Source organism: Balearica regulorum, chromosome 1, assembly GCF_011004875.1.
Source record: "Balearica regulorum gibbericeps isolate bBalReg1 chromosome 1, bBalReg1.pri, whole genome shotgun sequence".
In the NCBI taxonomy this organism is placed as follows: domain Eukaryota; kingdom Metazoa; phylum Chordata; class Aves; order Gruiformes; family Gruidae; genus Balearica; species Balearica regulorum.
The window spans coordinates 85,325,181-85,446,121 of record NC_046184.1 but is presented as its reverse complement, the minus strand read 5'-3'; the positions used below and the strand labels follow the sequence as shown (position 1 = coordinate 85,446,121).

Here is a 120,941-nt window from a genome sequence, read left to right as displayed (position 1 = left end):
GTGGGATCGCAGGACCTCCAGCCGGCACTGGGGAATTCTCGGGGAGAACCTCCGATCCCCGGACCGAAGAGCTCTGAGCAAGACCCCTGGGAGAGGTAAAGGCATTCTTATTTGATTTGAATATTTGGTTTTTTTGAATATTTGCTCTTACCATCGTGGCGGGACAGGCCTGCACCAAGAGCATAAGTTGAAGGCCTTATTCAAGGAGCCCCGTGGCTCTCTGGGACAGGCCCGCATTGGGACAGGCCCGCACCGGGACAGGCCCGCATTGGGACAGGCCCACACTAGGAGCACGGGAGGCCTGCTCGTAAGGCGCGGTGAAAGCTGCGCAGAGTTGGGCTGGGGAGACATCTCAGGTAAAAGTCTCTGCTAGGCGAAAGCCTGTGGAGCAGGGCCCACCGGGGAGGGGAAGCCTCCAAGATTGGGATTCCTGATAGCAGCAGAAATCCCTGGGATTTCCAGTGGCAGGGGAAATCCCTGAGGGAGCTCTAACACGGGTTGGGGTCCCTCTGACTAAGTGCTTGTGATAGTGCACAATCACAACCACTAAGTCCCTGGGAGATGGGTACTTTTCAGAGTAAGAAACCAATCCCATGAAAAACACCACTGGGATGTATTTTGGAACATTGGAAAGATCTGGGAAACGTTGATCCTTTGACTCAGAAACAGCTGATTGAGTATTGTGATCACTGGTGGCCACTGTATACTTTAGAGAGTGGGGAAAAGTGGCCGGAGAATGGGACATTGCAGTATAACGCAATTTTGCAATTGATGCTATTTTGTAAAACGGAAGGTAAATGGAATGAAATGGCATATGTGGATTTGTTTTTCACACTGCGAAATCATCTGGAATGGCAAAGGCAATGTGAATTGGTTTCATCTAGTTCTACGATAATGGCATTAAAGGGGCAGGAACCTGGTAAAAATTTGAAAAAAGGTTGCTCAGCTTGTGATATTGGTAAACGGTGTTTTAAATGTGAATTTGAAGATGATGATGTTGAATTATTGGTTGCACCTCGCAGAAGGTTAGGAAATGATCAAGGGCATCAAAATCTGGGGGCTAATAATGCTTCCGCCCCTCCTGTGGAAGGGGAGGCAGAAGGATTCAGCCCGATTGCTGGGAGGACAAGGGGAAGAGGGGGAGGAGTCGGATTAACTCCCCTCCAGGCCCCTCTTCAACAGGCAGTTGGTAATGAGGGTCTGGTAGTGGTAAAAGTTCCCTTCTCAATAACTGATTTAAGACCAGGGAAAGAAACTGCAGGCACTTATTGGGATGATCCCGAAAGGGTTGCCAAAGTAGTGGAAACAATAATCAGAACCCAGAACCCTGATTGGGAGGATTTCAAAATAATATTGGATACTTTGTTGGAAGACACTGAAAAGAAAATGGTGTTAAATACAGCCAGAAAACAAGTGGAAGGAGCTCATGCTAATGGGATTATACAAGGGACAGTGGATCAGAATTTTCCATCCACAAATCCTGAGTGGGACCCTAATCAACTGGGACCCAGAGGGATGTTTAGGTATCAGGTGGATTTGTTTGGTATTAGACATGCAATGCCAAAGGCAAGTAATCGGTCTAAACTTTATGAAGTGAGACAAGAATTAAATGAGTCCCCTTCAGCCTTTATGGAAAGATTGAAGGTGACTCCTAGAAAATATACTAATTTGGACCCAGAGAAGGAAAACAAACCACAAACAAAACCACAAGCAAACAAACAAAAACACCACAGAAGAAGCTATACAATTGGCCTATATATTTATGGGACAATCGGCCCTAGAAAAAAAAAACCTCCAGAAACTGGAAGGGGCTGAGTCCAGGGACTTAGGTAAAATGCTTGAAGTAGCCTGGACTGTATATAACAACTGAGAAAAAGAAAAAGAAGTCAGACAAATGCAAAGGGATGGAAAAATTCTGGCAATCTTGACTAGAATAATAAACATGTAAAGCAAAACTCAGCTATAAATCAGCAGAGGTTGTTGGTGTGACAGGGTGAAAAGAGAACTGGCCTTTCTTGAAACTGTTAAAATTTAAGCTGGGAAAACAGTAGGTAACACATCAATTTTTGTACATACCTGAATGTCCGTTGCCTTTATTAGGACAAGATTTATTAAGCAAATTAGATGCACAAATAATTTTTAAAGATGGAGAAATCAGATTGCTAATACCAGAATCAAAGCCATAGAGGCGACAGTGTTTATGTTACAGGATTCCTCCAAGGAGGAACAGATTTCAGAAGCGGTGGACAATGCAGTTACCCCCCTGGTATGGACAAGTTCCAGGACGATCCAAACTGGCAGAACCGGTAAAGGTGAATTTAAAACCTGGAGCCAAGCCGGTAAGACAAAAACAGTATCCTATTAAGTGGGAGGCTCAGAAGACATTAGAGGAATTAATTACAAAATTTTTAGAATATGGGCTGTTAGTAGAATGTGAATCAGAATACAATACCCCTGTATTGCCAGTAAGGAAATCAGGAGGTAAGGAATATCGAATAGTTCAGGATTTAAGGGCCGTAAATCAAATAGTTCAAGATATACACCCAGTAGTGGCCAATCCATACACTTTACTGACATCTTTGAAGGAGGAACATAAATGGTTTACTGTACTGGATTTAAAGGATGCCTTCTTTTGCATACCTCTGGATACAGAAAGTCAAGGCATATTTGCCTTTGAATGGGAAGGTCCTGCTACAGGATGAAAAACACAACTAACGTGGACTGTACTTCCACAAGGATTTAAAAATAGCCCTACAATATTTGGAAATCAGTTGGCAAAAGAGTTAGAAATGTGGAAGAAACAGAATCAAGGAGAAGGTATATTATTACAGTATGTGGATGACAACCTGATAGCAGCAGAAAGTAAGGAAACATGTTTTGAAATTACTGTCAGTTTATTGAATTTCCTGGGCCAGGGAGGATACAGAGTTTCCAGAAACAAGGCCCAGACAGGGAAAGAAGCAGTGATTTATTTGGGATTTGAGATATCTCAAGGACAGAGACAATTGGGAAATGAAAGAAAAGAAGCCATTTGTCAGATCCCCGAACCTAACAGCCCAAAGGAACTGAGAACCTTTTTGGGAATGATTGGATGGTGCCGACTCTGGATTCTAAATTATGGACTGTATGTGAAACCCCTATATGAAGCCCTGAAAGAATCTAAAGACCAATACTTGACTTGGACACCTGAACGTCACAAATCATTTCAAGAACTCAAAAAGGCATTAATGACGGCCCCTGCATTGGGTTTACCTGATCTAACCAAACCTTTTGAGCTGTTTGTGCATGAAAGGCAACATCTGGCCCTTGGAGTGCTGGTGCAACAGCTGGGATCTTGGAAGCAACCAGTGGGGTACTTCTCCAAACAACTTGACACCGTGAGTAAAGGATGGCCGGGATGTTTGCGTGCCGTGGCAGCAACGGTGCTGCTGATTCAGGAAGCTTGAAAATTGACTATGGGCCAAAAGGTAGTGGTATATGTACCGCATAGGGTAATAACTGTCTTAGAACAAAAGGGGGGTCACTGGTTATCCCCTAGCAGAATGTTGAAATATCAGGTTGTCCTATTGGAACAAGATGATGTGGAATTAAAAACCACAGCAATTGTAAATCCAGCAATGTTCCTGTCAACAGAAAATCCTACTGAGAAATTGGAACATGACTGTCTGTTAACCACTGAACAAGTTTATTCCAGCAGACCGGACCTGAAGGACGAACCCTTGAAGAATCCTGATCTGGAACTGTTTACGGATGGAAGCAGTTTTGTGCAAGAAGGAAGGCGAATGGCTTGGTATGCTGTTGTTACCACCACCAAGCTATTGGAGTCAGGGACGCTACCTGCAAATACATCAGCGCAGAAAACAGAATTGGTGGCGCTAAAGCAGGCCTTACGGATGGCAGACGGGAAAAGGGTAAACATATGGACGGATTCCGAATATGCATTTGATGTGATCCACGCTCATGGAGCTATCTGGAAAGAAAGAGGACTGTTATCAGCCCAAGGATCACTGATAAGGCATAAGGAGGAAGTTCTTCAACTCCTACAGGATGTGCAGAAACCAAAGGAAGTGGCCGTAATGGATTGCAAGGCTCATCAATTTGGTCAGACGGCTGTAAATATAGGTAATCGGTTGGCGGATAAAGCTGCAAAGGAGGCTGCTGAACAAGGTATCCTTGCACTAGTACCAGTAAAACAGGTAAAAATTCCAAACGTAAGAGTAAGATATAGTAAACTAGATGAACAATTGGCAGAGCACTTAAAAGCATCCCAAAATGCGGAAGGATGGTAGGTAACACCAGAAAATCAGGTAATAGTAACTCCACAAGTTATGTTAGAACTTGCAAAAGAGGAGCATGAGCAGACACACTGGGGTGTAGATGCTATGGTTACAAGTTTAAGAACATCTGTAATATGTCTAGAATAGGAAAGTATGAGTGGAAGTATTGAAAAGTTATTATTTCAAAACTTCCAAAGGGGAGAAAGGTAACCGTAGGATAGGGGCCGTGAAATAGAAACTATAGAACCAGGTTGAGGTGAGTAGTTTGTAACCAAGGTAATAGGTAATGAAGCTAACTAACCATGGCAAGTGGCAAGATGACCGTGTCAAGATACAATGCTGCTATGTTTCTTGTACAGTCCCTACCCAACCGGACAATAGGCCCGGGAATATTAATCTTATAAAGTAAGTTGCTATGGACAGGTGCAGGTGCACCTCTATGGATAGGTGCAGGTGCACCTGCAACAAGGATACTGCGCATGCCTGCATGAAGGGGGTCATCCAGCGGACACGGGTGCAAGACCACTGACGACCACCAGAGACCCTTGAGGACCACCGACTCAAATCACTGAGCATGCGTGACGGGGAGGAGACTATGGAAATGGATTCTAAGAAATGATTATCATAGGACTGCCTTTTCTGAGAAAAATGATGAATATGTATGTTTTGATCCTACATAACCTGTGTGTTGGTGATCACCTGGCATGCACGTTGGGTGGAGCTATCCCCTGTGCATCCAGCGCTGCAATAAAGAATGCCTGCCTTTTAATACTACATTGGTGTTACGAGGTTTATTCCCGGATTTCGGTGACAATGTTACACCAGTCAAATAATCTGTAAGTGTCTTTTAGTCTCCTTTCATGATATTTAAAAATCTTGTCAAGTATATTCCAATATCCCATTGAAGCATGTAGCACATGGTTGCAAAATATTACCTTACTACTTCCCATCTCCTTTTTGATATGTTCAGTGAGTTCATTTCACTATTTCAAGCATGGCTTGTGTACATGAGCAACAGTGCAAAGTCAGCTCTTCCAGAAGCACACAGCCTGTGCTAATTCCATCATCTCTTTCCTCAGGTGACTTCTCACATTCAGAGACAATCACAGTCTGGCCTTAGAGAAGTGAATTTCATCTGTCATGCTGCCTGATCTGGAAGTGCAGTATTCTTCCCTACCACCTTCTTCCACCATTGAGTATTTGCTCCTTGAAGTACCTGAGGTACCTCTACAGACTCAGCTCTTTGGTCCCTTATACTGATGAACAATATTGAATAAGCTGGTCTGAATTCAGCTTTTGTACAGGCATCTCACACTGGGTTTTGTAGGTTTCCAAGCACTCAAAAGCTCTGACAATGGGCCTGTTCCTCTTCAGAAGTTAAAACATGAATATGTCTAACTTTAGAAAATAAATTTTAAATGTTGAGATTATAACAGTTTCCAGCATAGAACTATGGTTGCTTACAAACTTTTATGTCTTAGAAAAATAAGAAAAATGTTCATTGTAATAGAACTGTTTGTCTTTATATTTAGCATGTTTAATCTATGAAACTACATTGATTGATCATTATATATCTATCCTTTGCAGAGGAAATGTGCGTGCTGTTGCACAGGTAGTTCTGGAATGGACAGCACTAAATAATGCACGGTTTGGGTAATCTTAAAGAGCTGAGTCAAACACTATTATTTAGTGCTGTCCGTCTGTACATTACCTCTGGCAACACTCATAATAAGGTAAAGAAATTAAGCACAGATGGAAAGAAGGAAGCAAACCCCACTCTATTTGTCCTCTAATTTATTACTTGTTATATGAATGCGCTGAGAAACCTTGCCATAAAGCCAGGTAGAGCCAAGCAATTGTCCTGTTAAAAATCATTGCAAAGTATAATTTAAGATCACAAAGATTTCTCCTTTGTTATTAAACTAAGTCTTGCCTTCTTTAAAGAAGGCAAATTCTTTAAAAAGTGATTTGAAAAGCCATATGCATGAACATAGATCAGCATTGATAAAGCTTTCCTATTTGCACGCGTGCGCGTGCACACACACACACACACACAGGATGCTAACAAAGCGAGCTACACAGACTGCAACAGGCAGAGGTCTGCCTGTAACAGCACTCACATACCAGCACTCAAAAAATTTATACATAGCCCAGTCCTTTTGCTCTCTGGGAGAAGTTCACTAGTGAAAACACACCCCTTCATCCTTTAGATTCACAAGCATATGCACATTTACAGATCCCTTGAATGTCAGCATGGGCCCTCAGTCTCTCTCATGTTCATGTCCCAGTCCTGAGCCCTTACCCAGTATATGGGTCTTCTACTTGCCAGCTAGTCCAGCTCCGTACTCGCTGTCAGAGGCATGCGCTTACATACTTGTCTCACAAGCACTCTTATGCTCATGGATCCTTTGATTATCAGCAAAAGCTCTGGGCTTGGCCTGTGGACTGTGCTTTAAGCTCCCTTAGCCACCTCCAGCTCAGTCTTACCAGGTTTTCGTCCTATGCACCAGGTAGTACAGCTTGAAGTTGTTAGGTTATCTGTTAAAAACTGTAATCTGCACATCCACTGAGGAGCATGGAAAGACAATGGTGGGTGGGGGAGCCCGAGTAATAACCTGCCCTGGCTGCTTCCAGGCCTATCACAGGAGCATGTCACAGGCCCATCTCTACGAGTCCAGAGGCACTCAGGGACACAATGGCATGCGAGAACCCAAATTCCACCTCTCAGAGAGGTGGACACACTGTCCTGGGCTCCTTCCAGGGCTGTCCCAGGACAGACATCAGCCCCATGGTCTGGAGATAAAACCCATCAAGTCCGCAGGAGCGGGACTGGTGTTTTTTTGAGGGGAGGGAGGTATTGCAAAGGGGTCTGAGATGCAGGGGAAGATAATTTTGGGTTTACAATAAATTTATGGGGTGTTTATGGGAGGAACCAAAGACAGGGAAAGGAAGGAATCAAGGCGATTTGGAGAGGAGCAAGCATGGGAAAATAGAGGTATAAGGGGATCAAAAGGGCTGGTCATGTGTAAACATGCCTTGGCTACCACAGGGACCGGGGGAGTCTCAGTAAGCTTTGTGTGTGCGTGCCTACATGTCTCAGAGGGCAAGAGCATTGAAGGAGTACATATATGCACCCACTCACATCAGGTTAGGGGAAAATATAAATGGACAGGTCCCTGCAGTTGCTGACATCCCAGGTACATGTGCCCTATGACCCATGGTCCCTCCTGTTTCTGATGCTGACACCCACCACAAAGTTGGTTGCTGGCACCACAAAGAGATGGGTCGTTATAACCCATGGTTATCACCCATGATCTAACTTGAATTGCTGGAATTTGATTTAGTTAGTCTGGTCTCTCCAGCTACTGTCACATAGACCTTTGAACAGTGTCACGTGGGGTAGAGGGTGAAATTAATATGAAAGATATTTAATAAATATTAGTAAGATAGGATAGACTGTGATCAGGCCCAGGGCTCATTCAAACAAGTGTTCTGACCAGCAGCTACTTACACACAAATGGACCCTTTTATTCTTCCTCTCTGTTCCCCCCACTTTGTTCCTCCCTGATTCCCCCTTTTGCCTATCTTTGACTCTTTCCCTAAACATTCCTTAGTAAGTTTTACATAGTCCCCAAGCCCCCTCAATATCCATAATACTCATGTTCTCTCGTTTCCCCCTTCTTGTAAGTTACAAAGTCCAAGTCAACTTTCTTCAAAGCTATTCCTGTAGATTCTTGATGGCCCATCAACTAGTGGTTGAGGAATTTTAGTCTTACTGTCTTGTCATTTCTCAGTCGTGTTTGTGATTCCATATGCCTAAGAGCATAAGAATGTATCAGAGAGGGGTGCCTCATTTCCAACCGATTGACCCCAACATCTCCATCCTTCAGTCTCCCACTCAAGTATCTCATCTCAGCCTGTGGTGGTTCAGTAGTTACAGTAAGTTCAATATGAATTAAAGCACATTCCTTCTGCTCTGGTGAATGAATTTTTCATTTGTGGCACTCTAGGGTGGGGTGGTGCTGGTCTCTGAATACTATTTCAACCCTCTTCCCTCACAGTGACCCCTTTTAAGTGCTGTTATTTTTAGCACTTAAATTATTGGGAAGAGGGGGGATGTTGATGAGTGGAATATCATGCATTGTGACACATAAACTGTAACCTGACCCCTCCTGTGTGTCCATATTTCTGTTGTTTTTCAAGGGCAAAATCTTTAAAGTTCCCTAGGAGGGTCCAAGCTCTTTAGAAATTATGTTTTTTCCCTTGGGTCAGGATCTTTATCCACACATCGTCAGAAACACAGGCTTTTTGTGCTGCTAAAATAATACTGGCCAAGGTGGAGGCCAAGAGAGATGACAGAATGCAAGGGAGGCTTTTTGTTTCAGGACCTGGACCTGAAAAAAATTTAATTAGGAGCCAAGACAACAATACTTCACCTTCTATTCCATCAGCATGCAAACTTTTTCAGTCTGCCTTCATATGATTAAAAGAAATGACGTAACAGACAGCTATAGGTATGACCACCACTTGCCATTTGTGGAAAGAAATAAAACATTCTCTTACTGTATAACTGGTACGACTTTGGGAGACAATAAATCATGATGGTATAGAAGGAGAAAAGAGAAGAGCGGCTTTTCCCTCCAATCAAATGCGTGATTCACTTGTATCTAATTCAAATAACAGATCTGCATCTAAAGTGTGGACAAGAATACCTCTTGCTCAGTTTCTCATCTCACAAAACACTATTTAGAAAATGAATTCTAGTTCTCACATTCTGTGTGACAAGAAAGAATATCCAAAAGATGAAATAGAACTTTGACGATTTTCTTGCAGTTTAGTCTCTATTCCTAATAATCTCCAGAAAGCTGCCCTGTGTATCTGTGAGGAGAAGCATAAATTTGAGAAGAGATCTTTAAACAGTTTATAATAAGAAAATATCAGAAGTTGAAAAATTAACTCAGTAGAAAAAAAATTACAATGAAAATATTTAGAAGTAAAAAGCAAAAGTGTTCGTGCAGTCTTGGCAATAAGAAATTATAAGGGAAATTAGAAAGATTTTCTAAACAGTCATGCTTGTTTTTCTTCTAAGTATGTAATTGCTTCTCTGCAAATAAAGCAAACTTAGGTAAACTAATCCTAAATGCAGGTTGTTCTGGTTCTACTAGTACCCGATTATCATTTTATGAATAGAGGTGTATTTCCGAAAGTGGTCAGTACAGCTCAGCAGTCTCTGTCAGTGTCCCAGCTCTTCAATGTCATCATAGCCTGTTTCTTCAAGAGCAGGGAGTGAATGTCTCTCAGCCTCAGATGTCCTGTTTCCTGACACATTAGGACTCCAGTCTGAAAACACGAAGGGAAGAACACTGAGATAAATGCACATCCTGTGTGTATTACCTTCACATGGTTGTGCAGCTGGCAGCATGGGCTGTCCGTTGTCTCCTCCAGAAATTAGGACCATAGATATGCATGGCTGTGAGAGCCCCGAGAAATGCTTGTCTCTTCCTGCCTCCTGCTACATGTACACATAAGCCAGGACCAAGCTTACTGTTCCCAGAAAACAGGTTACTGATCCAACTTTAAACACTTCTAATAAAGGCAATTCTTCATAATCCCTAAATAATCCATTTTACTGCCTCAAGTGTTCTCTGACACACTGCAAATTAAGTAGATCTGTCCTTGTCCATCCCACAAGTGTGCCCTGATCAGGCTTCTTACAGGAGAGTGCTCAGCCCATTGCCTGTGTTTGAAAGCCATTAAGAGGATGTAACCCACCTTACGGACGGAGGGGTGTTGTTGCCCACAAAGGTATGAGACTTATTATAAGGGGGAAGAGCATCTTGGGTATTATAGAAAACCTACTATAGAGGAGGAAACAAAAGCACAGAGAAGGAGGGATCTGTGTAGTTTGGGGAGGAACAAGCATGAGAAAATAGAACGATAAGGGGATAAAAGGGGCTGGAGGCATGTAAAGAGGCTGCTGTGCTGGCCAGTATGCATGTTTGGCCATGCCCTGCATCTGATCAGCAGCATCTGTCCTGTTTTTCTTATTACACTCCATTTCTAACAGCTTTCCTGACTAAGGGGGCTCCCCATTCTCTGTGTGTGTGTGTGTGTATGGACGTGTAAGTGCCAGCAACCAGAACTGGGCCATGGGTCAGAGGGGTCTGTGCGTGTGTGGTGCCAGCAACTGGAGAGACCGGAGTGGACAGAACTCTAAAGTACCACCAACCGGGGGGGCTTGGGGGCTCGCATGCCCAGACACCAGCAGCTGGGGGAGGTCAGTGGGTCCAGGGACTAGTTACTTGGTAGACTGCATGTCTAAGCCTAGTTACTGGGGGACACGTTGTGCATGCGTGTGGGTGTTAGTGTGCATGTGGGTATGTGAAGTAACTGGAAAGCCAAGGGTTTCCAGGACCTGTTCCTGGATAGACTGATTATTTTTTCATGTCTTCAGTCTGTCCAATATATTTATCACTACCCCAAAAGGTGGAGTTCAGCTGCTGATCAGAAGGTGTTCCACAGTTATATTAAGTAGAGAAATAAAAGTCTATCTTAAATACTTTTTGTTAATTCATTTTTAATTAGATGGGCTTGACAAAATTTAATACTATGATAATGACCTAGCTGAATCCATCCTCCAGGCACTATCCACTGTCTTTAAGATCTCACAGAGAACGGGCTCTGAAGGACTGGGAAAACATGAACAACATATGCTTATTTTTAAGGTGGTGTGTGTGAGAGGAGAAACAAGATTAGGAGTTACAGAAAGTTCAAATTCAGAAAGATAGGAGAACAAATAAACTACTTGTAAGGAGACAGACGAAGAAAACCAGGTAGATAACATAACATGGATTTATCAAAAATAAATCACGCCAGATAAATCTGGGGTATTTTGATTATCTAATAGTGCTTTTTTAAGGAAATAGAGCAAATTGTCACTCAACTCACATGATACTTTTATAAGTAAATTAGAGAAATATGGTCTAACTCAAACCTCTGTAGACTGGGTACAAATTCAGTCAAAAGTGGTATCCTTAGCATAGCTCACTGTACCAGATAAGATTCTTTGACAGCCCTAAATAGAACTAAGTATTTTTATTAAGTCCTAAGATAAGAGACACATGTTCTTATTACATTTTCCAGATGATACCATACTATACTATAATTCAAATGATCCTGTGTTTTGATGAACGCAGAATGAAATCTAGTAAGGACACTTAGAAGACCACAGATGAAGGCAGAAACAATCAACTGCATAATTAGAAAGATCGGTGTGTAATGGTATTTTATAGAGCAGGATTTGAAGTTGCAACTGTCAGGAGTGCATGCTGTTGCAAAAAAGGGAAACATCATGCTAGCATGTGTAAACGGAAGGATATCCTATAAGACATATGAAGTGGTCCTTCAGCTCTACCTGACACTAGTAAGGTCTTAGTACCATGCTGAACAGAAATACTGTAGAATTTTGGTTTTGAAACACTTTTTGAAAGATATGGACCTACTGACACAGCCTGAGTGGAGACATACAGAATGAGCAGAGGTCTAGTCAACAAGATCTAAGTAGAAAATTGACTGATTTAGGTTGCAGCAGTCTAGAGAAACAAAATACAAAACAGAACTGAGAGGAGCTATGTTAACATTCTTCAAGTACTTAAAAGGCTGTTACAAAGACGAACACCACTGCTCCATCCCCACGGTCATTGTAATAAGAAGTAACAGTTTTAATTTGCAGCAGTGAAGACAGGTTAGACCACAGGCAAGAATTTTATAGCTGTAAGGAAAACACAGCATGGGTATAGATTACCTGTAGAGGTTGTGGAAACACTGCTACTGACTGAGTGGTTGTAAGAACAGAATAACAGAATAACCTACACTCTTCATATAGGTAGGTAGTGTTCCTTCCTGACAATGGTTAGATAAAATCTAGGTGATCCTTTGAGGTACCCTCCACCTTGATTTTACCTGAGATCAGTGCACTAACTATAGATTATGAAAACTAACAGCACTGCTCTTCTGGCCTCACCTGTCTGTGAATCCTTGTTTCTGTCACTTTCTTCAGGGATCCCAGTGATTTCCTGTTCATTCTGCCCAGAAAGAGAAGCATCTTTAGGTCCAGGAACTTCTGTCACATCATCATAACCATCTTCCAGGGCATTTCCAGGCAGTGGAGAGACCTCTGGAACATTACAGGTATTAACTATAACAGGGAGAAATCTTCCATAGAGAAAGCAGTAGCTGATGATCCAGCAATAAGGACCTGTAACACTGACATTATCATTATGGTAATGAATGATAATAAACCAAGAATCCTCCAGAGGATTCTAAAGTATTCCAGACAACAACGATATAGCTCAAATAATTGTTGTACATTGCTGTAACAAGTAGAAAGCAAAAATCAACATGGAGGAGGCGGCAGTTAGTGACGGTTTATTTCAGAGTAAGATACCCTATTGCATTTCATAATTGCAGTGACAAATTACTCCTTGTATATCTCTGTGTGGCACTTGCTTCCTTGCATTTTTATTACTTTAACCACCTTCTGTTAAATTTCTCTGAGATAGTCTAGCTAAGTAGCCACCCTTGGCCATTTGCCTATGGACATGTGGCTACAAACTTAGGCCAAACCTTTGGAGAAAAATATCTGCAGTTCTGCTTCTCTTCTCCAAACTGAACAACCCCAACTCTCTCAGCTTTTCTCCATAGCAGAGGTGCTCCAGCCCTCTAATCATCTTCATGGACCTCCTCTGGACCCGTTCCAACAGCTCTATGTCTTTTTTGTACTGGGGACCCTACAGCTGAATGCAGTACTCCAGGTGGGGTCTCATGAGAGCAGAGTAAAGGGGGAGAATCACCTCCCTCGCCCTGCTGGTCACACTGCTTTTGTTGCAGCACAGAATATGGTTGGCTTTCTGGGCTGCAAGCACATGTTGTCCACTCATATACCATCCCCCAGTCTGTACTGATCCTGGGGATTGCTCTAAGCTAGGTGCAGGACCTTGCACTTGGTCCTGTTAAACTTCATGAGGTTGAGGCTCATAGTCACCCATTTCTCAAACGTCTCAAGGTTCCTCTGGATGGCATCCCTTCCCTCAAGCATATCAACTGCACCACTCAGCCTGGTGGCATCTGCAAACTTGCTGAGAGTGCACTCAATCCCACTACCTATGTCATTAATGAGGATATTGAAGGGTACTGGTCCCAGTATGGACCTCTGAGGGACACCACTTGTGACTGACCTCCATTTGGACATTGAGCTATTGACTGCAACTCTTTGGATGTGGCCATCCAGCCAATTCCTTAGTCACTGAATAGTCCATCCATCAAATGCAGTTCTCTGAGTAGACAGCTATCTGATTCCTCAGGGGCAGCTAGCTCTATGGTCTGTAGTTAACTGGAAGCCATCCCTCAGAGGATATTAGTTTTCACTGTTTAATAGTATACATACACACATGGGCATACAACTAATGCATATATAAAATTAAAAGTCAATCAAAGCACTCCTATTTCACTTTTTATCTAGTACTCAATATTCAGTCTAAATAAGAGATCTTATTTGGAATAATTGTCTTCTTGATGAGCATTTCAAAGCAAGTAAGGAAAAGAAAAGCTTTTAGTTTAATTTTAAATAATAAAACCCCCTTAATATAAGAATATATAATAGAAAATAAAGATAAAGCACAGCAGAGTCAGGGATATGGGCAGCAGAGGTCCAGCACTCCTCGTGCCTTTGGCAGTTGAGCTCTCTGAGACCAGGCAATAGCTAAGAGGTAGGATCAGCTGTAGGAAAATGCAATTCTCCAAACACTTGCTGTCCCTCAGCTTTTTCAGTTTAAAACCCCCCACATCTGGCATACTACATTTTCTTCAGATCACTTGTATTAAAATTACCCAAACAACTCCAGTAGTATGCCAATGTTCTTATTTGGAGCTTATTTTCCCTCTGCCTTAATTCTCCCCATTTTTCTCATAAATGAAGCAAGAGCTTACAAGCTGTTACAGTTGCAATTTCTGGGAGAAACAGTTGTCAAATTGTTGGATTCATGTGACTGGATCCTGTGAAGAGTGAAATACTACCAGCAAATACTTATTTTCAACTTCTCATACAGTAGACTAGCACTTGTATATGAGATTGAATGACATTCTTCCACCACAAGAGTTAAACAGAAATTTTTGTTTTGCATCAAAACATCACTAGTGGACATGAAGTGGAGCAAGAAAAAATTTTAATCACCAGTAATGCTTTGGCGATTAAAAGCTGCCCTGATTTTGGGTCTCTAGGATTCCCATCTTCCATTACCTTGAGTTGTTCCAGGACCATTTTCTTCATCACTGTCCCTGCTATAAAACTGTGCCTTTGCTTTTGAACTCTCTGAATAAGAATCTACGTAAATGAGAAAGAGAAATTATATTAGATTAAACTCGCCTTAGCTGCTAAGACTGCATCATGAGGAAGACAGTAGGCTACAGTAATACCACCCAAGTCAAGCAGATTCGTGGGCAGTCAGTATTACTCCTGCAGGTAAAGGGTTTACAGTGGAATAGCCAAGAATCCCTCAGGGGCCCCAAATTATTCTTTCATTTGTTCCTGCTACAGATAATTACAGCAAAAGCCCTTTTTCTTTTTGCTTGTTGTTTGTTTGTTTGACCTATACTGACCTATGTTCTATGGCATGTACCTAGGAGAATAATTGGCAGAGTTCACTGGGCAGGATCCCCCCCCAGTCTAGGAATTTTCCATTTCCCGGTAGATTTAGAAACTGCGAAGTATCAGACTGGGATCTGAGCCACCAGAAGGAATTAGCGTGAGTTATTTTCCCTTGATGAGAGCAGATAAGAGCAAGACACACAGACCTGAGAAGCCGGTCATGCCCTGCTTTTCCCTCATCAGGTTATAGTCAATCTCTTCATAGACAGCCTCAGAGAAGGGGTCGTAGGATAGTCTGGAGCCTGAAAGTAAGAGGCAATGATCACTCAGTCTCTGCTCATATGCAAGCTGGGTTCATGGAAAGGGGTCTGCATGGCCTGGTTGGTACCCAGAAAGTCACTGAGAAGTGCTGACTGAGGATAAGCACTGCTGGGCTCTTTCACTGCCAGGTGGCAAGTGAAAATGTCACTGTGGCAGCAGATGCCGTTCATCTCAGTAGCCCTTCCCCCCAGCCTCCCCAGCCAACTAAACACTTGCCAGCCATGCCAAGGAGGCATTTCATACCAGTCCTGAGTGACCCACCTCTCTGCTCTGCTCTGGCACTTCGGATCTGTCCAGCAAGAATGGCAAGGACCAGGCAGAGAAGGGCCCCCAGGATTATGCAGAGGATGACAGGCATTGAAATTCTCGTACTGTCTGTTGCAGGGCGGCGGGGAGGATCTGAGTGGAAATGAAGAAGCAATAGGTAGAGAATCAGATGACCCAAAGGGCTGCTCCTCTGCAGCCTCCTGCTCTGAGTGAGGCAGGTCACCTGCTGCCCAGCTGTGGATCCTACTCAAGCAGCTAGAATTCAGCAACTGGCGATAGTGCCACTCAGCTCTCCTTTACAAAAGGCTGTGGGAGATGCTTTCTAGATGAGCTGGAATATACTGCTGATTGACCTGCTATGCAGTATCAGGGACATTAAATCCTCATTTGATGGGAGAAAGGAAGGAGGTGGAAAGAATGTTTTACCTGCTCTAGTGGGTGATGCTGTTGTTTCTGTCATACCTGCAAAAGGAAGGCAAGTCCAGATTAAGGAAGAGGCAAGTGTGAAAAATAGGGAGAACAACTCTACATCATTTGTGAGGTTCCTGCAGTCAAAATTATGAAGAGGCTAGTCACTGGGATGTACAGCTGACATAAGGTTCCTCTATCCACCTCCTTCCCAGATCTGTGTAATGAACCAAATGACCAGTCACTAACCGGAGCAATTCACAGCAGCATCTTCCTTATGGTCACAGTTTTTGCTGAACAAGGGATTGACAGGACAGTCCCAAAAAGACAGCTCTGTTCCTTTGCAGTGCACCTTCTCCAACCAGATGGGACCAGTCCCTTCCCCAAAGGCAGCTTCATGCAGAGCAGACAGAGCAGATCCACAACCCAGCTGCCTGCATACAACATTAGCATCTGCCATGTCCCAGGAATCATCACAGACTGTTCCCCAAGAACCGTGTTGCCAAATCTCCACTCTGCCTGAACATCCATCCTCTCCTCCTATGACTCGTAACTTCTCCCTGTCTGCAAAACACAGAAACCTTCTGAATTGCTGAAACAGCAGGAAGGTGCGTAGGGACCAATAAGTAGAAACAATGAGGTACCTGAACAACTTGTAGAGTTTGGACACTCAGCAGCTGTGGCTGGAGATGTTGCCTCTTTTCTTCCTGCAGAATTTAAATACTGAAGTAACTAATTTGATTATTCTCTGAAAAGAGTGAGGGAGTATAAAATGCCTGAAAATTAATCAAGTTAATTTTTTTCTGTAATATATATATGGCCTATTTAGTACTTGCTGGATCACTGTTTGGCTATTGCTATGAATTAAATAATCTTCCTGGTGACTGTGCTTTCTTTCTTCTCGTGTGAGGCAGCTGCAATCCCTTTCAGAAGATCTGAATGTCATCTAGAATTCATTTATACTGTAATGGGAACCCACAGGTATGAAATACTGTCATAAGAGCAGGCAGTAGAAATGAGCCTTTAGAACTGAACTAATTCATACACTTGTCCATGGCTATGTGCATGCACATGTGTACATGTACATATGCACCAATATGCCTCCACACATGTAGAAACACATACATGCCTCTAGACTTCTTGAGAAGTCAGATCTCACAGACTGATTGTCTATCGTAGATTTTTGCTTTAAAAATATGCAATGGCACCATCTTCTCAGGGACTTCCTTGGGATTTCCACTGGGTAACTGCACTCGGTGAGACTCATGTAATTTTAATTCACTCATTTACATCAGGGATATAGACCAAGAAAAATGTTTGTGCCATTTGCATGAAACTAGAAATAATATATACCAGATAACAAATGAACACGAGGTAATTATTACAATGTCTATATATGCATGCATAGGTTTATGTGTATGTCTGGGCAGGCCTGTACACATGCATTTCTAATTACCAGTGCAAGAAATATGAGTCTCTTCTGCTCGGTTATCACATGACTGAGGATCCCAGGGGTCTGACTGACATTGCCAGAGAGAGCTATGTCGCTCAGTGCACTCAACGTGGTCCAGCCATGTGGGCCCAGAACCGCTGCCATATTTGAAGTCTCTTGCGATTTCCCCGCCATCTCCACAGTTCAGGTGTTTGCATACAGTTATTGCAGTGCGTTGAGACATACGATTGGAGCAAATGCTCCCCCATGTCCCATTGTAGAAAACTTCTAGCCGCCCAGCACAGTCAGTGCCATTTACCAGCCTCAGAGCCAGGAACTCTAGAAGAAAGACATAAAAATGGAATTAGAGGGGCCTGATTCTGCTAGGAACTTGGCTGTGATGATTGAAATCCAGAATCTGCTAACAATCCTGTTCATCACTCTGAATATGAAAAAGTGCCAGAGGAAACCACTCCAAAAGTGACAAACAAAACGAAAAGCCATACAGTGATCCTGTCTGGTTAGCCAGCATTCACCAGCATCTACATCAACAAACAAGTGACGGCCACACCCCACAGTTGCAGGCATATTTCTTTGGTATGTTGAAGCATAGGTGCCATGTACTCCTCTGATTTGTTGAAGTTTTGGTGTGCAATGACTTGTTTACAATAATTTCATAGCCAGCTGGAACAGCTCCCCTGCAGAAGCGCAGGGCACCCCTGCAGCCTGTGGTGACTGAAACCCTGGCCAATACATTTCACCCCTCAGCTCTGTGAAACACCTATTTAAGAAGGGTTTGAACACACATCTGTTATAAACTCTACCATCATCGTAATCATAAAATACATGCATTATTATCCCTTAGTCCCAGATAATAGGCATCGACATTGTAACAATGTGGACATATAGTGAATAAAAGGCTGCCCCTCATTCTGGGAACCACATTATAGGAGTTAACATCATACCAATGTCCACATGTATTTATTACAAAATTCAGACCTTGTCCCTGCAAAACACATGAACAAGAATGTAGTTTATGAGGTAAAGTAAGATTGTGCTCTTCTATTTACTTTGTGTAAAGGCACACATTTCATTGTTCTTTTTCCAAAGACCAGCCAGTAAGTAAACACTGCTCTTCAAAAAATAGAGACTACTTCCTTAGGGATTTCAACTGTTGCAGGCTCCCCAATCCAAGCATCCTCAGGACTGGCTGGTACTTTATCACCCATTTGACCTCAGGTTTTCTTTTGGGCTCCTATGGCAAGTTCCTTGCTCTAGGTTAACTAGCCACACATCTTCCTGGAGGTGAGGAAGGTGAGGATGTCATTTATTCCCTGATAGACCCCTTCCCAAGTGTTTTTAGCATGGATTTAAGTAAATCATTGCACAGCCCTACTTTTCCAGCTGCCTGGTGATACACCCCCTCTACCCATTCTTATATGCTTGTATTTTTGTAATGACTTATGTTGTCTGACTCCTGCCTAAGCGACATTCCATGGTGCCAACATATACGTCTGTTTATTCCCTCTAGGGTGCTACCTGCATTTGCTGTCTGAGTGGGGAAAGCTTCTAGCCACCCTTGTGATGCTCTGCCACTGTGAGAACATAGCATCTGCCAGTGGTGCTGGGGAGGAAGGGGTTGGTCTATATAATCCACTTATGAGGTGTCTCCAAACATTAATTTCTCTCATTGTACATAGTTTCATCATTCACGCTGTATGTTGTGCTATTCCACAGGCATCAAACTACCAAATTGCTTGCATTCTATCTTCCCAAGACAAGCCTAAGCCTAAGTCGATCCTTCGCAGCATGCTCAGCAGTTTCATAGACTCATCTGCCTAAAAATAGTTTTCCTTTACGCTCCATCCCAAATCTCTACTGACAGGTTAAGCCAACTGGTCAGCTTGATTGCTGTTTCTCTTCTTGAGTTGCCTTTGAATTTGGGATATATGCATTATTAGCGTGACATACTAAGCAGGTCTTTCTTCAGGCAGCTGTTGTACTACTGTCCATACTTCTGCTCAAAATGGTTTTCCTCACTGCTGCCAGTTATCACAATTTCATTCTTTAAGCAATTTCCTTACCACATTATTTACCATCTGGGCATCCGTGCATGGGTCTGTTGATGCTCCTGAGTATATTCCAAGGCTATTTTCAAGGCCTTTCAAACTTCTTCAAGTCTCCATCCTGGATGGCAACTTCTCCTGTAGGGTTCTCCAAGGGTCTCCACTTCCTGTTTCCTACTGTGCTTTTATAGGATCCATCAGTGAACTAACTCTGTTGTTTAGTTTTGGCACTTAATTCATCACATGCTGGGGCACAGCCAAAACAAACAGCCAAAGGTGTTTGGTCTTCCTCATACTATTGATCAGCTGACCATTGACTTAGTAAATTCAGCTAATCCTGGTCTGGAGCTTGAACCAGTATGTGCAGATTGGCAAAGGGCCGGTATCCATTTTCACCATGTAGTTGTGGTTGCTCTTCCCTCAGTAGTTTTGAATCCTTGAACCTAAAATTCAGGACAGTTAGTCTAGGGCATAACCACAGTGACTGCTCTGCACTCACTTTCATGGCATTCAGACACCCTCTGCATATGCAGAGAGGACTTCGTGGTTTAGGGGGGAGTAGTTATTTTCTGCTCCTTCATGGCTCTGACTCCAGAGTTGCAAGTGTCTCTCATCTCTTGAGATGCACATTGCCACAAATTCCATTTGATACTTTTCTTTCTTGCATGTGTATATAACAGGTTTTTTTATATTGCTACCTAACCATATTGGTCCTAATGCCATGGCATGAACTATCTTGTACTGATCATCTCCAAAGTTTGCTGGCATTCCTCTTCCCACTCAAAATAAGGCTTATTTCAGGTCAGTTGCTATGTAGGTTGGGTCAATTGGCTGTAACCAGGCATGTGCGTACATCAAAATCCAGTAATGCCCAAGAAGGCCTGGGTTCTTGTTTATTGTGTGGAGGTCCATGGTGCTTATCCAAGCAATTTTGTCAGCTGGCATACATCTCCATCCATTTTGTATGCCTAAAATCTGTATTTCTTGAAGGGGCCTTATTACTTTGGAGTGCTTAATGGCAAATCCAGCACTGAGAAAAGTAATGATTTCCTATAGCCTTTTATTTAGTACTTCTGGAGTTGTTCCTCCAATCAATACATCATCAAGGTAGAGGAAAAGTTATTTGGAATTTTGTTGCTTTAAATTTTGGTGGATGATGCCATGGCAGATGATAGTAAGGGCTGTGTTTCCACTCTTGGGACAGCTGGTTCCAGATGTACTGCACACCATTCCAGATGAAGGCAAACTGAGGTCTTACTTCTTTGACCAGTGGGATTGGGGGGGGGGGGGGCGGGGGAAGCATTTGCGATATCAGCTATAGCATACCAGGTATATTCTTTAGCTTCCAGCTCATACAGGAGCTGCAATGTGTCTGGAACTGTAACAGCTAACTGGGGTGTGACTTCATTCAGAGCTCTGAAGTCTATTGTAAACTATCATTCTCCAGCAGATCTCCACGCAGGTCAAACAGGACTGTTGTAAGGTGACTGTGTTTAAGACCACTGCTTGTTTTTCCAGGGAAACAATTATTTTTTCATCAGTGGCCCCTTGGTCAGTTTGATACTGCTTTCAGCAAGTTACTTGGATTGCCAGGAGACTACACCTGGGTCTATTTAAGCAAGTTCAGCAATGTTTGGGTGATTAGACAGTCCTACACAGTCCCATAGCTGGTTCTCACCTATGCAAGCCACACTGCCTATTCCAAAAAGCCCAAAGCCTTCCTGTCCCATCCATCCATCTCTACAGGTCAAGAAAGTCAAAACCAAGAATGACAGGGGCAGTAGGGCCAGTGGCAACAAGTACCAAACCCATGTACTCAAGCTTAGGTTCCCTTCCTCCAGAGCTGGGCATGTTTCTCCTTCAGTTACTCCAAGAATTATTTGTTTATAAGTGCTACACAGAGAAGACAATAAGGTGCACTGAGCGCCACTATCATTAGGTATCCACTAGGGCGCAACATTGTTGAGGCAAGGGTGCCTGGCTGCCTTATCTGGACAGTCTAATAACTTTGGTTAACTTCATCACCCTGATGCAGGAAGTTCAAATCAGTTGTCAGAGCAGTGTGTGGTCCAGAAAGAAGGGAATGGTTTAAATAAGCTGTCACCTCTCTCCTGTGCTCACAATGCTAGGTCTATGAAGGGCTTTTCCCTCCAGTGTAGGAGGGGGACATGCCGAATTCTCATTCTCTCTTCATGTTTTTCCTGAGGTTGACCATAGCGCTGGATCCTCGGTATTATCCTCATCCATGCTGTTAGTTTGCACTCTTCTTCTGGCATCCTCACTCCAGAACGGTATACATAGGTCAATCCTTGATCAACAGGGCATCTCACCAGGTGGTACCAGAGGGGCATTAGTAAGTGTGCCTAGCCATTGGAAATTTCAAGCCCTAGCATTAATGATCACAAGCTTTTCAGGGTCCCTCTCCCTTTGCCTGTAACCACACTCTAGCAGTCCAGGAAACTGCAGTTGATTATCCCATTCCTCTCAGTCCTTTCAAAGGGGTATTTTGTTTGCAGGATCAGCACGCTTAGGCAATGCTCAACATATGTCTCCATAAACTGATCCCAAAGCCCTCCTACATTGTTCAGAACAGTGTTTACAAATAGCTTATGCCCCAATTCCCCAAAGTCCTTGCTTGCCGTCTCAAGCTTTCAGCTGTATCTTATCTGCTCTGGTGTCCCAGCAATGCCATAGCCACTGCAGAGCAGTGACTGTAAGTTTCTCCACATTTCTTTATTCATTTACACTCAAAGACTCATTGAGTGGTCACAGTCTCGGGAACAGTGTACCCTTTTCTGTAGGGCTCCTTATTGCAACTAGAGCTGCCTGAAAGGACTCATTTTTTAGTTCATGATGAGCCCCTAGGTTCCCCTCCCAAGGTATCAGGGTTCCCCTCGAGGTCAGCAATTCAAGCTCTAGGTGCTACCACAAGTACCCTGAAGCTTACAATTTGAGCATTTCAGTGCTACTAGCTGCTAAGTTCTGACCAGAATCCTCCCTTTTGTGCTGAGCATTAGTTAACACCACTTTTACCAGACTGTTACTCTTACAGAGACTGTCAACCAGATTGCCAGTTCTGCTAAGCTGTCCCAGTGCCTCTTGAAGCCCTGCTGTGAGCACGTGGTAGGCTGTGGTGTACTCCACAGCAAAGCAACGCACCACTCTTTTGGAGTTTCACAGGCATGTCTTGCACAAAAAAATATCCAGGCTCCAGGCCACTGGAGTTCTTCCCAATCACCTTCCCCTCCAACAAGGCCTGTCGCACTCTCCATTTCCCACCTGTTTACACATAGTTTGTACTCTTCCCTGCTCCTGTCCCCCCACCCCCCTGACAATGAGCATACCACTTACACCACATTATAGCAAATTTCCAATATCAGAATCAAGGCCTCTCTGGAGCTTTGAAGTCACTACAATTATTCCAATCCCAAGGCATGCCAGGTACTAGTGTTGCCAGAGCATCTCCCACATTTACTGTCTGCTATCATGGGCAAAAGTTTCCACTTGGGAAATTTAACTTAATTTTATTTTTTGCACTTAAACTTAATTATTGCTTTGGATAATGAGGAAAAAAAAGAAAACATTAACAATTAAACAAACACTGAAGGAAACACCTTTGATCCACTCCATTAGTCCTAACTTCCTTTGTTTTCCCTCCTAATTCCTTCAATGAGGGTGGCAGTGCAGGAGGTTGTGGTTTTTTTCTGCTGCTCCTTGCTTCTTATTAATTTTCCTCTGCTCCAGCATAGATGCTTCAAAGGCTGCAGTACCTTCAGGGGTTGTATTTGCCCCATTGTGGGTTCTCCAGACGCTGCAGTTCCTTCAGGTTTTGTACTTGGTCAATGTGGCTGACCAACTGCCATCCACAGGCTGCAGTCCCTTCAGGGTTGTTACGTGCTCCATCGTGGGCCCTCCACATGCTGCAGGTACCTGCTCCAGTGTGGGTCCTCCACAATCTGCAGATCCTTCAGGGACTGTTCTGGTGTGGCTTATCCACAGGCCACAGCCCTCTCACAGGTATACCTCCTCTGGTATGGAAACCATGTCTCCAGCCATGTCCCCAGCAGTGGCTTTTTCCACTTCTCCTTCATTTCTCCTCTCTCTTGAAGGTGCCACTCTATCTTGACTATGCAGGAGCAGATCCACCATATGCTCCTCTGATTAGTTGTTGCTTTGGTACACAGTGTGTCGTTTCCATTGGTTTCAGAGCCAGCTGTAACTGATTGTAACGGGCACACGGCAGTTGATGACCTCCTCCTGCACAAGGGACACCCACAGCCCCTTGCAGTGGAAAGCTTTACAGAAACCTTCCAATTTATTCCCCAAATATCCCGACCCACCACACATTTTGTGTGTGTGTTAATGCAAAATAAGGACTTCTGTAGACCCTTTGCCACTTGGTGGGACCAAGGGGATGTGCTGACCAACTATGCTTGTAGTCAAGAGAGAGCAAGAGGCTGTCCAAGCAAGTCTCCACTATTCTCTGCTTCCCCTTCTTGTAACCCTCCCCTTTCAACCCACAGGGTGAGAAAAGGATTCTCTGAACACACCTGAGCACAGGACTCCAGCATCCTCTTTGTGTTGGCAGTTGTGCTGGCCCCATGCCCTAGAGGGACATGCCCAGAGATCAGATTCAGCCCCGGTGCAGTTCACATCATCCAGCCAGATCTGTCCTGAGCCTTGGCCATAATAAGCAGAGACAAATGCCTTGATGGCATGTCCACATCCCAGCTGTTTGCAAACAACATTAGCATCTGATAGATCCCATTTATCATCGCAGATGGTGCCCCAGACGCCATCATGATAAAGCTCTACTCTCCCAGCACAGCGCTTTGTTCCATTCACCAGCCTGATCTGTCTGCTTCCTGCAGGAAGAAAACCCAGCAGTCAACATACAATATAATGATAATGCACAGGTCTGTGTAATGGCTCTATGTTTAAAGCATGTTTAAGGCATTATATTATATTCCATTTCGTATGTGATGGTTTCTTGGGCAGAACTCCTATGATCCTAGAACTGCATAAAGGAAAAGGCCTACTCCTGCATCAGGTAAATGTTTGAATCATTCCTGCGAGATGTTGCAAACAAGGAGTATTTAGTCATAGTAAGTATATGTGGAGATCACCTTATCTTAGAAAGACTGAGAAGCTGTTTTCTGTCTAAACTCTTTTAATTGGACAGACACAGAGACAGCTTCTGTTACAGATGGGTTACAAAATAAGAGAAGAGTAGAGACAGTTCTAATTTACTTTAGAAAGGCTGCAGGTATCTATAAATATAGAGACGTCAGAAAATAAAACCTATTTAATTACCAAGTGACAGAATGTGTGGCGGTCATGGCCAAATTAGTGTTCTTATGACTTCTGTATTCTATTATTTATTTTTGATTCTGTGAGATAAATTCTTTAAGAAATTCAGATGAAGAAAGCATTATGTAAATTGCACTTGCTTCCTTAACTACAATTTGTTCCTTAGAGTATACAAGCAGGTGGGTATCACAATCTCAGACCCCTGCATATTTAAGGTGAGGCCACAGCAGAAGGTGGGCTAGAGGCAACCCAGGAAACATTCTGTTGCTTTTGCACAGTAACTCACCTGAGCAAATCACACCAACATCTTCAGCAACTCCCGTTGGCACTGTCTGAGAATGGGAGGTCTTACAGAGCATTAGCTGAGTCTCATTTCCAGCACACTGGACACTTCTTAAGCCCACAAGACCAGTGCCTCGCTCAGACCTTGGAATGTAATAGGCTTTCTCGGCAATTCCACACTGGAGCTGTCTGCATACTACATGAGCATCCTTAATGTCCCAGTCATCATCCAGGACTCTGTTCCACATGCCATTGAGAGAGATTTCAACTCGCCCATCACAGCGGCTCTCACCACCTGAGAGTCTGAGTGATTCAGCAAGACCTGGGCTCAAGAGAGTTGGAAAACGTATTGAATAACATCTACTGCTCTTACTGCAGTAGAAGTAACATACAGGAGAGAGATGGAAGACAAATTTCAATGTTGGTAAAAAAATCTTACCACTGGTTAAGGAAACAGCCTCTGTTAAGGCTTTGTTTGCTTTCATGCACACAAAGGTCTGCAATGGGAAGCAAGAAAGGCTTCCCCAGCTCCAAGACTAGATCCTGTGATCCAGACTTACTTGGCAGAGTGAGATCGCCAATGCTGCTTTGGTCTGAAGTTGCACTGCCCATAAAAGGCCACTCCTGACTTACCTGAGCAAATAACAGTGGCTGCTTCTCTGGCCGAACAGGTTGGATTGCCCAAAGTCACTTGACCACAGTCCCACAGGCAGGACTCTGTCCCTTCACAGTGAAAAGCATCTCTCCATACAGGCCCATTCCCGTCCACAAAACGGTCTCCTGTCTGGATTGACTTTGCATAGCCACAGTTCAGCTGATGACAGAGAACATTGGCAGCTTGCAAATTCCAGTGAGAGCGGCAGAGTCTTCCCCATGTGTCTCCATGGCGGATCTCCACTCTGCCAGAGCACGTGGTGCCATTCACCAACCTGCCCCCTGCGCACCCTTAATAAAAGAGAAAGTGAGTACTGAGGTGTCATGTTCGTAACTGCTCGCAGGCATGACATGAAAGTGACTGGGAAATGGGAATGAGTTTTCTTAGCATTCAGTAGTAAAAATGACTCCACTGGGCCACTGGAACTTCCATACTCATAACTAGACTTCAGCCCACCCTATTTTACTGAGAAGAATTACTAGAAATCAGGATCTGGTCCCCTTTGCAATTTTTAAACTTGGGGCACTAGGTTTCAGGGTTCTGGGTGAAGCAAGAGACCTTAACTGTTCTGACCAGCCTCACCTAGGGCCTCCAGCTACGCATCCAAGGCTACTGGTCCAAGGACTAACTTAAACCTGGACCAGTCTGTGACTGGTGTAACTGTTTCCAGTCTTGTCTCCTGCTACTCCTGAGTGTAGTCTCCAGTTGGACCCTACGTCTAATGGATTACTTTGCCTTGTCTGGGACTGTCCATAGACCTTGTTTTCAGTACCTTCCTCTGTCCTCTATGCAGATGCTTTGGATTGTGCCTTGGTGGGTAAGGACATGCCTGTGTTGCCCTCGCACTCTGTCCCCAGCTCATCCTACCTTGTGGAGCAGCCCTATTCTTGATATTTCCTGATGCTAGGAGCATTTCACAGAGAACAGCCTTGTGCTACAGGTGAAGTGCAGCCTCAGCTCCTGGAAACGCCTGTAGCAGCAGACAAAAGATGGAGCTTGGCTCCATAGACACCCTCTGGATTTTGGGTCCATATTTTTCCTCAAAGAAAGAGTTTTTCAGTTCTCTTCTTAGACCTTTCTGCTGCTCACCTGAACATACCACACGTGCATCTTTTCCAGCAGGGCATTCATCATGACCTAGCACACTCACAGAACAGTCTCTCAGGTGTGAGCCATTCTTCTTGCAGCTGAATGTGCCATTCCAGACAGATCCATTTCCTCTCCCGAAGGATTGTCCACCTGGTATCAGTAGGGCAACTCCACAGTCCAGCTGTTGGCAGAGGGCATTGGCAGCTGGTAAATCCCACAGATAGTCACACAGAGTTCCCCACGTGCCTCCATGAAGAAGCTCTACTCTCCCTGAACATGTGGTACTGCCATTTGCCAGCCTGTACCCACCATAGCCTGCAGAAAGAATAAAGGAACTTAGCAGTTACTTTTTCTTCCTTTTTTTTTTTTTTTTTTTTTTTTTTTCCTTCCCCCTCTGTGCTATTGCATTGAAAATTGTGGGAGAGATCTAGCTGCAAGGAACTAGCTGCAAGGAACTAGCACTCACTGTGTCTCAGGTTACTGGGAAGCATATTAGACTAGGATATTCATAACCCTGCTCTGAAAAAAAAAAACCAAACCAACCCTCTTTATTGTCCATGTTGTAGCCTGCACTACATGACTAAAAGTCTTTTGACTCTTTAAGTTCTGTCTCTCATCCTCTGCTCTGCTCTCTTCTCCCCCCACAATACTGCTGCTACCTCGCAACATCTTTTCTTGCAGAGGCAGTTCCAGCATTGTCTTGTATTTGGAGCATGTGAGACCTGAATTTACTTTCTGAGCTGTGACTCTTGCAAGATGGAGGCAGGAACCAAGACCTGTCAGTTACTGATACCTTAACTGCCACAGCTCCCCAGCCAGTGCTCCAGATTGCCATGGCCAGTGGGACAGTGTCCAAGGCAGCCTTGAAACAGACTGTAGCCCTTTGACTGGGAGTTGGCCATGAACTGCAGTCCTTTCCAGGCTTGTTTTGTGACAGGGTGTTGCCAGCAGCTCTGCCCCATGTTCAGATTACCCATTTTGATTTGGACCCTCAGGAAAAAAGTTGTGTTTGCTAGGTCTAATCATCACTTTTGTAGTGGGTGGCAATAACTTAGCTGTATTTAGAGACCCCAGCAGCCATGACTGTATGGAGTTCTTAAATAATGTTACCTGGCAGTCACAACTAAAGTCATCCAGGCCTCTGATAACTTTTTTCTTTCTTTCTTTTTTCTTTAATATCTTAAATTTGTAACTTGTGCCTCCTTTGACCTTTGACCTTTTGGAGGTATGGTTTTATAATTCTCTTCCAGTTTTATAATTAACTGAAGTGCCAGGGATTAACATACACACTGGCAGCACAGAAAATAATTTCATTTCTCCAGGTTCCTTCTTGTCTGCTCTGGCCATCTCTCCTTTTATTTATATGAGAAAGACATGGAAGGAATTCTCAGTAACATAAAACAAATGACAGCCCTTTTGATATCTGCATCCCTAGTGCAGAAGCGAAGTCGTTAGAACAGCCCATGTTAAATGCAGACTCTCAGTAAAGTGAATGAGAGACTGTGGGGCTGCTCTTTATTACTGCCTGGCCTTCCCTGGATGGCTCAAGGTGTGATAGGGAAAGCACCCAAGAACCCTGAGGACCACGGAAATATGCAGTGGCTCTCAACTGTGGATTGACAGCAAGAAGACATACAGGACACATGTAGATTATGTCCATCAGTCCAAAGTCTCACCTGAACATACAACGGTGGCATCATGAGAGCATGTCTTACTATGGTGTAGCATCCTGGGACAGTGTGCAAGGTGAGTCTCATTCCCTACACAGTGAAACTCTTCTTGCCAGATCAGTTCATGTCTGTCTCCAAAGTGAGTTTCTCTCAAGATATCCACAGCCTGGCCACACTCTAACTCATTACATATAACAGAGGCAGTTTTGAAATCAATGTGTGAAAAACAGACCGTAGCCCAAGTTTCTTCTTGCTTTACTTTCAGATGTCCTGAGCAGGCAGTGTCCCCTCCACTCAAACGCAGCCCAGAAAAACCTGGGAAAAAACCCCAAGAAATCCAGCATGAATGGTTGGTTGTACTGACCTAATTTAATACCTCCCATACCTTCATGGGCAAGACACATGTCACTTCTCTGAGGACCACTGATACTGTTAAATAACCATTGTGGCAATTCCCGTATGCCACTGAGAAGAGAGAAAATGGTGTGTAGAAATGCTTATTACTCAGCATGTGAAAATACTAAATCCTTGGGAAGCTACAGGAAGGAAGTTTTGAAGATTTGCCAAATGCTTGAGAAATAGCAGTCCCCAAATAAATAAATAAATAAATAGCCATTTACTAGTGTGTGTCCTTGAGATGTCATTGTTCAAATGAATAGGAAGCTGAAGCACCCCAGAAAGAAGAAAGAGGAAATGTTGCACCCATCTTCAGAACAGGCTAAAAAAGACAGTCTGGAGATCTACAGGCTGGTCAGTCTCACTTTGGTACCTGGGAAAAACATGGAGTGAGTCCTGCTGGAACACATTTCTGGGCACAAGAAGGTGAATTGAAGAGTCAGCATGGATTTACCAAGGGTAAATCACGCCTGTGTGACCTTGTTACTTTCTGTGATAAAAGTAACTGTATTTGTGGATGAGGGAAGACTAGCACATGTCATTTACCTCACATTTAGCAATGCCTTTGACACTGTCTTGTACAATATTCTTGTGTCCAAACTAGGATGTTACAGTCTGGGTGGGTGGACAGCTACATGGTTAAAAAGCTGACTGGATGGTCAGGCTCAGAGAGTAGTGAGTAGTGGGTTGCACTCTACCTGCAGGCTGGCAACAAGCAGAATACCACTTGTTGGCTCTTTTCTGGGACCTGTTCTGTTTGGCATCTTTACCAACAACCTGGTGGAGGTGATGGAGTGCATTCTTATAATTTAGGGATGTGGAGGGAGATAAACCCTAAGGGCAGAGCTGCCATTCAGAGGGACCTAGACAGGCTGGATTAATGGGCTGACAGGAACCTTATAAAAATCAAAAAGGGCAAATCTAAAGTCTTGAAGCTGGGGAGGAAAAACCTCTTGCAATGGTACTTTATCCAAAAAGCAAAACCAAGCACATCTTGCAGAGGAAGGCAGTCAAACAGACAATGGATTTTTTTATCATTACAGACTGTCCTGCCTTAGTGTACATGAAGATCTGCAAAAGAAAGGCAGTTATATGGCATAACACAGCATTTTCTTGCCTCTCCATCTACACCTGCTCTTTTAGCTCCCATACCTTGTCAAAGACAAGTTTAGTACTGCTCTCCTGGGAGAGCTGTGGTAGAAACAAGTAGTATTTCTTTTTCTGTTCCATGTCATTTAATATCTCTACTTCGATTCTATATCATTGCTGTACCCAGGCAAAGAAGACATACACTAAGCAGAAGACTTAATGCTGGTGCAACTTGCTTTGGCTGAGTGGAGGCCAGGGAGAAAGTGTTACCGCTGTGCAGTACTTGGACAAAGTTTGATCTCAGCTTGTAGCATTTTTCTGTGATACAAGTTGGATGACTTCTTACCTGAGCAGATCACTCCAGTATCAAAGTAATGAGGGCAGGTAAAAGAACCCCATCCTGTATGTGAGCAGTTCCAGAGAGTGGATTCATCACCACGACAGTCAACTCGATACAACCACGTTGGTCCAGATCCTTCTCCAAAAGGAGCTCGATTAAGGGCCTGAACAGCAGATCCACATTGTAGTTGCTTACAAACAACCTCAGCATCTTCTATGGTCCAGTCACCATCGCACACAGTTCCCCACTGCTCCTCATGTTTTACTTCCACTCTCCCAGAGCAGGGGCCAGTTCCATTTGACAGCCTCAATTCATCAGCACCTTCATACACAGAGACAGAGCAAATTTACGCAAAGGACAATGCCTAATCACAATTATCTATTGCAGATGGTAATGAGATTATTATTACTCTTATTTTACTCTTAAATCGGGCTTATTCGGTTCACCTTTCTAAATAGTCCAACTTGAAGTTTTTTGCAGGCAGTTTTATTTGTATTTACAAGTTTGAACTAACCACTGCTAAAATGTAAGTTATTTCTAATAACAGGCAAGCTTTCACTTCTTCTGACTTATCAGGGCTGGGAAATGCTGAGTAATGTCCTGCTGTGTGATTCACAAAGGCTTCAACAGAAACTCCTTTCTCTGTTGTTCTACCATGATGATAACCATCTGAAAATGTTCACTGGGCACCAGTTTCTTCATTCCTGTGTTCAGTATGGTGTGAAGAAGCCATTTCCCTTGTTTGCCTCAACTTGTTCCTCTCAGACAAACTACTGCTTGCAACTCAGTGTCCCAATACTCTATTCTTTCCCTCTTCTCTTGCCCTAGCGATGGGGTACCCAAGTCAGGGGTACCCAATGAGAGAAGAGAATTCCTCAGGAGGGGTAAGGAGATGCAGCAGCATAAGCAGAAGACAGACAGGTAGGTCTTCACCTTGTTCCTCATGCCTCTACCATCTCTTGGGGTAGGGCTGATGCCCAAAGAACCCTCTTTTCCTGCTCTGCTTCCAGGTCTGTCTCTTTCCTTTGATATGGATACACATTTCCCAGTTCGTTTTACCTGTGGACTCACAAAATAACATTACAGTCGCCACAGAGCACTTAGAGAGCTTGACAGAAGAGGGAAGATGTACATGTTGGTTTCTTGCTTTACAGTGTTGGACTGCTGCTATAGATGCTGCAAATATTACACAGTAGCTTAGCACAGGGACTTAAAGGCTGAAAAACACAGACAGAATTTTGCTACATTAAAAGGCAGGAATGAAGGTGGGACAGAGAAGCAGTTCTTAGGAATCCAAGCTACACAAAGGCCTACTAGACCAAAGAAACACAGGGGAAAAGGTCTGAGTCTGCATCTGGCACAGACACAGTAAGCACTGGAAAAACTGAAGTGTGTAGCCTAATATGTAATGACATGTAAAGAAAAAAAGTGGACTTGCTCAGGAATTGTCTTTAATTTTTTTTTCCAGTCAAGAATTTTAAGACAAGAGTTTTAGAACATCTTTTCATAAAAAAAGATTCTTTACTTGCAGAAAGTCTTGTATCTGCTTGACTAAAAAGCATATATAGAATCACAGAATCATAGAACATATTGAGTTAATTTTCTGAACTGACGTAGACAATGATTTTCTGGAGATATTTGTGAAAACAAACATTGAAACAAAAAAATCCCCAACCCAAACCTTCTGCTAAATTCCATCAAAATCAGCCACCGCTGTAATTAAACTACAATATGTATAGCATTCCATTGTTAGGTTATGTGATAGAAAGCTTGTCTTCATGTGCAAAAGAGAACAGAGGAAGAATGGCAGGTGGGGGAACCCCAATAATCCAGTCAGAGCTCTGTCCTGACCCCTTCTAGGGCTCTCACAGCAAAGCAATCTAGGCCCCATTGTCCATCTGGTGTGAAACCCATCAGATGAATCAATGTGAGGGTGTTCCGTGTCACCTTAGAGACTGAGGGGACCTAGTGGGTATGGAACACCCTATGAGATGCAAGAGAAGAGCATCTTGGAATTGCACAAGGCTTATTATGAGATGTTCAGGAGAGGGATCAAAGGTGGGGAGGGGAGGGATCAAGGATATTTGGGTAGGAGCAAGCATAAGAAAATAGAAGGGTAAGTGGATAAAAGGATGAGAGTCAATGGGCACAAATGGGACTTTCCTTCTGAATATCAAAACCCACTTTTTTACCATGAGGATGATTAAGCACTGGAACAGGTTACCCAGGGATGTTGTGGAGTTGGCTTCCTTGGAGATATTCAAAAGCCACCTGGACATGGTCTTGACAACTGGCTCTAGGTGGCCCTGCTAGAGCAGGGGGGGGGTTGGACTAGATGACCTCCAGAGGTCCCTTCCAACCTCAACCACCCTGATTTTGTGAAAAGTGGCCAATGGTGGGTAAGCAGGGTGCTGGTCAGCATGCTTGTCTGGCTATGCCCTGCACGTAATCAGCACTATCCATTGTGGTTTTGTATTAAAATCTATTTATAACTGTTTTCCTGGGTGAGGTGACTCTATTCAGCGTGCATGTATGTGTATGGAGTTCTAAGTGCCAGCAACTGCAGCTGGACTACAGGTCATAGAAGCACGTGTCTTTGGTGCTGTGCTGGTTTTGGCTGGGATAGAATTAAGTTTCTTCATAGTAGCTGGTATGGGGCTGTGTTTTGGATTTGTGCTGAAAACAGTGTTGGTAGCACAGGGATGTTTTAGTAACTGCTGAGCAGTGCTCACACAGAGCCAAGGCCTTTTCTGCTTCTCACACTGCCCCACCAGGGAGGAGGCTGGGGGTGCACAAGGAGTTGGGAGGGGACACAGCTGGGACAGCTGACCCCAGCTGACCAAAGGGATATGCCATACCATATGACATCATGCTCAGCATATATAGCTGGGGGAAGAAGAAGGAAGGGGAGGACATTCGGAGTGATGGCATTTGTCTTCCCAAGTAACTGTTACACATGATGGAGCCATGCTTTCCTGGAGATGTCTGAACACTTGCCTGCCCATGGGAAGTGAGGAATGAATTCCTTGTTTGGCTTTGCTTCTGTGTGCATATTTTGCTTTACCTATTAAGCTGTCTCAAGCTAGGAGTTTTTCTCACTTTTACCCTTCCAATTCTCTCCCCCATCTGTGACTGTTTGCTCAACTGCTGCTCAGATTTTGGCTAACACAGCTCATGCTAAGGCCTGATGTATGCTGGGAACAGCACCATTAGGTCAAAGCAAGAGCACTACATAGGTGAGACAGGTGCCCGGAAAGAGCTAAAGGGCCATTATACAGCCATTACAACCTGCTGACTGCTGGCTCCTGCAGCCATCATCTTTGTCTCCCAGTTTCTTCAGAATCTGCTAACTTAGAGAAATGGTATAGACCAAACTTCCAAGCTGGAAGGTATAGAAACATCAGCTTACTCGAAAGTCTTTGAAGCAGATGCAACAGCTGCCTGACTGCTGTGATACCTATGAATATTGAAATATTAAGATCAACTCAAGCAATTAGAGCCATTGCTCAATAGATGTAACCAAACAAAAGGGAGACCATTACAAATTAGAAAATAGTTAGAATAGTTGTAAGATAAGAAGCTCTGGAATAATATCATTTTAAAACAGCTCGGCCTTGGAAGAACAGATGCGCAAAGACAAGAAAGTTACAAGATGATCACAAAACCAGCCTTGAAGGATAAGGTATACGTGAGTGGTGGGTTGACTGTGGCTGGGGGCCAGGTGCCCACCAGAGCTGCTCTATCACACCCCTCCTTCACTAGACAGGGGAGAAAAGGTACAACGAAAAGCTTACGGGTCGAGATAAGGACAGGGAGAGATCATTCTCTAATTGTCGTCACGAGCAAAACAGACTGAACTTAGAGAGGGAATTCATCTAATTTATTACTAAGCAAAACAGAGTAGAGGAATGAGAAATAAAACCAACTCTTAAAACACCTCCCCCCACCCCTCCCATCTTCCTGGGCTCAACTTCACTCCCGGCTTCAACCTCCGCCCCCCCTCAGTGGCACAGGGGGACGGGGAATGGGGGTTACGGTCAGGTCATCACACGTTGTTTTTGCCACTTCTTCATCCTCAGGGGGAGGACTCCTCTCATCCTTCCCCTGCTCCAACATGGAGTCCCTCCCATGGGAGACAGTCCTTCATGAACTTCTCCAACATGAGTCTCTCCCACGGGCTACAGTCCTTCACGAACTGCTCCAGCGTGGGTCCCTTCCACAGGGTGCAGACCTTCAGGAGCAAACTGCTCCAGCGTGGGTCCCCCACAGGGTCACAAGTCCTGCCAGAAAACCTGCTCTGGCGTGGGCTCCTCTCTCCACGGATCCACAGGTCCTGCCAGGACCTTGCTCCAGCACAGGCTTCCCATGGGGCCACAGCCTCCTTCAGGTGTCTCCACCTGCTCCAGCGTGGGGTCCTTCGCGGGCTGCAGGTGGAATCTCTACACCTGCTCATCCTTCCTCCATGGGCTGCAGAGGGACAGCCTGCTTCACCATGGTCTTCACCACAGGCTGCAGGGGAATCTTGCTCCGGCGCCTGGAGCACCTTCTCCCCCTCCTTCTGCACTGACCTTGGTGTCTGCAGAGTTTCTTACATCTTCTCACTCCTCTCTCTGGCTGCAAAAGCACTAACTGTTTTTGTCTTTCTTAAATATGTTATCACAGAAGCTCTGATTGGCTTGGCCTTGGCCAGGGGCGGGTCTGTCTTGGAGCCGGCTGGCATTGGCTCTGTCAGACACAGGGGAAGCTTCTAGCAGCTTCTCACAGAAGCAGCTCTGTAGCTCCCCCCGCTACCAAAACCTTGCCATGCAAACCCAACACAACGTGATACCAGGACTGAGTCTGCCTAGAAGTAAAAGTAAAGAAGAGTATGAGCCTTCATCTGAAGACCCCCGACGACCACCCAGAGGTGCCAACAGACATGTGTGAAGGACATTAGCATATGCTAATACATTCCCAGAAAACCCATGAATGGGATAAGCATTACTCAGAAATATAATGAATATGTATATTAACATAGTATAAATACTTGTTAGTTTTTGGGTGTGCTCATTAAGCGGAGTTATCCACCATGCACCCAGCGCTGCAATAAAGAATGCCTGCTTTCTAAAACTTCAAAGTAAGTCTTAGAGAGTGAATTATTTTGCCACTTTCCGGTAACAGCTGAGGTGTTCATGTTTCCCAGTGTGGTACAGGAGACGCCCGAAGCGTGATGGAGGATGAGCACTCTCACCATTGGCTAAGTTAAGTGCATGAATTAAAAGTTACAGGTTATAAGTTATGCAACCTTATGACTTGAATGGTGAATGGCTGATCAGATTTGGCCAGAGCTTGCCAGATCACAGGCTTCTTGTAAGTTAAAGAAGGGAAAAGGGAAACCTGTTATGTGCTTATTACTAGGCAGTTGTCTTAGAGCAGCAGCAGATATGATTGATGCATTGAAAGGCGAAGATGTATGGTTGAAAAAGAAATGGAAAGAATACTTGGAAGTAAAGTGTAAGCAATTAGAAATGCAAAATAGTCTGCTTGAGTCAAAACTTCAGCCCCAGATAATTCCAGAAGCTGAGCAGCAGAGGAGGATCTTGTTGGAAACTAAAGTTTATTATGCCACATATGATGGTGATTGGGATGGGGCTATCTGGAAAGAAGCAGATTTGCATACCCTCCCCTCAGGGTAAGGTGAGAATGAGGATAATTCCCTGATTCCTGCCCTCTTGACACCTGTAATCAAGACTGAACAACAGAACCTGCCCTTGGGGCATAAAACCCACCTCCCTCCACAACAACTACTGGAGGGTTTACTGCCCTAGAATTAAGAGATCTGGAGCAGAGATACCCAGCTAAGGCAGACATACAGAGCTACTGATCTGGAGCAGAGATACTAGATAATGTGGACCAGCTAGCAAGCATCTGGATGGCTGGAGCCAAGCAGCTCCACTCTGCCCCAGCTGAAGCTCAATCATTGGCATTAGGTCCAGGAGTCTTGTTAGATACTGAGCGGCTAAATATAACTGGTCCCTTACGGACTTGCACTTTGTGCTAGGGACACACTATCCATCCTGCTGACTGTGGGGACGAAAGTACAGTCATAACAACAACAACAACAACAATAATAATATAAAACAAGTGATGCACAAATGCAATTGCTCACCACCTGTGGAAAAAACCCTTGATGCCCAGCCTGTTCCAAGCAGTGATCCCGCCTCCCCAGTTATGTATGGAGCATGACATTATATGGTAGGGAATATCCTTTTGGCCAGTCTGGGTCAGTGTTACAGCAAAATCAAATGTAACCAAGACTATCGCTCCTCAGGATGACCATTGTATAGTCCTACCCCTGTGTTAGTTACGGTTTATCCAACAATGTACTACTTAAGATGTGATTGTCAAGAAGTAGAAGTGTAACTGATAAATTGTCAGTTTGACCAACAAGCCTTGAAGAACCATGTGGACTTGCCAAAAGTACCAGGAAACTAGAGGAAAGGTAATTCTGGCAGGGGGAATTGCGACCACTGACCCAAGGACCACCTACCCCAATTATACACCTACTCAAAAGATAAAGGCAGAGAAAAGAACTGAGCATTTGTTCTAGTTTGCATGCTAGATGAAGAAATCTAAATGAATCATTTAATAGAATAACAATGCATATGTATTAGAAAGTTGAATATGTTAATGTTGTATGTATAAATAACCACTGATTTGGAGCTTTGGTGTCTGGGTTTTGACAACTAAATCATTCTAAACTCATCCTGTTCATCTGTTAATCATTGCTGTCAGCTCATGCATCCCTTGGAACCAAGTTGTTGGATATGAGATTTAAGCTTCTCAAGGAGAAAACTTAAAAGGAGAGAATGGGAAAAAATGCTGTATTTGCTTTAGTGAGCCACATGAATTGAAAGCCACTGGTGTTTAGAGCATGAAAGAGGACATGACAAAATGGGTGGAAAATCAAATGGCAGAAAACCACATATAGGATCTTGGTATTTCCTGGTTATGGACAAACTACAAGCTAAGTTCACACAAGAATCAGGAAGAGCTTGGCCACCACATCTGAGACTTGTCTTCAATTTGATAAGATTTGAATTTCAGCATGTTATGGAACAGGTAAATCCCTGAAGAGGGCTGGAAACTTCTTTTGGGATCTGGAGGATCATTCAGATTGACCACATAGCTAGAGAAGGTTTACAGGACAGTCACGTAAGAAGCCTAGTAACTTTGGTCCCAAATTAGCAATGTTTCGAAACCTGACACGCAATGGAATATTAAAGCAAACATCTCTAGGACAGGTTTGATGCCACTATCAGTGCCCTAATCCTTAATGGCCTTGACCTTCCCCACCTGGGGTCTACACACAGTCTGCCCATGGGCCCAGGCCTTCCTTGAAAGCACAGGCCTGGACCTTCTGTCCCTGCGTGAGCTACATTGTAGGTGCATCTGTGTTCAACTTGGGCACAGCTGTGCCTGGCCATGGGCCCTGTTGATCTGCATGCTGAGCCACAGATTGACTTCCTACCTTGACCTTGGACCTGCCTCATCACCATGAACTTGCCTGATGATCTGAGGCAAGTTGGCAACAAGAGCTGAACCCACCTACCACCCCTAGGTCTGCCCTGCTTGCCTCTCTTGGGTACTGCGGGGCTGGACCCTGGCTGGTGAGGCCACCACCCTGTGAGACATGTTATTGCGGTTGGAGCAGCTGGCCCTTGCTGTACCCTCATACCAACTCTACAGCTCATGAGTTATAGGAGTCACATCTCCAAAGCTGACACAGTTAGCTAAGACAGTCACAATTCTTAGTAAGACTGCAGTGGAATCAAGAAAGGTATGAGAACCTGACCAGGTACCAAGGGAAACCTCCAGTACTCATGACCCAGCACTGGGCAGTGATATGAACAGAAAACAGTGCAGCTGTGCATATCTTGCAAATAGTCCAGAAAGACACCTCTCAGAGATCATCTCCTATCAATGATGGTATTTGATAAGAGACAAGAGATAATTAATTTGCACTAAGAGCCTTGGGTTTTCCAGCAACAGTTTTCAAAACAATCCGGTGTGGAAAATATCACGTTTCCTCTCTTCCTCAAAAGAGAGAGGTGTTCCTACATATTACACTGCTTGCTGTCATTTGAGATTGTGAAACAAGAATATATCATTTTTCTTTGCAAATCTAATTCTTCTCTTTATTCCCTGTAAGTATGACAGTCTTAGCCCATGAACTGATGCTAATGCAACCACTTCCTTCAGTAACTAAACAATGAAACTGTTGTTTCATTTCTCATTCCAGAGTAAACTGCTAGCAGTAGTCAATTAAAGGCAGTTTATTTGAAGAACATAGTCAAAAAAGAGAGTTTTCTTAGCTAAAAAAATACATACATTTAAAAGGAAAATATTTTCTAAGAAAAGTTGAATTCATAATACCTTGTTAAAGGCACCAGATAACCTATTTCCATTAGCCATATCCAGGAGTAAACAAACAGTTTCTCACTTGATTGGTCCACCTCTCTGCACTTGAATTTTAAAATAATCCAACATCTGATGTTTTCAACACATGGCAGCATGCAAGGCTGGATGCAGAGATAGGCATAAGCCAATCAAAAGATTTAAATATTCCCTAATCAAAACTATCATTTGCCGTAATCAATCTTATGTGAATTTTTAATGATACCTACAGGCAGACTCTTTTGTGTTTCCTCAGACTCCATAGCATGTCCCACAAGTGTCTTCACTGAATTTAGTGGTACTGTTGGATAAGAAGACATCAGATTTTGGCTGGCTCCAGTGAAGACCCGGTTCCCCTTCAAAGGCCAGGGGTGAGAATGAGCCGTGCATCCCTGTACTCAAAGTGGAGGTTCTTGCAGGCTGCCCGCTCACTCCCCGATGGCGGTGCCTCCTGGGCTGCCTGCACGCTGCACCCTCCCTGGGGAACAGCAGGGGGCTGCCGCAGCGTGGAGAGTGCACGTACCACCAGATCAGAGGCGTGGGTTGTAGGTGCTGATGATGGTGTCAAGGTAAAGCTACTCTTATCTACATCTGCCACTGAGTCACTCTGGCACTATTCCCTGTTATTAAAAAGATGTTGTCAGAAAACTCACCCTCATTTCTACAGTACTGCTCAGTTGACACTCAAACATTGCTACAAAGATACCTAAGTACAAATGTTTAACATTGTTCTTCACACTCCTTTGTACAGAAAGGCCTGTGCCTCCTCTTCCCATCCACTTGAACTGTGGCTGCATCCATGCAACTGGTGAGAACCTTTAAGACTAGAGCCATGCTACATCCAAGTATCAACCATGAAGTCTTGTTCTCATCATATGGGGATGTGACCACCAGTCACAATGCCATAGTGCTACCTCCATGTGCATAGAGACAAAAATGGGGATTGCAAACTCTGGCTCTAATCATCAGCTTCAAACATGTACACATGGCTCTAAAAGAGCAGAGAGACAAATAGCGATAAGCTTCAGATGTACAGGAACAACTGAGGGGATGGTATGTTACCCAGTCAAACTCCACTGGACACACAGAGCACAGCAACATCATTTTAACTGGTGATGAGTAAAGACGTGGAGTTATTGATTCTGTCTACACAGAGCTCAACAGGGGAGGCAACACAGTAGTAAAAATACTGAGATGGTTTCCATTACAGCTTGGCTGTTTACTAAACTTGGACTCGAATTCCCATGAGAATGGCCAGTCACTGATGTCTGAGTAAAATACAAAACTATTACGAATAGTTCTTTCTCTCAGGATCATCAAGGAGATTGAATCAAAGATAGAAATGTATTTAAACACCTTCTTGACACTTTGTCTTACAGGTTGGTGGAATAGCAGCCCATTTATATTGAATTTACATTCTTTTCCTATCATCTCACCACCTTACGTAAAATAAAATATGTACTTACCCAGGGAGAATGGAATGAAGAGGAGAAGCAGGCACAGCACTGGAGTAGAAAAATGTCCTTTTGTTGCCATCCTGATTGTGCACAGATGAAACTTCACTCTGATAGACACTGCCTAGACCAAACTCTGCATGGGCTTCTCTGTATCTCACAAATGTCTACAAAGGAGGAAATATATAGATTCACATGCTAGCATGAAGGAACCAATAGAAATATTGCTCACCTTTTTAGACATTATCAACAGATTAATCTCAAATCTGAAAGAACCAAAACCTCCAATAAAATTCTAAAATAGTGCTTGTGACCATATATGAAGGATGATTACGCTTCTGATGTCATCATCGGAATTGTCGTACTTTACTATGGGACCAACATAGGTAGTACAGGCTGAGCGGTACGCAAAATGGTTATTTCTCACCTGACAAAGTGATATGAAAGTGCAGGACATTGGTCATTTTATGAATCATTTTGGAAGAGAAGAAGGCAAAGATAATCCCTACTTTTGTAGCTCATCCATTTCCTTGGGAGCAATTGTACTCTCACTGTAAAATCAACAGAAGCAGTGTTAATCACTAGCGGTAGTTCTGTGAGTAAAAAAATGACACCCGCTCTGTCTTTGAGACAAGTGCTGCTCAGGGTTTCCTTATTCGGTCAAAACTTGAGAACTGTATGGGCAGAAGCTTTTGAAAGACCATCTTCCTTAGGATGTGTATTATAGGACTTCCTGTTTCCTCTGCTGAGTTTCTTTTTGCTTCAGGTTATGTATGACCATTGCTGGTAGTTCTGCCCAGTCTCTCATTCACTCCAGAATGACGACTTTAGGGAAATAAAAACTGCTGTTAATTGAACTGTGGCTGCTTGACTCATTGTTGGCAACTGGGATAAGTTGCAGAGTGCTATCTGTTTACACCAATCTGAACACACATTCCTCTTTATGACACTGACACACATGCTCTTTTTGTCTGATGGCATCTATCTGGTGTTTATCAAGAATCCCGAGTTTAGTGATGTCCAAGCTGTTAGGTCCACCAACAAGCTCTGCAACCTCTTCCCCTTCTCACTGGCCTTTGACTGCCTGTTAAAGATCTGTATAACCTTGCAGCAGTGTAACCTTGGGTCAGGTTGCTGTGGAAAGAGCTGCATGAGGAAGAGCAGAGAGAAGTCTGGCCAGAGGCTGCCCATTCTTTGCTCAGAAGTGGCTCAGGAGCTCAGACACTTGCCTGTGGTCTCTGCTAGAGCTATACGGCAACCAGACTTAGGTCTGGCCATGAACTTTACTGATACTGACTCTGACCTGCTGACTTGACTTTATGGCTTCATCTGGGACCTACCACCTTGCTATGGTCTTGCTTGGATTGCCTGGACTGCTGACTTAACCTGGCTGCATTCACCGGACTTACTCTGTTCTTCTTGTTCAGGTACTATGGGACTGTACCCCTTGGTGGGGATCTAGGCTCATGCCTGCCTTGCTGTCAACTTCAGTTCCTGTGTGACCTTCCCTTGAAGAGCAGCCTGTTTCTGCTCCCTGATGAAGACCTCTGAAAAACAGAAAGTCACTGCCACTCCACTGGAAATCCGGTCAGGGAGAGGAAAAAACCGCTACAGGTGTGTTAATGAGAGATAGACAAGGTGTCCTGGTTTCAGCTGGAATAGAGTTAATTTTCTTCCTAGCAGCTGGTGTAGTGCTGTGTTTCGGATTTAGGATGAGAATGATGTTGATAACACATTGATGTTTCTAGTTGTTGCCAAGCAGTCGAGGACTTTTCAGCTTCTCATACTGGCCTGCTAACGAGAAAGCGGAGGGCACCCAAGAAGCTGGGAGGGGACACAGCCAGGACAGCTGACCCAAACGGGCCAAAGGGATATTCCATACTATATGACGTCATGCTCAGTATATAACTGGGGGTGTGCTGGGAGGCAGGGTGGCTTGGGAACTAGCTGAACATTGACTTTGGGTGGTGAGAAATTGTGCTGTTCAGCACTTGTTTTGTATATTCTTGTTGTTGTTGTTGTTGTTGTTGTTGTTATTATTATTACCTTCCTTTTCTGTCCTATTAAGCTGCCTTTATCTCACCCACAAGTTTTACTTTTTTTCCATTTTCAGTTATCTATCTACCCCATCCCTCTAGGAGCGAGTGGAGTGAGTGAATGTCTGTATGGTTGTTTTAGCTGCTGGTTGGGTTAAACCATGACACAAGGTATCCATTATAATGTCTGTTCCTGTACTGAGTGAGGAACCATTTCAGTGGTTTCACCTAGCACTCTTTTCCTTGCTGATTAGTAACCATCAATAGAATTCTCACTGATATTCTAAACCCACTCCAGAAAGTCTAAGAGTGAGATCTATTTCTCAGCATGCAGGCCCTTGATGACCAGAGTCTCCTTCGTGGGCACTATGACCAAGTGACCAGGTACATGCCAGTGCCCATGGATGTTAGAACTCCAGAATTCTCAGCTGAAGAGAATCTGGTACTCTCCTTTTCCTCTCTCTCCCCTTGCAAACAGGGGTGTCATCAGGATCAGTATTCACTTGGCTTGGGACTGGCAGCATGGATTCCCTGTGCCCAATGGGCATAAGAGCTTATGTAAAAACCACAGTCCCCATGATGACTTTAACAAGTCCTGAATATGTCTGGTGACACCAGAATGTGCTTCTAGTCAAATGACCAGGAGAAGACATCTATTCAAGGGCAAGTTCAGTGGCAACATGACATCACATCTATTATCCAGCTTTATCCACCTAGCAATGTTTGTGAAGGATCTTAAGTGTATCTTCTCATTAGACTTGGATACAGAATGTTCCTATATGGAAAAGTAACCTATGAATTATCATTGCACAGCCCATCATATCTGTTGGTATCCTTTGCCTGTAAGACTAGGGACATTCTGGGACACCATCTATGCTCAGATAGCAGAAGAACCAGCACCATCTCCACTAAGCACAAACATCTTGGTCCACATATCCAGAAGTTCTACTCCTTCCTCAGATGGATGAAACACTTTCTTCTCTGAGGAACCCACCTACCACTCTCCCCCCCGCTCCCCAGTCAAGCTGTCTCCCTTCTTCACTTCTTTCGTGGTCACTTACAAGCCAGTCACAGGCTGAGGGTTCTGTCTCTTCTCTCCTAGAAACAGGGACGCTGAGCAGGAATCTTTCATTTGTCTTTAAAGCAGAGTATATCTGTCATAAACTGAGTACCTGTTTAGAAAATATTCTCTGCCATCAGTTTCATCCCTCTGGAGGTCCATCCCCCAATTTTCAGAAGTATTCTCTGATGCTTTCCACACTGTATTCCTACTGTTGCCCTTAGAAGTAGATGCCCTCTCCTCCACTAGGAATTGGTCACGACAGCAAAAATATGGAAAGGGGCAAAGAGGGGCAATTGAAAGTTTGCAACAAGAGCATCTGATAGCAGGTCATCAAGTGGGTCTGGAGGACTAGGAACAACTTAAAGATTTATGAAGAAATAATGAAGTATATTTGCTTTAGGTTTAGTTTTCCCAATGTGAACATATATTTCTGAATTCTTGGTGCTCTTTTTTTGACACCACATGAGTTTCTGGGACTTCTGGATGGTCTGTGCCACTTGTGAAGACTTTTTCAGAATAGGCTTCTCCTCCAGAAAAGCCTGGGAAGATGGACAAAAAACAACCCTTATGGTCTGGAGGCATGGAATAGAATGTGCTGGGGACAAGACTCAGCCTTGTGTGCTTGAGAAAAACCTTTACAACTCTGTAACTAAAAATCATATTGCATATGGAGTTGCAGGGATGCTGGTTAGCACACACCCTTGGACAGGAAGATGTAACAGGTGTTGGTGCCTAGAATCTGAATGAGGTATGAGACCCTCACATGAGCCCTAATAAACTGTGAAATTTTGCAGCCAATAGTTAGATTGCACGAGAATGCAGGAAGAAAATAAAAAGAGAATTTCCTTTGCTGCATGAGAAACATCATACTAGTATCAATTGCCTGATTTCTCTACTATACATTCTGAGAGCAGAATGAAGTATATTTCTTCACAGAAATGAAAATGCAGTCTGAGGGTGCTGGCTGACAGCTGCTTCTGTGTTTGCTGAGTAGACAATACTGCAGACATACTGCTCCCCAAGCAACATTTTATTCCAGGGGCTCCTGTTGCCAGTTCTAGGGGTACCTTCTGGCTAAGGATTACTTCTCGGTTCTTTTGCAAGAAAACTCTGGTGTTGATTCAGTTTTTCTCACTGAGATGAGTAAAAATTAAGAGGTGGGCAGAGCCCACTGTTTTCCAACTTCCAAGGAAGGAAGAAGAGTAGTAGATACGGGGCAGGGCTCCAATCTGGTTCAAACAGAGTGAGGCTTTGTTGTTCTCAGGATCTGTCCATATACAGGAGTATTACTTTCCTGCAAAATGGGCATACGTGGTGGGAGCAGCCCAATAAATAGCCCACTGTTTCATAAGGAAATCTCCAGGTTATATCATAGATATAGTGAGAGATTAGTAGGGTACAAGGGAGGGTTCTCTCTTCTGATGCTCCTCAGTAGTTGGAAGACTCATGTGGCTGGACCCTACAGCTGAGACGTGTGTAGGGACTGTTTTCACACAGACTCACCTAACACAGCAAGTACCATGGAGTCACTGGGGCTTTCATCTTCTGGAGCAAACAACGAAGGATGTGGTTAGAGGCTCATCTCATTTTTGAAGCTGTCAGCACAAGTATTGTCTACAGTGCTAAGTAAAAGTTGGTCAGGGACTCCTTTCTGGGTCCAGTGTCAAGTGGTACAGACTGACTTGCACCCGCACTGCATAGGATTAATTCCCTCTATATCATATTTGCCCATGGAGGGTGTCCCTGCCCACAGCAGGGGGTTTGGAACTAGATGATCTTTAAGGTCCCTTCCAACCCAAACCATTCTGTGATTCTATGATTCTGTATTTCCCTTGAAGTGTGCCAAACCAAAGTTAGAGACTGAACCAGTGCCTGATCATGGACAGAGGTTAAGTGCTTGAGTTTGCTTGCTTATTGTGCAGTGTAGGGGTACCACAGGGTCCCTCCCATCTCTCTCTCCTGCCGCTGAAGAGCTCCCTGACCTTCTTGACACCTGCCAGGATTCACCCCCATGTCAGCATGAGGGATCCATCCCCATGCATATGAAGATGAGGTGCATTGAGTAGGAAGTCAGCAAGAAAAGTCCTTCTAGCCTGTAAAAATCTTTCTGAAAGAGTTTTCAAGACCTGGCAGTACAGAGCTGTCTAGTGGGAGATCTCTTAGGAAGCAGTTGTATTGGAGATGGCTAAGAAGACCCATTAGCAAGCTCTGTGCTGGATCATCCAGATTACAAAGGAGCCTTTGCAGGATTCCAGGCTTCCACACTGGTGCAGGGTAAGCAACAAAGGAGGCAGTACAGTCCCTTTTAGAGGATGGGAATGGAAACATGGAAAACATTTGTTAGAGGACATCTGAGAAACACAAGTGAAGCAGAGAAAGTCATAGAGGGACAGGAGAGAATGGGAATGGGTACCTCAGCTGTACTGACAGAGGACTGTGGTACTACTGTCCAGCAGGTAGACACAGGGAATCTATGAGGACAGGACATCCAGGACATCAGCAGATCTGCAGGTCACAAAAAAATTGGCGTTTCCATCTTCACCACTGGCAGGTTTGATTTCTGCATACCAAGAAGCCCTCCTGTCACAAACTGCTTCAAGCTCTACCTCAGGGCTTTTCAAGAGGGCTAAAACAGGGCTGTTGATGTACACTGTTTCTGAGGCTTCTGCTGCCAGGGAGCAACAGAGATGGCATCATCTTCCTCAGCTCTAGGCACATCAGTACTAGACCTTGCTGAACCTTTCACAAAGCAGACACAGTGACAGCCTCGGCAGAAATTCAGAAGAGAAACTTTCAAAAGCAAAGGTGAGGTGCTAGGCTTGTCATCTGCAGTTTCCTAATTATTGCTGCAGAGCACTTATGTCTTGACAGCCTTGCCATAGCCAAAGGGATAGCCTGAGAGTGGCTCAAAGCACAGGGGTGGCAGCATGTGGTGTCAAGGGAGCACAGAGAGGCATCATCTCCCTGGGAAGTGCCTGGTCTCTCTTGCAGCACCTGGAATCATGTCAGATGCCTCACTGGGATCCATACATTTGATGGATTGCAATGTGGTGAGAGAAAAGCTGCTCCTCCAGGCAGTGGCTTAGGCCAACGGTATCTGGAAGATAAGTAGGGACATGATGAAAAGAAGGCAAGGTTGCCATCTTTTGTGCTTGTGCCAGCCTGCAGCCTCATCAGAACCAATCTCATGTTAACTGAAGGAAACAGTAAGTGAAAAGAGTTCAGGGATTGATAGAAAGGTCCAATGCAACCACAGGGGCTGACATAAGGAGTGGTATGGCATCACTGCAGGGACAGGTCAGTATGAAAGACAGATGCACATTGATTCCCTTGGAGATCTTATCTATTGCTGCAATATAGCAAAATAACCCTCTTCTCATACATCTGTGAAGGTTGCCAAAGCAGGTTAGGACACTACCTGTACTAATGCATGCATATTTTCTTGCGTGTAAAACGATGCTATGTTTTATGGAGCAGATCATGTTGAGTGTCATCACATGGCACGTACAGGACAACCAGATGATAAGGCCCAGTCAGCATTGGTTTATGAAAGGCCAGTCCTGCTTGACCAACCTGATCTCCTTCTATGACAAAATGACCTGCTTAGTGGATGAGGAAAAGGCTGTGGATGTTTACCTGGACTTTAGTAAAGCCTTTGATGCTGTTTCCCATAGCATTCTCCTGGAGAAACTGGCTGCTTATGGTTTGGATGTGTATACTATTCGCTGGGTAAAAAACTGACTGGATGGCTAGGTCCAAAGAGTTGTGGTGAATGGAGTTAAATCCAGTTGGCAGCTGGTCACAAGTGGTGTTCCCGAGGGCTTGGTATCAGTGCTGGTTCTCTTTAATATCTTTATCAATTATCTGGATGAGGGGATTGAGTGTAACCTCAGTAAGTTTGCAGATGACACCAAGCTGGGTGGGAGTGTTGGTCTTCTTGAGGGTCGGAAGGCTCTACAGAGGGATCTGGACAGGTTGGATTAATTGGCTGAGGCCACCTGTATGAGGTTCATCAAGGCTCAATGCTGGGTCCTGCACTTGGGTCAAAACAACCCCATGCAACACTACAGGCTTGGGGAAGAGTGGCTGGAAAGCTGCCCAGCAGAAAACGACCTGGGGGTGCTGGTCAACAGCCGGATGAATATGAGCCAGCAGTGTGCTCAGGTGGCCAAGGTGGCCAACAGCATCCTGGCTTGTATCAGAAATAGTGTCACCAGCAGGACTGGGAAGTGATCATCTCCCTGTACTTGGCACTGGTGAGGCTGCACCTTGAGTCCTGTGTTCCATTTTGGGCCCCTTGCTACAAGAAAGACATTGAGGTGCTGGAGCATGTCCAAAGAAAGGCAATGAAGCTGGTGAAGGATCTAGAGAACAAGTCTTCCAGTTTCTCAGAATTGGAATGATTCTTTTTTTAACTTTTCTTTTGTGTTCTGTGGTGTTTGGTTTTTGTTTTTGTTTTTGGTTTTGGTTTTTTTTGCATTGGTAAAGAGACTTTTGAAAGGCAAGTTCCATGTCCATCTTATGTTTGCTTTCTTAAAGAAATAGTGAATCTCATTTAATTCCTTCCTTTCTTAGAAGTAGCTTATGACAGGTCTTTAATTATACAGTTGTGGTGGGTTGACCGTGGCTGAGGGCCAGGTGCCCACCAGAGCCGCTCTATCACTCCCCTCTTTCATTAGACAGGGGAGAAAAGGTACAATGAAAAAAAAAAAAACTTACGGGTCGAGATAAGGACAGGGAGAGATCATTCTCTAATTATCATCACAAGCAAAACAGACTGAACTTAGAGAGGGAATTCATCTTATTTATTACTAAGCAAAACAGAGTAGAGGAATGAGAAATAAAACCAAATCTTAAAAACACCTCCCCCCACCCCTCCCATCTTCCTGGGCTCAACTTCACTCCCGGCTTCAACCTCCGCCCCCCCCCTCAGCGGCACAGGGGGACGGGGAATGGGGGTTATGGTCAGTTCCTCACGTGGTGTTTCTGCCGCTTCTTCATCCTCAGGGGGAGGACTCATCATTCCCCCGCTCCAGCGTGGGGTCCCTCTCACGGGAGACAGTCCTTCACGACCTTCTCCAACGTGAGTCTCCTCCACGGGGTGCAGACCTTCAGGAGCAGACTGCTCCAGCGTGGGTCCCCCACGGGGTCACAAGTCCTGTCAGCAAACCTGCTCTGGCGTGGGCTCCTCTCTCCACGGATCCACAGGTCCTGCCAGAAGCTTGCTCCAGCGCGGGCTTCCCACGGGATCACAGCCTCCTTCAGGTGTCTCCACCTGCTCCAGCATGGGGTCCTCCACGGGCTGCAGGTGGAATCTCTACACCTGCTCATCCTTCCTCCATGGGCTGCAGGGGGACAGCCTGCTTCACCATGGTCTTCACCACGGGCTGCAGGGGAATCTTGCTCCGGTGCCTGGAGCACCTTCTCCCCCTCCTTCTGCACTGACCTTGGTGTCTGCAGATGTTCTTACATCTTCTCCCTCCTCTCTCTGGCTGCAAAAGCGCTCTCTGTTTTTGTCTTTCTTAAATATGTTATCACAGAGGCGCTGATTGGCTTGGCCTTGGCCAGCGGCGGGTCCGTCTTGAAGCCGGCTGGCATTGGCTCTGTCAGACACAGGGGAAGCTTCTAGCAGCTTCTCACAGAAGCCACCCCTGTAGCCCCCCCGCTACCAAAACCTTGCCACGCAAAACAACACAACAGTATATCTTTTGTCCTAGTTCTTCCAAATCTCCCTTTCTGTTAAAAAAAAAAAAGGAGTTGATTTGAATTAGGGATACAGAAAGCTATGCTGGATTTAATATGATGTCTGTTATTTCTGCTTGTATGTACAGCAGAGGTGGAAGGCATGCTTTAGATATTCAAGAGGATCTCTATTCTATTAGAGAGAACCCTTTGAATCTTTAGTAGTTCCTTCTTCTTCAATAAGCTATATTTCCCCTTTTCCCTTAAAGTTCCTTTCCTTTTTTCCCCTGCAATTGTCTGGATTGTATTTTTTGTCTATTCCTAATTTCAGGTTTTACCTCTGTTTTCTGGGTCACATCATACTCCAGTTCTACTGCAACATTAATCCTATCAAAAGCCTGTACCACTATGGATTTTAGGACTTGAGTTTTTGAGTTTAACTCAAATTTTTTTCTGTTATGAGGATCTGGGTTTTTTTCTTCTTCTTCTCATGAGGAAGACACACTTGTAATACCAACAGCCCTTTGTGTTATCTCTCAGATCGCTCTTCTGGGGAAACATTTTTAAAAGCAAGCCTGTTACCATTCTATATAGAAGAAAAGTACTTTTTGAAGATAAAATGGTCAAGATAGTCTACTGAAACAAGCATGGTGTTCTCTTAAGACAGTGTGAAGCGTAATCATTGCTGGTGATGCAAAGTTAGGATGCATCAACAGCACCAAGGAGGAAGGAGATAACTTGTGGATGAGGGAGGGTAAGGATGAAACACATTACTATAGAAAAGGATGAAAAATGCCTAGATCTTGTCATTCTGTAATCAATGAACAGGAACCATATCATTATTAAAAAAAAAAGGCAAATGCAATTATAGGCTGTATCAGTTGAGAATTTGCAGTACAGATGGAGGATTATTAACATCACTCTACAGAGTATATTTTACAGTAAAAAATGTTGCTCCCATATAACAGAAATGATGTACTAGAGTTGGAACGATACAAAGAAGGCCTTCAGGGATGATGAGAGGAATACAAAGTCCATTTTACAGTCAAACTGTGATGGAGAGACTAACAAAAAATGTCAGTTTAATGAAACAAACTTCTGCTTCTAAGTATTTTCAGACAAGTTAACACTAACTGGAACAAGGACTGTATAATACGAAGAAAAATATAAAGTTGTTGTGAAGACATGTAAGATTGGATGTCACAAGGAGGCTTCTAACAATCAGAAAAATGAGGTCCTGGAATAAGCCTCCGATAAAAATGATAACAGAAGGAAACTTTTCTAGTAATGGCTAAAGTCATAAACACTGAAAGGAATTACTGGGCATGTTTCCTTCAGTTAACACAAGCGTAGACTTGATGACCGAGGTGGTCCCTTTAAATCCCTTGCCCCATAATTCAGGAATTACCACAACAGATCTTGTGTATAAATCACACTTTTGCTGTAAAAACATAGAGAATACATATTGCAAGATGTGGTAGAGTTATAAACTCTTCTGTTTCCTGGAACTATGGAGAGAAATAAATCTGAATATGAACAAAAGACGACTGCTGTAGAGTAGACAAAAAGACCTTACTCCATAGCAAGCACGTAACATTTTCACCTGGTACTTGAAAACAGACTCTCCCCTGTGGACATGCAAAATCTCAGATTTCACTACACTGTGATCAACAAAATGCAAGGGAGGCAGGTCAGTGAATGGGGAATGAGCAGTAATAATGGAATATTTATTGGTCAAGTGAGGTACAGATGGAGCTTGGGCAGACAACCACTGATGAGCCTGTGCTAATCCTGAAGAGTCAAGTAAGGGACAGGATGGTTTCATGAGTAGAATTGTAAATTTTCTAATAGGTGTTCAAGTCAGGGGAGAAAAAGATCACAATCAATGTTTATTAGATCACCTTTTACTAGTTAAGCTATTATGTAGAATCAAGCTGTTATTATTAATAGCAGATAAATATTCACAGAGTATGATCAATTATTGCCTCACACTCAGACACTCACTGACAGTTACCTGTTTAGAGCAAAGCTGGGAGTCCAATCCCAGAAACAAAGGGTTGTCATGCCAGGGGCTTCTAACTGAGCTCAGAAAGGTCCTTCAGGGCCCATTTTTCAGTGGGTGTGTATTTATCTGTTACCTTTGTACACAGAAGTCATTGCATCCTAGGATGTGGTCTAAGTTGTACAACCCACTGTTGGTATCATTGTGTGCTGGTGGCCCTGACAGACTCGAGATTCTTGATGTTCTGGGTTTTTCTGTTCTTGTGGATCCCCAGGACAAAGAGTCTCCAGACCTTATGTATTCTTGGGAGACTTTTACATGATGCCTCTCAGCACCTACTTATCCTTTCCTTGATGTGATTTCTGCTTACTTTTTTCCCATTCATACACATAGGCACTGCTAATTCATGCAAATTCACCCAATGCAGGCTTTTATGACAGAAATGCAGTACGTGAGCTGATCCATAAGCCAGTACGTGTCCCACAAGACACTCTCCTACCACATCATTTTAGCTTGCAGCAGTAATCTTTATCTCCAGTCCCTTTGCAGGTAAAGTGCTCTTGAATCTATGTGAAATTTCTCTCTTACGGTCTCTGCACATTAAAACTTAGAATTTTAAAATATGTCCCTCGCTGCAACATAACTAAGAGGCAAACGGCCCTTGCCTGATTGTTTTAATTCCCTCTACCACATGCTGACACAGTGTTTCCCCTTGAATAACAGGAACTGTATCCCTATAGAGCTCTGTTTTCCGCACTTTTAACTCCAGGGGCACACAGTTTCCCAATTAAAATTAGCAGAATGCAGCAAATCTTTGTCTGTAATTTGTCAATCTCCACCCAGCACAGCCAGGCAGCATTCCAGTGACTGTCATCCTGCAAGCTGCTTTTGCTTCCCCTTGGCTGTTTATCCCTGTCAGCCTTTCTAGCATGCTAAAGGTAGGCAGGTGAAGGAGCTACTGCCCCAACACTGTGGCAACTGTTGCTCTGCAGGGTTCAGAAGAGCTGCTGTACTCTCTGCTTACCAGACAGTGCTATCAGTAAGGGCTTCTAGTAAGCTTTCAAACTACTAGGCTTACAGGGAAAAACAAATTCTTAAATATTTGTCCTACAGTGCTATTAAATGGATTTAATCAGAATATGAGCCCTTTTGTACAGAAGGCTTGCACACGTTTCTAAAAGGCTCCTCTGCATCTATGGAAGTGGGTGAGGAAGATAAACAGACACACACAAACACATGTCTTGTTGTCCAAAGTTAATACAGGCTGCTTCAAAACTTGCTTTGGGGCTATATAAGTACATGTGTCTTTGAACTGCTGTTATCTTGAAACAAAACATAGATAGAGCTAAGAGATGGAGCTAATATACTTAATGCTAAGGTAAAGATGGGGGTGTCTGAAGGAAAACAAGCAGTTAGGAAGGAAACCACTTTCTTCCTTACTCAGGCTGTGCTGGAGGGATTTTGAGTTTCAGAGAAATGCGATGTATCCTGTGGTTAAGTTAAACCTGAGCTTTGAGAAGGATTAATCTCTGTATCTCAAACTGACAATGGTTTAAACAAACATCTGAAATGAAGTAATCTGGAGTGGCATTTACCTTTGTGAATCTTTATGAATGTATTTTTCAAAAACTTCCAAAAGGTAGTCATACATTTCATTACTCTCTTGTGGGCCCAAATGCAGTGGCAGTCAGAAATTTTCCAACAAAAGTATGACTCAAAATTTGTTTTTAGGGAGGGCTCAAGTGCAAGCCAATATGATTTATATTGTAAGAAAAGTTAAGATGTCATTCAGTTTCAGAATAAACTATATTTTGATCTTATGATCCATTGAACGGCTTCTGTCCCCAAGAGTTAAGAGAACTAAATTGAAAGTAAAGTTTTAGTGACCTCTTCTTTGAATTGTGATCTAAGGCAGAAGTTTTCAGTGCACTTTCTCTGAGATATTTTAATTTATACATGGAAACTTTGGTGGTTTCTTTTTGTGGCTATTTTTTTTTTTCCTGTACCATTTTTCCTTAAAATTAATAAATCTTTTAATATGATTATCTGTTACTTTTTCCCCCCTCCAGTTTTTATTAATTCCAAGTAGTCATGATATCACTATTTATTCAAGCCAAGTATGGTAAAATTGACTCAAGGTAACTGCCCAGGATTTCATGATGAGTATGCAATCAGCTAAAGATAGAACAACTGATCCAATGGCTTCTGAAAGGTTTCATTAATGATGGTGCATTATGCTGTGGCTTTTGCTTCAGAGAATTGTGAGGTAACATCTAATTTTTAATTAAATGCCAGGATCTCTGTTCTGAAGATTAAAATTATTCAAGTTTCACCAGGAAGGAGGTGATGTGTGCATGTCTGTATTTGTCCCTTTTTTAAAGATAAGGTTTCTAAACTTTTTCTCTAAATATTTAAATCTTTCATCCCTGAATTTTAAGGCACAGGTAAAAACCAGTGGATCTGGTAGCTGGCCTGTGGACCCTCACATTCTCCAGTACATAGCTCCTAAACATTTTACTCACCACTGAGTCCAGCTTGAAGTTTGCTGGCAGATCACACACATAGAAGAAATGAAGAGCATACTCACATGAAAGAAGTTAGAATTTAATAAGAAGACAGGACAGCCTGTAGTGATCAGCTGCAGGGACTGACCAGACAAGTTTACTGCTTATGTGCAATGGCATCTTTTATACTCCCCTTCCCCCATTTCTCCATTTTCCTCCATAACATGACCCTTCCCATTCCCTGTAAACATTCCATAAACCATCCTCTACGTTCCCAAAATTCCATTGTTTTATCACAAAATTCTCCTCTTTCCCCAAGCTCCCCATTTTAACTTCTGTACTCCTTTATGCAGCAGTCTGCCTTCGTTTGCATTGCATTCCAAAGAGAATTGAATCATCATTGAGTATTTTACAACAGGGGGAGTTAGTCATCTTCAGTGGTTTTAGGAGTAGCTGATTCAGAGGGAATAGGTACTTGTCACTGTTCTTCTGATTGCTTTCTGTGTATTTGTATAGCCGTTAGGCAGATATCCTTAAGATTTTTACTTATTAATCTAAAGTATCCTATGAACTTAGTTGTGTCTCAGGAATCTTGATCCTTATAAAGATTAAAAAATAGTTCTGAGATTTACTAATGTGGTGGGTTGACACTAGCTGGAGGCCAGGTGCCCACCAAAGTCACTCACCTCCTCAGTTGGATGGGGGAAGAAAATATAATGAGAGGCTCATGCGTTGAGATACAGACAGGGAGAGATTGTTCACCAGTTACTGTCATGGGCAAAACAGACTCAACTTAGAAAAAAGTTCATCTAATTTATTATCAATCAAATCAGAGTAATGAGAAATAAACTCAAATCTTAAAACACCCCCCCCCCCCCCCCCCCCCCCCCCACCCCCCTTCTTCCTGGGCTCAACTTCACTCCCGATTGCTCTACCTCCTTCCCTCCAGCAGCACAGTGGGACTGGAAATGGGGATTGTGGTCAGTTCATCACACGTTGTCTCTGCCGCTCCTTCCTCCTTGGGGGGGAGGACTCCTCACTCTCTTCTCCTGCTCCAGTGAGCTATGTGGATCATGTGGCAGGATTTTTGAACAGGAAGCCATGAACCTCCTGTGAGTTCTTCATAGTTCTGAACCCAAGGCCTTAATTTCACCAGAAAGTTCATGCATATCTGCCTGTTGAACCCCTCCCTTACATACACAGAAAAGCAGTATAGACATGCATATGGGGCTGCTGATGCTGGCAGTGCTGGAGATTGGCTCAAACCTGTGTTCTTGCATATTCATATTGACTTGCAATAGCCTTCTGTAGGGTTGAGGAAGAAGAACACTACGCCCTGTAGTTGTGGAGGCTATACTGTCTTCACACCTCATATATGGGGAAAGTGAGACACAGAAATGAAATGGGGGAAAAAAGGAACCATGGTTCCAAGTTGTTGTTAAACCATGTTCCAAGCTGTGACCTGGGTTAATTGACAATGATAGATAAGAATCTTAAAAACTGTGAAACAGAAATAAAGCAAATGAACACAAATGGAAAAATTAAGAACAACTGTTTTTCAAAGCTGACTTCCATAAACGCATAATATCATGTCTTTGGAGTTCTGTGGTAATGATTTACAAAGTAATGTTTTATGACATTTGTTACAAGTCGCAGTCCGTACTAGAACCTCTTTAGGGTCACAGCTAAAATCACACTAAAGGAGCATCTAGCCTGAAGTGAGTAGCATTGTTAAAACAGTCAGTGTCTAGGTTTCTATACAAGTAAACATTCAAGATGCGTTAGGGATGACAGGAAATTACTTCGCAGAATTAATTTTGGAGTGTATTTCAGAAACTGGAGGAAGCCTTTTCCCCGATAAACTCCACAGACTAGGGTTGCAGCAGGAATTATTCTGGGATGAAATGTTTTACTAGAGAATGATGGTACATCTGTTCTTCAGGATTTCTTTTCCTAGGTATCAAAGAAAGATTCAGAAAGAGTGAGATTGAAAATAACTCAGTTCTAGCTTAAGAAAGGGATTTCAGATGGTGATCCTAGGGATGCAGATCAGTCAATAATCAACTTTCTACTGCTGCTCACAATGTTTGCGTATTTTCTTCCTTCAGTGCTAGTGATTGACTATTGCTAATATTTTAATTCTGTTTTCCTTTTGTGATTATATTAGGTATGTGTGAGTGAATCCTACTCATACAGGAGAAATAAAAAAAAACCCCACACCAATTATGTATATTTGATGAAAGGATCCCTTTATGAATTTTCTGAACACCAACCTAAAAGCCACTGAGTAAACAGCTGAGGTTGGTCTTCTCTCAGCTATTATTCTGACCACATTACTATGAGTGAGCATGTGTGTGTCTGTGCGCGTGCACGCGACAGAAAGAGAGAGGGGGAACTGTGTAAGGCGGTAAGCATATGTACTGTGTGAACAGCTATCTAGTAATGAAAAATGTATTCTAATAAAATAGAAGCTTAATTAATAAAAAAACATGAAACTAAATATTTTTTGTGGTCTGGGTTTCTCCAAGGCATAATCTTCTGTCAAGGAAAGTGGTATTTGCAATAACCTTAGTGTCACATGTATTGATTTACAGGAGAAAATCTATTCAATTTTTAAATGCTCCTATTACGTATGTCTGGTTGAATCCTTAAATTTTCAAGTTTGGAGAATAGAAGAATGCCTATATCTTTTCAAGGAAATAAATTGCACACTGAAAATTTGGGTATCAAGTATGGCAAGTCACTTTTGACTAATCTTCTGAGGTTTTTGTATTTTTATATTATATACAACATATATTAGGCATATTTTCAAGATGCTGTCTTAAAATTATTCATTATCTTTCACAACTACCATCTGTGTACAGGCATTAATCAAACTAAAGCCAGGATGATAGAACTGCTCTTAAGGTATGTACCCAGATAAAGATAAAGTTGTGGATCTCTGGAAAAGCCTCAAAGATGCAATAGGATTTTCCATTTCTCTTAGCTCAAGAAAGAATGCTTTGATTGAAAAAGCCCAATCAGTAATCACAAGGATGCAAACTACAGTGAATGGCCATTTGCATATCCTAGTTGGATCATCTAACTCTTTCTATGTTTAACCCATGTATCATCTTTCTGTCCAATTCCATCTTGTGCCCAGAATGAACAGACAATTAAAAAAATAGAAATTCATTGCAAGCTGTGCCAGTTAAACTACATCTGCTTCCTGAACAGTCTACAAAAGTAAAATTGAGTATCATACACCTAGAATACAGCCAGTCTAGCTAATATCAATAATCAAGGCTCTGGAGTTTATATGAAATTGATTTGGTAAAGCGAAGTGATAGGATCCCCATAGGGAAATGATAACCCATGTACAAAGAACACTTAGGACTGTTCTATAGAAAAATACAGGCCAAGGGTATATAGCCTAAAAATGAGCATGACATCTGACTCCCAGGAAGACATTTCAGCTCCTATGTGTAGGGTTGCATCTGGGTTTGGCCCCCCCCCACCTTCTACTGGATTTTTGTTCAATAAATGTTTCATGTAAACCTGATAATCCATGGATAGAAAAGGAACTGGAAACAAGGACTCTCCTCTCTTAGCTCAGGACACTTAATATCTTAAGTGGCAGTCACTTTCTCTGTTGTCTCCAATTAGTATTACACCAGGAAGCATCTCCACCAAGTGAGTGGAGAGAACCTCCTGCTTGCTCAACTCCCTTCCTGCCTAGTAAACGTCTTGCTGGCATGTTTGTTTGCACGTTTTCAGGTTGCACAAGACACTAAATCCAGGTTCTCTTCCTTGAAGAAGTATTCTAGACAGTAGACAAGCAAAAGGAGGAGAACCACATTCCTCTCCTACTAAATCTTAATGAAAATAAGGCAGCTGTGATTAGATCTTTGAAGCTGCTCAGCTCTATTGATTTATGCTGCATGCTGGCAGAGCAAACAAAATGCATGGTAAATGTATGTGCTGCTTTTACCTAGGGTGGCGGGTTTTCTTATTCCACCAGAATTCCAGTCAGAAATAGTATAGAGTACTTCTTGGTGCTTGCAGAACTAAAACTCTAGGCACAAATAAACTTCAAAGACAAGCAATGAGAGATCTAGACAATTTTAGGAGTTTCTTCCAGTGTTTTTTTGACTTCTATTTTTAATCTGGCTTTCTTACATGTTATATAAAGGAAATAGTAGGGATTAAATCCTCTTCTGGCTTGCAGAAATAGCATGGTTGTTGCTCCTAACAAAGTGACAATGACTTATCTTTACATTTGACGCTACCATTGTTTAGGGTGAGTTATTGTTGGCAAGTCACAAAAATGTACAGAATTGCAACAATAACCAGAGAAAAGTTACTCCTCAAGAATAGCAAGCCTGCTTGCATAATGATGCCTATACATCAGACTGGTAATATTGTTTCTCAAGTTAATATTTCTGTAGACGACTTCTAAATATGTAGCTATCTGTAGTATCTGTGCCCTGGTATCTCTGAGTTCTTACTGTGGTCAGAGAGCAGACGCGTACCACAGTTCATAAGTGTTTTGATTAACCCGTTAGTAAAGATGAACTACATCAGATAACAGCAGTTATAACAGTCATCTTATTTTCAAAATTCTCAAAGTCACTGTTGTCAGGAAACCTTGAAAAAAATAGTCTGTGAAAAATCCACAGATACCATATGTCTGCAAATTTGGATATGATATGCAGAACACTTTAATCAGTAACATGATGTTATTCGATGAAAAAAAAATTACAGGACTAAGCACAGTTTACTCTTATTTAATCATAAAAAAATTTTCTTACAAATGCAAAAGCTAAAATTATTCAAACTTAGGAAATTATCTATAAAATATCTGAAGCTGTAAATGTAGTGTGAAACTATAATACCATTTACAGTAAGAACTTACACTCAAACCAAATAATTAGACAGTTATATGATAACTGTACAAAGAAGCTTTAAAAGAATTTGAAAGATTAACTTACACTCAGTTAATCATTAAAGTATTGGGTACATAAAAGAGTATGTATGGAGATTTAATTCATCCACTTAACCCTTGAGACTCATTTGTGATGAGCACAGGAGTATACAAATTTCTGCCTCATTTATGGTGTAACTATAAGACTAAGCTACTCTGCTAAGAATGTTAGACACAAAACTGTGACTTCCTCAAAAATACAGTCTTAAATGTTTTCAAGTGTGCAGAGAAAATCCATATGTATGTCAAATGTTTCTACAATTCAATGTCCTCCTCTTACTTTCTTGCTTCCTGAGAAAAGTTATATTGTTCTTCTAGCAATTGGAACATGTATGAATATGCTGCCCCCTCTGCTTCTCTTATAGAAGATGACCTAGTTTTGCCATAAAAGACACAACTCACTGAGAAATAATGTAGGCTGTTTACATAATGTGTCCTTATGATCCTGCCTCTGGTTGGAAGGAATGTGCCAAACAGTGAAGACTTTGATGATCCTGCCTGTCCAGGAGTTGAAAAATGTGGTGACCTCCAACATAAATGGTGAAGAAACATATACTTAGATGCAGAGAAAATACCCAATACAGATGATTAAGGAAAGCTCCACCAATTAATTAATTAGTTCCTTTTGTATTACTGGTCTCTTGTACTTATAACCAATCATACAATAGTTTACTTTTTCTCTCAGTTTTTCTCTGACCCTTTTGCTCCCTCTGTCTTGCAGTTAGTGTCATGTTTGTCTCCCCCCTCGCACCCCCCCCGCCATGTGTTAAAATGAATATTTTTACTGGGAAGGATGAGGTTTTCTATTCAGGTGTCTTTTTCTGCCCTTTAAAATAAGTAATCTAGGAATTTATATGAATGTAAGATATACATGTAGATACACCTTTACTATGATTGTGTTTCAACAAACTGTGTTTTGATGTTTTGAATTTGAAGAAATTTCCTTCATTCTTGGAGGAACTCATCTTAACTGCTCCTGGGCTTTTATAAACACATAAGTACTATCACAATAAACTGGAATTTCTGTCCATGCTGTATTTTCGATTCATTCAAACACATATCTTTGTAACAACTCGAAGATAACAGAAATCCCATTTTTCATCTCTGAGCTTAGTGTAGTATTTCAGGTGTCAAAAAAGAAAGAAAAGAATTCCATTTCATAAGATAGAGGAAAATAATTCAAAAGCTAAGTGTAGGTATCATCATTTTAACTCCCCTTCATGAACAGTGGTATTGTTCTAAGAGCTTTCACTGCTTAAGTAAAAAGTAAGAAGGTGGATGCAAAGACAGCTCAGTGAATTGGCCTAAGCAGCAAAATTGGGCTTGTGTAAGAATATTACAACCTGCCATATCAGATACACTGTTTTAGGCATGAGTAACAGTTGCATTTCCATATCTCCACAAATTAAGCCACATGAAGATGAAAGAAAATGAAGTGTAATGAAGATACTATGCCCTTTTAAAAGATATATATTTAAGTAGCTATCTAGTTTAATGTCAAAGTCCTGTCTTCCATTTGTATATGCACATGCAGAGATACAAATAACCATCATACAAGATGCCCAGTTGCCAATATATACATGTGCATGTAAATGTTGGTGTGTACATGTAGTGCTCATTTCAGGAAGGTGTGTGAGGAATGACCTGTATCTGTGTCCTGTTGATAAGTTTTCCTATTTCTTAAAATTATGTTCTGATGGGCATTGAAAATAGAGTCCATAGCATGTTTTCCAGAATTTCAGTTATGAAAATTCCAGCTGTGCTTATGGGTATGCAAATCAAAGAAGGATCCTGTAGTGATCTGTCAACTACATAGCACATCTTTGCATTTCTTGCCTTGAGCTAATGACTAAAATCAAATTATTGTTTCATTACTTGGAAAAGAGGCCAGACTGTGATTTAGAAAGCAAATGAGGCCTGTTGTCCTTTTTCTCTGAATTACTCATTGATGATTTTTTTATCATTATGAAGGATTTTATAATTTACCAGTCATCTATAGGCTACTTTAATACAATATATTGATATTATCACAAAACTGAACTTCTGATTGTGACATTTTGTTCAGGGCCTTTTCTGTGTATGGCTTCATCACTATCAAATAGTCCACAGTCCCATGCAGTTCAACACAAGTAATTTCCTGTCTGTCCAGTAAAAAGGAATCTAAAGGCCATATACGTTGTTAAAATATAGTCATAATGTTGCAATGTTATAATACTCCTTCAGCGAATAAAAATCACATAACAGAGTAGTTTACAAGGAATTTGCTCATCAGGCAAAAAGAAAGGCTTCTGATTAAACTAGTCAATTACAGAAATCCAGAAAAGTCTCTCTAGTGGAAAAGATCTTTGCTTCAAATACCGGCATCTTTATTTTAGGCTACATTTGAGCAGTTTTCTAGAAAGTCTTGTGGGTTTTGTTTGTTTGTTTGTTTGTTTCTTTCTTTCTTCCCCCCCTGGATCCTCAATGAAAAGAGCTACAAGAGAATATGATTTGTATCATCTCATTCTGCTAGTGCTAGAACAGCATGAGCTTTGAACTTTGCTTGTTTCCTGATTTGATTTACCAAACCAGATTTTAAATAGAGCTGCTAGAGCCTCTGAGTAGCACTGGTGTGTGTGGAAATAGTTGGGATGTTTTAGAAGGATCTGATAAGATGAATTTCAAACTTTCTTCAGGTTGCAAACTTGTAAGTTTAAGATGTGGGAATCAAACCAACTTCCGTCTTACAAACAAAACAGAGAAAAGAGAAAAATGCCTACTATCAGATAAGATGCATGGCATCAAAGAATCATAACTCTAGCAACTATTATTTTCCTACTAGTACATGGCTTGCTTTTTTCCTCAAAACAAATGCCAATCAATCTTATTTAATAATTTATAAAATAGAACAACAAGGATTTAGTAGACTGTTTATAAAACACATTTTGAAGATATTTTTATTATGACAAGTTAGTTAGCTGATCAGTTACAGAAAGAAAGGTCTACCAGAAGATTGACCCTATAAGGTGCCTTCCAGTATTTCTGTCTACTTTCCCTCTTAGGTTTCAAAATACATGCTGATGCACAGGTAACTTTTTCATTTAACTGTATGCAAAGAAAGCTTTGGAGGGAAGACCCACTTAAAGAGTCTGAAAAATAACACAGGAACCTCTTTCAAATCTCATGTCCACTGAGGAACATGGTTAAATTTTTTATTCATGAGGGGGAAAATGGAAAAGGAATAATGTAATATAAACCAAACTACATGACAGAGGCTTTTCAGGGTATCCCTGCTGAGCAGCCACATGTCTTATAGCTCAGCCTGGAGCAGGACAAAATACGTATTTTATGGGTTCACCATACTCCATGTGTCTTTCTTGTTCCTGTCATCAGAGAGACAGGAGGTTTTTTCCCTAAGGCCAGTGAGGGGACACCATGGAGGGGCAGAGGACAGACCAAATCTCCCAACATGTGTTTCATGGTGCTAAGTTGGGAGCCATCATTTTTCATAGGTGGAAAAAATGCCACATCATGGTGTCATTGCCATGTCCTGAATTTTCACCAGCTCTGTTAAATGCCATACAAAATTCTTCTGCAAGCCACTGCTGTCACCTGTGGAATGGTTTATGTCATAAAGGGGAAGAAAGACTCCAACAGAAATAATTCATTAACTTGCTATCTTTAAATCTTTTAAAAAACCCAATTCTTGCACAAACTCAGTTTAATACATTGCTTCAAACAGATTGACTGTGACAACATCAAAACCAGATATTTTAAATCAGAATGGGCTTAGTCAACACAAGGCTCAAGCCATATATATTTCAGTGATGATCACTTTAAAAGAATGTAAACTCCCACTGCAACTGAAAAGGATCATAAAGTTCCAGTTCTAATGTAACAATAATTTGCTGAGTTTTGGACTCTGCCAAAAAAATGTGATTTGCCCAGGAATTTGTAATTTATTTCTAAAGCTGAAGGAATTCCTGCGTAGAAAAAAATTACAGGACACAGCTTCTGAAAATTGAGACATTTCATGGAGATGTGCAGTTTCTAGAAACTTTTAAAGAGAATTTCAAGCCATATATTTAAACATTGGTGAACTATTTTCTTAGTAATATTAATTAATTAATTTTAATAATTCAGAAATTTATTGATACTTGACAATATTTAAATGACACAAATCCATGCTTCTGATTTGAGGAATCTATGCTCTATAGCACACCCTGAAATATTAACCTTTCAATTAATTCTTCAGAAAAGTCTGACATTAAGGAAATTCTTTTTCCTATTAGCTCTTATCACAGGATTTTGGAGAGTCTTCCAATGTATCTTTTTGTTGGCAACACAGTCATCGATTACTAGTTCAGCAATGGCAGGAAGTTCAAAAGACTGTGTCATTCTTCACTGAATCATTCTGGAAACTTAAAGATGTTTTTAGAATCAGCAAATATTTTTCTACTTATAGAATCAAAGAGCAGTTGAAAAAAATCAGTAAGAAATTACCAAATTCTTGGGAATTCCTTAGCATCCTCATTATGTGCTTGTACTAACCAGAAACAGCCTTCAAGCTTCATATTGACATATAAAATTTGAGCATGCCTGTGCTTTAGCAAGTCTGTTCAGTTAGTATCATGAGAGTCTGATTTGTAACTTAAACCATTTCAAATGATTACATTATTGTCTGAGTCTTGGCCTTGTTTTTCTGCTGTCTTAGAGAAATAGTGGTGATTTCCAAAGAAAGTACAGGAAGCACAGTACTTACGTTCTGCAGGCAATCTTTTAAAATAGAGGAGAACCTGCAGAGTTCTTCATTACAAGGATCACATCCAAGTAAAGCAAATTCCCAGCTTCTTCATGATTCCAGATCAGAGCTATAATCTAATTCACGCTTGTATTATTTTATACCTCTAGTGACTTCAGTTTAATTAATTTAGATCTAAACCAGAAAGCCCAGGCTAGCCCCGCATCTTTTACATAGATCTAGTTCTGACATGACAGTTTGCATGGTGCAAAATCCTAGCTGGCAGCTCTCGAAATTTGGGGTTGCTCCAGATTAAGACCATAGAGTGTCCTGCAGGACAGGCAGCCATTACAGCTATACATATGGCTTCCCCAATGCTTAAAGGTAAAAAGAAGTTGGATAAAATGAGAACCAAAGAAATAAAATATGTAACATAGAGGATAAGGAAGGAAAAGACTGACTTGATGGCACTGATATGAGCCTCTAAGCTGGGATCCCTGTAGCCAGTTGCATTATTTTGCATCTGTCTGGTGTGTACCCACAGAGACCTAATCAGCAAGATGCTTGAAACAGCAAAAACTATTAAAGGCAAAGTTATACCAGCATTACAGAGAAGAATAAAAAAAAATAAACTAGCTTTTATTGTGACTCTTCTTTCTGAAGAGTTTGTCATGGTTAAAGGAGCAGTGAAGTTGTTGTGTACATTGTAGATATCCCATGCGAAGGGAAGAGAGGTTGCAAAGGAGAAAAAAGATGATGTTATCAGCATCCAAGGCATGAGACTGGAAATTCTTTGCTTCAGCCAGATGAAAAAAGACTGCGTAAAACTAGCAACCTTGGTACAATAGAAGACACTAAGCCAGGCAGCGAACCAGAGGCTGGAGTAGTTCAGAAACATAAAAACTGTCTTGAAAATTACAAACAAATTTTCTTCATAATAGGAGGTTTTGCAAAACAGACTTAGGAACAAATCCAGCATCATCCAGGACTGCAAAAAGAATCTGGATAAACTCAGAAAGATCATAATCATATCATACGAAGACAATATTTTGCTCCTGATGCAGCTAGTTGACCTGACAGCCAAGATAGTTCCATTTCCTAGAAGTCCTGCCATGGATTCAATTATAGCAATTGCTAGAAAAAGGAGAGAAAATAATGTGGACATAGCAACTCAAGAACTCACAATTTTTACTCTGCTTTTCATGGGCTCCTGAAAACCTTAGATTTGCAGGGCAATGCCAATCCCAACTAGCTGTTATCAGCACCTGCTCACCTATTTATCTCAGAGGAAGAAGTATAATAATGTCATTTAATATTTCCATTACTTTACATTTTTTTGATGATTAATAGCTCAGCTGCTTTCTTTAAGCATGCAAATTGGATAGAGATTCAATTACGGTCTTTTCATTTCAGAGAAAGGATTTGCATTTAAAGGGCTCAGATGCATTTTAAAAAATGTGTTGTATAATCCAGTTTTCACAGAACCCTCTGAATTTATGTATGTAAAGATGGAGAATAGTTTCAAATGTGTGTATTCTCTCTCATGCTAGGATTGGGCCCCATACCCCTATCTGGGAGGAGAGAAAGATAATTTCAATATCAGAAAGTACAGGAAATAGAAGACATTTTCAGAAAACACACAGTGAACCAAATTTTGTACACAGATGCCTGAAGTCTCTTAAACCTGTTTGAGGTTTCCGATCTGATTTCCACATCTGGCCATCATGCAGTTAACATTCTTCCTCTTCTCTCACTCCTGCAACTGTTTGGCAAGCATTCTCACTGTGAGTCCTAGGTTTGCAGAAAAGACACTCACAGCCCACTCACTATATGCTTGATTTTTCCTAATAAAAAACCCCAAACAAATTCAAAACCAAACAAAAACCCCAAACAAACAAAAATCCCCCCCCCCCAAAAAAAAACAACCCCAAAACCAACCCACCCAAACCCAAAAAACCCAACCCCAAAACAAAGGATTCAGACCTTGGTTCAACTCCACTTATGGACTTGTAATGGAATAGCTAGGGAGGCCATCCCATCCATCAGGGAACTGGGTGCTTTAGTACACTTGTTTTACAGTCTTTTTTTTTTTTTTTCTTTTAGCTTCCCCTGAATCTATGGTGTTTTGTTGTGATCTCACACTGGGCAAGGGAAGAGTGTGAGTAGGAAGGAGTGGGAGAGACGAAGTGCTATGAACTGATTGCAATCCACCTGCACTGCTCAGGGGGGGAAGAGGTAGAAGAGTCATGAGTGAAGAGGAGGGGGTGGAGGGGAAAGGTTTTTGGTCTTGTTCTGTATTTCTCACTACCGTACTCTGTTATTGATTGGCAATAAATCAAATTAATTTCCCCAAGTCAAGTCTGTTTTGCCTGTGATGGTAATTGCTGAGTGATCTCCCTCTCTCAGGTTTTTCATCATATTTTCTCCTCCTGTCCTGCTGAGGAGGGGGAGTATAGAGTGGCTTGGTGAGCACCTGGCAATCAGCCAGGGTCAACCCACCACAGGTACAAAGGATTTTCACAGTCACTCCCCATCTGACTGTGAAGTATTGTAAAGATTCTACAGTTTCTAGGTCTTGTTTTTATGAAATTAGCCACATCGATGTGCACGTCTGGCTCCCATTTCTTTGCTGCAACAGCTTGCCTATGAACAATGCAGTGAATGACTTTCAGGTGTGGTGCTATCTATGTAACCTTACCACACAATCCTTTTCTTACTCAAAGCAGCTTCTCCACTGGTCGTTACACTTGCACAGCTTTTCCATAAAACATCTTTATTAAAGAAGTAATTTATTGTTGAGAATATAGCTTCTCTGGTAGATCTTTCCTTAGTGGCTCACAGAAAATAGTTCTTCATGTATTTCACTATCGAAACAGAATCTAGCAAATACCATAAGCTGAGAAAGTTAGGAACATCTGAACTTTCATCCAGCTGCACAGCAAGCCTCTCACACTGTAATTTGTACTGATATTTGTTTCTTTGAATCTTCAACAATGTTTTCCATGCATCCTCCAACAATGTTTGCTGACGAATGCATTTTAGTTTGCTGCTATATTCCTCTCTGTGTATTACTTCAGCCATTTTTACCATGGCAGGAAGAAAAATGTTTCCCCAGTGGTATGTGGCTTTTTGTCTTTTGATATGAAGTAAGAAACCTCAAAGGAGGCTTCTAAATATTTATCATTAAGTTCAGTGAAATTTTGTAAATGACTGGATTGAATGTCACATAGCTTGAAACGTTGCTGAAAAAAATTGTAGAGGTTTGTCTTCATGCTTAGCTTTTAAATGCCTTGCTAATTCTGATGGCTTCATAGTGTCATTAGCTAACTTTTCAAGGCTGAACCTGAACTCCCCATCTTCATAGAGACAATTAGCAAAGTACATATCCCCATATGTACTTTATACAGAGCCTACTATCAGTACATCTGTTTCAAAAGCTACTCAACATACTGCAAGTCCAGAGGGAGAGTTATGGATGAAATTTAGATTACAATGGCCATATGTGTCAAGGAACAGCAGGAGGAGCTGTTCCATAAGGGAAGGTGAGCCAGGAAGTTGGCATCACCACAATGCAGACAGGGACAGTAAGGGCACTGTCAGGCATGCAGTCCCACTGTATATGAACAAGGATAGCAGATAAGCTGTGTGATGGTAAACAGGGTCAGCCAGCAGTCCAGTGATTGCCAGACAAGTCGATAGTGATAAGACATGTCGAAGATCTAGCCAGGAATTCAAGTCCGCAGGTCAGGATCAGTATCCAGGTCAGCTAAGCCCGTGTAAAGGCACCGGCATAGCTGCAGCATAGCTCAGGTAGAGACCAAGGGTGAGCACCCAGCTTAGAAGCAGCTCCTGAAAGTAGGGGAGGCCAAGCCCCGGTGAGGCTTCTCACAGCAATTTGATTTAAGGTCAGACAGCTGCACTGTGAACGTTGGCTCTGAATCTAGGCAGCCAAAGCCCCAGAAGCAGTGGAGAGAGAATGCACTCAGGCTCTGACAATATGTACCATGGCACTACTTGGGAACTTTAACAATGAGTCCATCCCACTACTGTCTTTCTACCATCTGGTGGTAAAATGAATAATATCAATACTATTCAACACAAGTAAGTTTCAAGAGTTTGACTGAGGAAACAGTTTGTTTAAACAGAATTAACTACCACGATAGATGGGTAGTTAAGTACATAAAGTAGTTCAGTAAACGTATAGAGAGTAAGTACACAGTGTGCAGTATTCTGGGCTGTTTTAACAAGAGCATAGCCAGTAGATTAAGGGAAGTCATTCTCTCCCTCAGCACTTTTTAGGACAGTATCTGAATTACTGCATCCAATATTCAGGGGTAATTTTATTTTTCCAGTGACTGGAGACTATTAAATCTGCAGATAATACCAGGATTCAAAATCATCTCAACGAACTGGAGATGCAGACTGAAAGAATATGGACAAATGCTTATAGATATGAATAAACATATGCATAAATACTGGATGGGGAAGAAGCTGTCAGTTAACAGAATGGCAGAGAAGGATCTGGTGGGGACAGCAACAGTTGTGAAGACAATTGTAAAAAAGACAAATGGCATGCTGGGGTATACAAGCAGCAATTTTTGTTTGTTGTACAAATTAAGACATTGTACTGTTCAGTCCAGCTCTATTAAAGTTGTGTGGCAGAACTGCAAAAATTAAAAAAAATGCAAGAATTGAAAGCACTAGCCTTGTTTAGTTTAGAGAGAAGAAATCTGCAAAAGAGTCTACACATGCAAAAAGTAACTCTGAAGATACAGGAATAAACTTTTCTCAATGTACATTATAGGGAGGGCAAGGATTGGCAGGCTTCATAATTACGAAGTCAGGTCCTTTTTGCGATTGCAATGTTAAAACTTTGAGAAAAAAATGTCATATATTCTCATTGCAAAATTTTAGAAGAGTTTGTACAAGAAGTTGCAGGAATGTCACTGGGAAAGTTGATCCTGCCTTTGAGAAGTGAATGAAAGCACAGCACCTCATTTAACTGCATGTAATTCTACTAAAAATGCATTTGTTTCCATGTCATCAGTTAGTGAGAAAATCTTTCCCTGCTAATGAGGCTGTTCAGTTTGTCTTTTGACTTTGTGTACTGAAGTCTTTGGTACTTAATAATACCTCATAGTCACACAGGAAATTATTTAGTTAATTTCAAAATATGCCACACTGCTGGGCAGATACAAAAAACTCCATTTTACAGATGCACTGATAAGTTAGCAGATGACTCAAAATCACATATTATGTCACGATCAAAGATAGGAATGGAACTTGAAATCTCAAGAATTCTGAGTTTTGGCCTTAACTACTGAAAGCAATAGCTGGACATACCGAATAGGATGAAAAGGGTAAGAAGAGAAGACATAAAATGAAAACTTGATGGAAATACAGAGCAAGGAAATTGAAGGTTCTGCTCAGGAGAGATGAGGTCACTTTTTTTTTTTAAAAAAACATATGTCAGTCCTCTGCATTTCACAAGCATTATTTGTGATATTGCAAACTATATGAAGAGCTTTAGTATCAAGTATGACCTAAACCACAAGTGGGGACAGCAAATTTGGGGACTGAACAGAAGAGAAGAATTTTTATGACTGATGACACTTCAATATCTGGTTCACAGCTGTAGCTAATGGTAAATAATACGGATGTACTTCTATCAAAAAAAAATATTGAAAAACAGTGTTCTTGCAGACACCTTCTAAAGCATTGCCAATGGCCAATGGCCATGGAATTCCTATAGTTTCTAATTTAATTGTAAACACTATGCTTCTGCATAATTTCTTGTTGTGGTATTAGAGTTAAAATATACATGTTGAGACACAAGTCTCTGAGCTTTGGTCAAGTGACTATTGCATTTTAACAGTCATAACTCAAGTGATTCTGCATCAGAACAACTTAATCTACATGTGAAATATAATTGATTCTGTTTGTTAGCCCCCTAATCTCTGAAATTCAAGGTCCTTTTCACCTCACAGATTGGCACCAATCGCTGAGGTTGTAAGGCTTAGTTCTATTTTACTGTTACCAAGCACAGAATTTAGCCTGAGTTTGCCGTAAGTAGATATTAGTGAACAACTCCACATCTCACAAGGTTGTCTCTCATATCAATTGGATCTGTAGGGCTAATGCAGTAAAACACAGGACATAGCTTTTGTATTGTTAAATTCACTGCTTTTGACTATGTTGAATATGAAAGGGTGGGGTTTTTTTGTTGTTGTTCTGCTGATTTTTTAGGAGTCAGAACTGAGTTTTAGAGCAAATACCTTTTAAAATCAGCCTGTAAGCAATTGTAAAAGACACAGTAGGTAGCCAGTACTTTAAAGAACTATGGAAAACAGTTTTCTAGGATGTGTTTTGGAAGGTGATGCACTGTGAAGAAGCAAGAAGAGAGTTGGTACACACTCAGTTCTAACAGTCCCTCTGGCAGTCTGCTGAGCTCAGATATTTCATTTGCCTATTTCTTCATTTAGTTTCTCTGTCTGTAGCTTGAACCACAATATTTTTTATTTTTATCTACTGCATTTTCAGCTTTCTAAAAGCTTTAAAGGGGCAAGCATCTATTTTGTCCTTAGAGCAGCCACACAGCCTGTTGTTGAGAAGGCAAGCTAAATGTGTCTGCTAATTCAGGGATTATGTTTCAATTCTCTCTTGCCCTCCTTAATTTTAAATAAAAAGTTTCAGAGGCTAGGGCTTGCCCTAGTTGTGGATGCCCTATCACTGGAAGTGTTCAAGGTCAGGTTGGATAGGGCTCTAATCAACCTGATCTAGTGCAAGATGCCCCTGACCATGGCAGAGGGATTGGACTAGATGATCTCTAAAAGGTCCCTTCCAACCCTAACCATTCTGTGACTTTGTGATATTATGTACCTAATGGACTGAAGGTAGATGAAAGAGCAAGTACTTAGTGGGAAAAAAGGTAGTGAAAAGTTCCCACCTGCAAATGTGACTAAGAGTGTCTTAGAGCATTTTTGCCTCAGAAGGGATCTCTCTGTGTCTCCTGTGGGGCAGTGAGAACACTTTGCTAGATCCCTGACTGGCAGCTCCAATTCTAGGTTGTTTGAAATGAATTTATCCTGCTGTCAGTCGTCCCATCCACAATGGTAAACATAATGGCTCTCAGGTTATCTTGCCTCCAGTTTTCTGAACTTCTCTAGTGAAGCAACAAGCTGTCACAGTGCTATAGTGTTCTGATGTTTTCAAAACAAATTTGTGCTTTTGATGGTTACCAAAACTCTTACTAACCTTTGGCAGACAGTCTTTCATATAAATGAGAATTTCTTTCATGTTGCTTTAATCCACAAATCACACTGGTCACCATCAGTGACCATTTGAGGTAGAAAAATTTGAGTTAGACAAGTTTATTTTTACAAATAAGTACGGTCTCTTTGTAAGTGATGACTTCTCCACATGATTTTTCAAGATGGTCAGTGACATTAACATTGCTGCATCATGTTTTTCTAATGCTTTTTTTTTTCATTTAACTACAAAAAGGTGGCATTTTTTGGTGCAGTCTATGACACATACATATTCTTGGAAGGTTGAAGCTGGAATATCAGTCTATGAAGCTAACCTTCAACCAACCATACCATTGCAGGGGAATTTACTATTCAGATAATGTAGAAGATCAAAGTCCCAATTCAATTTCACTTCAGGACAGATATTAAGAAAATAATTTTCTGAAATGTCTATATTCCTAACCATCTTGAATGTGTAAGAAATGCTTGCAACAACATCTGTCAAACACACATCAATGTACTTAATAATTCCACATTTCTTTGAATTTAAATCTAAGAGGTATCTAAAAGATAGTTGCCATTAAACATTTATATGTGCGACAGCTGGAAGGCATGTCCAACACTGTATTCTTTTCAATGTGCTGATCAGTGTTACATTTGGAAAAGCTAATGCACTGTATAGAGAAAGGAAAGAGTCTGTCATAGAGAAAAAAGTCAGAGGTCCTCTCGCTAATTTGTGGACTCAAGAGAGCAGAGCTGTCATCTGTGCGTTATAGATAAGAAGGGAATCAGTTGATAAGGATTACTTGTGACGTCTCCCCCCCATGCACCCTCCCCAATCCCTCTTCCTGCTTCTGTAGTTAGAAAAAGTTTACAGGGAAACTTTTTGTCTTCACTTTCCATAGTTGATAAAGCTGTCTTCAAAGAAACTTATGTGCCAGCAGGAAGAAACAATTGCACGTATACAGCACCATATTCTTGTATACACGAATATTTCACGTATTCAGCTTACAAGATCCCCACAGCACTAGAGGCCGTATATTCAATAAAGATGTTGGACTGCACACTGCCATCATGCAATCCTCTCCAAGGTAGACCTTTTCCAAGGCTTAAGTGCATAGACAGACATTACACTGTGGCACCAACCCTGAAGACGACTTCCATATCCAACTGGTAGTGTGGAAAATGCAAGATACGCTTCCCTGGCTTATTGCCGCCAGATGCAAATGTGCTCTGTCCTTACTCTGTAAGAAACTCTGCTTCAAAAGGTACATAACTACAGTGTCTGAATTACTCCAGCTAATGACCACAGACAAACAGATTTTTCTGAATTGTAGGTCATATAATTTTGGATAAAATATGTCTTATACCTGGATATCTCAGAGCACAACCACAGAGAGAACATCTATGTGAAATAAATCCACATTGTCTCCAAAGAGAGACATGAATTTTGGAATAAATAAAAGTTTTAACACATGATTCTCTCCATAACAGTTCATTTTTCAACAAATTCTGTTGCAGCAGAATGCTACTCAGAAGCATACTCTTCCAATGGAAACCAACCGTAGCTTCTGTTAGATCCAGTATATACTGTTATTATGGTCTGTGATGACTTAGGAGAGGGAACGTCACCTCCGTGTCAGATCTTGCAAGACAACTTTCTCAGCATCACACCACCACTGAAATGTGTACTAATTCAAAGACCCATGCTCTTCACTGAGAAAGTGATGTGCATTTCATTTCCTGAAACATCCTATGCACATTTATAATGAGGTTGTGATCCAACTACTTTTCAAGATGGGTCTTGATTAGTTTACAGGGTCTGGAAAAAAATGTCCATATATACACATTCAAAGTATTTCTAGATAGTGGGTGTGGGGCAATTCATATGGTGTGGCAATATCAATGTATCATTTTGTCAAATTTTGGGGTAAAATTACATTTAATCAAGAGGAGGTAAAGCACCTATTTAAAAGATACTGACTCATGAAACCATGTTAAATCCAGTCATATCCCATTGGCATATTGACCAAAAGACTTTTTTGGTCTTCTCCAGTTTCATTTTAAAACTGAACACTTCAGCCAAGGTTTTATTACTTGCTTTAATTTAAATTACATTGTGTTCAAAATGATCAAAACAATTTTATAACCAAAAAGGCAATAAATTCCTTACCCAGAGAAATTTTAAAGCCTAGACAGTGTTCTTTAGAGAAAATAGAAGTAAAATTAACTTCATTACTTTAAGCTTGGGAGCTGTTAGATGCTGTAATTATGAAGATGGAAGAGTTCAGACACATAGATAAGACAGGCAAGACAGATAAATAAACTGCATATTGCCATGAACAAATTTGTCCAGTCAGTTTACAAAGATATCTCCACTGTAAGATCAGTTATAGTAAAAACTAGTCAGGTCACTACACACATTTGCATACCATTTCTTTCTATCAGTGCAACTACTGAAAAGTGTTTGTGAGAGAGTACTAGAACTGTAGCTATTGTGAGAAAAGATGTAAAGTAGGGAAGAGTGGAAAAGGCTCAAAGGCAAATGTGGCAGGAACACATGGAAGACTTAAAGCTATGTGGAAACAAAGGATTGTAAGGGCTGAATTTTGTTACATATTCCCATTTCTCAGTTTTCACAAAGATTTGGGATTTGACTAGCTGTAAATTAATTTAGGCCACAATGAGCAAAGCACCTCTGTATCTGTTGGACATTATGGATCACAGTAATCCTCCCAGTGATGCAAGAGTTATGACTACTAAAAGAGTGTCTTGTTATTTCCACTAAGTCAAATCTCAATCATTTATGCAAGAAGTATTTGGAAACTGGATTCTGATGTTAAGCTGAAGGGAAATGACCTATTGCAAGGAAAGAAAGGTCACCAAGGACCTTTTTTTTTGCAGTATGCAAGGACCTTTTTTACAGTATTTAGAGTTGTTTGGTAAATGTGGAAATATATAGCTACCAGTGACTTGAGAGGTGGAAAGAACTGGAAGTTAACTGGTTTCAGCAATATAAGAAGTCTGTTGTCACAGTATAATCAAAGATGTTAAGAAATCATGCAAGCATTACAGGAATAGGGAAAAAAAAATCAGAGTGATGAAGGTGGGAAGAAAATTTGAACTTTAGAAGAGAGACCCCAAAGATTTGGAAAGCTCTGAACAACTGAAGAGATACCTAATTATCTTCAGACTCGTGAACCAAGACATCATATTCCCCTCAGAGACTAGCAAGGTGCGGAGGTAAACAGTTCTGTCCTGATGTTCTGCTTGTTTCAGTCATTTTGGAAGCTGACACCAAACTGGTCCCCACCATCTCTCTCAGCTCCCGGCTGCCACTTGAGAAGGTCTCAACTCCCAATGTCCACTACTCAGTTGTTAATGTTTCAAGGAAGTGATCCTGGATCCCAGTCCTCAAAGCAGAGAAACTTCCCTCTCAAGTCTTTCCAATATGCAAGTAAAGACACACAGGAAGTAAAGACACACAGGCTGGCCCTTATCTGAGAAGCAACCAACAGCTGTAAACAGAATCGTTAATGAATGATTTCTTTTATGCCTCAGTGCAAAAGAAAAAAGAATCAGAAGTGGATTTGTGTTCAGCCCTTGAATGGACTTTTGGATGCAGATGAGAGCGAGCAAAAAGAACGTCAGCATATATTGGCCTTGCTTCTGCGGGCGGAGGAGCACTAGGATCCATAACCCACGCTATCTTGGAACAGGCAGAGGCCTCCAGGCCCCAGAGCAGCAGGTTCAAACAGGCTAGTAGCAGTGAGAATATCAGACCAAAACAGGCTTGTTGGGTGGGCAGGATAGTCAGGCTGTTGGAAAGAAGCGAAGCAGCAAATAGTTGAGAAGACGCTGGGGGAGATAGAGAATCACATATTTCTGTTCAAAAAGATTTCAGTGGAGCTTCAAGAGACAGAAAAACACATATGTCACAGGGAGAGGCAGAAAGGAACAAAATAGAGATTTTTTTTTTTTTGTGAAGTAGAGGTGCTAGGAAAGGAAGGTGGGTGGAAAGTTGCAGAAATGCATCCATTTCCTTCCCTCCCATGTTTTCTAAGGGTGTTTTTCTCAGAGCTTTTCCTCTCTTTTCTCCTCCCCAGAGCAATAGCCACGCTGGGAAGAAGAGATTGTCTCTGAACTTAGTAGTGTGTCTTGGCACAGAAGACTGATAGTAAACAAGTAAACAGAGTTGTCAACTCTGGTAACTACAGGAACAAAGCCTGCTCAGTGACAAGCATGAGGACTCTTCCAGAGGTAAGGAAATGGGTCTGTCTTGCAGTCTCTTGACCCTTCATTGCACCCCTCTCTTTTTCTTCCTCTGCCACAGCGACGTTGCTTATTGCCTGAGGGAACTGCAGCAGTTGAGTTTTTGACAGTTTGTATCCAGAAGGGACTTGTCCATATCTCAGAATTAATGATGTGTGACGTGGTGTGAGGATTTGGGGGTTCTTACCCTTCCTGTTAGTCATCCTAATGGCCATTCTGAGACTGTATTCAGATCTGTTGGAAGCACTGACCAATAAGTAGTAGTAGTAGTAGTAGTAGTAGTAATATTAATATTATTATCAATATTATTATTTGCATCTTTTATTGTATCCCAATTTTTTCAACAAATAATTCTAAGAAATTACTTATGCAGAAACATGCAGTTTCCCCCCCCCCCCAAATAATTGTGGGTAAACACATCATAGTTTTCTGAATGTGAGAATGACATGGTAAGCCTAATTCTCCCCAGGTAGTGCAATGTCCTTTTCCTGATTTGATGTCTTATGCAAATAACTAATAAAGTTAATTGCATATTTACAGACAAATCACTCTGAACTGAACTGTTAGCTCAGGGCTGCTAAAATGTACAAAACATTTAAGGACAGTAGAGATAAATAAAGCTTTCTAGGTAACTAAAAAATATAAAAAAAGAAATGTGCATGTTTTGTTATGTGGAGAGCTGTTCAATGTTCCAAGATCTCTGGCTGTAATGCAAACAGTCACTTTATTTACTTTGTCTCCATTTTTCTGGCTGAAAAATTTGCATAAACATTTGGTTTGTATATCCATTCTCATATTTCCATGTGATAAAGATCAGACAACAATAACTTTAAATAGTTATTGGCCATGGTTATGCTTCAAACTTTTAGTAGTCCAAAATATAATTCAGCAAACTTTATGTTCAGTTTCGCATGTTAGCAGGTACTATATTTTGAACACAGGCTAAAATATTATTTCTCAAATGGCATTTAATGTGCTCAATTTATGTGCTTAAGTGATTTGCTGACAAAAGATAAATTTAAGAAATTGTTGAAGTTTTTGTGAGTATTGGGGCATTAGTCTGAAAACATGTCATCCACGTGGCTAATGTGATAAACACAATTTGGGTAACAGCCAAAAAGTCAGATATTCATGAATAATCTACTGACTGAAAAACAGTATCCCTCAGCTGCCTGGCAAATAGTTATGAAAAATAGCTCCAGTTCTCCTTGCCTTTGATGTCTTTATTTTAATTTACTACATTTTCATAAAAATTAGATGCTTTTTTTTCTGCAACAGCAGTAAACATTGGGAAGATGCAAGGTGAGGAAGAATTAGGCAGGGGAACTTCAACCTCCCTGCAGAATTCAGGAATGGCTCACAGAAAGAAGGAGATGCTGAAGGAAAATCAAATTCTTTGGCTGATTTAGTTGCATCAAACAGTTCTTGCTTTAGTGATAACAGAACCTGTCAAGATTCTGCTAGCCTAAGTCTTGCTCACATTTTAATCAGATGATTCATGTACTATATACATTCAAAATTATTCATTTTATAATTGAGGACAATTAGAAGTCAGCTTTTAGTGATTTTACAGGCATTTGATCTCACTTAGCTACAGTGAAGCCATTTAAATTTGAGCACTTGCACATTCTTAAAAGAAAAGCATGAAAGAATAGAAACTGTACTGGAAATTGCATTCATCTTCAACTTCATGCAAATATTAATCATTCTTCTCACTTACTTATAAGTGAAGTTCATATGGAAAAACTCTATCAGAGATTAAAGGCTCTTTATCCTTTTCCACAGGCTTGTTCAAACTATTAACTTGTCTCTTTATATGGAGCAGGCAACCCAGCACCACAATAAAGTGCTTCCTGCAAGCTATGTAATGTTCCTGCACCCTGTGGCCTGAAAGTTTTTATATGCCATCTCCAGTTCCATGTAGTTAAATCCACACTTCCTTGACCAAGAATCACTGAATTAGGTAGGGCTTTGTATTTCAGTGTTTGTGAACCACGTAGTCCATTTGTGGCATAAAAGTGAAGTTCATACTAGATAAAGAATCTGACAGGTATATTGCCCAGGTCATTAGCTTTATAAGAGTAGTGGAAGAGCAGATATTTGTCTAGATTTCTTTAAGCTGTTGTCATGAAAAAGATACAAGGGACAACTAAGCATGACTGCCCTCCTCTTTTTTTCTATGTTTATGTAGGTCCACAAGTTCTCTCAAATCCAGCTCCAGTAACAGGCAAAATTTGAAAGACATTCCTTATGGACAGTGAAGTGTTTGAAAAGCACTTTTTATCCTTATGGCTCACATAACACAGACCTTAATCCAGTTTCTAAGTAACAGTACACAAACAATTTCCACTCCTCTGCCTCTCCTTTTGGGGTAAGCTATTTTTTGGGGTATACTGTTCTCAACCAGGTACTTCTGTAGTTGTTTCCTTTTGGAGTCTTGAGGAGGACAGGCTAGTTCTCATATAGATTTTTTAAAATCTGTAATTTGATGCATTTTCCATTTCAAAAGGAACATAATATATAGGCCCGATAACAGACCTATGGTTAACCAGAAGTTTGGCAGAAATTGCTGTGATGGTCTTGAAATACCAATTTCTTGTTACTATCTCCACAGCCATGCCATATAGTACTTGAAAGAGAGAAACAGATGTCCTCTGATAACATGAGACCAAAAAAATTGCAAAATTATAAATATTTCATAGTAGGAATAGGCCAGATTGAAGAATACTTTTTCTTCTTCCTTTTCAGCCAAACAAATCTTTTCCGCTCACTTATCTGCCATACTGTTAGGTCGTAACACTTGCTACTTGAGGAGTTAAAACTAAAGTGTTTCACTACAGGGGCATATGAAAGGAATTGGGATTTCCTCCTTTATATTTCCTACACTGTACTTTGCCAGTATGATCATGTTCTGTATCTAGCACCTTTTAATGCCAGGATTCACTTGTATGTACTTGCTCTCCATTTAGTTATTCTGTAATCTGCCTAAAGAAGTCATGAGAATTAGATTTTAAAGGGAGAAAAGCAGTTAGGCATTTAACCCTTGTTAGCAGCTTCCATGAGTCAAACAAGCTGACATATACTTTTGAGAGGCTTCTGTTAATGATTGAATAAAATGCACATTGGAAAGATATAAAATTATGAGATCTGTTTTCTTTCTGTGTTTTCCTTTAATGTTTTTGTAGGAATTGTACATAGTATACTAGGCAAGAGGATTAACAGCAGACTCATTCATTTCCTTAGCCTTTTCTCAGGTGAAGTACTTAATTCTTGTAGGATTTTGCTGCATTTCTTCTTGTGTTTTTTTGTAAGGATCTATGTTTTCTGGTTTTGTGGCAAAGAAGATAGATACTGAGCATGGCGACAAATGCAGTTTAGCTGCTGCATGTCAGGGAGCAGCAAGGGCAGACAAGGGAAGACAATCTAGAACCTGAGGATCATGACAAGACAGTCAGGAAGTGATGACTCTACCAGCAAGGGGTGCATCCCCACAATACGGGAATGAGGGGGGTAAAGCAGGTCTGGTGACAGTAGCCACGGTCAACCAAGAGTGTAGATTGCCAGGTAAATTCATTGTGAGGATGCAGGTCCGAGGTCAAACCTGCAGAATCAAGTCTGTAGGTTAAGGTCAGGATCCAGGGGTACATAGCCAGCCATAGGTAGGCATGGCTGCTGCTGCAGCGTAGCTTGGATGGAGATCATGCATGAGAGCTGCAAAAAGCAGCTCCCAAATGAAGAAGTGGGCATCTCCACCAAGGCTGCTTCTAGCTTTTTCTCAAAGAGCTCCAAGCCCTGTCAAGGTTTGCCAAACAGCTTTCTTTTATCAGAGAAAGGCTTAAGCACAAGGTGCTAAACTTGAGGCTGTGGGGACAGTGCAGGCCAGGCCCTGACACTGGCAGGTAAGATTCTCAAAACAGCACTTCCATCAGCTTTCACATCTACGAGATTTACTCCTTGCTTGCTATACTATTTCTTCTCTATCCCTCTTCCTCCTAGGTTTTCCATTATCTTATGTTTTTTTTCCCTTCTGCCTCCTTTTTCTGACTGTATGTTCTTATTCTGTCATTCCACTTTTAATTTTTTTCAGTTCTTTCCCTTTCCTTATATTACCAGCATCCATTCCCATGTCTGTTCTCTTGTAATCTGCTGTTCTCCAGTCTCATGTACATCAAAGTACATAGAAGCAGTGGACACACAGAGTAAATGTCATTTTATCTAACTTTATTCAGGTAGATGTTAGAGGTGTACCTGAAAATAGTCATCTAGCTTCCTTTGCAGTCAATGGAGAAAAAGGTAACTCTGGAGGATGCTTCAGCAGATGTCTAAAATAGCTGTACTCATAAGGTGACGGCCTTATCCACTGACTAAAAAGACACACTTCGATTATGAACACAACTAAATTTAAGTGAGAGAAAACCTGTCTGTATACAAGCTCTTTGTGACTTACAGTTTACTGCAATTTTTTCGAATAAGGCAAATCTTTTCTCCCACTTGAACTGGACTAGAGGGCTTAGGATGCAAGAGTTATTTCTTGAGGAGAGATCTGAAATTAGTGCTCAGGTTGCCAGACTGTAACAGAACCACCAGCCCTAACCATCCTGTAACTAGCTTTTTGGGCTTAAAAAGGCTTTGATATCTTCAGGAGGTATATCAAGGTGATTCCATAAACCAGAAGGAACTATGGAGGGACAGGCCTCCTCATGGCAAGATGGCTTTTTGATGCATAACTCATAACACTGTGCAACAGCTGTAGCTGGAAAAGACTGGGAAAAGAAGGAGGTGAGAAAGCCCCAGGGAGTACAGTCACATAGATGACTTGGATGACTGTGGTATTCTGGCAGTAGTCCTGTGAGTGATTTTCTATTAGATTCAGTCAAAGATGGAGTATTTGACCAGTGACAACTTTAATATGATTTTTTCTTTCTTTATTTTTTCTGTTTGTCTCATTTTTCTCTCTTTAGACCTGTGACCAGGAGCTGAGAACAGGTGCAAAGAAAGAACAATGCCTTCAGGGGAAAAGCCTACTTCTGTGTACACTTCTCAGTACTCTCCTTGGCTTTACACTGCTTATCACCTACATCATGATGACTTGTGGTCTAGGTATAATATGGGATAACCTTTTCCCTGCTTCCTTATCCACCCCATTTTTAAGACCCCTTTCTCTCCTATCTGCATCCATTGTCTGTTAGGCTTAGCATCTATGTTAAGAATTAGACTTCAGAATCTCAAAGAAGCATAACACCAGTTGTAAAAAAGATACACTGTTCTGCCTCTTCCTTGGGTCATAGTAGGAAGAGATCCCCACACTTCTCCTCCTCCTCTGCCTGCCATTTAATGTGCCTGGGCCTGGTTTTGAGGGAGAGGATCATTATATTGTCTTGCATCTCATCATTGTGTCTCGCTCTGTCTGTAGTCACCTCCAGGAGACTGGACTGAATCTGACATATGGAGCTCCTCCTCCACCTTTCCATCTCTAACTTAATAAGTCTAGTCCTAGTTTTCTAGCACAGACCAGTGCAGTCATAGTGTAGAAAGAAAAGTCATAGTCTCTTCCTGATGGGGGAGCTGTGAGCACAGACCAGAAATATTAATTTGCCTTTTGAATTTCCTAAACAACTATCTGCAGAATGGCCCTTGTAAATGTTTATGCATATAGAATGCTCAGTACTGAAGATGCATTTATATTGGTGGATACAGATATTCCCTGCTCCAAAATAAACATTATTGACTCTTCATCTAGTATTTTTCTTCAGTCCCTGTTATGTGTTGGAGGCCGTTCACTACAGAGACCAAGGAAAAACTGTTAGTTTAGATCTTGTCTGTTTCCACTCTGCCTACCTCCTCCCACATCAACTGTTGAAACCATAGTATGGAAAGTCTTACTTTGATTTACAAGTGGCTTATTTCAGAAAATAATTGATCTGATCTGATGTTGATACAAGACACTGAACCAAATTGAGAACACATACCCAGTGATTCGCAGCAGTTTAGATAAGGGAGTTGTAGATCAAAGCAAGATGTACTAGAAAGTCTTTGTCCTGTTTTAATAAATACCATTGCTGAGAAATGTTTCCCATGCTTGAACATCTCCCTCCACATTTTAAACTTATCTACTTACTTTCTCTGTGCTATGTCCTTCTTTTGCTTCATGCATTGACCCCATCAGTTGCTCCTTGTTTATCATTTGGCCAAATTTGGCTGATTCAGAGAAAATACACTGAGAAGGCAGAATAATCCAACCTGTGACTGCCTAGATAGCATGAACAGAGGACACCACCTCCGGACTGATAACCTGTCCTTTATTTAAAGAATCTCCTTTATAAAGTGCAAAGGCAATCTTCCTGTGAAGTGAAAGACAGAACACATATTCAGCAAAAATTTACAAGGAATTCAACACTCTGCATGCAAAGATGTTTGTACCAAAAATAAATCTTTCAGAGGAAATGTCCTACAGATAACTCCTAATTTTTTTGTTCGGTGTTGTTCTCACTCTCCACTGTCACTGCTCAGTTCTCTCCTATTTGCTTCCTGCCCAGGATCCTGTGATGCCGAGCTGGGTCTTACACTATTGGCCAGACTCCTGAATTCTAGGAATGACACTGTAGACCCCTGTGAGGATTTCTACAAATATGCCTGTGGCAGCTGGGAACGCAAACACTCAAGCAGAACCACAGAAGAATCACTAAATGTATTTGATGTGTTGTTGGAAGAAAACCAGTTGATCCTGAAAAGCCTTTTAGGTAGGGACAGGTGATTGGTGTGTTACCTTCAGCATCTTCCTCTGTCAGAGCTGAGAATACTAGTAACTGAGTGCACAGTCATCCCAACAGGGACTCAGTCCAGTCTCTTTTTTCTTCTATCATTACTGGTACAGATTTATTCTTGAGCATGTCATATTACAATAGCCGCATTTTAAACATTTTAGTTCCCCTTGACAAGCGTAACAGATGAAAGTCACACTTTAAAATTCTGACAGCAACCAAAACCATTTTCCTGTTGCCTTTTAAAATTAGACCCTTTTTGCTATTGTCTGAATGTGCACTCTGGTCATGTGTCCTGACTCCATGTGGGACTGAAGCTTAGATATGCACAACTTTCCTGTTGTGTTCCTGTTTCGATGCAAATAGGAAGAGTCATGGCACTAGAAGGTCTCTTTTTTTGAGTGACTGTGGGAAGTGTGGATATATTTACTAAATTGTTCTGAATCAAAGTGCAGTGTGATATTTTTGTACAACTTTTCTCTGCTTTAATATTGCCTCAAATTTTTTTTTGCCACTTTTGTAGTTTTTCATCTATTTTGTTTCCTCAGAGGGCCCACAGTTTGGGATAAGAGGCTCAGCTAAGGAGAAGGCAATCCAGTTTTATCGCTCCTGCATGGATACCCAACAGATAGAATCTCAAGGGATTGAACCACTGAAGAACCTCCTAAATCAGGTGAGTGTTTGCACTATTTCCTCTCCCTCCAGAAGATAATTCCTGCAGGAAAAAGGAAAGTGTGAAGTTAGGGTCATATGGTCCTACATGATGGAATTTTGCTAGCATCTGGCCCTGAAATAAGCTCATGGTTCACAGCACAACTTCTAAGTGATAAATCTTCTAGCTTTACATGCTGTTTCAAGATTTGATTTTCTGACATAAGGTACCTGAATCTATCCTCACGACCATACATATTACTTTAGGACTGTATAACAACCAAGTCTGCAAAGAGGGATCATTTTTAATGTCAGAAGCTCAGTTCAATAGGATCCAACTAACACACCAGGGAACATCTTGCAAAATGGGTGACATTTTTGTGTCTGAGCTCTGATGGCCATCCACTACTACAGGCTTCAGGGAAGCTTGTTTAAAGAGGAAAATGCTTCTCTTTCCATTCTGGGAGACTCCTCTCAGTGCTGGGGAGGGCTGTACATTTACGCCCTGTCTCCAAGGACGATGCAGAACCTTCCAGCAGAAGGACCCACCTGTGGTCCACCTGCAGGCCCACCTGCGAATCTGCTTGGCAGGGAGGTGGGACCTGTAAGCCCTGATCCCTGGTTGTCCTTCTGGATGGCTTTAGAAAAATGAGAACTCTTTCTCCTTCTTCTCCTGCTTTTTTCCTGTACACCTTGTTCTGTTGATAACTATAATTCCTTTTCCCTGTGTCATTTTGCAATTCATTGTGAAAGCGAAAGGTCATTTTAAAGGCAACAAGGTACGTAGAAATCTTCATGAGTTTCCCCTCTTGTTATTTGCCTTGTTGCTTCTCAGGTGTCATAATGACTGAGCTTGTAGGAGTGAAAAAAATATTTTGTAAACATGATCAAACAAGTTTTTCTCACCTCCTGTCATGCTGCTTCCCTCCCTAGGTTGGTGGATGGAATATCACAGGTGTGGGGAAAGCAAAAGATTTTAATGAAACTCTTCAAACTCTCATGGGCAGATACAACACCTTTCCCTTTTTCAGAGTCCATGTGGGACCTAGTCCTTTTGACCTCAAGACCAATATTATTCAGGTGAGTGAACTAAAGAAAGAAAATTATCAGGAAGCACTGGAAATAAAGAGTCAGTTACATAGCCCATGAGACCCAGGGTTGCTCAAGTTAAGCCTATGTTCTTCTCTGAAAAAAGTTTTCCTAAATTTCAGAAAACTTCTTGATTTTATAACATAAAAAGCACTTATTTCTCGAAAATAAGCAGATAAGGAAGAATAAATTGCTTACATTCTCTAATCTCTTCTGCCCAACAGTGTAGATTGTACTTCACCATGGAAGGGTCTGGTTCTTCTTATGTTCATGGGTATGACTAGTACAATAATGGCTTCTAAGTACTAAGTGTTTAATACACATCATGTACTATGAATTTTGCAGCTTACTGTTGTGGTTTAAACCTGGTAGGCTGCTAAGCACCACACAGCCACTCATTCACCTCCCCACCCAGTGGGATGAGGGAGAAAATCAGAAGGGTAAAAGTGTGAAAATATAAAAGGTAGTTTAATAATTCTAATAAATTCTAATAATTCTAATAAATAATTCTGATAAATAATAAATCATTCTAATAATTCTAATAAATTAATTCTTAACTGTCTAAAAGACAGTTTAATAATTTAAAAAAGAAAGAAAGAAAGAAGTGATTCAAAACCCCCATTTGCTCACCACCAACCCACCATTGCCCCGTCAGTTCGCAAGCAATGGCAGCCCTGGCCAACCTCCTTCACCCCCCACTTCTACTGCTGAGCATGATGTCCTATGGCATGGAATATACCTTTGGTCAGTTGGGGTCAGCTGTCCTGGTTGTGTCCCCTCCCAGCTCCTTGTGCACTCCCAGCCCTCTCGCTGGTGGGGCAGTGTGAGAAGCAGAAAAGGCCTTGGCTCTGTGTAAGCACTGCTCAGCAGTAACTAAAACACCCCTGTGTTATCAACAGTGTTTTCAGCAGAAATCCAAAACACAGCCCCATACTAGCTACTATGAAGAAAGTTAACTCTATCCCAGCCAAAGCCAGTGCACTACGTAGAAATATTTAACAATGTCTTTTACATTTGTGCATCAGTCACTGCAGATTTGTAATGAGCTTGTAAATGAGCTGGAGAATATGACAGATCCAAAAAATTACTTAGAAAACTTTTTCCAAAAGTAAAAGCAATTTATTAACATTTCATTCTGTGACACAGAGGTTAACAAAACTGGTTGACCATATCCTCACGTTTCCAGTGTTTTTGGGAACAGCAAGATGTTTTTTCTTTACTCCTTTTTGCAGATTGACCATCCTGAGTTTGAGATGCCACCTGAGAGTAAATTCAAAGAGAAAAATTATCTTGAGGTAACATATCAGAGACTGAAGAAAGGTAAAAATAGCTATTTGGTGTAGGGATCTCCTTGAATTGCCTCCTGGTTCAGAGTGGTCTGTTTCCATGGGTTACGGTCAGTGACCTCTCAAAATGTCTCCAGAAGGAATTCTTTACAAAACTCTCTACTTTTCCAGAAAGAGAATTTGTAAAATGTAACCCATTTTTACATACTAGGTCTACACTTCTTGTGTAGAAACAGAATGTTTTTATTTGTATTTGCTAAGTAATATGAACCTGGGCTTCCCTCTAGGTTTCACCTTGAATGAATGTTTAAAAAAAAAATTCTTGTCCAAAGTAAGGCTTTATAACTTAAAATTTGTGTATTGGGAAGGGGCATCTAGCATTTTAAAAGTTATTTTAAAATATTTTAATCTAAGCTGGGGAAACAAGGTCCTTGCCCTTGGCAGTTATTGCAACAAAATTAATTTCGTCACACCTCAGTCATTTTTCTGAACTTTATAAAAACTGAGTTGATTTCATTTTCTCAGTTTGACACTTTCAGAAGAGTCCCCAAAAAAATAAGCCTGTCTAACAAACACAAGCATTCCTTTGATACCTCATGAACATAGAAGCAAGAAGCTGGCATTTTCTCTCCATCAAAAAATTCTGGCTCATTATGTCACTACATCTCTCTCCTTTGACTTCAGAGATGGCAGGCTTACATCTCTAAAATGATTCTGGAATTTAATGTAATTGTAAGCTGGGACAAAAACAACCTTTTGGGAATTCAGTGTTCATCACTGAGAGAGGAGCTGTACTTGGCAAACTGTATTCTGCATGAAGAATCACATAAGGATATTGCAGTGAAGACAACAGTTTTAGGAATTGGCCTGCAGTGGTTTTGAAAGATTGAAGCTCATATGGTCAAGATGGATGGATGGATGGAGTGGCTAATTATCAGTTATGTTTCTCCCACTGGTCATATGCTCTGTATTGCAGGTTCTCCGTGTGTATCTCTCATATTTGAAGAAGCTGGGGGGCCTACTTGGAGGGCCACAGGATGGTCCCCCTGATTCCTTTTCCCTTACCTTGTCCTTCATCTCCAACCTCCAGCAAGTTGTCACCCCACTGCAGGAAAGACGGCAGAGGGGAATGCTGTTCTTTCGCACTACCATTAGGGAGCTACAGGTATCTATGCCTTAGAACTTGAGCAACACAATTACATGTGACATTCACATTTTGAATATCTGGATCAAAAGAGGTATGAGATACTCTGTTTAGATGCCATTCCCTTGCAACTTACCATTGGAGTCTGTTGACCTTTAAATAACCTATTAACTTACGGTCTTTTATTGACAGCAGTTGGATTTTTCAGGCCCACAACTCTCTCCCCTCCCCAGTGCTAATTCAATTAAAAAAGTAAATTCTTCTTTTCTACTATCATCAATACTTACATAATAAAACCAGTTAAACTTGTATCTCTTAATAATATTAGAGAAACTATCCCAGTTTCCCTATTATTTCTTGTCAGTCAATTTAGATTCATAGTTCAGCATGTAAGCTTTGGTTTACTTCTAGGAAAAGGCACCTGCTATTGACTGGCTGTCATGTCTCCAGGCTGTTTTCCATCCTATGCCAATGAACCTCTCTCAGCCAATTGTAGTGCATGACATGGATTACTTAAAAGGCATGTCACAGCTCATCGAACAATGGCAGAAGGAAAGGTAGGAGTCAGTATCTATGGTTGTAGCTGTTCATGCCAAAAGAAATATTAACTTCAGATACCATAAATTAAAGAGGTCTGTGTTAAAGGCTGTTGAATCCTGTAGCCTAACAATTGCAAGGCTGCTGTGGCTCTATACAGGTTTAGCCAGTACCAAGGCTTAGCATATGTTCCCAACAGGCTTCCTCATGTATGCGCATATATGTGTGTGTGTGTGTGTGTGTGTGTGTGTGTGTGTCACACAGATCAACAGAGATGGAACACAATGCCTTTACTGGCACCCACCCACCCATAGCACTCATACAAACATGAACAGCTCAGACAGCCTGATCCTATTTCTCCTCTCTAGCTGATCAGGATTGGTCTATACTAGTGAAATATATATATGTACACACACAATATGGATCACTCCAATAGCTGTTCTTAGATAGTCAGTCTGTCGAGAAGCTGGCCCCAGATCCCCACCACAGCTTCTGGCATCTGGATATATGAGACCCTGAGTCTTGTGGATCTACTTTGGTTGCTGGTACTCTGGTCTCTTTCTGTTACAAACACACACATACAAGCAGATCTCTCCAGTAGCTGGTCCAAACCTCTAGTCTTTCCAATAGCCAACTCTCAGATCCCTGCTCTCTCCAGCAGCTAGCTTGAACCAAAGTCCCTCCAGTAGTTAACTCTCCTTGTCTCTCCAGTATCCAGTCCTATACCCCCCCCCCCCCCAGAGTAGAATGTTACTTAGGAACAGCATTTAATAAGATAGAACAGATTCTGATGACCATGTGCAGGGCTCAGTCAGACAGACGTCCTGCCAAGCAACAAGTTTACGGTCAACCATTGCCTCTTACCACCTTTACTCTCCATTTTCCCATGTGTGGTCCCCCCCAATCCACCACGATTCTTCCCTTTTCCTGCCTTTGGTTCTTTCCATAAACATCCCATAATAGGTCTCACAGAATCCCACAGACCCCTCAAAATATTCTATAGTAAGTTTCACTCAGTCCTAAAAATGCTCTTTCTCCTGCTTCCCATAAAGAATTCTGTGCCCCAGCAGGCAATTACCCCTTGAGTCTTTACCGTGTTCTGGGGAGAGAGTTTCTTTGGTTGATTCATGTCAAATCATTCTCCTTTGAAAGCCCCAGGTGTAGCCCATTCAAAGTACTTTGTTATCATTGTTCAGGTTACCAGGGTTCCTCTCCCTCAAATTATTCCTCTGACACTTGCCACAGCTCTGTTTATAGTGGATGTATTTTTAAATGTCATTTTCCTACAGGGTCCTTCACATTTATATGATTGTTTGTCTGGTTGGGACTCTCTCCCCAGCCCTTGACAGTCGATTCCAAGATGCACGCCTGGACCTATCTAAGATTCTGTATGGAAAAATGGGATCTAGAATGGTGAGTTAGCCTTTAACATCATCTTCAGCCTTCACAGCAGCTGAACACCCTAGGACACGCCTTCTGGATGTTCTCTTGATGCCTTACCTGGATGGAGTTTCTTATATTTGTGGAGGAAAACTACTCTCATTAGGCCATTAAATGCTTCCCTTTTCTCAAAGAAATATGGGAGCAGATGTGACACACAAAATTTCAGAGAGCTAAGCGCACTGTATCATGGGGTAGGGAACAATATATGGATAGTCACCTTTATTCTATGTATTTGTCTCAGCTATCATATGAATCTTCATCTTGTGTGAAAGTAAGTGGAACAAATCATAAGGAAATCAATGTTTTACTTCATTTAAATTTTCTGAGGTAGCTTAAATGGAACTACATTACTTATCATTCACTGCTGTCATTTTTAGATGACAGCATATATGCTACTGACTGGATGTTTACATATCTTTTTTCTTTCTTCCTATCTTTGACCTCACTCTCATGTGTCTTTATGTCTTTCTCTACTCTTGCAGATCCCAGCTGAGCGCTGGAGGAAGTGCTTGACTGATACCAGTTCTTTCTTTGAGCCAGTTCTAGCGCAGATGATTGTGCAAGAAATTTTCCCTCAGCAGACCAAGGAACTAGTAGGTATTCATTCTCTTAACCCCCAAGCAGAGCTCAACTTCATCTCTTTCTTTTTTTGACATGCCAACTTAAGACCACATCAAGGCAGCAAAATCATGTGTAGGTTTTATACCTTTTTACATATTCCTGTACTTACGCACTTCCCCTCCTTTTTTGGGAATGAAAGATGTCAGAACAAGACATTGCTGTCATTGTTAGAATAATCAATGCATAAATACCAGTTATTATCTTTATCTCAACTGTTAGCAAAGTAATGTGTGCAGCACCAATACCTATGACAGCCCTACAAATACATGCAATCTCAGTGTGCTTCCTGGAATGACAGTTAGTATTAACAGTATTCATCACTAATCTGACATATTTAAATAAGATTTTCAATTGCAAAGCCATTAAGCCATCATATGACCAGTTGTACAAAAACAAATCAATGCCAAAACATTCTGAGTGGATCCACAGTAAAAGGAACACCTGCCAGCAGTGTGGAAAAGATTTCTTTTTTTTTTTCTATGATGATCAGAGTTCCTTCTTCTTTTGAGGGAATGTAGTGTAGGCATCAGGTTTTATAAAGAGTTGGCAGTGCATAAAGTGACAAGAGTGAATAACCCCAGGAAAAATTAATGGGAAAACTAAGACTATGTGCAGTGAAGCACAAAGCTGAATGAACAAAACGTATTTTTGTGAAGGAGAGACTCAGATTGCCATAACTTTGGAAAAGGAGACGCCAGCATGAAATACTTGTGGATATTGTATTTTCATTTCACTCAAGAAGTGGGGTAATCCTTTGGTCCATTAGTATTGCAACAGAGATTAAATGAAAAAGAATTATGTTTCCCTCTTAGTTACAGTGAGAGGCAAGATGAAAAGGTGTGTGTGAGAGAATGGTGAGCCCTGTGAGGAACCACTAGATGCCAACTAACTTAAGCCTCAATCATTGTAGAAACTGAAATCTCTTTCATCACAATAAGAGGAAATTTCCCCAAATTATTCTGTGGTTGCATTACTGGAACATGGGAAGATGGTAGCTAAGCCTGAACGATGTTTTTCTGCATTTCTGATCGTGCCTTCTTTTCTTCATGGCAGGCTGAGCAGATGTTCTCTGAGATCCAAGATGCCCTCTATGGCCAACTGGATCATTTTGAGTGGATGGATGAACAGACTCGCCAAGAGGCTAAAGTCTTGGTGTGTGCAGAAGGCTGCAGTTACTGAGGCCTTCCTTTCTCTGAAGCCTTTGGAGAAGGAATGGAAGGCCCTTCACTTTCACATATTTCTACCTGCTTCTACAGGCACACAATAAATAGATTTCTTATAAACACTGAAAATTGTAGGTGGTTTTATAAGTGCCGTTATGCACGTGCAATCATATATTGATATGTAGGCATAGAGAGGCTCAGTGTTTGTCCATGGATACTCTGAATTAATTGTATTGAAATACAATTCAGTTTTATACACCTAGAGAGGTTAAAAACTATAAAGCCGAATGCCAGAAAATAATGCTACAAAGAAAAAGAAGAGTAGAACATTAGGCCTCAGGCCATTGAGTTAAGAAAGGAGAGAGATGATGACTTATTGAAACAGAGTAGCTGTCATTTTGAAGGGCTGATTCACAGATTGTATTTAGGTTGCTTAGAAATAGAGTTTAAAAAGGACTTACATGATGTAAAGCCTCCTATTGATCATATTTCTTTTTGTTCATTTGTTTATTATGATTTTAGGTTTCCAAACTACAAGTAGAGATCGGCTATCCAGCTCACATACTCCAGACTGCCAAAGTGAACCTGGAATATCAGAATGTGAGCCATATAATGTAAACATGCCTGCCTCATTATTGGCAGTTTATCTGTACCAACTGCTATCTTGTCTGCTGCTAAAGAGGTTGTGACTTCTGGAGCAATGCATGTTTCCTGCTATTCATTTTCTGAGAACATATAGGCCCAGAGATCCTTCATCTATTGCTTCTATATTGTTGCCTGTGCTGTCTTTTATTTAGAGTGTCTGGCAGAGATTGGTTGTGACCTGCTTGTATGTTCTGTTTGGCTTGCAGATAACATTCCTGTCATATCTTGAATTTAAGGTCTTTAGAACTGGGAGAGAAACACATACAAGTATGCCATTGATTTGTCTTTTGATTAACCTTTTTTTCTGGACCTGTGGGACTCTTCTTTTTCTCATACTGTCCAATTCATCCCTAACTCATGCCCTATGACAGTCACATTGCCTGTCTCTTTCCTCAGTTGGAGATAAATGAAGACAGTTTTTTCCTCAATGTGGTGGCTTGCTTGAAAGTACTGAGGGAAAATTCCTACTTGAAACTCCTTCAACATCACTCACAGGATAAGTAAGTGTCAGATACTGATCTGAAAAATCTAACAGAAGAACACGCTCGTGGACTAACTGAGGTTGGAAGGGACCTGTGGAGATCACCTAGTCCCACCCTCCTGCTCAAAGCAAGATCAGCTAGATCAGGTCACTCAGGACTGTGTCCAATTGTATATCTATATCTCTCTTTAACTGGGGAAGGAGGGAGAGGGCAGGTGGGGGTGGGGAGAGATGGGATGGGGAGGAAGGGGCAGAATGGACACAGTACCTCCAGATGTGTTTTAACCAGTCCTGAATAGAGGGGCATAATCACCTCTCTTGACCTGCCAGCGACACTTCTCCTAGTGCAAGACAAGATGCTGCTGTCCTTCTTTACTGCAAGGCTGCATTTCTGCATCCTGCTTAAAAAAGCCTTGAATCGGGCAGCCTGTCTTGTATTCAGCCTGAGCTCATGCTACCAAAAAAAACCCACCCTTGAGGAGCTCCAGACCCCTGAAAAAATAACCTTTTTTGCCCATGAGCCCTTGAGTAAGGGAGATAGCTGGTTCTCCTGTACTTAGCTGCAAAGCAAACAGCAAAACACTGTGATGATGTGGATGCTGCCAGGGTCACCTCAAAGGCAGGACATAGGATGCTTCAGAAAGCAGGCAGCATTGACAGGCATGCTACACCACCTGAAGAGTATTCTATGCAGGAGTTCACAGGAGGTTGCTAATCCTGACTTACTTGACAGAGAAGTTGTGAGGGTGAATAATGCATACGAAAGCTAAGCTACTATCTCTGACTGTCTGTAAACAAGTGAAGGTTTATTTTAAACATCTTTAACTCTAGATAATGTGAATTTAATCATTTGCTGCTGCTGTATGAAGAGTTGTACTGAGCAGACCATTTTTGCAAGCCCAGTGGAAGAAAGGAGCAAGATATGAGATAAGGAATTAATACATTCTCTCATTTCTCTTTTTCTGTTTCTAGCTGGCATGTGTCCCCCTGGACTGTGCATTCATACTACTCAATAAGGCACAACATGGTGGTCTTTCCTGCTGGAATGTTCCGCAGCCCTTTTTTCCACATGGAGTTTCCCAGGTATGAAGGGGCTGCAAAGGTGGAAGCTGAAGGTAGTCCCTTGACTGCACCATGTTTCCAGGAAGAATCTTAATGGGTCTGTCTTTAACCTCTTTTTCTTACTGCATCCCAGAGAGACACACTAAAGGGAGAAAAATAGCTTTTCCTAAAGCCAGATAGATACTGCCTTATGAATTCTGAAAGAGTGTGATTATTGGCTCTGCTGGAGCAAAATCAGAATCTAGGTGAAACTAAGCTAAGCCAAGTATACTACTCCAGAGCGAAGAGGCAGAAGTCTCATGCAGGTTAACTGCAAAGAAGATATTTCACCTTTGCCCCTCATTCTCTAGATTCCAAGAATTCCTGAAATCTAACCCAGAGAAATCTAACCCAGAGCAAATAGGAGCCTCACAGAGCAACTTCTTGTCAGAAGTCTTTTTCAAATGGATCAAACACAGTTCTTCTCTTTCTTTTTATAAAGAAACCTTCTGTAATAAGCAAATACATTTTTAATTCTGAGTCTTCCTCTGCAACAATGACACTTCTGTAGACCATACTTTTATAGTTGGGTTCTTTCAGCATAGGGAACAGACCTATTAAGAAATATTTTTCTGATATTAAAAGCACTTAAAACAGTTGACTGTAAAAATATTATTTTATGTCCTTTTTTTTGGCATGATAATGATAGATACTTCTCCTAATCCCATTGTACTGAAAGATAAGCTCACACTGTGGCAAGAGGCTGAAGTTTGAAAGAAACATGTTTCAGTTAAAAGCAATTATTTTCTCCATGGTGATCTCCTACCACTAGCTATATGACATCTTCTAGTGCTTGCATATTTCATGAATTCATTATAGCATGAAGAACAGGACACCTCAAAAGAATAATAGAAATTTTTTTTTTTCCCAGTGCTACGGGCTGTCACTTATCATATTCTTCCTCTCTGAAAAAATGTCTACTGCTTCTTACTCCTTTTGTATTCAGTGTTAGTTTAAACTTTACTGACAAAAGCCAATTCAGGTGACTGTAAGGATAATTTTTAAAATAAGAAGTCAGCAAAGCAGTACAACTGTTACAGAATCATTGAATGGTTTGGGTTGGAAAGGACCTTTAAAGATAGCTATTCCAACCACCTTGCCATGAGCAGGGACATCTTTCACTAGATCGGGTTGCTCAAAGCCCCGTCCAACCTGACCTTGACCGCTTCCAATGGTGAGGCATCCACAACTTCTCTGGGCAACAATTATAAGTTATCAGTTGCAGAGCTGCTGAAAGAGCATTTCTAAGAGAAGATGAGTTCTTGTCACTTCCTACTGAGTTCCCAGTGATGTAATAATGATCTACTACAATTTCATGCTTCAGCAGTATTAATCAGTGCATGTGAAGAAAAAAAATGAGCCCATAATTTCATATTGTGGAAATGCATTTTGAGTGTACTCTTACTTGTGTGACTACTTGTAAATTCATTGCATAGAATCATAGACATTCTGATTGGAAAGAACTGCTGAAGGTCTCTAGTACAAACTCTTGCTTGTCGTGAGATCACCAATGCTAGACCAGAGTAATTAATGATTTTAATTTGCCTTGCTAGTTTTATTTATCATTTTTCACTAAACAACTGTTGCAAGATTGCTTCTCCAACCATCTTGCTTTTGTGTGATTACCATTGCAGATACTGTTTGTGCAACAGTTCAGCCAGTAATGGGTAAATAAGGACATATCTCAACAACAATACATGTCATTAGAGTTAATAAAGGCAGAAGCTCATTCATAGACTCTTCATTATTATGATGGATTATTAGCTACGAATACTTTAATGAAGCCCATGGTACAACTTTAAGCATTGTTAGAGTAATTTTACAGTTGTAGTTGCATTTTTACAGTGGACTGCATCTGAGAGAAAATAAATAGAAAGTGCTCTCAGAGTAGAATGCTCCTGTTCAGCCCACAGTTGTGCTCAGTGGCTATAAAGAATGCCCTCTTTTTCTTTTCAAAAGCATTCTTTTCATGTTTATTTATTTTTCAGTGCTGTGAACTTTGGAGCCATCGGGTTCTTCATGGCGCATGAACTTCTTCACGTATTCTATGGTTATGGTGGGTACCACCTGTGATGTCTTTGTTTACTCTTCTAGGTCCCCACTGGTACTTCCCCTCAGAGGATCTTACATCCTGGTCCCTGTATCAATGTATACATGTATTATTAAGGTAGATGAAGCTAAGGAAAACCCATTCCAGGCCATGCTGACTACTAAGAAGACTCAGTTATTTTTGAGGAATAAAAGTGAATGCCAGAAATACCCTTATTTTCTATGATTTTTTTTTTCCCCACAGTGCTGCCTGGAGGATGCCCTACATGCAACGGGAGTGCACTACAGAAGTCTATAGACTGCTTGGTTGAACAGTATGAAAGCTATGACTTTAAGGTCAATGGTACTTTTACACTCTTGGAGAATACAGCTGACACTGGAGGGCTCGCCATTGCTTACCAGGTATTGTAGTGTACTTACTTCTCTAATCTCATAGTTTCACCACACAACTCAGCCGACATGCCACAAGATTGCTCTGCTGCATCCCTCTCCTACATGCTGCTCCAGTTCCAGATTTCTTGCACGCCTGTGCTAGTGCAGCGTGTGCCCTGCATGTCCTCTGCTATTCCAGACATAGATTCCTCACAAAGCTTTGCTCATAATCTCACTACTTCCATGTAAGACCGCTTCTCCCCCTCACCAATTCTGGGGTGGGCCTTTCTTTACTTCCCCATTTATGTCATGCATACAGAAGTATGTTGTTATTTATATGTCTATGTTATATCTGAGGAACTAAGCTGACATAGAAACCAGAATTCTGTGTGGTGGTAAAATGACCCCATAATGATGTTTTCAGCAATACTTTAGTCTAGAGAGAATTTTTTATTTCCTCATGCAGTAGTTCAGCAGTTTAATTAATTACTGAGTGCAGGGTGCTCTGAGATCTCTAGGTCTCAGATGGTACTTATTACATTCTTGAATGAAGAATGTTGGGAGGTAGAGTCTTTTAATGTTTATTCAAATATTTGTCACTCTCTATGAAATTTTCATTCTTTCATAGTGCAATCACTACATCTTCTCTTATGATGATGTGTGTGGTAGTGTCTGAAATGGGAAGGAAAGGACTCATGTTGTTATTCTCCTGTCTTAGAGTTACTAGGGGAATGGCCAGCAGAGCCTCAAAGTGAGGTCTTCAGAGCCTCAGGGTGAGGAGAGAGAGATACAAACTTGCTAAGTTATTAAATATATATTAGATTGATTTATTTCATTGACAGAAGACATGGTTTTGGGACGCTATCTGAAGGGGGATTTTTTTATTATTAATTTTCTCTCTCCACAGGCCTATAAGAATTGGCTGAAAAAGCACAAAGAAGAGAAGGATTTACCTAAGACTGGACTTTCACGTGACCAGCTTTTCTACCTCAGTTTTGCTCATGTAATGAATTCTAGGCTAGTCATATGTCTCTCTCACTCTCCATTGTCTTCCACATTATTACAGTTTGTCTTTCTCAATATTCAATCACTTTTCCCCCTCTTCACAGAACTGGGAATGACTGATGTTTCTGAGAGATCCAGAATCTTATTCAGAAAGCTAAAATTCATATATAGGGCCCCTAACCTGTTATGGATCTCAAAGGTAACAAAAGGCCTGTCTGCAAATATATCTTTTACAAAGTTCTGAAATCTACTAAAATTAAGTTGTAGCAGACAAATTGCGTCAGGGAAAGCATGCTTCATTGCCAACTTCTGAGTACTTTTTTGCTGTTGTGAGCAATCTTACACACGGAAAGTGGAATTTTAGTGGAAAAGGCATGTATCTGTCCATCCCTTCCTTCATCCGCCTCTCTGTCATGGTGAATAACTAAATGTCATGTCATTCTGAGTGACTGATAGTGAAAGAAAGATATTAGAGATAAAGAACTAGAAGTACCTGCACACATAGTTCAAGATTTCTGTGGGAACCTGGTGACAGGATTTGTGCAAAGATGTGCAGTTGTGCACTGTTGTGCAGTTGAGTTCCTCATGATACTTTACTGGATTTCTGTGCTCAGAAAAGTCATACCCTTCTAAGTCACTGCAATTGTACAAAGGGAAAAGTTTTGTGCAGGTATTGACATTAGGTCAGAGCAGTGTGTAGAAAAGCAGTTCTGAAATGACAGATTATTGGGTCTTGGTGGCAAGATTTGCATTTCAGAGGCTGTCTGGCAACTACTGCATCATTTGTTAATGAATAAAGACTGAAATCACAAGAGTAAAAACTTAGATTGCCAGTTTAACACCAGTAAAGTCACTTAACCTTTCCCCCAGTCTCTCGAGTAGTAACGGGATGTTGTGCAAGTGCTCTCCTTTCTTGATGAACACTCATTGCTTTTGCTTAAGAAGCTGAATCTAGACACTGAGACTACATCTATACCATTATTTTAGATGGACTCCAAGGTTGCATGAGCCTAAACTCCAAGGTGGTCTAAACTCCCTGTGTTCTGGACTACGCAGTATAGAAAAAGAGCAGATGGCTTGTCAGATAGGGAAATTGGGACAGAGGATTTTAGGGAAAGGGAAAATAGAACTTGTGGTGGTGAAGGAAAAGATCTGAACATTGTTGGCACCCATGTAAGTGTGTTTCCTTGTTTACTCTAGCAGCCTGAGTCACGTGTGCAGATGCATGAGAAGACTCAAGTCTTGTTCACATGAGGACTTTCAGCCAAGTTGACTTCTATTTTGCTTCCTTTCAGGCAATGTGTGGACACCAGGATCCTGAGAAACTAGAGTTGTCTCTGAACACAGATCCGCACAGTCCCTTGCCACTTCGTGTCTGTGGGCCTGTCAGCAATAGCCAGGACTTTGCTAAGCACTTCCACTGTTCCAGTGGATCGCCAATGAATCCAGAAAACAAGTGCCACATCTGGTAATCTGCATGGAAAAGGAGGAAGAGAGATACGACCCCAGGGAGAGGAAGGCCTGATCCATGAAAGTATGACCATCTTCTCAGGGCCCCTAGGGTGACATGGCGCTCTCATTCACTCCTCTACCTTCCTTTTCTTGTTATCTTTTCCTCAGCAGTTGATGGTAGCAAAATTCTTAAACTGAGCTCATAAGGGAAGAGGGTCTCCTCCTACTGCTCTCAGCACTCTGTCCCAGATGCGAGTTTGGCAAGTTCCAAGGTAGCAAGATGACTGGCCAGTCTCTAGTAGGCAAGAACTTCTGAGGAGTTGTAAACAGAAGGACTGTTACAATATTAGTCCCTCTGGTCAGTGCACTTCCCTGTCTACTACAGCAGCCTCACAGTCATGATGAATGGAGAGGGCAATAAGCTAAGACTTGTTCATATAAGATTGGCTCTTAGGGAAATTGTATGGGTTACCTGCAACCCACACAGGTAAGTTACCAGAGAGGGAAGAATCCTCTTCTTTTCTTCTGCCAATAAATGGAGATAGGTAACAGGAAAGACTCAGTGGCTCCAGCTTCTAGGTTCTAGATTCTAGGTCACTTAATAATGAAGGTTACTGAAGGCTTCCCTGTTCCGTTTTTAATTTCATCAGCAAAACTCCTGAGAGACAAAAGAGGAAAGCATCCTCATTGATGGGAGGGCGATTGTGAGCTGAGAACAGATTATCTTTCTTCTTTGATTCTCTTTTTTTAGTCTCTATTTAGGGATGAGGGTATGGTTGAAGGTGGAGTATGGGACAGTCACAAGGGCTTCTAGATGTCTCTGAAGACTGAACAGTTAGAATTCCAAGAACTTCTCTGGATCCTGAACTTGGTCCTCTCATCCCTAAAAGTTCTCTCATCCCTACATTTGTAAATATTTACCATCTGAATAGAGGAGTAGAGCTGATGTAGGATTTTACTTCCTACTTGAAATTGAATTTTAGGTATTAATTTACTTTAGAGGAAAAAGACAGTAAGAAGTAATATATTTTAGGGTAGCAGAGGAAGTGCTTAAAGCACAATCTCAAGAGCAATCTAATAATTACATCAATTTCAGGTTCTGATAATTAGAAAAATTATACCAATGTTGTAAAATCTGCCAAAGTTAGTAAGTATACAAAATACTCCTACCTTTTGCATACTCTGCAAACCGTTCTTCATTATGGAAGCATTTTTATTTTACTTATTATATTGGCTGCTAGGGGATTGTGAAATAGGTGATGGCCAGTGGAAACATCCCTTATCAATGTAAGCTTTGTAAGAATTGTGAAAATCCTAATAACTGTGTTAATCCTTTCCAAGTGTTGACCAATGCAGCAAAATATTTTCCAGGAACAGACTGTTCAAAGATTTTGTTTTCATTAATTAAATAAAATATTAATAAAGTGTTTGCTTCAGAGAAAAAAATTACTTTGATTGCAAGCTCTTTATCACCAGGCCTGTTTCTTTCTTCTGTATTTGTACTGTTCCCAGCATGACTGGAGTTCTTAGCTGAACTTCACAAGTAATAAATAATAATACCTCAAAATAATTTGATAAAAAATAACAACACTGGGCTTGTGCTTATCTTTACTATTTAAACACTGTATACTCTTCCTCCACATGTTTAATCAGTTTTGTCCCAGCAGCATGTCCAGACTGTCTTTCTTTTACATGCTAATAGCAATTAACATTGTACCAGACCTTGAGTGTAATATAGAAGTTATTTCAGTGTGCTGGGACTACTTGGCTTATTTATAATGTGTAGAAAAAGCAAAAGCTATTGACAGTCTGCATTTTGAGAACTCCTTAACTTTTCTTGTATCTATCTTGTTAAGTGTATGGGGGGGACAGTTCCCTGGAATATACAAGTTTTTCTTGTTCTTACAATGTATGAAAAACTTATGAATATTCTATTCAAAAGACAGGGTCACCCTTGAGGTTGGTGAGTTGAATCAATTCTTGTTTGTTACTAACTATGATGTTTTTATACAAAGAACATATGGGAAGTGCAAGAATGGAGTTCTGGCTTAGAAAAAAAATTGCATGAGTCTTGGACTGAGAATTTATTGTGTTTCTCAAGGAGAGAAGGAAACATTTTCAATATGTGCACAAGATTCTTGCCGTTGTGCTCAGTGTTGCAAGTTCCCTGGGATGTGGTTGGTGAAGAGAAGCCATGCTGCCCAGTAGGTGATCATGAAACAGAGGCAGATGTTCAAATTGTTATCATCCATGACCATAGAAATTATTTCATGCTTTATCTCACCCATAAAAAAAGGAGTGCAATGCTGCCAATGTTCAGGGAAAGAGCCAGATCCAACAGCAGATCCTTCATTGCTGAATTCCTCAGTCTCTGTGAGTCCTTGTGCTGCACCATGTCAATCACATCCATTCCTTCCCCTGTTGACAAGGCCACAAATGTTTCCTCCATTTGCTCCCAGCCTGTAACTGCGGATGGGTTGGGATAACATAATCTTTCTTCTTGTTCTCTTCTTTTATACTCAGATCCTTTTCACCTCTGCTTCCCTCCCTCTTTTCTCTCCTTGCTTTCTAAAATTTCAACTCCATTTCACCCCTACTGTGTATCCATTTTCTCCTTCATACTAAGCAGCTTTTCATTCACACCCCTTCCCACTCTCTGCTTCCCTTGTCCTTTTCTTGTTTCTGTTCTTCCTCATTCAGCATATATTCCTCTATGCTCAGCCTCCCCATAGCATCCTCATAATTCCCAAGTGTGGTTTCTTGATGTGTATGGATATGAGTGTGCAAACCTGGCCTAAACTTCTCCCCCTTTGCTGTACTAAGTGCATGCAATTGCAGCAGGGTAGTAAGTGGTCATCCAGGAAAGGCAGACCATCATTATGGCTATTTTACAAGGGGAAATGAGGTACAGAGAAGCAAGGCATTGGAAGAACTGGGGACTGGAATCTGGACTCCTGCGGTTTGATACCTGGAGGATTTTTTAAATTTTCTTCTTTTCTGAACACAATCTTTCCCATCCTCTTGTTACAAGTGTGTCTTTCTTCCATTGGTTGTCTCTTCCCTCATTTTCTAACTCATGCATTTGGCCAATTTCCCCATTTCTCAACACACTTCCTCCCTGACTGTTGCCTATCTTGCTTTCTCTCTTCCCATGCTGGCTCTACTCAGACTTGTTCGCCCTGAAATGCTGCACTTTGGTTGTTCTCTGGGTATGCTGTGTACTGTGACAATGTCTCATTTTTCTTCCTTAATTTCATTGCTGCATAACAGACAGGAGAAAAGTGTCCAGCAGAGCAAAGAGACAGGAGGGAAGAGGAAAGAGAAGCATGGGACTGTGTCTGACCCTGGTTTCTTTCATGTGATCTGATCCTGACCCTGGCTTGATGACTTTTATTCCTGGCTTGACTTTGAGCCTGCCTCATGATTATGGACTTAACTGATGATCTGTATTCTTGACAGAATAACTACCTATCTCTACCTATAACATCGTAAGTACCATCCCCAGGCCTGCCTTGCTTGCTTTGCTCAGGGGCTGTGGGTACTGGGCCCTGGCTGGCAAGGCCCCTGCCCTGCCAGTCTTGCTGAGCAGACACTTGTCTGCTGGCTCGCTCTCCCTTAGAAAGCATCTGGAGCTTGGTACTGCCTGAAAGTTAACTTGGGCTTTCTTGAGTACTGAGGTGAACACCATGGAGCTGAGCCCATCATTGAGCAGGGCCTATCATCCCTTCCAAGGGACCAGCCTGGCCCCTGGGTGCTGCTTCCAGGATTCTCAGTGAAGCCCCCTGCCCTCCCAGCTGCCCAGCCTCTGGTGCTCCCCAGGAGTGGCCTGGACCTTTCTTTTCAAGCCCACTGAGCCTCCAAATCTCCTCATGGGCTACCTGATCCACACCCTGCCCCCCTTCCCCAGGCTTTAAGCCCCCCATATGCCATGCTCATTTCCCAGTTTCTCATCCTTTCCCTGGTTCTTTACCCTTGGAAATTGCCCTGTGGCATCCCATAGCAATTAAATCACTCTACAGCATGTTCATTCTGAACCCAGATCTCCACAGGGTATGAGGGGGATCTGCTGAGAGGGGAGGCTGCACTCAGGGCCATGAGTGAACCAAGAGGCCTTAATGGCCCTAAACAGCCTGAACTTGTGCCTCCTCCCACATCCTCTGCCCGGTTTAACTGTACGGCTAGGCAGTCACTGGGCTGTGTCTGACCCTGGTCACCATCACTGCCTGTGATCCTGACACTGACTGCCATTCCTCCTTGAACTTGGTCCTGTCGCATCATCATGGACTTCCCTGATGATCTCTTGTCTGACCCTGACTACCATCCCCAGGCCTGCCCCGCTTGTCCTGCTCAGGGTGATGGGGACTGGGCCCTGGCAACTGAGGCCCCAGCTCTGCTGGCCTTCCTATCACACTCAGTTGCTGGCTCCCTATTGCTTAGGGACCATCTGATCCCCACTGCCCCTTGACACATATCTTCTCATTCCTCTTCTGCTTTTGTCTTTGCAAAACCAAGCTTCTCTGTCCATACTCCATCTCATTTTCTGCCTTTATTTGCTCTCCAAGCCTCCTCTTTCTCATCCTCTCACTTCAACCCACCGTCTCACCTGCTGATGGACTGTTTCCCTCTTGCTGTCCATTCTTGGCTGTGTAAATCATGGTCTGGCTTTTCAATGGTATGAAGGCATTAGAGAAGACTGGACAGTAAGTGGCTGGGAACATAGCCACGAAGTAGATGGTAAATCCCAGGGACGCTATCAGGGTTGGATTAGCCCCCATCCGATTCTCCTGTCCAGCACAACACACTTTTACTCCTCACCTCTTTTCATCAGGGGTCAGGATTTTCCTAGCACCACAGTCTTACTCAGGGCACATTGTGACATCACTGGGCTCATCTGACATACAAAGGTGTCATACACTGTTAGGCAGAAACACTGTGGACTTTGCATCATAGGTAGCTAACAACACCCTAAAGCATGAAAAGAGTGTGAAAGCTTTTGGAAATCAGTAAGAGCATGTCTCTGCTCAAAGTTAAAAAGAAATAGAATGAAAGGGATAAGATCATAACAATAGGACACAATCTGATGTGAAAAATCACACTTTATCCTGAACATTTCTGTAGCTCCCCCTTACAAGTAGTGATCACAAGTAACTGACTGAAACTGGACAAAAAATGTTTTATAAGACTGATGCAAGTGAAAGGGAAAAGAAAATGTAATGACTTTCCTACTTTAGTGCGTAACCAATTATTAGTATTTCATGCTGTTTGGCTTACACAGCCTCTGTGAGTAGAAATAATTTTTTTTTTTTAAAAACACAACAGTAAAATGACAAGCACGTGGTTTTAAATGTCCTCTAGATGGTGATCTAACAACATCAATGCAGAAACAGACACTCATCTTACAAAGCACCTATTCAAGGCAGGGAAAAAATATGTCTTATTAACCCTTGCCATTCACTTTGCCAGACCAAATTGCCCACTCTAGTTGAGTCTCTGTCCAGATTACATTTTAGAACTCTGATGATGGCTTTCCACCATGTAGCCTGGGAGACAATTTTCAAACCCACATTAAACCTCAACTACCGTTTGCTGTACCAAATATTTTCCACACTTCCTGACTTTATATACAGTTTAATTTTACCATTGGCTTTCTCTTTTCCTTTTTTTTTTTTCTTTTTCCCTTTTCTACTATTAATAAGGGTTTTTTTTATTCAAGATCTTCATGCTTTTTCCAAGATACTCAAAAACATGTCTGGAATTTAGGCAGGTCAGGAATTTAGCTTGTCAAATCAACATAATAATTATCCCAGGCCTGTGAAAGTCACCACAGAAGTAAGCACATGCAAGGATATATATACTCTGATTTATAGACACTGAGATTTCTACACCAGGTGGTGGTCTTGGGTCATCTTCAGTTTGCTGTCCAAAATATTAAAGGATTTTTTTCCAGATAGTCTTCAAAAGATTTTACACTCAGCCCAGAAAATGCTGAGTAGAACCAGACTTCAGGAACTTAGTAGATAATTTTTTCAGAAATATTCATTGAGTGGTTGAATCTAATTTGGCTGTATAAATTTCTTATATACTGTCTCCTACTGAATGGTGTGTATAAGGAGTCAGATCAATGTAACAGATATCGGTAGCTGTATACTTTAACACAGGACGACAGAAGCTTCAATAGATCTGAAGACAGAGTGCATCGGACAGAGTAAGAGGGAGTGGTACTGGAACGTGGAATTTTCAGTCCTGCAGTGTGACAAGCAAAGCAACTTCAAGGGGCATGTTCCCTACAGAGACCCAATTCAGTGTAAGATTGTATATCAAAGGTGTTCTGCATTCCACACAACAAGTGTGGAATACTTTCAAGTCCTCACCTGCACCTCTGAAATTCTTGATTTAATCAAAGTAGGTAAGTAAATAGATGACAGATGTGGAAACTTACGCTACTACTGAGATCAATGTGACATATTCATTCTGGCATAAGTCCAGGCTCCTGCCTCAGCAAGGGATCCTGCCACAGGACGATTGCTTCTACATCTTTTCCTGTGCTGACACTAGTGTTGGCGTGGCTCAGTTAATGAGACATATTAGGTGACAAAACCATTTTAAATACAGGTTTTATTAGGTCACTTTTCTAATGGGTGAGTTTTGGATCCAGTTAACTGTACAGTCACACAAATGCCAGTGTGTGGCTAGGCAGCAGAAACAAATCATTTGGGCAGGACAGATGAAGGCTAGATTGCCCTTTACTGAGTGCTGGACACTACAAATTCAATAGAAGCCATGGCCTTAAAAAATGACAGAATGGCTACACAATCCTTGCTTGAGTTCAGAGGATTCTGACTGTCCTTTTCCTTCATTTGTGGTTATATATGTTCACCAGCAAAGAATATGCGTAATGAAAATACGAAAGGGATGTATTAAGATGAAATGTGAAATGAGACAGACTTAATGTAATAGCAGCGCTACTTAAACACAGCTCCATGGCTGAAGAGTTCATAAAATCAAAATGCAAAATTCATTTTTAGAAAAAGAAAAAAAAAAAAGGAGAACAGAACAATATTCCCTAACAAATGGGTTTTTACTCAGTGTGGCTGACACTAGTAGGATATTCAGCTGTCCATTGTATGCATATTTCTCAGGATGTTCCTTGTTACATTGTTTTGCATGTGTGGGTGCAAGTATGTGTCAAAATTTCAATTTGTATGCATTCAACACAAGAAAGAGGAAAAAAGGTTAAAAGAATTAAAGTAATATTGACTTTTTCCCCCACTTCATCTCTGTTCCCAGAATTAAATCACACTTTGTCAGCACTGCCACCCCATGTGGAGGCAAAGATTGCTCTACATTATACAAATCTGTCTTCAATGGATTAATTAAACTTATTTGTTTAAAAAGTTGTTGGATATTGTGCTTAAGTTGGACATATTTTGAACTGAGTCTTTTTGTGCTTGGGCTCCCCTAGCCTGCACACTAGTAGGTTAACATCACTTCTTGCTTCTGAAGAGGACTGATTTCTATTAAAAAAATCTCACTCCACATGGCCTTGTCCTTTTCTGGAATCCTCATGGTCGCTTCTGCTTATTGTCACACTGACTGCACTGGACAACAGATTCCTGACTAAGGCTGTGCTTTTGTAACCAGACCAAGACATACAGGTGCATTTCTGTAGATAACGGAAGGAGTGGATTCTTCGTGTACTCCAGAGGACTGCACTTGGATTCCTCTGAAGTAGAGGCTCCAAGGTAGAAAAGAACAGCGGATATGGATTTCTCTGTCCATACAGTGGATCCAGAGTGGTGGGGAATGAGCAGCCTATGAGATGAATATGCTGAAACAATTGGATAAACCAGAGTCATAGCAATAATTTCTCCTTCTAGGAGACTCAGTATTTCATGTTTTCCTCTTTTAGCTAATTCTGCAACACGACCCAGTGTGAGGTGCAAATACAATCAAAATATCCAAGCCGGTACTGCACACTGGCCACTGCTCTCACATTGGGCTGGGGGAGGGGGATAAGACAAGCTAGTTAATGTACGCTTTCTCCCTCATCAGGTTGAAAGAGCTGGTGCATGAAATCTAGTAAAGCAACTCTCCGGTCCAGTGAAGCACAGGACAATTGGCAGCACCGGGAAGGTTATCACTGTCTGCATCAGATGACTCTCCTATATGAGGTCAAACCCCTATTGGATTTTTAATGAGGAGGTGGAGGAGGCTGTAAAGCCATTCCCAAGATGGAGCAGCGAGGGCCTTGAGGCAAAAAGGAGCCAATGGAGGGAAGAAAGGAAATGGACCGAAAGATCATAATCAGTGAATTTCTGCATCCTACCCCAAGGCTGTATTCCTCAGAGAACAGGATAGTGCCAGGCAACTAAAGGCACACCCACTGGCTGATGCCACGGTCAGAAAACTGATAGAGAAGGAGAACTTGGAGATACTCCGGTCTGTAATGGGGAACTCCAGAACATGACTGACAGCAGATCCCCTTGGGAGTGCCCAGAACTACAAAAGCCGGGAAACAGGGTAGGGGGGACCTGTGTGAAGATCCCAGAACAGAAATAAGTGGAGAGATGCAGGGCAAGACAGAGGGAATTGACAGAGGGTTTTTGGGACCATAGGGTGGGAATGACTGGGCAGCTGCAAGACAGGAATGATGGATGTTGGAAGTTCTGGGTTTGAGATGAATGAACTGCTGCAGCTCAGGCCACAGACAGTTGTGAGCGGAGGTGTGTGGTGAAGTGACTGCAGACAGTTCTATATTATGGCTACTGATCTGGTGTTGCAGGGAGTCAAAAAGTGCACTGCAAATTCTTAGAAACTAGTTCCCCTCTGGCAGACAGCTCTTTTTATTTTTCTGTCATACTTATTATCAGAGTGGTAACTAGTCTGCTGGAATCTCTTTTTCATGACTGTCACATGCATTACACAGGAAGGCATGCACTCTCCCTCTTTGCTTCCTCATGCAGAATTCACAGCTTCTAAGGTCATCAGTTCATACAAACCTGTCTGAGGTTTCAAAATATGGCCATTTTTCACCACTAATACTGGATCCTGAAAATGAAAATGTCTTGCTCCTTCTAACAGCATATACCAGCAGTCAGGTTGTATCATCCCATGCAAGAGATGAATATAATGTCCTTACCCCAGAAGTTTCATCTATCTCACCATGACACAGTAACAAGAAATGAAAAGCTTCTGAGCTGGGAGTGATGGTGACAGTGGCTGATGATTATCCAAAAAACCAGTGTGAATTGGATTTCCAGTGCAGCATGGGCTGTATTGCCACTTTTTCTTCTCATTCTCTCCTTGTGTCATTTCTGTTTTCATCTGCTCCTGTCTTGTTTGCTATTAATTAGTTAAAATAATAACAATGGAAGCATACACAAGATACATAGTGTGAATCAAACCTGTATTAACCCTAGTCTTCTTTAATAGCAAGAGAAAGAATAACCTCCAGGAAGCAATCCTGCTCAAACAGCTGTACTAGGAGAGGATAAACTACTTTTTACACTAATTCTGACTTAACTGAGTTTAAAATATCTATATTTAAGTGAGATAAGCACCTCTGCTTGTAATTTTGAAGAAAGTGAATTCAGATAAAAGAGGAAGTTCACAGCTGGGAGCTTCTAAATCAGACTTCTCCACTGCCTGCCGGGCTCCTTCTTTTAAATGCATGAAGAACCTGATGCCTTCAGCAGCAGCAGAGGAGTCAGCCAGAAGAAAGTTTAACTGATGAAGCCCCTTTTTGTCTGGCCTGTCAAGCCTCACATAATTTACCCAACTATCTTCATGGCAATCATCAACCACCTCTCTATGCATTCAATAAATGTTGAAAACTCCTTTACAACAGTCTTATTATGTTTGTTTTAAAGCATTCTTACATTTTTCCTCTCATTTACTTGAGGCGACCCTGGCCAAATTTAGACACAAGATAAAACATAAATGACTTCAAAAGAGTTTCAACTTCTTCTTATTTCACAAAGTCACAGTTGTTAAGCAAGATCTTAAGAAAACTAATAAAGTATCTTTAAGATTATAAGAAACACAATATGGGAAATTTTGCTTGCCTTCTGCTCTCTGAATATGCATGATTAATATTTTCAGGGTTCTTTTTTTGGTAATGAAATTTAGGAAGCCACTTCTTAAAAAGCTGACAAAATTCAGGGACTCTGTCCAAAAAACACTGTAGTCTTCAAAGGGCTTTCTGCAGAAGGCATTGTAATGCTTGTACAATGCAAGTTATGTTCATTTCCCATGGAATCTGCATATATCCATGCCTCTGTTTTTTTTTAATTCAGCTTTCATGATGTAGATATTAGTGTTTTTCTTCATTTGTGAAGTGATCTGAGGCCTATGCGGAAAAAGATACAATTTCATCATTATTTAATTAAATTAATAAATATAATTAGTCATTATTGTTTAATAAATGAATATATATATATCATTATGGCAATAGAATGAGACCTCCAAATGAGTGGAGGCTACATATACCCAGGGTTCTTGCAAATGAGAATGCAAGGCAACTCTCCATGGGCTTATGGAAAGTACAAAGAAGAGGAATGATATAGCTACCATGGGAATGCAAAAGTCATTAGGTGCATTGTCAGGGCCTTGAATTCCTTTCTCCCCAGGCAAAACATCAGTGACATTGTTCTGACATGTTTTCTCTATGAATGGGCAATTATATAAGGTTCTCTTTTAATTTCTCTTGAACCTGTTCCAGAGTTGACCACATGATGTAACTATTCATTAGATAAGGTACACAAATCACTGCTGCAGTCTCCTTCCAGGCTGTAATTTGGTTTGGGGTAAATGAGGATAGTACAATGATAAGATGCAGATCCAAGATAATTAGGTAGTTTGTAAGAAAGACTGCGATAGTTCACTGCTGTCAGAGGTGTTACTATGAACTGCCCCTTAAGCAGCACAATCTGTGTCATGCAATATATTTCAGTCACTCTTACTAGCATATATATTAAAAGAACTAAATAAATAATTCTGTGTTTAAACAATTAAATATTATTATTAAGAAAATGAGTCTTATTTCATTCTTATTATTCTAATCATGTTTTCTAAATAGCCATGGAACACTGTATGTTAACCTCAGTGACTTTCATTTCTGAATTTACCATGGAATAGATATTATTCCAGTTTCTCACTGTTCAGAGAAGTTTTACTCTTCCAGCCTCACTGTTTCTTCCTTTGGTATTTATGAGCCTGGGTTTGCAATACTGACTTGCTGTAATGGAATAGGCAGATGTAAGAGATTGCACTACCCCTTTAAATATAACTGTATTCTGATTTTAAACAGAAGTCAGTTGCAAAATAGCAACGGCTTCATTTGGAGCCAAGATTTTTCTTAAGTAGTATCTGCATGTGTAATAGCTAAGTGGGAGTATTACAAATAGTCTTCAAGGTGTGTGACATAGGTAGTTACACAATATTGTACTCTAGAAGTTTTAGAGTGCCTTTTTTTTTTTTTGTCTTTCAGTTTGCTGAAACAAAACCAGTTAACCAAAACTTGAATGTTTCAATGTTATTTCTTAGTAAATGATTTGAATTATGTAAACAGAGTTGTTTGGAGAGAGAGAGAGAGAAGTTTTTGTGTCTCACTGTGAAGCATTTAGACTGAGGCCTGCCTTGCAGGACACAAGTAATGGCTGCAGCTTCAAAGATATGATCTTAGATGCTTTGCATTATCTACATCTTATGTGATGTGCTTGACCTTCTCTTTATCTATTGGATAAAGGTTTTTAAAGGTGGGGCCCTCTGTTTTACAGATGTTCCTTCCAAAATGCGAATACATTGAAACTGCCAACAAATGACATTCCCTGTTTATAAGGCAAATGAACTACATTCTGAAAGTGCAGTTGTGACAGAAGTACTCCCTAGTTCCATAGTACTTTCATGCTTTCTCAGAATTGCAACAGAGGGCAGAAGTTGCCAGAATGTACATTCTTCCCATAATAGTCTTAATAATGCGATGCCCAACCTGTAATCTGATCTGTATGTTTTGCAATGATGTGAACCGTGCCCACCACTGCAGTACCTAAGCTCAGCTATATATTGAGTTTCTCTGCATGTGTCTTGTAGTCTAGCCCTGGGAAACAAATAGCAGAAGTTGTTTTGAAGATTTTTTGTTGTTGTTGTTCCTTCTTTCCAAAGATAGCAGATTTACAAGCGTTTTTGTGAAGATGAACCCCAAAGGTGGGGAAGTTCAAATGCCTAAAGTTTAGTTAAGTTATGCAACTGCCTTCTGATCTTCTTTTCATGTGAAATAACATAATTAAAAGGTATATTCTTAGGGTTTTCTGCCCATGACTTCCTAGTCATGGCTTGGAATGTTTGCTGTTTCTACATAACATAACCAATATGCTTTTAATATAAGAAATATTTTATATTGTTTCATAGGAAAGGATAATAGCATACAAAGCATAGGCAATATTAAAGAACTGACACAGAATATAAAATGGTAGAAATTATATTTATTTCCTGGTAGTGAGAAGGATTCTTAAAATTACAAAATGATCTTTTATTAGTCGTGTAGTAAGTTACTCTGTTTTTTCAAGTAATTTGCTCACCTGGATAAGGTTTCAATGCATATGACTCCCCTAAGGTAGACAGCTGTGGAAAAACTCTGACCATTTAAATTCTCTAGTGTTCAATTATCTTATAATTTATTATCAGATTATAATTTCTCTATTATTAAAAAATATATCTCCCACAGATAATGCAAAAAAAGCAACAGTAGCTGAATAACTGCCCTAATTCATAGCATCATCACCAAGATATCTTTATTAAATACTCACTGTATGGCAGCATGGCAACTAAAAATGCAGTTGAGTTTGTGTTCATCACACCATGCAAAGAAATCAGTATAGGTAGTTTCAGACATACCTCAGTAGTTGAAGGAACTACCAGTTCATATAGGAAGTTTAGTAATACAGTTTAAACTCATATTGTCAGTATTGTTGCTTCTGTGGTTTTTTTTTTAAATAATCAGTAACAATCAGTCCTCAACTTCTCCTTGACAATAATGTACCCTTTTCAAAAGCACTTTTAACCGAAAATGTCATGGAGCTAAAAGTGTCCATGAAATAGCTGCAGAGCACTCATGGGTCTGCAAATCAGCAGTGTTATGTGAACTGTGGAAATGAGCTAGCAAAATAATTCCTACAGGTTTCATAAGCATTAGCGTATTGATTATATACATACAAGCTTTCCATACTCCAAGTGCTGATTACATTATTTTGGAAAAAGAAACAGGTGTCAGAGTTTTGTTACTGGATGGTGGAAATGAAAATGTCTCAAACTGTTGGAGAAAGGAAATTTCCAAATGAGGAAACATGAAAAACACTACGTAGCCTAAAGAAGAAAAGAGCAAGAGGTGACATCACACTTTTTAAAGACTGTAACCAAACCATTAAACTGATGATCTGGTCTGTAATAGAAATAATAAGTTTTCAAATAAAGTCTATATATGGCATCACATTAGAACAGATTGGGAGTCAATATTTCTAGTTGACTTCAGAAGGAATTTAAGAGGCAGAGAAGACTTTAATACATAACAATTTTCCTGGGCAATCCTACATACAGAAGGAGCCAAATGGAATAAGTGTATTTGGTTAACATTTCTTTTTCAGTAAACTTGGTGACTCCAAAGGGCAAATTATGGAAAAATGCCGTGGGTGCACAGGGGATGTTCAGGTGGAAAAATACTTTGTGGTCTTTTCCCCAGGGTTTGGATGAAGGTCACCCAGATACAGTGTTCTTACAGCAGTTCTACAGATGTGACCTCTGATCTTACAGGCTTAAAATCAGAAGATTGGCAAAGACTTGGGCCTTAGTGCTGGTTACTCTGCCATATTAATGGGAAATCATCTACTTAAGAGCTTCAACTGATCTGATTTAGTGTTTGTGAAGGTCCACTCTAAGTGGGAGATTACACTGGATATCTCAAGAGGTCTCTTACCCAAAAATGTGATGCTACCATTTTATTTTTTTTTTAGAAATATGGCCTTGAACCTTCAGTGACTTGACTCTGAAATCACAAGGAGCAGATGAGAAGTTGCTTGTTCCTGACTATAAATGCAAAGATCATACATGTTTTTAGAGATAACAGATTAAGCAGCAGAATGATTCATAGGGGACTCTTGTGTGCAGCGAAAGCTAAAAGGGGCTTTCTCGAACCAGGTTTACCCTGCAGTCTGTAGGGGTGAGATATTCAAGCTAGCTCGAAGTTAGCTAGCTTGGTTGGTGGCAGTAGTATTGGTTTACACTGAATTCTGAGCTGCTGTGGCTGCTTGGTGGCAGGTTCTCATCCAAAATCCATTAGCTAATACACAGAGATACCATGGTGACTACAGTGTGGTTGTACCCTTGGTGTGTATATATTCCAAATAGATCAAAGTTAAAATTATTTGGTAGAGAGTACACATTGGGAAGACAGTTGTTTTCTAGGTGTTATGAAAGGCAAATTCTTCTTTTTTCCCTGCAAACTGAGGTCTTGCAAGTTTATTTTAGCAAAATTTAAGTCCTCCAAACCTCACACATTTCAGTTCAGAAAATAATTAAAAAAATTAATACTACAAAGTGAATTTTCTCTTGTTTCCTAAGGTCAGCCTTTAAAAATTATTTTTGAGCAGAAATAAGCGATGCAGCTTCAGATCTTTGCTACTCGTAAGTACAATTTGTTGATTTAGTTATAGCAATTCATGACTGTATCACAAGTTGAAGTGTGTTTATAAGCAGTACTCAGGTATCAGCAAGTGCTGAAAATATAGAAATAAGAGCTGGTTCACACAAAAAATCCTGAAGGACAAAAGAGTCACATTTATTGGATGGTTGTTCACTTCCAGTATCTGCTTTGGCTAATGCTTGAAGAAGATGATAGTGATGCAATTTTGATGGCTAGCATGCACTGACATCAGTGAACAGGTAATGATCAGATACAGGAAGTTCATATGTTCACAAAATCTAAATTTTAAAGCGTTGTCAAATTTTTAGTTCTTAAAACCACTTCTCTAGATTCATAGCCTTGAAAAAGTCTGTACTTTCTCCTTGCTCAATGCAGTGCCAACATCAAAACTAGATCAGCTTGCTCAGAGTCTTGCTCAAATGGGTTTTGAAAAGCTCAAAGAATGAAGATTTCACAGCCTCTCTTGACAACCTATTCCACTGCTAAACCATGCTCACTGCAGTGTTTGAAAGTTGTTGCTTTTTGTTCTTGGTACCTTTGAGAAGAATCAGGCTCTATTTTCTCTATGACCCTGTTTAAGGCAGTTAGACACTGCAATTAGACCTGTGCTTTCCATTCCTCTCTGCCCCCCTTCCAGCTATCTCCTTGATAAACAAACCCAGCTCTTCCTCATTCTCTCCTCAAACAATGTTGTCCATCTTAGTGGCCTTCTGTTTGACATGCACCAGTTTGCCAGTCTCTCTCCTGCAATGGGGGGGCCCAGCCCCGGACTCAGTCTCTCATATGCAGCGTAACCCTTCTGAAATGGAAGGGAAAAATAATTTCTCTTGATGTACTGCCTACAGTTGCTAATGCAAGTGGTTAACCTTCATTGCTGCAAGGGCATGCTGCTGGCTTATGTTCAACTTGCAGGCTCTTTTCTGTCACGATGCTCCCCAGCCAATCTTTCCCTAGCCTGTACTGACGTGTAGAGGTTTTTCTATCCCAGAGCCAGGACTAGGTATTTGTTGAACTCCATGAGCTTCCTGTTGGCCTGTTACTTCATTTTATCAAGTAGTCTCTGAAGGGCAGTTCTGCCCTCCAGCGTAGCAACCACTCTCATCACTTTGGTGTCATCTGCAAAGTTATCGAAGGTGCCCTTTGAACTTTGAATGTATTTGTGATACCATTAACAACGTGAACGAACTTTCATCAATCCACTAGAGGGCAGTCAGTCTCTGCTAATTAACACGGCACAGAGGCATGTCAAAGCATACATATCACCTCTACACCAGCTCTTGATGTGTTTCATAGATAAGGAAGTTAAAAACTAGGACGCACTACGGAGACCGTTGGGAATAACTAAAATAAAATATGCATTTATGTTTGTTATTCAATTGGTGGGCATCACATTGGGCCTTGAGCTTGTGTTTAGTGATAGTGGATGTACAGTGACCACACCTCCATATCAGGTCATAAGGACTGAATCAGGGAGAAGTGAGGTTACTCCTGAGTCATCTTCTAATGCCATTTTATGATATAAAACTTGTGGTGCTTTGTTAAGTTGTGATCTTTGTGTCATATTACCTACACTTCCTTCAGCAGCAGGAGTGATATTTTTGTCACTCACTCAAGGAAAAAGTATCATTTTGGATCATCTAAACAACAAAAGAAAGAAATCCTTGGTTAAGATGTAGTTTAAGGAAGTTTTAAACATATTTAATTGCTTGGTCCATGGCCACTGACAGTAAGAGACTTCAGGAAGGCTGTAAGTGAGCTTCTGCCTGGAAAATGTCATGAATCATACTTGCAAAGGGAAAGGTAACTTTTAATTTTAAGTTCTATTTTCAGAAACCATTGGAAAGATAGAAGGCTTGCTCTAATAGTTTGTTTTCTAATTGTCTGTCCTATTCAGAGTTATGTAAGTTAATGGAACTTCTTTCCCCTTATGAACCTAGTTAGCAGTCACTGCAAACATATGCTTCATACGCTTCAGAAGGAGACTCCTCATAACAGAAAAATTCAACTGTTCCTGGCAATAAAAAAAATAAAAATAAAAAGACCCAGAGACAACAGGTTCATCACTTTGGCTCAGCCCAGGCGGTGCCTGAAGTATGTACAAGTGCCTGGAGACCTGACTTCCCACAATAATTTTTGTCCTGTATTCAGTTTTTAATCAGTCCAGGTCTGTGGTATATTCAACATTCTCAGGGGGGAAGAGAGGGTAATGTTTAATTTTGATCATTCATCATGTTCTTAATTATGTGATTGTACAGACAAACTTGTTTTTGTTATGGAGTAAAACTTCTCTCAACTTCTTGGCAGGGATGGGGGGAACAAATCACCAATGCAAATACAGTTCTTGTAGCTCTTTAGGTGTCATGATATATCAGGCTCAAAATTAATTAGCTGATGAAGTCTAATTGGACAACATGAATTTGAAGAAAACCTCAACATATTACAAAAAGTGCAGAAGAATGATAATGAAATGAAACTCTGATGCAGCACAGTGTTATGGCAGGCACAAAAAAGAATTCTGCATTATTAAATAGTGTGAAAACAACAGAATCTTAGAAAAAACAAAAATCCAAACAACAAAAAACCCTCAACCACCAACTTTTCCAGCAGAAATAAAAAGGGCAATAACTAGTTACTTTAATAAATGCATTGAATAGAAAACAGCCAGTTCCATCGATTTGTCGTTTCCTATCTCAGTGCTGCTAAAATTTCACTGAAAGTTTAGTTCACTGCCTTCTCCCTGAATCAGTTCCACTTTGTGTACAGCACTCTTCAGTTTCTACCATACAATTTTCCATAAGGTGCATGACAGTTCTTTCCCCAGAAGCTCAGGACAATGAGTGTTACAGCCTTTGAGTATCCTTCTTAACTATTGTAATATCATACCTCCACAGAAAGAACAGGATTACTTACACATTAACACAGTAACCTGAACCTTCCCTGGGTTAGCTAACCAAAGATGATTAATAGACAAATACTTCCTCTGTCTATGGGCAAGTCCTTTGATGAATATCCTTCTTCAGGATAACTTGCTTGAGAGGAACATTTCTAGCTTCTCTGCTTTTTTTTTTTGGGGGGGGGGGGGGGCGCTTTTTAAACTCTGTCTGCTTAGGATCAAGCTCTGGTATACTCACCTAATCAATGGCTTTCCAATAGTTAATACAAGAAACCACCGGCTCCTTTGTCACTTCTCTACCAGGAAAATTCTATAAGCAGCTCTTCACATATCGTAAGTGGACTCTACCATTTTTCAGTGATTATTTCTTTTCTGTTGTTGAAAGCAACAAGTTCATGTAAACAGAGATATTTGTTTCTACTTTAATACTACTTCCAGGAACAGTGGGTTGATAAAATTAAATTTGCAGAACAACCAGTCAGATCTAGCCTCTCCCCATGAGCTCTTGCTACTGCCAAAACTTTTAGAACAGGTCAAGACTTCACTGGGACAATCTTTGATACTGCAATTTGAAGAGTAACAAGTGCGGAGGGATTATTAGAACCTCTTAAATTGTGAGGGGAAATGTCAGGAAGCAGCAAGGGCTGGCTGCGCCCAAAGGGACAGGAAGCTGAGCATGACTTCACACCACACAGTACAGGGGCTTTATAAGCTAGGGTACAGCCCCACACTACTTGAGCAAGGTGAGTAGGCAGACCTGGAGATGGTAGGCAGGTTCAAGCAAGAGCCTAGATTGTCAGGCAATTTTGTGGTGATGCAGCAGGTTTCAGATCAAGCTAGGAAGTGAATCCATTGATCAGAACAATGTCCAGTGATGATAACCAAGGTCCACTTATCATTAGCTAGGTCCATGTTGACAAGGCAAGTTTGAAGTTAAACTAAATCAGTCAGCAGGTCAGGGTCCAGATCATTGGATCCCATGGCCAAACACAAGCATAGCTATAGCTAAGCTAAACATTTATGCTCCTGCAAAATAGCTCAGGCAGGAACATGGTCTAGTGGAGGGTGTCCCTGCCTGCAGCAGGGGGGTTGGAACTAGATGATCTTTAAAGGCCCCTTCCAACCCAAATCATTCTATGATGATTCTATGATGAACTGAAGTCCTGAAACTGGTCTTAAACAGGTGCTCCCATGCTTATGGGCAGGGTGTATGTATATGTGTGTGCTCGTGTGTTTGTTTGTGAAGGCCCTGGGTTAAACTGCTCAGGGCCATCAAAACCTGTTACTGCACTCAGGAACCTGAAAATAGCATCCCCTCCCTGAAACATGTGTCCTCGCAGGGATCTGGAGTCAGAAAAGACTGTTCGTAGAGTGGTTTAATTGTTGTGGGTTTTCATAGGACTATTTCAGGGGACACAGAGCCAAGGACAGGGTACTGAGAAAGAGAGAAGGCATGTGAGACTTGGGGCTCGGTAGCAAGCTCAGGCTGCTTATGAGGTCCCTAAAGACTGGGTGGTCTTGAGAGGCAATTCACTCTATCCCTGACAAGCTTTGGGGTGGGGTGGGGTGGGATGGGGGGAGGGGGGCAAGGCAAAGTCCAAACTACCTCTAGGAAACCTGTGAGGCTGGACAGGCTTTGAAGTAATGAGTGTATGGGTGGAGACCCCAGGTGGCGCTGGTCAGGACCATTAAAGTCTTTTAGTACACTCAGGGACCTGACCAAGGTGGAAGAGAGGAATAAAAAGAAGTAAAATATTTTGACTCTGCTCTGGGGTTTCCCAGATTACAGAGGTTTGTAGCATGCCCTGTAATCTGTGATGTATAGTTCAATGGATCTATCAAGCCATCTGCAAGCAATATTCTTAAAGACAAACATTTAACAGGGCCCAGATTTCCCATGTTAGCCAGGACCCAAGCTGAAATTTGTAATCAGCAGTTACCTTCAAAATTCTCCCTCTTCCACCAAAACAGGAGCTCCCTAATGATGCTTTGGACAACAGCATAACTCAGAGCTGTGTGTTCCAAGTACTAAGTGGTGTCACCTGTTGTTGCACAAATAAGCCAGTCACAATCCAAGTTTGATTTCCTGTCTGCTATCCTGACATAGTAGCACAATTACTACAGGCTAAGACTCAAAAAACTCAAAGTCAAATACAGATAGATTAGTTTTTCAGAGGTTTCTGAGAATCTATAAAGCCAGCTATGAAATTGGGAGTCAGTCTACTCACACACATTCTTAATTCAACACTATAAGGCATGAACACCAAACAGCTGTCACACTAACTTCTTCCTTTTTCCAAACTGCAAAAATGCTAGCCACAGATTTGAGGGTTAACATTCCCATGGATGCATCCCAGATACATACGTTCACCCTTTTGTGTATCTTTAGGAGCAAGGAGAACTTCTACTAAAAAAAGCAGGGTCTACCAATTCCAAGACACACACAGAACTTTACAGTTACTGAATTAAAGACTTACGTATTCTTATGGCACTTCTGACCACAAGGTAAAACTAGTTAGTGAGGTGCTCTTTTTTGCTAAGGCTTTCTACCACTGTGTTACAGGCTGGTTTAGAGATTCCTAGTAATACCCTTGGGCTATCTTAAAATCCCAGACCTCCTTTGAGAAAATCCAAATGACAAGGTTCTTGTGGCTTGATTTCAATATCTTATAGCTTCAAATCCACCTGTCACAATTTTATGTTAGTCTACAGTCCAGGTGAGGTTCCAAGCTCTTTTCTACTTTTTCTACATTACCTATTTTTATCTTGGGACCCACTACTAGTTCCCTATCTGTTTCACGTTCAACCATTCCATGTTTTCCAAAGGAATATGCTTCTGCTTTTATTGAGTACATAATTCCCTGAGACATTTTCCCTCAACAGGAGGCTGGGGGATTGGTCTCTTACCTAAACCAGTAAGCTTCCCAGTTCACCAACAGAAAGCTTTCTGACTTAAGCTAATAGCTCAAATCACAACAGTAAGAAAACATCCAGGACACTTGCCCAGGCTTCCCCAGTGAGGTAGAATCCTACTGATCCACTCATTCCAGGTTACTTATGGATTAGTAAGTTTCTTTGTGATCCTATTTCACTAAGAGCTCTCTAAGTTGCCAGTATAGCTGGAGGTCTTCAGTTCTTGCTGTTGTCTCTTTTGGCTTTTCCTGGAAATGTTGGTGGGATCAGTTTTATGAAGTCTAGTGATCTTTGTGCTGCTGCACCAGGATTTTCTGTAACAGCCAACGGAACTATCGCTGATCCCTCATCAAACTCACCAGGACCTTGGGAATGCATCTTTCAAAGGAGTCTGTGCCTCTGCTGCCATTCACCACAAGTAGTTGGCCTTGCTTCTGCTACTCCAAGTCAAGAAGTGGAGATCCACTCCACTTTAAGTCTCTTCTTAATTAGGCTTACTACACACACACAGAGGTTCACACACAACAAACACACACTATTAATTAAGATAATTCAGCATAACGTTTTATTTAAAACAAGCTTGCCTCTAGCCTTTTGCACTCCTTCAGGCCAGGAGACGGATTCACAGAATTACACATCAGGATTGGTTGCATAATATATAGTAGATCCTTAAAGGACACCTATGCCCTGATATAGTTTGTAATAGATTGTTAAGTTACTTCTATTTCTGAGTTATCTGTGATTTACTGGTGGTTAAGTAATTCCTATTTACACAGTAGATGAGATCTTGTGAAGATAGGAGTTTCTCAAGACAGGTGGAGCTAACACTACTAGTATGCTGCTTCTGGATTATCTAGCTATTTTCCTCTGTTACTTAGTTTTGGGTTTTGATATATATCACCACTCAGTTGTGTGATATGAAACTGTACGTAATACTGGGCATCTGATCATACAATCATCTACAACTTTGTTTTCCTATGTTACACAATTAAGATACTATAACTTGAACAACTGGAAATACCACAGTCCAACAGGATTCCCTAACATATCAGTAATACATCAAGCAGTTGTTGGCTAGTCGCTATTACAACCTTCTCAGATGGAAGATTATCCATTATACACATGGAGAAACTACATCACCGCTTACTGCTGGCTTGGTGAGTTCATGACTTTCTGTTCTCTGTTCTGTCTGTACTCAGAAACTGTTATTTTTCATTACTTTTTCCTGTACTTCTGCTTCTCCCGTTCTTTTCTCTCACAACTCACATCTTTAGAGCTTTTATTAGATGCTACAATTTCAGACAAAGAATTGCAGTACAACCAGAATGTACAGGGGTGATGTTGAAAGACTGAAGTCTGGTCGTAGGCTGCGCTTCCACTCTTGCTCTTAAGATGGTGGCCTAAACTGGAGTATGGAATCCATGCACTTTGCTTTTGCTGTTGCTGAAATGACAGAATTTCTCGTGTGATTTCTGAAGTGGGAATTTTTTAAGAGCAATTTTTTATGAGAGGTAAGGTGAAAGATTTTTGTGAATTGGAGCAAAAAATAGAAAATATAATTTTATTTTTAAGGTTTGAGCATATATTTGATTCAGAAAGAATATATGGAACAAGACAGGGAGAAATATGCAGTGCAATAATAAGAGCTGCTGAAATGGCCTGGCATCCTGTGGCTCTGATGCTGTCCCTAAGACAGTAAAACAGGCAAATCTTTGTGCTGAAATTTGTCCAAGCAGAAGGGTTGGGGCAATACTTTGACATAGACAACTTGAGTTGGCTACAGACAACTTGGCTACTCAATGGCTATACAATGCTCTAAAGATGTGTTAAGCATCTAGTTATGCTACTTTATTTGTCTAACAAATGCTTAACACATATTTGGGGGGCAAATTTGGAAGCCAAATGTAGAAGACAATTTCAATTCATCATAATAAATAAGTTGACTTCCCTTTACTTTCTCTTCAAAAGCCACTTTATGTAAATTTTCCTAATACCACTCATTACATACTTTTCTATGCTTAACAGAAATGTTTAAAATATTTTCAGAAGATAAAAATGGGGAACTTCTACCATGTGCAGCTAAAATTGTTTCTCCTTTAGGTTCAGTAAGCTTCGTTACTTATACAATGCTTTTTATATACTCTGTTTCCTGCTAATCATGGTTCACATTCTCATGGATTTTGTGAAAGACTAGGACTACACTTGTATATTTGTAGTAACTTTAAAATATCACCCAGCTCTTGCAATTTCCCCCCCTCTGAAGAAACTGTAAGAGGAAAAACAGAGAAAGAGAAAAAAGAACATGCACTCCCATCCTGATTTGTCTCCAGATAAGCACATTGGATTCAATCCTACATACTTTCAGCACTCAAAATTTCCAGGAAGGTTAACAGGAGTTTTGTGAGAACATGGAATGTAAGGGTCAGGGCCATTCAGAAGGAAAGGAATCCATGCCATGTACTGTGCAAATGATGTCTGTCTCTATATAAGCACTGAAATTACTTTTATAATAGGCGAGGTAATAGCCATTTTGATTTATGTTTGAAAGAAAGAAGGAACTGAAGAGGTGGCTAGGATGAAGAGAAAACTGGAGACTATGTAGAATATTTTCTTGTAGTCTTTTTCTACAATTTTTCTCTAATAACTTTTCCTTTTCAGGCATGTTGCTGGAAAAGCCTAAGTGAAGTTCTAGGATCACTAAGAGTCGGTTCATTCATTACACATTTGGCCAGGTTGTGCTTTGTATTTCTTTATGCTTACATTGCTAATCCTGGCCTATGGACATAGGAGGGAAATTGTGTGTAAGGAGATTTGGACATCAGCTGTCATATTTGTTAGGTAGGGCCAAGCTGGAATGAAGAGATTCCAGCAATCAAGACAGTCAGAATCAGCCTCTATTGGGTTTGTGTGGCATGGTTTTCGTAGTGGGGGGGGCTACAGGGGTGGCTTCTTCGAGAAGCTTCCCCTGTGTCTGATAGAGCCAATGCCAACCGGCTCCAAGATGGACCTGCCGCTGGCCAAGGCCAAGCCAATCAGCACCTCTGTGATAACATATTTAAGAAGGAAAAAAAATCCAGTTGGGGGAAGCTTTTGCAGCCCAAGAGAGGAGTGAGAAGATGTGAGAAACTTTGCAGACACCAAGGTCAGTGCAGAAGGAGGGGGAGGAGGTGCTCCAGGCACCGGAGCAGAGATCCCCCTGCAGCCCGTGGTGAAGACCATGGTGAGACAGGCTGTCCCCCTGCAGCCCATGGAGGAAGGATGAGCAGGTGTAGAGATTCCACCTGCAGCCCATGGAGGACCCCACACCGGAGCAGGTAGAGACACCTGAAGGAGGCTGTGGCCCCATGGGAAGCCTGTGCTGGAGCAAGCTCCTGGCAGGACCTGTGGCCCCGTGGAGAGAGGAGCCCACGCCAGAGCAGGTTTGCTGGCAGGATTTGTGACCTCATGGGGGACCCATGCTGGAGCAGTCTGGTCCTGAAGGTCTGCACCCCATGGAAGAGACCACGCTGGAACAGCTGGTGAAGAACTGTAGCCCATGGGAAGGACTCATGTTGGAGAAGTTTGTGGAGGACTGTCTCCTGTGGGAGGGACCCCACACTGGAGCAGTGGAAGAATGAGAGGAGTCCTCCCCCTGAGGAGGGAGAAGTGGCAGAAACACCGCGTGATGAACTTACTGTAACCCCCATTCCCCGTCCCCCTGTGCTGCTGAAGGGGAAGTAGGTTGAAGCCGGGAGTGAAGTTGAGCCTGGGAAGATGGGAGGGGTGGGGGGAGGTGTTTTAAGATTTGGTTTTATTTCTCATTCCTCTACTCTGTTTTGCTTGGTAATAAAGTAGATGAATTTCCTCTCTAAGTTCAGTCTGTTTTGCTCATGACGATAATCAGTGAGTGATATCTCCCTGTCCTTATCTCGACCCATAAGCTTTTTGTTATACTTTTTCTCCCCTGTCTAGTTAAGGAGGGGGAGTGATAGAGCAGCTCTGGTGGGCACCTGGCCCCCAGCCTGGGTCAACCCA

General features: G+C 41.4%; 3 protein-coding genes across 8 annotated transcripts; 1 reads left to right on the top strand and 2 right to left on the bottom strand.

The window, feature by feature from the left end:
- Positions 1 to 8,411: 8,411 nt before the first annotated feature.
- Positions 8,412 to 40,282, bottom strand: LOC104640684 (antigen WC1.1-like). Its single transcript, XM_075762924.1, has 16 exons — positions 40,150 to 40,282; positions 30,254 to 30,568; positions 28,429 to 28,737; positions 26,753 to 27,067; positions 25,642 to 25,953; positions 25,013 to 25,330; positions 23,967 to 24,281; positions 17,375 to 17,689; positions 16,563 to 16,625; positions 16,168 to 16,482; positions 15,937 to 15,972; positions 15,505 to 15,642; positions 15,129 to 15,224; positions 14,575 to 14,658; positions 12,301 to 12,453; positions 8,412 to 9,617 (listed from the first exon to the last, which is right to left on the bottom strand). Exons 1-16 carry the CDS (start codon positions 40,217 to 40,219, stop codon positions 9,511 to 9,513), a joined length of 3,261 nt encoding a protein of 1,086 aa, XP_075619039.1. The 5' UTR covers positions 40,220 to 40,282; the 3' UTR covers positions 8,412 to 9,510.
- A 23,054-nt stretch (positions 40,283 to 63,336) lies between these two features.
- LOC104638568 (taste receptor type 2 member 40) lies at positions 63,337 to 64,272 on the bottom strand. The gene has a single exon (XM_010306390.1). The coding sequence runs from the start codon at positions 64,270 to 64,272 to the stop codon at positions 63,337 to 63,339; it is 936 nt and encodes a 311-aa protein (XP_010304692.1).
- A 10,002-nt stretch (positions 64,273 to 74,274) lies between these two features.
- On the top strand, positions 74,275 to 98,014 carry KEL (Kell metallo-endopeptidase (Kell blood group)). 6 transcript variants are annotated; one of them, XR_012837155.1, is made up of 20 exons: positions 74,275 to 74,363; positions 74,461 to 74,614; positions 79,588 to 79,726; positions 81,163 to 81,366; positions 81,936 to 82,060; positions 82,972 to 83,118; positions 84,360 to 84,422; positions 85,390 to 85,578; positions 85,969 to 86,114; positions 87,384 to 87,507; positions 88,020 to 88,130; positions 89,212 to 89,310; positions 89,844 to 89,921; positions 90,363 to 90,466; positions 91,420 to 91,530; positions 93,537 to 93,604; positions 93,842 to 93,999; positions 94,877 to 94,972; positions 95,079 to 95,173; positions 96,270 to 96,316. XR_012837155.1 is itself a non-coding variant. In XM_010300730.2 (19 exons), exons 2-19 carry the CDS (start codon positions 74,597 to 74,599, stop codon positions 96,444 to 96,446), a joined length of 2,157 nt encoding a protein of 718 aa, XP_010299032.1. In that variant the 5' UTR covers positions 74,275 to 74,363; positions 74,461 to 74,596; the 3' UTR covers positions 96,447 to 98,014. The 6 variants fall into 6 exon arrangements, 5 of the variants coding, with proteins under 5 accessions (XP_010299032.1, XP_075618996.1, XP_075619012.1 ...); XM_010300730.2 differs by lacking the exon at positions 95,079 to 95,173 and having other exon boundaries at positions 96,270 to 98,014; XM_075762881.1 differs by having other exon boundaries at positions 94,877 to 95,173; positions 96,270 to 96,584.
- Positions 98,015 to 120,941: the final 22,927 nt, after the last annotated feature.

Bases quoted from the DNA above. Each gene is read 5' to 3' on its own strand.
- KEL (XM_075762881.1), top strand. The intron at 90,467-91,419 runs GTAAGTGTCAGA...TTCTGTTTCTAG, and splicing joins CAACATCACTCACAGGATAA to CTGGCATGTGTCCCCCTGGA. The intron at 91,531-93,536 runs GTATGAAGGGGC...TTTATTTTTCAG, and splicing joins TTCCACATGGAGTTTCCCAG to TGCTGTGAACTTTGGAGCCA.
- LOC104638568 (XM_010306390.1), bottom strand. From the start codon at position 64,272: ATGTCCACATTATTTTCTCTCCTTTTTCTAGCAATTGCTATAATTGAA.
- LOC104640684 (XM_075762924.1), bottom strand. From the start codon at position 40,219: ATGGCAACAAAAGGACATTTTTCTACTCCAGTGCTGTGCCTGCTTCTC. The intron at 16,626-17,374 runs GTAATTAGAAAT...TAAATTCTGCAG, and splicing joins GACTCATATTTCTTGCACTG to GAAGAAAAGAGGCAACATCT. The intron at 16,483-16,562 runs GTACCTCATTGT...TGTGTTTTGCAG, and splicing joins AAACTCTACAAGTTGTTCAG to ACAGGGAGAAGTTACGAGTC.